The sequence below is a fragment of the Stenella coeruleoalba genome, assembly GCF_951394435.1.
Source record: "Stenella coeruleoalba genome assembly, chromosome: 13".
NCBI lineage: Eukaryota > Metazoa > Chordata > Mammalia > Artiodactyla > Delphinidae > Stenella > Stenella coeruleoalba.
In genome coordinates this window covers 75,218,117-75,362,295 of record NC_137159.1, presented here as the reverse complement: position 1 = coordinate 75,362,295, position 144,179 = coordinate 75,218,117, and the positions used below count along the sequence as shown (strand labels likewise).

Sequence of the window (144,179 nt, the reverse complement as noted above, 5' to 3'; positions counted from 1 at the left end):
GAAGTAGGTCAAGGGCCAGAGTTTCCTCACACCACTCACCTTCCTCTGAACTTTACCTTCTACAGGTATACCAAAGCCAGCAACCCCTCTCTCCCTGGATCTCTGAGAACATACTCTTCCTAAAAATGCCACTAACTGGCTGCTCTCCTGGACCATGGCATCCCAGGATGGTTTCGGGAGCCAATGGATGGGCCCACACTGGAGCAAGATCCACCTAGAAGAGTAGTTACATAATCGAGGTGGCTTTGTTTTGTTTTATTCTTTTCACTCAAAAATATATCATGAATATCTTTTTTTCCAATTGATTTGAAGATACTTTATCTTTTTGTAATGACTGCATCATTTTCCTTTGTAGTATGAGCCATACTTCCGTTAACTGGTCCCTTAATAACGGCTGTTAAGAGGCTTTTCCAGTTTTCCATTAATCAGAAATTAATGAATATTCCAGTTCATTCTAATACAACTTTCCTCACTGGAACCATCTCCTTCTTATGGTAAATTTTCCAAGCAGGGTTGCTGGGTCAAAGGATATGGGCATTTTATGTTCTGGTATTTGTCACACTGCCTTATAAACGGGTTCTACTAACTTATACTCTTCTGAACTAAGTATCTCTCAAAACCTCAACTAATACTGTTACTTTTTTCCATGCAATCTGTTCACCTTCACTAATAGGCAAAACATGATATCTCAATCATTAATTAGCTTTTTTTCATCATTATGAGGGTTGAACATCTTTTTATATGTTCTGGCCACTTTATTTCTTCTTTTTGTAAATTGCCTATTCAATCTATTTGTCCATTTGTCTATGTGGGTTTTATTTTTCTTTCTCTTTTTATTTTTTAAGGGTCTTGTAGATACTGAGCCTATTAACCCTACTGGAAATGCTGCAAATATCTTTCCCAGTTTGTCATCTGGCTTTAAATCTTTAATCTGATTTTCACAGGGCAGATGCTTTTGTTAAATGTTAGATGTTAAATAAAACTTACATATCAGGAGCCTATAGGGTTTTCTGATTACATGATTAAATATTTACATTAACTCAGATCCATGTCCTCCTAAATAGCCCACAGATAATGCAACCTTCCCTCCAGGAGCAATGATCTAAGCTCTGGGGCCAGTAAGATGTTGATTAAATGTCTTCTGATGACACTGTGCTTCTTGCCTCTATACTTTTCACTTCCCAGCCTCTTCCCCTTGACTTCCAAAGCTCTCACTGAGGCATAATAGAAGCCATCTGCATCATCATCCCCTTCCAAGGCTCCTGTTTTTTTTTTCTTTTTTTTGCGGTACGCGGGCCTCTCACTGTTGTGGCCTCTCCCGTTCCGGGGCACAGGCTCCGGACGCGCAGGCTCAGTGGCCATGGCTCACGGGCCCAGCTGCTCCGCGGCATGTGGGATCCTCCTGGCCCGGGGCACGAACCCATGTCCCCTGCATCGGCAGGCGGACTCTCAACCACTGCGCCACCAGGGAAGCCCGGATCCTGCTTTTTAAAGGTGATGTACCTTCAGAAGTTTAGTCTTAGCATTGGAATCTAGCCCTCTGCCTTTGTGCATTCGTTCAAATAATCCTTAGGAATCACAGCATATGTTTGGCCTGTGTTGGATGGCAAACCCCTTGAAGTGCCTCTCCGGTCGCTAGTGGACTTGCTCGGTTCCATCCCAAAAAGGAAGAAAAGACAGGAAGATCAGTAAGGGAAAGCCCATGGCAGGACTCTGCAGCTCAAGGTCTTACCCCAGCCTCCTTGTCATGGCTGTGGTTGAAATAGAGGTTGTCATCTGTGAACAGGCCCAGCCTTTTGTCGACAAAGCCCAGTCATTGCCAAACCTCAACCGCCTCCAAGTGCACCGTGGCAAGGGTTTGCTCAAAGAGATGACTTCACCAGCCCAGGGTAGAGCCAAGAGCCGAAATACTTCGTCTTCTGCTGTTTATTTTTAAATCATGATTATGTGTTCCCTCTTCTTTCAAGGACATCAAACATGTAGGAACATTGTGCAGGGACTTCTGGGGGGCCTGGCCACTGGCAAGAGCACAGAGGAGATGTCAGACAGGTGCAGGGAACACTGTATCCATGGAGGATGTTCAAAGGGCTGACCACACTTGGCTAGACTTGCTATTCCATAAGTGTGTCTGGTCCCAAGGCTGTGGTCATCTGGGAACAGTCACGGTGCACAGGGTTCTCCTCTAAGAATAATACTTCTCCCGCTGCATCTCCCAAAGGAAGCTGCTTATCTTCAAGATCAGGAGGTGAAGCTGACATCTTCCTTGGTCTCAGGCTCTTCCAAAGCGACATTTCTTCACTCTGTGCAAATCCCAGCTCTCTGGAAGCTCATATCTTCAAGTAATCTACCCGTTACCACTCCCTATCACTGTTCATTCATCAGAGACCCCAGTGTCAGCTGAACAATTACCTCCACCAACCAAAGTCCCTAGTTGACCTCAACATCTGCACCCAGCACCTGGGCTGCTTTTTTTTTTTTTTTAAGTTTATCTGTTTTATTTCCAGTCCAGTACCACACACACTCACACGCACACACATACTGCATCCACTTGAACTTGGCCTGGGCTGCTTCTAGCTCTCTTGACCTTCCAATCAACAGTGGCCTTTACCTCCACCCACCTTAACCATCATTCCTTTTGTGACTCCCTAGACCTTGTCTTCATATGTACTCCTTCACCTCTGAAATCTTGAATTCAGTCACCCTGATTTCCGACCACAGGCTTGAATTCTTTCAGCTCACTCATTTTTATGCACTATTGCTATACAAATACATTCCTCCTACTTTGCGCATTCTTCAGCCATATAGGGACCTTCTGCCCTCATTTCTTTGGCCTCTTCTCCCTCTCTCCCTTCCTTCCTTCTACTCTTCACTTCCTCCCCCACCCACCTGAAATTTCATGGTTTGACATCAAAATCCCTCTTTTGTCAATACCCTCAAATCAAACCCTTGTCCCTTTGATGTTTCACCACATCCACCCAACAGAACTGCAACCCTGGGTCATTTTGACCGATTCACTCCCTGTGCCTAAATGTAGGCAGCTAAACCCTACTGATGAAATTAGCTCAACCCTAGGCTTGGAGTCATTATAAATGTCTGGCCACCAACTAACCCAACACTGCTCTCATCTTCCCAGAGAGCTGGTTCAGATCTCCTACACTCTCAAACCTCTGCCTCTGCCTCCGTGCTCTTTCACCTCTCACTCCAGGGAGATGACTCCCTCGCCTCCTTCACGGAAGACACAGCTGCCAGTGGGCAGGAATTTTGCCAGATATTTACCATCAAACCTACCAATTGTCCTCTCTGCCTCCTACCCTCCTCCCTCTCACTACAATGTGAGATTTCCTTCTTTTGCTCAAATCTAAGCCTTCCACTATTCTTCTTCTGATCTGTTTCCACCTCAGATGTCTCCTATGGACTGTCCACTCTCGCTCTCATCTCCAAATCCTCTGTCTTGCTATTAATTCCTTGCCATCGATACTTAAACATGCTCAAGTCTGCCTAACGTTAAAAAAAGATAAAACAACCTTCCTCAACCCAAAGTACCACCTCAACCCTTCTCAGACTCTCTTCCCCGGTCATAGTCAGTCATGTTTAACCTTCTTTACTATAAAATAAAACACAGATACAGAAACACAATGTAAATGCATAATGTAATGAATTATTACAAAGTAAATAAGTTTGCCAAGATGTTCAAGAAATGGTATTTTTCTAGCCATCCCAGAAGCCATCCAGGCGCTCCATGTCAGTCATAATTTCCCCTTTCCCAAAACGTAATCACCATTTTGACTTTCACAGTCAAACACACTTTATGGCGTGTTTTTATAGTTGTATCACCATAGTTGTGTCCCTAGACACTGTAGTTTAGTTTTGCCCGTGGTTTCTTTGATACCTCTTTTGAATATCTATTATCTACATGTTCCCCCTTGATCCCTTTCTTTTCCTTTTCTTCACAATGTTTCAGTTAAAGAACCTTGGTCATTTGACCTGCAGAGTTTCTCCCAGTCTGGATTTTGCTGATTGCATACTCTTGGTGAAGTTCTACATGGTCCTCTGTCCTCTGTTTTCCTGTACATTGGCCCCTGGATCTGGAGGTTTGCTCAGGCTCAATTTTGATCCGTTCGACAAGACTATAGGTTGTGGTGTTTCTTTCATCAGGAAGTGTTTAAAGTCTGGTTGTCTTTCTTTTTAAATGTTAGCAATCATTGAGGCACAATGTCTAGACCCTAATTCTATCATTTCCTTTTGTAGCTGAAATTCTTCTGTAAAAGATGTGTCTCCTCTTTTCCAACTTGGTTACATGGTGGTATCGCTGATATGGGACAGACAGGATAAATGTTTGATTCTTTCCTTACCCAGTTGTTAAGATAATAAATTTGTTCCATAACATCCTCTCAAGAAGACAAGTAGTTTTGGGGGTTTTTTAAGTATTATTATGAACTCATGGATTCCTCTCTTTTGCCAGTGGAATCCTCTTCAAAATGGCTCCTTTGTCCCTTTGACATAGCTTTAGCAGTCTTTGATAGCTCCCTTGCTATCTGATATGACAAGATGTTCCAGGCTTATCTTTTATATTTTCTATCCCAGACGCAGAATTAGCCATTTATCCAAGAAGCCTTGATTTGTTTTAATGGGAAACGATTTTTCAAGGTCACAGTCTTGGTGATAAGGAGGCTCATGGATACGTAGGCAGACTTCTTAAGAGCATGATCTTCATTCCTCTGTCCCCGTTTACTCCTTAGCCCATCCAACTTAATTTCTGCCACCACCACTTCCTCAAAAATATTCTTACTAGTTGCTAAATGCAACTGGCACTTCTGAGACTTTATTCATAATTGACAGAATTGACCACTCCTTTCTTCTTGAAATACTCAGTAACATTGATATCCATGACACCACCTCCTTTTCCTCCTACCTTTTCAAGTGCTTCTTCCCATTCTCCATGGTGACCCTTGCCCAGCCCTTAAATTCTGTGGCCCTGAAAGGACTGAAAACATCTTAAAACTTTTCTCTTTTCACTGGACCTCTCTCTCTGACCTATACCACCCCTCCCATGGCTGAAATTAATTTCCATGTTGATAATTCTCAAATCTCCTATCATGATCTCTCTCCAGAATATAAGGCTACACTAGCCAACCCTTCACTTGGGTGTCCTACCCAGATACTTGTCATGTCTCCATTCCTCAACATGGTCCTGCTGTGATGATTCTTATCTCAGTGATTAGGGGCTGCGCGTACCTAGTTCCCTGAATCAGAATCCGAGCATCCACCTTTGACTCATCTCTAACCCAATCAAAACCTGAAACTGACTCAGTCCGTGCTCCCACCTAACTGTCCAGCATCTATACACTTCTCTCCACCAACACTACCCTTACTTCAGCTCATGCTGCCATCACCCAGCAGCATCTAAGCAAAAGCCTCCCTACCTGATCTCCTGCCTCTGGTGTGGCCCCTCCAGTCCATGTCCAATCCTTCTAAAACACAAACTGGATCACGTCATTCTACCATTTAAATGTCTTCACATCAGTCTTGAAATAAAGTCCAAAATTTTTCTTAAGATATTTTTTTTACAAGACCTCTGCTCTTTTCAGAGAAGTGAGCTGATAAGTTCCCTTTCTGCTTAAGGTAGTTTGGATTGGGATTTCTGTCCCTGGTAAACAAAAGCACCAAATGGATATAATCCTATTGTAACTCAACCCACCTCAGGTCTCACCAGTCCATGGCAGACGTCTGGTCACATTAACAACAGTACGATGGCTCTTAGTTTCCACCTACTGTACAGGGACTCAGCCCCACCTCCCAAGACTCCCTCAGTTATTTCATGGCAGCAGTTTCCCCAATGGGTGCCTCACATGTGTTCAGGAACAGTTCTGGTCATGTTCTATTATAACACACTCTTGTCAAATGACTGAGGCCAGAAGAGTGAGATACATCAACTGACTCCATGATAATCATGGGCAGAGGTGGGAGGAGAGTGAGTGTGGTTGGCAGCCTCCACTAAAACCACTCGATTAGCATGGAGGAGAAGCCACCCCCTAGAGAAGGGAGAGTTGTTATCAAAGAACAGGGGAAGGAGAGCTGAGCAGACAAGACAACAGGGACCACCAAGGGCAAGGAGGGCCATCATCAACCACTGATGACAAAATGAAGGCCTAGGGAAGGGAAGAGATGTGCCCATGGTCATGGTCACTGGGAGAGAGAGGTGCAGAGCTCAAACTTGAGCCCCGGGATCCAGGGTGCTTCCCCTGCACACCCACTTCCTTTACAGGAGAGCTGGACACAACTTAGGAAGAGCCAGGAATGTTCACGACTTCTCAGGCCAGTTCTTTCCAATCCACTGTCGAGTTTGAGCACATCCCTGAAGAGTGGGGCAAAGGCATGATCTGTTTAACAGCCCAATATCTCCCCAACATGAACACCAGGCTCCCAGGCTCCCCATGATGGAAACTGCCACGAAACAGAGGCCCAGACCACTGCAGCCTTCCTCAACTCAGGAAATGGCCATGTTATGGAGTTGAAGCTTGGCCCTTTTGCCCCAGGCTTGATCCAAATACCTCCTGACTCACACCCACTTCAGCCAACCCTGTGACTCTAAGATCCTGAAATTCTCTCACGTCTCATTAAGCAAATGAACCTGGTCCTTTAGACTTTTCTCTCTCTCCATCCTTCCAGAATTCCCTTTCCCAATTCTATAACCTAAGAGCTCTCCTTTCACTTCTTTCTCTAAGATTTTTCGCCTTTAAACCAAGCCCCAACCCAACCTCCAAATCCCAGACTCCTCAACAGAAAGAAGCCTGAATTGAGAGCAGGAACCCGGAGGGTGGAGCATGCTGGGACTGCTTCCCCGGATGAGGCCAAGCCAGTTCCTCCTCCTCTTGGACTTCAGTGTGCCCTTCCCGATGCCAAGCACACACATGCCAGGCTTTCCCCCATCTTCTGACCCACTATAAGCGTGAAAGATACCCTCTCTTCCCCCTCCCCCAACCACAATCCTCATGACACCAAATTCTCCAGCACTCACACTGGGGCTGCATTCTGCTCCCAGACTAGACCTGAATGGTGGGAAGAGATGGTCTTGGCCCTGGAGACACAGGGGTCCAGGGCTGTTTTTGTTTTAAAAATAAACCACATGACTCTTTCAGATTTGGGGAATGAAGAGCAAAGGGAAAGGGGATATAAGAGAAGCTTCAGGGCTGATTGCCAAAAATGTTTCCCAGCCCCCAATTTCTTTAACTGGGAGAATCTCACGGGGGAGCCAGCCACATGGTCTTGATTTATTACAACTTCACTCATCAGGCTGGTATCCTTTCAGGCGTATTGAACGGCCAACAGGCAAGAGCCTTTTCAAAGCCCCTTCCCCTCCGTCCTGGGGCTGGCCGGTGGCCAGGAGAGAGGCCCTGAAGCAGGAGCCTCGCGCAGCCTCCCAGGAAGCTGCTTCTGCTGGATAACATCCCCCCACGGAGCCAGAAGAAAGCTCTGCAGAGGATCACATGTGACAGAGATCACACAGGGACAAATGGCTCAAGGAGTCAAAGTCAGAATGGACGCCTTGGGACTGGACATAGGTGTGATGGACACATGTGACCATGGGTATGAACGACAGCGTGGACAGTACCACACACAACCAGCCTCCTGTGGGCGTCAGCCCCTCCCCCCGCACTGGTTCACACTCACATACAAGGGCCACCATTCCTGCCTGCTGGCGAGACACGCCCAGCGAGCTCTGTCCCTGCCTGTGGCTGGGACACCACTGACTCCCAAGCTCCCTGTGAACTGGTTGTTGAACCCATGCACACACTCTTGCTACAGACGTACACACACACACACAGACTCCCTAAGAGTCCGTCTTCAGGAAAAGCCATCTTAGCTATGCCAGGAGTTCACTCCCCGATCTGGGTGAAGAGTAGGAATAAGTGCGTCTGCTCTCCACAGCCGCCTGCAGGACACAGTCTCTTCATCGAGGCCCTGCGCTGCGATGGCTCCTTGCAGCTGGTACCTGTGCCCCAGGTGTGTGTCTGTGGCAACAAACATGTGCAAACACGTACAAACACCAAAGCCCTCAGACACACAGAGATGAAGAGCAAGTTCCTTCTGGAGCTGGCCGTTGGAGGTCAGGGGTGACCTCTGGGAAGTCAAAGAAGGGACACCACACAGCTCACCTGGTGGCTTTTTCTAAGCATCATCCTAAAGCCGGAAAAGGCATAAAACCAGCCACAGTCCAGCACCAAGACGCATTTTCCCACCAAAGGATCCTTACTAGACGGTCCTTTCCCGAGAGCCAATCAGGGGCCATGTTTCCTGACTTCTGAGCAGAGCCGGGCCTGAGTGTGTTTCCTTTCCCAGCCAGGGGTGCCTGTACCCCAGATGCCCAGCCTTCACACGCTTTTTTTTTTTTTTGGCGGTACGCGGGCCTCTCACTGCCGTGGCCTCTCGCGCCACGGAGCACAGGCTCCGGATGCGCAGGCTCACTGGCCATGGCTCATGGGCCCAGCCGCGGAGCGGCATGTGGGATCTTCCCGGACCGGGGCAAGAACCGGTGTCCCCCGCATCGGCAGGCGGACTCTCAACCACTGCGCTACCAGGGAAGCCCCCCTTCACACGCTTTTATTCACAGGCTGCAGATAAGCCCATCAGATCTGTCCTGGGGCCCAGCCTGGCTGGTGGAGGACTTCCGAGCTCTCTGGGTCTCAGTCTACAACCAACCAGGAGACCCACTGTGTGCGCAAAGGACGAGCCAGCCTGGGTATTCCCAAAGGACAAGGTCCCCTACCCCTAGCTTAGGGAGGGGATGCGTTTTATGATTGGGAAACACACTGATGGTGACAGAGGAAAGAGTCAAACTCAGCAACTGGCTGATCTATTCCCCAGACCAGGAAGTTCTAGAACATGATGCTGTCCAGTCAGGTGGCTTTGATGCTTCCCTAAACACCTCCCAGCTACGCTCAGTTTTGGGAAAACTCCAGGGTTGTTGGTCTTCACAGATGATCACAGATGTTGGTTCTGGAAGGGGATATAAACCAATACCTCATCTTCTGAATGGGAAACTGAGGCCAGAGGAGAAGACGGTCCTGTCCAAAGCAGTGCAGAGCTGGGCCGTGAAACCAGCCTGGTCCAGCAACTGAGAACACAGGCTTTGGAGATAGGAGGTCCTGAGTTCAACCCAAACCCCACTGTGGCCAAGGGCCAACACCGGCTTCTCCAGAACGAGCATCCTTGCTGGTGAAATAAGAACCCCACTAGCCCACGGAGTTAGGTGAGCACTAAACAGGACGCTACATGGAAGACTCCAGCATGGAGTAGATGCTTCATAAATGCAGGGTCTGCCCCTTCCTGCTTCCTCATTCCTCCACCACGCCGAGCACAGCCTTGGCTGCCTCCTGACCATTTGGTCAGATGATGCTTTGGAGACCTGGCCCAACCTGAGACGACTGACCCAGTGGATGCGAGCACATCAGCTCAGCCCCTCCCAGGGTCAAGGCCAACTGGAGCTCAAGATTCCAGGAAGACCCCCTCCTTCCAGTTAGAGCCCAAAGCCTGCATCACGCTTCCCCTTGTGCTCCAATCCATCACAATAGTAGTACCAAGAGGGGAGACCCCTCCTCGTTTGGTGGCCCTCCCTGAGAAGGAGAGGATCCTGATTCATAGCGTCGCACAGCCCCACGTGTGGCTGAGGACCTGGGCGGTGCCCTTGCCGTCCGTGGACCCTGCAGGGTTTCCCTGAGCTGGAGGAGCACACAAGCTTCGTGGCCCCAGAAGGCAGAGCCAGGACCCAGGGCAGCGACAGGCTGCTGGGAGGTCGGGGGAGTATCGCGCCTGCCACGCCTATACCACTTTCCAATATAAAAAGCATTACAACATGCTCCCTATCTATCTTCTCAACTCGGAGTATAATGGGCCCTCTCAAAACATGATGACTCTTGGGCTTCCTTGGTGGCACAGTGGTTGAGAGTCCACCTGCTGATGCAGGGGACGCGGGTTCGTGCCCCAGTCCGGGAAGATCCCACGTGCCACGGAGCAGCTGGGCCCGTGAGCCATGGCCGCTGAGCCTGCGCGTCCGGAGCCTGTGCTCCGCAACGGGAGAGGCCACAACAGTGAGAGGCCCGCGTACCGCAAAAAACAAACAAACAAAAAACCATGATGACCCCAAGATGAATCTTAGCAGAGGAGCACCATCTGCCAAAGACTATGCTAGGAATTTCTCCAATGGGTAAGAGAGGAAGGAGGTGGCTTTGAGGTCCTCCCCAGAGAGGCCTTCCAGGCATCAGAGGATTCGAGTCCAGCTCCATCAGAGTTTCAGGACACTGACGGACAACCCCAAACATCACACAGTGAGAAGCTGGTTGCTTTTATGGGGCTCAAAAGGATACCTCCCAGGCCAGGTATGTCCAACAACTTAGCTGCAACTCCCCAGCCTGGAAAGGCCAGGCTTCCCTCCCCAACCCAGAAATTGGAAACTCACCTGCCACGTGCGTCTAGCAGAGCAGAACCTACTGCATTGACCCAGTGAGAGAACTAGGCCACCCACTGGGGGGCTCCCTGTGATTGGTGCCTGCAGTGAAGCATTCCAGGCTGAGCCTCCCAAGACACACACTCTGTCTGTTCAGTCTCCACGCCATTAGCAAGCAGAGATTTCCCTAGGCTGGTCCTCAGCAGGCTAAATGGGGAGGAGAAAGGCAGATTTCCCAGGACAAAGAAAGTCACTTTGTCCAGGAACTTGTCATAGCCAGAGTGGGCCATCTCTCCTCTCTGGATTCTAAGACCTGCCACTAAGATATGCTAGGGGTGGTGAGAGAGAAGGGGCACTGGGGTCCAGTATAGTCCAAGCCCAGGGAGTGGAGGGAGCCCGGTGGTCCACAAAGAGTGCTTCAAACCGCAGAGGAGAAAGAGGAAGCTCTCATGAAGACAAAGGACCCCTCAGTTCTGCCTTAATTCTTGGGGCTTATGGACACTATATAGCCATTTGGTTTTATTTTGTTTTGTCAAGGAAGGGATGGGGTGAGAATCAGAATGTCGTCTATCACCATGTCCTTACAGGTGACCCAGCCTGGTGGTTTTCAAACTATGCTTGAAGGAGCCCCAGGGTGCACAGGTCCTGTAAGGGGCGCTGGGGAGCAGACTGAAGGGGCAAGGTAGGGCCCTGCTACCTCCCACCCCACCTTAGAAGAGTCATTCCGAGCTTATCTATTCTATGTGCGGGGCTTTTCGTTTGACAAAAGGCTCTCACGGATCCTTAAAAAAAATTTTTTTTTGGATACTTCTTGCTTTTTACAAGAGAAAATAAAACCAAGGCCCAAAGAGAGAATGGAATTGGCAAAGGCCACCGAATGGGATGTGATGATCTCCTGAGTGTCCAGCCAAAGTTCTTTTCATGCAATTCACCCAAACTTTAGCGCTACTTTAAGGGAAAAGGCACCACATAGGAATATTGAAAGTGAGAGGTGAGGGGCAATTACTCTCTAATTGTGGAGCATAAGAAGTGCACATGGATGGGTTTTTTTCCCTGGACAGAAACCACACACAATCCAGGCTTGGACAGAGCACCTGGGACCTGGGCAGGTACCCGTGCTAGATTGTTCCCAGGTCAGATTGATGGCGTCCACATCGTCAGGCCCAGTTTCAGGGCCATCACAAAGCCTGGTAAATGCTTCACTTTCCTGAGCCTGTCCGTGAACTTGAGCATGGAGACAATCCTAGGGGATTTACCTGGCTCAGGTACGGAATCTTTCAAAGCCCCAGACGAGAAGGCCCCAGGCAGGGCCCCAGCGGGGCTGAGTCAGTGTCAGGAGGAGACATGGTGTCAGCGTCTAGCTAATGCGCAAATAGATCATGAATAATTTGCTGGAAGCAGCTGAAGGCCATACGCATTCTACAGCCATCAAATGTAGACTGTACATTGTTTTTAAACTTATTTCATTTTCTCTTTTGCCAAAAAAGGGGGGAAAAAAAGACACAAGTTTTGGGCCATGAGATCAACCCACTTCATCTGCTCTATGTCCCTGTGTTTCTCCAGGCCTGGACTTTTATTGGTGTTTTGTCTGCAATGGGCTTTGGCCATGTAAATGCAAACAAAATGAGGTAACTCACACTTAAATCTTCTGGCTATATCGTGGCTGAAGGCTAGTGCCTCTGAGTGTCGGCAGAGATAGACAGGCAGGCAGGGACCCCAATCAAGTGGTGGCCGTCAGGCCGGGAGCCAGCATGTTGCACAGATTAGGGGTTCAGACCAGTGGTCTGGGATGGGGAGGCTCGGGAAGGCAGGACAGGATGAACCTAGCTACCGCCTGCGGGGTCTGCTTCACGACACCGGGCACTGAGAGTCGCTACGTCCTGAGCTACAGTGGGGCCCCCATTCTGAGTGTAGCACCAGGGGAATTCACTGCCCTGAATGGACCACACAACCCCTGGTAAGGAGAAATGGCCGGAGACCACAGCCCGTCCTCACTCAGCCTCGCAGAAGTGAAGGAAGAGAAAAGAGCAGGAGGGGGTCAGGCATGGGGGCAGGGGCAGTGGGACACAAATAAAGAGAGAGATGGGACGGCCAGCGGCCAGGAGGCTGGGGACTGAGCCAAACTTGATTTAGAAAAATAAATGCGACATTTCTTATGCCCAAATGACACAGATCTAATTCACACCGGTTATACTTGTTTTAAGTGTATCAAACTTAAAGTGTGCCAGCTGTCCACACCCACAGATACTCAGCACCCGTTTTTCTATCGGCTCTTCTGCTGTGACTCTGCTCAGCCCCAGCAGATGCCCGACACACCCAGGCTCACTGACACTCCAGGTCCTGCAACAGGGGATGCGCAGATTCTTTCTGCCACAAGGGAAATTTGGGGGTTGGCTGAGGCCTTTGCATTTAGAAAGCCATCGGTAAACACCTGAAGTGCTCCCAGGTAACGAGGAAACAGAACCCTCCCGTCGGGGGCAGTGGCTTTTTCCCTCCTTCCGTGTATTCACCTATTCAACCAAAGTTTCTGGGGTCGCTTCACTAGACACATCCAGTGCTCACCAGTGTCTGTTTCTTTTCTTCTTCCTGGAAGTAGAAGACCCTCTCACAGTTAGAGGGGGCCCCGCAATTAATTCTAGCCAACGGGCTGTAAACAGAGGTGATGAGTGTCACTTCCGGGCTGGAGCGGTTGGGGGACCCTCCTTCATCCCCTTCTACCACAGCATCAAGAGAGACCATGCCCCAGACGATCTAATGCAAGTGACGGAGCTTCCGGCAGCTCAGGACTTCGAATGACTGCATGGAACAGAGTCTCTGTCCCTGATCTGTGGTGGACAGGAAGCATGAGCAAGAAATAAAACACTGTATTAAACCCCTGAGATTTCCAGGTTAATTTGCAAGCTAACCTAACCTAGCCTGACTACTACAGTGGCCAACCCCATAAAACCTGTCCCCAAAACAGGAGTTTGGGGGGGAGGGTCAGAAATCAGCAGGATGGAGAGAGAATGGAGAACATAGGGAGAAAAGCCACAGAGAGCAGGGCCTGGGGGCTGCCAAGGGGAACTTTGCCAAGTTCATGGTCTCTGGAGGTCAATCCCGCCCTGTCCCATCTCAGCCAGCAGCTATCCCCCACCACCTGGAAATGCCCTCTGCTCTGCCCCCTCCCCAGCCCTCCCAGGTCATCCGTCAGAGCTGCGTGAGGGGTGGGAGAGACCACCTGAGGGTGGAGACGTGAGCAGCTGCATAATTCAGGGGGCCCAGTGGGAACTGAAACATGAGTCCTCTTGTTCAAAAGTTAGGAAGAGTTTCAGGATGGTGATGGCGTGAGGCCCTTCTAAGCACGGACACCCACGGAGCGGGGAGGTCCCGAGACAGAGGTACAGGCAGGGGCGAGAGCCTCACACGGGGTCTCCGAGCCCCTGCAGCTGAGTCACAGCACCCTGTTCCTAAAACACCCCCAGGAAAAGCAGCAGCTCCTGGAGAAGCCCAATGGGACACACAGCCAGGGCATAGCACACTGCACCCCCCGAGGCCAGGCCTCCCCCTGCACCCCGTGTCAGATGGGATGCTGGGGGAGGTGAAGCCGTGAGCTCAGCCCCGTGGAGGCCCCGGAGGTGCAGGCGTGAGGTTCAGACCCACCACCTCCCCGGGGCTGCCGCCATCAACAGAGTGAAGGAGAATGAGTCACTGTCACGTGGCCAGGCCAGAAAAGAGGCCGCCAGGGCTGAGCTCTCTGGCAATCCCTGGGCGGCACTGGGCAGCCTCAGGGGAGGCACTAGGACATCTCAGCAGCAGCGGGCTCCATGCCAGGGGTGGGGGGAGGAAGTTACAGGCTGGGACGGTACCCAAGGGCTCAGGAACCTTGCCCACCCAGGAGGACCACATCCCCACAAGCTCAGGGCACACTCCCACCCCTCGCTCCCCCTCTCTTTGGTCCAAAGCCGCAACCTGAGGTGGGGAAGGAGGTCTGGTCTCAGCCCCAAAGCCGACCTACTTCATGACCCTCGGCACGGCTCCCCTCTCTCTCCCAGCTTATTTCTTCCACAGTAAAATCCAAAATTGGGTTATATGATCTCAGAGGCACTGCTGTCTCCAAAATCATGATTGTTCCTGAGAGGACTCTTCCTCGAGTGGGACAAGTCACGCTAGCCTTGGGGACCGAGTTCCAAGTCCCCCTAAGAGCAGACGGGGAGACAGGGCTGCATGACTTTACCTCCCTCCCAGCTTTTCTGGAGCCAACCTCCTTGCGGGGTCCCGGGGCCCCTCTGCTCAGCCACAGGTCGTGTGGTGCGATTTCACACCATGGGCGCACCCCAGGCTGGGGCTTTGCCATGGAATCAGCCAGAAACTGTCGTCCAGCTGGCAATGTGTGGGATCTCGAACAAAGGCCATGTGTAAATCACCCATAAAATCTCTCTCTTGCTCCCCACCGAGCTCTAATGGACCCCACAGAATAATTTACGAAGCCCAAGTGGGGAAGACTTCATCCCTCACCCAGGGCCATAAAGCATAGGGTCTTCTGGTCCTTCCCCAACAGTTCCACGGGCCCCAGGCTGGAACAGGGGACCTCGCCTCATGCACGTGCTTCCAGTCCCAACCCAGGGGTCTATTTCGGTCCTGCGAAGGCCCGGGTGTCACGGCCTCAGAATAAGGACGTGGGCAGACGCACAGGGACCCCAGGGCAATTTATCACCATCACTGCCCCCAGGATCTACAGCAAACTCATGTGGAATTCCAGAAAGTTTTTCCAGATATCTATTTCATGATTAAAATCAAGGTGATGACTGTACAGAGTTAAAAAGTCAAATAGTGCAGAAACTTACACGATGAAAAGAAAAACCCCCACCTGACACTGAAATAATCCTCTCATGAGTAGAATCTATTCCCCTCTACAGATACAGAAACTGCAGGAAGAGAGATCAAGCGGCTAGTCCAGGGTCACTCCGCCGGTCTGTAATGGAGCCCAGGCCCTCCGACCACCTGAGGTGACCGGTCCCTCGGGATGGCATTTGCTACCCCTTCTGGAGCTGGGAGGTTCAAGGTGCCTCCTGTCTAATTCCTGAGCCCCACACAGACCCGGATGCACAGCCTACCCTAAAGAAAGATGGGACTGAAGCTGGTTTCTGGTCCCTCTTGTGCCCGTGTGGCGTCCCCAGCTCCTCGTGAAGCTGGTTCCATCACGTCCCCATGCACGGCTCACACTGAGAGGGTCTGAGCTAGGGCTGGAGAGACATGGGAAGCAAGAGGGAGGAATTGTCCCACCTGGCACCCGGGGGATGGGGGCCCTAACCTTCAGAGTAGACTCCAGGGGAGGGTGAAACACAGACCGGTGGCTTGAATGAAGAATAAATGAATGAGTATCTCATTTGGGGACAAATAAACTTGCAGTACCATTGGGCCCTGAGGTAAAAGTCCTGCAGGCCATGAGGAAGGCAGCCGGAGACCACCAGGGCCAGACCACCTGCTGGACGTGCAGGGTCCACCCCAGCTGTGACAGGATGACAGTGTCCGGGGGCGCTCACATTCTGAGCAAGAAACCTGCGCCAACTGGGCCTGGCCCAGCCAGAGCTGCGTGATCTGGGACAAGTCCCAGAATCATCCGAACCCCCAAAAGTACCCAGAAGTCTAGGGAACTGAATGTTAGGAGAGCCCAGGATAGAACGTTTTATGTCCTTAAACAGAATCGCAGAGAGGAGAAGAAAGTCATCTGTGATGGTAAACTTCTCCCCACCCCAGGACAGGGTCCTCTCAGCAGCCATCCTCACTCACCTTAACTACTTCCACCAAGGGCATTCACACCCCTAGAAGTCTGCTCATTCCTTGGTTCAAATTTGTATGTTTTGAAAGTTTTTTTTTTTAATTTGACTAGAAACTGCCTTTTTGTAATTTCTGCTAACCAGCTCACGTCTAATCTCTTATAGCATATTTTCGCCACATTTTCTTCCTCCATAACATGTAACTGCCGGCCTCCAAATGTGCCTCATGGGCATTCACGCATGCGTTCACGGAACACATTTTACTGAGCATCTACTAGGTGCCAGGCACTGGAGCAGAAGAGAGCGTGAAAAAGACAAAAACTCCTGCCTCACAGACCCTATATTTATTACAGTATTGCTTATAATAATAATAAATAAAATACACAGTACGTCAAATGGAGATAAGGAGAAAAATAAACAAAGCAGGGAAGGGGGGTTAGTACTCAGGGTAAGGTTTTAGATAGAATGGTCAAGAAAGCCGCATGGAGTCAGGACCTAAAAGGGGGGAGGGAGCAAGCAAGTCATTCACGGGGAGTGATAGGTGCAAAGGCCCTGAGGCAGCAAAGGCTGGGGCACAGATGGGCTTCAGGACAGGCATCTACGGAGTCTGGGGAAAACTCCACGCTTAGCGTTTCACTCAACAAGGAAACGGGAATGCAGGGGAATGAGAAGGACGTCTCGGAGATGAACCTTGAATTCGCTCTCATTTCTTTTATAACGTACGTTAGTACTTTATTATCTGCAACAGATTATGCTGGCAACATACCTCACAATGAAGACGACTCCCCAGGGCAGTGCCACACCGAGCTGAGAACGCTCTCCTAGCGACCAGCACAACCAGCACAGCCCTCTCCTTGGAGAAGAGAAGGGAGCTCACATCCCTCACTGTCTTGTCACCCTCCTGGACCCCCTCCAGCCTGTCTAGGTCAATCAATCAGTCTCCATCCTTCCTTAAATCACGATGTGCAGCTCACAACATGAAAGATGGAGAAAAATACACACTGCGTATCCGTTCACACGCAACTCAGGTTGCCTTAACCCAGACGCGTGACCTCCATGTTGGGGAGTCCGCACGCGGGCCCGCCCTCCCCCCCGCAACCACGTCACCTCCAATACCAGAAACATGAATCACTCGGATCCTTTCCCTTTTTTTAAGATGTTCCCAGGAAAATCTGTATTTAATTTATGGGCAATTTATAATGGAAATAGACCATATAAAATGTATACAAATGTGCAGGACTGTATATAGGGCTTGGAAGGAGGCAGTTGAGCTTAGCAATAATTAACGTGAAGGGTCTCTTCCCCGCTGCCAGGTAGACGTTTGGATTGCCTGTACTTTCATTAAACTTAAACCAGAAAGGGCTCAGGGGCCGAGGTCCAAACATTCCTCAACTCTGCAGAGGACGTCAGGACACAGAGCCGACGACAATACATTTCACCAGGATTGCCAAGGCCCTGTTTAAGTTTAGAAGATGCCTGTATTGCATTACTTGGACAGAGAGAGCCAGCCTGTGCACCACAATCAATTTTCCGGAGAAACAAAACCATCTCCAACCAAACCAACCCCAAACCAATGTGAGGCCGCAAGGGTTTGCAAGGCAGTCAGCAGACACACAGCACACCTGTCTTCTGTCCCCATTCTGGGCTCCTTGGCCTCCAAAGGCAAGACAGCTGCTGCTCCCCGCCTAGGGCCGCCCTGCTCAAGTCGAAGAAGAGTTACAGAGAACTTCAGAGTTGCCAAGAGTTATTTCCAGGGGACTTTGATCAACTGATGCTGTAATCTCTGAAAGGAAACATACTTCATTTAGAAGGTATTCTTTGGTGTCATTCCCAAGGAGAAGGCATACTTGTTTTTGGAAGAACAGAGCACTTTCTCTCTCTCTCTCTCTCTCTCCTTCTTCTTCTTCTTCTCTCTCTCCCTCTCCCTCTCTCTCGCAGCCGTGAGCACTCTAATTATGATGGTGCACAAACAACCTTGCTGAACACAGGGAAAGATCACAGAACATGCTGTCAGCCAGAAAAACATGCTTTCAACAATGCCCCATTAGGAGCCAAAATCCTAGATGGCGACAACACCACAGCCTAAGGGCCAAATCCCAGGCTCCAGCCTTTCCCGCCCACCCCCCTCACGGGTCTCCTGCAGTCCCCACCCCCTGAGGATTCCTCCTCTCTGACCCCACTCAGGGTGAGACCCGAGTGTGACAGAGGCAGGCCCCCCTAGAACACATATGGGTCCCTCGAATCCCTTGGATGCCATGGTGAAGGGTGGTACATTTAAATAAGTTTTTCCTGGCATATTCTGACATGGCTTAGATCAACTACCTCATTTTTCAACAATGAAAAGATTAAACAGTTGTTAAGAGTTATAATATGATTTAATATGCTATTAAGCAGAGATGTAAACTATCAACGTTTAAGTTTCCAGAGAGAGACTTAAATATCAATTATATTCGAATCCAGTTTGTATCCAGCTGCCCCCACGTCCCCATCCAGAAGCCCACATCAGGGGCAGCTCCCTACCACTGCCATGGGCACACACAGCCCCTCCAAAAACAGCTTTGGAAATCCAGTTCCCGTGCGCTGGTTTCAGGAGAATTTGTCGCGGCCAGGGAAACCAGGCTCAGGCTGTTCGCGACACTTCTTTTCCTTTAAATGGAGAACGATATCAAGTTTTGGAGACATTCTGGGGATATGTCTCTGTGCTGAATGATGGGAAAGGACCGTTAAGTACCTGATTTGAAACCAGAGTAGGACTCTAACTTCTGAACTCTCACTGGTTCAGTGCTGGCAACTTTTCAAAGTGTTTTTGTTTGTTTGTTTGTTTTTTCCAAATTACCTTGTAAGGCGAAATGCAAAAAAAAAAAAAAAAAATTCTTTTCTTTATCTGTTTCCTCTCCTTGCATTCACGTTTAAAAATATGGGTTCTTGTCTCACTTTACTCCCCAAACCATTCAGCCTGAAAACCCGCAGCCCCTGCTGTGGACACCTTCCCGATTCGCAGAGCCCCGTTTACATAACGCATCGACAGCCGTGCATCCTGCCTCAGTTCACCTCCAGGCCCCTGGACAGGTTCCGACACCGTGGGCCTCACCAGGAGGATGACTCCGTAACCCATTTTATCAATGGCAGCTGCAGGACGGAAGGGAAGGCAGACCCCACTGCGGGAGGAGCTCTGGTCAGCCTTCACAGAACACAGATGTGCCCTCACCTCCTGACCGTCTCTCTCCCTGTTCACTCCAACTAGAGCAGATCATAGCGGAACGGCACCAGCAAGGCAGGCTCTTGACACTGTCTTGTGGTCCAGCCAAGACCCCTGTCCCGGCCAGACCCACAGGCCCCCATCTCCCTCCATCGGACCCCGGGCAGCTTTAAAGATGATAAAGAAATCTGTGTGTGGGGAGCATCACCGTCCTGCTCTTGACAAGCGTCCGGGGGAAGCGGCTGAAAGAACATGTGAGAAAATGTTTTGCAGGGTGACTATCTCCTGACCCCAAACTACGGCTGCCCAATATCCAGGAAACCAGAAAGTCCTTATCAGGGCAAGATTGTGGTTGCAATTATTTAAAAATGCACATTCCATGTTTTTCAAGGGGAAGCCAGACTCCCCAAAGTAACAGTAAATCAAAACAGAAAACCACGCCCGGGCATGAGGCAAGCACGTAGCCGCTGATGCGTCTTAGAGGAGAGACCTTCCATGGCTGCTGTGTGTGCGCTTCTGCGTCAGTGCAGCGACTCTTCTCCAGTCGCCAGGTGTGAGGCCCTTGGGGCTGGTGAGATGCAGCCCGGTGACCTGGAAGTTTCCTGCCTCTCTGCCTGCTACTCTCTCCAGCCTGCTGCAGAAGAAGAGACTCGGGGCCCACTTCCTTTATGACTTGTTTGGCTTTCCAGTTGTGCTCCTGGACAGCTTGTGATGAGCAGGGAGGGGTCTCTGACCCTTTTCCTCACGTACCCCAGCTGGCTGCACCTGTCGGGCCTCTGGCTCCAAAGGATGGGCCTGTATCTGGGTGAGAGGGAACCTCGGTGTATCAGTCACCGCGTCCCGAGCACTGTTGCCAGAGGCCAAGATGGGGTCTCGCCCTGAGTAGGTCTCCCTACATGTGTGTGTGCACACCACACTCTCACACACGCACACAGCCACACACCTCCCAACAGGCACACTCACACACCTGCCGGCATGCGCGTGCAGGGCTCTCTGAGTGACAGACCCTGGCACGGCTGGCGGCAGGTCACCCGCAGCCTCGGCCTCCGGAAGAACCAGGGCTCCCTCCATGCTTCCTGGGCCGGGCGTGTGTGTGGGAGTGTAAGGGCTGGATTTAGGATCTGGATAATATAAATAACGGACCACCACACTCAGATCGTCTTGTTTCCATGCAACCACAATCCCATGACCCTCCATTACTCTCCAAGCCACTCTTGTCGTATAATATATGAACTATGCATAAACATTTCTGGGTTATGATGGGTTTCCTAAAACTAAGAGAATTTCAGCCATAACACTGACATTTTTTTTCTGGAAATTAAAGCCTGGGAACAGTGGAAATCAAGTCCATCGATTTATGAATCGTGTTTCCGCACACAGCTCAGTTCCCAGCGCCTGTGGGGAAACAGAAACACGATCTCGTTTCTGATGGCGTGGCCACTGAGGCCAGCAGGCCTGACCCTGCTCGGTTTTCCACTTCATACCAGGAAGCCAGACTCTCCAAATAAGGGCCCTGCTGAAACCCAAGTGAACTAATACTTCAGGAAAGGACAAGGACACATCCAAGTAAGAGGGGCCTGTTCATTGCTCCTGGGACACGGGCGTCCCCTACCACTGCCCGGCTGTGGCACGAGGGGGACAACACTTCAGAGATGCTGGGACAGGAGGCTGGGGCCGTTCATCTGGGCCATTCCTCAGACACCAGGTCTGCACCCCGCTGTGAACCAGGCCTGGTGACATGGTGCGGGGACTGGTTGGTGTGTCAGCCTGTCCCCTGACTGTGACCTTCTGCTGATGGCGGACACGGACCCCCGACACCCAGCAAGCTGGAGGCCCGACCAATGTTTGCAGAATGATCACTAAGGGAGGTTTGAAAATGGCTTCAGGGAGGCAAAGAGGGAGTGGTGCCAGGCATGGAGGGAGGGCTGAGAGAAACCGGGGAAGCTTAACACACAAGGTGGGATCTGGGTATGGACACGAGGGTAGGATCTCAGCAATGCCGGCGGGAGAACAGACTAGGTGGAGGGAACACAGGGCAAAGCTAAGGGGTGGGGCCGGGGGGTAAAGGAAGAGTGGGAACGTCGCTTCGATGAGTGCTTTGGAGATGAGAAAGGAATCAGGGATGCAGCAGTTGGGATAAAGACATCCCTGGCAATATCTAATAAACGTCCTTTATAAGATTAAGGAAGTTCTGTTATATTCCTTGTATGCTCAGGGATTTTTTATAATCATCATAAATGGTCATTTAATTGTATTATATTTTTATTAATTTATCAACATTGTACTGAAGGTACTAGCTAATGCATTTAAGAAGAATAAATAAAATATGTAAGCATTAGGGGCTTCCCTGGTGGCGCAGTGGTTGAGAGTCCACCTGCCGATGCAGGGGACACGGGTTCGTGCCCCGGTCCGGGAAGATCCCACATGCCGTGGAGCGGCTGGGCCCGTGAGCCATGGCCGCTGAGCCTGCACGTCCGGAGCCTGTGCTCCGCAACGGGAGATGCCACAGCAGTGAGAGGCCCGCGTAGTGCAAAAAAAAAAAAAAAAAAAATTTAAGCATTAAAAAACAGAGAGAGAGAGAGACCCATGGTGATGCTTCTGTGCTAGAAGGGCTCTGGGACGGCCTGGAGGGGCAGACTGCCACCTGCACGTCTCACTCCCGCTCCTTCCTGGATGCTTCTGTCTGCAGGGTTTCCTCAGCCAGGATGGCCTCTCCACCCCTTCCTCTAGGATAAACCTATCCATCCCTCAAGGCCCTGCTCAAACTCCACCTCTTCCAGGAAGCTTTCCCTGAACTCCTCAAAAGGCAATAATGCTCCTCTTCCTCCCCTGTTCCTATTTCTACTGAGCACAGTCTGCTCTGCCCAAGCCAGCCATCCGTTTAGGGCCGTGACAAGGCGGAGGAAGCATTTCAGGGACAGTGTTGCCGCAGAGGACAGTGCTCTACTGGAAGAAGGGCCACTTCCTACACCATCAGTTGCCCCCGTGGTGTGACTTAACCCAGGCTGAGCACACAGGACTGCAGAGAGGGACCTACCAATCCTGAGGGGGACTGGCTTGGGAGGGGGTGATCCAGCCAACCTAGCCCCTCCCCACTTCCCCACCCTGCAGGGACCCTGCCTGCCTTCCCAGCCCTTGACCCAGGAACCAGGACTTCAAGGCTCCTGTAGAAAGAGACTCCTGCACCCAGTTCAGGGGGCAGCCCTGCCTTCTGCGCCTCCCCACAGAACACCCAGCCGCCCGACCTCACCAGCACGCCACAGCTAGAGACCATAGTCAGCACTCATTAAAGCCAGGCAGCGTGGCCTGCCCAGTGCCAACACTTTCTGGCCACCATCATGTCCAGCCAGCCCAGCTCCCAGGAGGCCAACTAGGCCTGCCGGCTGGCACCATCCACCCCCAGGGCAACCTGTCTGGTCAGAGCATCTGAAAACTTCCCTAGCTCTGTGAGCAAACCCACTTTTACAAGGTGGGGGAGGGGACGGGGGAGGGGAGGGGGAGGGGAGGGGAGGGGGAGGGGAGGGGAGGGGGGAGAAGAGGCAGGAGGGTGGCAAGAGCTCTGGTCTTGGTCCTTCCCACTGAGGAGGAAGGTGGGAGACTGTCCCTTGCCTCTCCTGGTGCGGTGAGGCGTGGGCCTACAACAAGGCCCCCCACCTGTGAAGAAGCCAGAGCCCACCCCAGGCCTCTGGGTCCGCAGCACAGACACAGGCCCCAGGACTCTACCCTGGTCATAAGGAAGACACAGAACATGTTTCATGGATTATTTACGGGGCAAACACTCACATGACAAACTTTTTTTATTCATTTTTATGGTTGTTTGGTTGTTTCACAGTGCTGTGTTAGCCTCCACTGCACAACAAAATGAATCAGCCATTGAGGAGGATGATTATAATTTTTGTGACTTTCTGTTTGAATGAATAAAAAAAAAAACTTCAATTTTCTGCCTGGCAAACCTTCCCAAGTACCTAAATAATTCTAAAAAGTCTAGTAAATTACCGAAAATGTCCTGATGAGATCACACACACATATGTAAATATGCATATACATAAACATATACTATATATATAACACACAGAAACGTGAAAAAAAAGTGAATCAGCCATACACATACAGATATCCCCTCCCTTTTGGACCTCCCTCCCATTAGGTTGCCGCAGTGCACTAGGCAGAGTTCCCTGTGCTATACAGTACGTTCCCATCAGTTGTCTATTTTATACATAGTATCAATAATGTCTATGTGTCAATCCCCGTCTCCCAATTCCTCCCACCCCACCTCTTTCCCCCTTGGTATCCATACATTTGTTCTCTATGTCACATGACAAAATTATTCTTCATTCAACAAAGGGTCCTCTTAGGGAATTAACAAAATTTTCTCCAACACCTAAGTGCCCCTGGGAGAGCTAAGTAAGGCCTTACCCCAAATTCACACCACGGAGGTGTTAGTCACTCACCCCTTAGTATGAATCTTCTGCCTCTGGTAGAATTCAACTTCCTGAAAGAATGGATTCAGTGGAGGACTGATACAGGCTGGTCATTTTGGAGCAAGGGTCACAGTATGAGGCTGGGGAGAGCAGAGGAGAGAAAGGGGACTTGTTCAGCCAGAGCATCGAATAAGGAGATAAAAGAAGAGCCGGCATCAGTCAGAGGCCCAGCAGGAAGAAATGAGGGTCTGAAACAGCCTCTTAGATTTGGGCGCTGCATTAGTGTGCTGGAGCGGCTGTGACAAAGTACCACACACTGGGGGGCTTAAACAACAGAAGTTTATCATCTGCCTGTTCTGGAGGCCAGAGTCCAAGATCAAGGTGTCTGCAGGGTTGGTTCTTTCTGGGGACTGTCAGGGAGAAGCTGTTAGCCGCTGGTGGTTTGCTGGGCATTTTCAGTGTCACTGGCGTGTGGAAGCATCACCCTGACCTCCGCCTTCACCTTCACATGGCCTTCTTCCTGAGTGCTTGTCTGTGTCCACATTTCCCCCTTTTATAAAGGACACCATCGTATTGGATTAGGGCCCCTCTAGTCCAGTACGGCCTCATCTTAAGTAATGACATCTGTAACAGCGTATTTCTAAATAAGGTCGCATTCTGAAGTTTCTGGGGGTTAGGAATTCAACACGTGAATTTAGGGGCACACGATTCAACCCATAAGAGGCACCTCTACCATATGACCAAGCAATCCCACTATTGGACATATACCCAGAGAAAACCGTAGTTCAAAAAGACTCATGCAACCCAATATTCATTGCAACACTATTTACAATAGCCAGGTCATGGAAGCAACCTAAATGTCCATCAACAGACAAATGGATAAAGAAGATGTGGTACATATATACAGTGGAATATTACTCAGCCATAAAAAGGAATGAAATTGGGTCATTTTTAGAGACGTGGATGGACCTAGAGACTGTCATACAGAGTGAAGTAAGAAAGAGAAAAACAAATATCGTATATTAACGCATATATGTGGAATCTAGAAAAATGGTACAGATGGACTGGTTTGCAAGGCAGAAATAGAGACGCGGATGTAGAGAACAAACGTATGGACACCAAGGGGAGAAATGAAGGTGGTGGGATGAATTGGGAGATTGGGACTCACATATATACACTAATATGTATAAAATAGATAACTAATGAGAACTGCTGTATAGCACAGGCAACTCCACTTCCCTGTACAGTGGAAACTAACACAACATTGTAAAACAACTATACCCCAATTAAAAAAAAAAAGAGGCACCTCTTCGAGGATGGAGTTGTGGTAGAAGGGAACTCAGCCGCGACCAGCTAAGAGAACTTGAACAAGGCACTCCCCTGCCTGACCCTCAGTCTATGGTATGTGGATGGTGGGTCCCTCCCACCTGCCTCCCAGCATGTTGAGAGGGTCCATGAGGACGGGCCTGTGCTCTGCAGGCACCAGGGCAGTGTCAAGGTCTCAGCAGAGCCTCGCCTGCCTAGATCTTCGAGGCCCTTCCATCCCTCAAAGAAGGTCATGGGCCTAGCTTCCAAGATTCCCAAGCCCCTGGGATGAGGGAGCTGGGACACTGCAGGTGCAAAAGTACGGCCTGACACCAAGTGCCCTGGAGACTTCTTAAATGGGTAAGCCTCAAGGACCACAAGGCAGAGACTTCCACAGAAAAGCGTTCTATGAACAATCCCAGTAAATTCCTGATGTTGCCTGCAAACAGCTTGTGCGACCAGGAAGGAATAGCACTATCTCTGCCCAAGTCAGGCCCACCCACTGCCTTCAGAACAGAGCCAGATAAGGGAACGCACCGCCCCAGCCCCTATCACTGGCCAGCACCTGGTAAGCCCTTAAGGAGCCTTAGACTGCGGGAGGGAAGACCCACTTGCGGAGCGAGGGCGACACCCAGTGGTCATTTAGAAAATGGCATGCTCAGGCCCAGTGGCCGGACAGGAGAGAGGGAAGCCGCCCCACCATGTTTACCCAAGCGGCTCTGCCAGATTTGCGTCCCACATCCTCCGGACTCCACGTTGAGACGCCAAGTCCTAGGAGGGGCAGCAAGGTCTCCTTCACCTTCACAGGGCCATCTGACCGCCCACACAAAAATTTAAAAGAACAAAACCAGGCACGAGAGTGGGGCAGCTGAGCCCTCCTATTCAGACCACTCGTGCCAGCTGTGGACAGTCGAGCTGACCCTCTAACAGGGTTCTGTTCCCCAAGGGACACCCGCAGCAGGGCTCCCAGGCACCTCCCAGCAGGCCTGGAGTAAGGGAGCAGGGGGAACTCAGCGGCGACCGAGGCTCCAGGCCTGGCTCTGCACCAGGACCCGGGAAGCCCTCACCCCCACCGGGACTCGCACATCCCATCCCTGAAGTGTGGGCGCAATGGGGATACAGCAAAGCACCTCTGAGGGCATTTGCAGCTCATATGCCCTCTGGGTCGTTGTGAGCCACTTACTTTCAAGACCCTGAGCCTTGTTGGCGCCAGGCAGAGCTGGGTTCAAATCCTGCCTCTGCCCTTAACCAGCTCTGTGGTCTTGGGCAAGTCCCTTAGCTCCTAAAAGCCCTTTTCCTCTGATCTAAAATAGGCTTTTAAAAGAACTTGCCTCACAGGGTTACCAAGAAGATTCGATGATACAATATATGGAAAGCACCCCACACTGTACCTTTCCCATAACAGGTGCTCTTATTATTTAAAATAAGGGTTCTTTTAAAAATATATATAGCATGAAAATAAAATAAGGGTTCTTCTTTTAGCCTCAGCTCTACGGCACGTGTCGAAGACAGCTCAGTATGGAATTAAGTAATGGAAGATCAGAGAAGGCATCTACGTCCTCTGCCCTTCCGCAGAGCCTCTCAGCCACAGACCCCACCCAGCCCTGATCCGCGCATTCCCACGCAACACGAGGCCCCAGACCACTCCCTGACTGCCTCAGGGTCAAGTCCACATTGATCCCGCCCTGCATTCCATCCGGGAACCCCCTTCTGATGGGGGTGGGAGAGGGGTGTTCCTGTTGGGCTGGGGGTTCTACCCCTGTCCAAGTCCAGCCTCCCTGTGTGACTGGAGACCATCCCACACCCACACCAAATGTCAGCAACAGCCCTCCGACCTCAGAGCTGGCCGCAGTCTGGGGTGAGCACAGAGGGTCTTTCAACTCAGTGATTTTAGATAAAGGAAAACAGTAAGTGGCAGAAGCAGGTGTAATTAAATTTAAGTGTATTTAACTTGACCTAATCTATCCAAATATGTTATCTTTTCGACCCACAGTCAACATGAAATATAATTCATGAGATGTTTTACATTATTTTATTGGTACTAAGTTTTCAAAATCTGGTATATATTTAACACAGCACATTTCAATTTGGACACTAAATTTTCATCAAAAGTACTTGATCTGTGAATCTGTTGTTCTAAACATCTTTTACATTTTTCCAATAACTGAACTGAGTATTTAAAAAATTTAACTTAATTCAAAGAAAATTAAATAAACAGTTCCTCAGCAGCAGCAGTGATACTTCAGGTGTTCAGCCACACATGCTAGTCTACCAAGTTGGACAACACAGCTCTAGATCCTTTGAGTAATTCTTTTTTTTTTTCTTTTTCTTTTTGGCCACGCAGCTTGAGGGATCTTAGTTCCCCGACCAGAGATCGAACCTGTGCCCCCTGCACTGGAAGCGTGGAGTCCTAACCACTGGACCACCAGGGAATTCCCAAGTAATTCTTAAATGAATCCACACCCAGAGACACAGCTCTTCGAAGTCCACGTCTTTTCTTCTTGCTCTGCCCGGGAACTCAGTGTTTTTGACCTTCATACGTTATTGGGCTGGCTGTGTGTCCCAAATCCCTCCTGACTATCCGTGGGTATGTGTAACAGTCAAAGCATCAAGATCGGTATCCATAGAGTAGAAAGGAATACGGCGCAACTTCTGAGAAAGTAGCCGGTGCCCCAGAGAGTCCACGCTTGTAAAGAATCAGAGGGATAAGTCCAGTCTGCACATCTCACAGACTCGAGGGACCCGAGAGGAGATGCCATCCAGTGGCCACGCTGCTACTCAGACAGCTGTGCAGCAACGGAGGCCCACACGGAAGAGTGACTGGTCCAGACCACAGAGGCAGCACTGGAGCCCAGGTCCTCGAATGCTCAATTCTGAGCTAATAGGTGAGACAACTTCACCAACTCCACTTCCTGCAACCTTAAGTTTCCCTAGGAAGGCCGAGTCCTCCACCACGGGGGCACCTGGGGGCAAACGTCCCACGTGGTCTCTGGACTGGGAGACAAGATCCCGACCCTCGGCAAGCCCTGTCCCCACTCACACTCATCATCTGTGAAAGGAGGGGTGTGTTCATTTCCTGGGGCTGCTGGAACAAAGGACCACATACTTCGTGGCTTAAAACGACAGAAATTTATTCAGAAGTCAGAAATCAAGGTGTCAGTAGGGACCATACTTTCTCCAGTGGCTCTAGGAGAGGTTCCTCCCTTGCCTCTTCCAGCTTTTGGGGGTTCCAGAAGCTCCTCAGTTTGTAGCTTCATGACCCAAATCTCAGCCTCCATCCACATGGTCTCCTCTCCTCTTCCGTCTCAAATCTCTCTCTGCTCTTCTTTTAAAAGGACACTTATCATTGGATTTAGGGTCCACTCAAATAATCCAGGATGCTCTCTTCATTTCAAGAGCCTTAACTTAGTCACATCTGCCAAGATTCTTTTCCAAATAAGGTCATATTCACAGGTGCTGAGAGTTAGGTCTTAAGCATATTTGCAGCAGGGGGGCTCCGGACCAAATGAACTCCAGGTCTCACTCAGTTCTAAAACTCTGTCACAAAAATGTCAAAGAGCAACTATTTCAATATCTCTAATGCATCCAGGTAGGCTAAAAAAAAAAAAAATCAACATCCCAAGAGGTAAATGGACAATTTTTACATCCAATTTGGAAGATACTCCAATTAGTAAGCAGACATACATGGATGCCCTGCCTTCCTAATGTCAGAGAGATGCAAACCAAGACGAGTCTTAGATGTGTTTATTCTAAGAAAATGCAAACCCAGCACTGACAAGGACGTGATGAAACTGGGACTTACACATGGACCCGCCATTTCTTCCCAGGGAAAGAAAGGGAGGCACGAATTAAATTGAATTGAATTGTAGGTGGGTATGTAAATCAGCAAAACTCCTTGTGGGAAAAAGCGTGGCAACATGTTCCAAGAACCTTGAAAATAAAGATGTCCATTGGCTGAAAATTCCGCAGCTGAGAATTCACCCTGAGGAAATCATCCTTGGAAACAAATGTCTGTCTCACATTATTTACAAAATCTGAATATTGCAAACAACATACACTTTCAAGAGAATGGGAAGAGTTTTGCGTGGACACTCTGCAGCCACAAACGCAACTTTAAAACCAGGAAAGCAGCTAAGGTGAATAGATCTGGATCACCGAGGAGGAGGGAAGGAGTCTTCAGAGACGCGAGCCGTGTTTAGTTGTGGGTGAGCAAGAGCGTGATGTGTCTGCTTTATAATTATGTCATAAACTGCATCTGTTTTAAGCATTTTTATACTTCAATCGCATTTTAGGATGGATGGATGGATAGACAGATATATAGTTGTTTGGGGTTTTTTCATTTTGTTTTTCCTTTTTAAGAGGTAGATCCAAGAACCGTTAGGACACCAACTGCCCCGGAAGCGGAACTCCATCTGGGACAGAGCCTTGAAGGGCTCCCAGAACCGGAAGATGAATCAGCAGCGATTTCTTTGTACTTCCATGAAGTCCACAGCTGTTGACACACACGGTCCTGAGCGAGGATGAATGGAAGGAGGTCCCTAGGTTTTAGATCCCAAGAGGTGAAAATGTCATGACCGTGACTCCCGGGCCACGCCCTTGCCTCCTAGGACGCGCCCTTCACCCTCCCGTGGGAAGCCAGGCGCGGGGAGCGGGCGTCGCTCTGCAGCCGAGGAGCCTCCCCCGACGCATCACCCCGGGGGCAGCCGCCCGGAGCTGCAAGGCCGGTGGCACGCGACACACACCTGCCCCTCCGGGCCACCCCTCCTCTCCCCGGCGATCGCCCTGCGCAGCCCACCCGGCTCACCCCAGGTGAGCGCGCAGCCCCTGCCTGCGCGGCCCTCCCACCCAGGTCAGCGTGCTCCCGGGATAGGTGGCCCCAGTTCCCCTGCCCCTTGCTCCTCGCCGCCCTCCCCACCTGCCCGCTTCTCTGCCACAGGCTGTCCTTGCTGTTCCGGACCTTCTCCCCACGGCCGGGCCCGGGGGGCACCCAAACCGACCTCTCGCTGCCCCCGGGTCAGTGAAGGATCGAATGGAAGTGCTCGCGGGGAGTTCCCGTAGGGGCAGCCGCCGGGCCCGCCTTTTCCAGCTGACCCTGCACCGGGTCTTCCCAAGCTGCTTGCCCAGAATCTTCTGGATGAGGCTGGCCTGGGCTTTCTGAAAAACAAAGCCTACCGCTTAGAACTTATTGCTGGGGACTTCCCTGATGGCGCAGTGGTTAAGAATCCACCTGCCAATGCAGGAGCCACGGGTTCGAGCCCTGGTCCGGGAAGATTCCACCTGCCGCGGAATAACTAAGCCTGTGCGCCACAACTACTGAGCCTGTGCTCTAGAGCCCGCGAGCCACAACTGCTGAGCCCAGTGCGCCACAGCTACTGAGCTGCACGCCTAGAGCCCTGTGCTCTGCAACAAGAGAAGCCACGCAATGAGAAGCCCGCGCACCGCAACGAAGAGTAGCCTGTGCTCACCCCAACTAGAGAAAGCTGGCGCGAAGCAACGAAGACCCAACGCAGCCAAAAATAAATAAAATTAAATAAGTTAATTTTTTTAAAAAAGCACTTATTGGTGGGAGGGGAAGAGCTCTTGCGGCTTCTTATGGCCCCATGTCCCCAGAGCAACCTCCTGTCCCTCACTCCACACCCCTGACCAACAGGGTAAGACTGGCCTGGCCGGGGGCAGGGGAGGTAGTGAATTGAGGGGCCTCCGGCATCGCCTGTCCTTCCATCTGTGGGCCCTGCCCGCCCCCCCTGACATGGAGGTGAGCCACCAGGGCCTGGGAAGCGTGAGGAACGCCAGTCAGAATGCATGTCTCCAGGCCTGAAACGACTTCATTCATTCCTTCACCCTGTGAATGTAAGCCAAACTCGGTATTTACATGGAACACAGTCCCTTCGTATTTAAGCCTTATCAGCCATGAACTAGATCCTTTCCTGGAAGCAAGCTCTGATGAGGTCAGTCTTGGGTCCTCCCTCCAGGAGGGTGGCCAGTGCACCCACAGCCACTGCTCAGGGGCCTGGGCTTCAGAGACCGTGGGCGAGTTTCTCTTCATGGACACCTGTCAACAAGTAGGCTTCCTTATGGGGCAGGTACACTCAAAGGGGAGCAAGGCTCTGCATCTCATGGGCCCTCCTGGCCCACAGTCACGCATCACCTTCACTGCAGGGACTGTGCGGTCCACACACATTCCCAGGACCCAGCCCAGCCAATATCCACACCCAGTTACATCTTCCAGAGCAGGGCATCTGCCCAAGGCCACGGGTCCACCATAGGAATGGCCTTTCTTGTTGGGACCTAGATTCTCTTGAGACATCCTCAGGTCTAAGGGCCTGGTTGGGGCACCGGCTTTGACCCCACCTCTGTGCCCCAGGCAACAGCAGGGCACCACCTGGCGGTAGTGACTGCATACAGCCTACCAACCTGCAGGCCTGGGTTCCTGCCATCTAACCCCTAGACCTAGACAGAAGTGGCTTCCAGATCCCAGGCCCCCAGGCTAGCAGACAACTCTAGAGGTCCAGGGCCCAACATGCACGTGTTGCCAAATCTGCCTCTTCCGGTGAGGAAGCTGAACCCAGCCGTGGGGTGAGTCCCAGAACCTTTCCCTGCAGAGGATGCAAGCCCAGTTTGAGGTGGCTCTGAAGAAGGCTCCAGAAACCTCTCACAGAGTGTGTTCACCCCTCTTCAGGCTTCATTCGTGAGTAGCCAGGCCTCTGGGCTCTCCAGTCACGTGGCCCCCTGCTCGGTGCTTCAGTCACGTGTGGCCCCCTGGTGCTTCAGTCACGTGGCCCCCTGCTCGGTGCTTCAGTCACGTGGCCCCCTGCTCGGTGCTTCAGTCACGTGGCCCCCTGCTCGGTGCTTCAGTCACGTGGCCCCCTGCTCGGTGCTTCAGGAGGGCTCCTTGGCCTCCAGCAGCCTTGTGTCCTGTCTTCCCCGTGATCTCTGCCTGCCTCATTCCGCCTTCCAGCCCCGTCTTAGGCCTCCTGCTGGCTCGAATCTGAAGCCACAGCATCTGCTTCCGTCCTGAGTAAAGAAGACCTTGAGCGTCTGCCTTGGTGGAATCCCTTTCCAGACTCACTGATTTCTCACTTCCTCTGTGGAAGATGACTGAGACGGTCACAGCTCAAACTCACCTCCTGTCACTTCCACACCTTCGTGAAAATTATCCCATCTCTTCCTATGTGAATTCTCAGGCTTCAGAGCGCATTTCAAATGCTGCCTCTTCCACAAAGCCTTTCTGGTTCTCCCTTCCCTCTCCCCCAACCCTCCTTCTTTTAAATTCTTATGATCAGAGTCATAACTGTATTCTGCCGTGTATGGTCATTTGTCCCTTATTGTTTGTCCTTATTTTCCTTTCTAAGTGGATTTCCTTGAAGGCAAGACCCATGATCTTTGCCTCTGGTAGCATTCAGGCTTGACATTCAACTCCTAAAATGTATGTGAAAATGAGTAAATTCTAATATTTGTCCACTCATCCTAGGTCAATGCTATTCTGCTGCTACTTGGGTAAAGAAACACTAACCCAAGTGGGCAGGCATGGGGACAGGCCAAGGAGAAAGCTGTTCTGCCACCAGGAGATGGCTCAGTGGTGTTGCAGACCCAGATTAGAGGTCAGTGGGGGACCGAGGGAGAACTTTCCTTAAGTATTTCTACCTGGTTGCTCTAGGCTTGGCATTCTCACTCAGTAGGGCCTATGAGGGGGCAGACAGATGCTGGAGATGCAGACAAGGATGGCTAAAGGTGAGGCTATTCCAGGGTGTATTCTGGGGGAAGGAGGGCAGAGGAGAAAATTCTCCCTGAGTTCACCAAATGCTTCCCCTCTTAAGATGAATCCTTCACTGAGCTCTACATTGGGAAAATGACCACCGTGAGTCAGACGTCAGAGTCGGGGTCCTTTGAGATGGAACGGATGTGCTTGGTGGATATCACAGCAGAATTACTCCCGGGCAAGTGCTGGGTGTCAGTGTCAGCAGGATTTGACACTGGAACACAGTGAAACATCACTGTGAATGGTAAGTGCTCTCAGACGGCTTCTGCCCGTGAACAGCTTCATCTTCTAAAGACTCTGGCCCAAACCACCTGGCCCTCACCCATCAGGCTTTTCTAGTGTCTGGTTATGCTCATTTTCAGGCATTTTATGAGACATTTAACAAGTCTGGTTATCCTTCTAGAAGAAGGTAGTCCTGGAACAAAGTCCACATGAGCCAAGAAACCTTAGTTTTCCTTGCCTCGGTGATGTCCCCTCTCTGCACGCACCTTGAACTTGGGCCAGGAAAGTGTACTTAACCTTATGGCCTGGATTCTCAGTCAGGATCTTCCACTGACTTCCTAGCTGTTCCCTCCAGCCCCACGCAGGCTTCCTCATGTGTAACAAGGGGCCGGAAAGGGCTGTAGGCAGGTGTTGATGGACGCAAGTTTCTATGGGGCCAGAAAGTCACGATCTGAGAGGGAACCTCGGAACACATGTCACCTGCGACCCTACCTTCTTCCTCCTCAGAGGGTGGCACCCAAAGTTCCCAGCCGTGGTTCTGCCCGGCTGTCTGCTTCCTCGTCACAGAGGTAGCCACCGCGTCCACACTATCCAGGATGACCTGTAAGTCATTCCATAAATGTCAGCAGGTTTCAAATTCCAAACGCCCTTAACCAAGGGCGTGTCAGCCCCGCTGCCCTGACACTGGTGTTCCAGTTCGGGGATCTTGCACCCTTCCTTAAAACAGGGAGAATTCTCCGCGCGCCACGGCAGGGGCCCTCCAAGTTTGTTACCTTAGAACGTGTTTTATGACATGAGATGAATGACCTCATCCTGGTTGTCTGGCTTCCTGTCGGCAAAGAAAAAACATTAGAGACAAGGATAAGCACCACCTGCAGAGTCCTTTTGTGGAGGAGAAAAGCTGCTCAGTTACTAAGTTCTCCACAAGCATTTTCAACAGCTCCAGTCGGTCTGTCCCCACTTTCTCACATGTCCTAACCTGTCAGGAGCAGTTGTGGTCTCCATCGCAGCACGTGTGAGGCCCAGTTGCCCACTTCTCCAGGTAAGAGTGTTTTCCAGTGATGACCACGTGACTGTCTTCACCCCCAGGGACCAATATGAACCCCACTGTGGGAGTTCACGGAACGCAGTCTGACTTTGGAGGTCATCTTTGGCATGGCTCCTTCCTCCTCCATGTGTGATCTAATGGCCTCAGATGCAGGCCTACAGTTGTGGAGCCCTTCCTGGCCGGTCCTGCAGCAGTCTCTGAGGAGGGCGGCAAGAATGTTTCCCCTGGGCCCAGTTATGGAGCCTGTCTCCTTTCCAGAACATGCCGTAACAGACTGAGCCCTCAGCTCGGCCCATTCTCCCCTTCCTGGCCCCCGTAATGGTCTCAGGTGGGCAATGTTTCTCACTGTAGAAATGGGAGGTCCGTCCTGTTAACCTAGCTGAATGTTATGGCTTGGCTAGCTATAACGGCCAGGGTGGTGTGAGTGGAGTGTAGTTCTTGGCTTTGGTGATAAACGGCCCTGGCCGCAGAGCCCCTGCTGGTGGCCGGACCCCTGCTGGGCCACAGGCGCCGATTCAAGATGCTGGCTTCTCCCCACTGAGGAGCTCAGGCCCCCAATTCATCATGAGGATTTTAGAAACACCAAGAGCATCAAAGAAGAGGAAGGACACAGTTTAAGTGTAAGTATTGGCTCACATAAAGGAGACCCTTAAAGGGCCCCTAAGAAGACAGGATTTGCATGTAACCACTGACTAAAGCTTGAAGTGCTTTAGAAAGCAAAAGCCCCTAAGTAGTGTGTATAAACTGACGGGCGTAAGTATTCAGAGAAGGGACAACAGCTCCGAGGAGAGTGAGAAAGTCTTCAGGAAGGAAGTGGCAACCCAGAGCCTTCTTGGAAGGGGAAGGGGCTCTGAACTTGAAGAGCAGAGGGTGTAATGTGCCCGTAGGGTGGATGGTGGCTGTGAGCCAAGGCTGTTGCATTGCATCTGGACTATTGGGAGAGAGACGAAAGGCTTATTCCCCACTCCTGATGCCTCCTTCCGTGTGGGAAGAGCTCTAATAGCAGTGACACACAACATTTCTCCACCCCCTTACCCCCTCCTCCCCAACCTGGGGTTCTTAGTGGGATAAAGAACCAAACTGCACAGCTGGGACATGGCCTCCCTTCCCTTCCTTCCTCTCCTTGGAGTAGCCTGGGTTTCAGAGTCTGTGTTTCTCTGGTTTCCTCCTGGCCATAAAGTCTTCCCCGGGCCGCAGCAGCAACCTACATCTTCCCCAACGATGTGGCAGAGCAGCGGAGGGTTGAATAAATTGTCCTAATTCTAAGTCACTGGTTGGAGGACACAGCCTACACTCTCTGTAAGCCCTATATACTGGGCTTCCCAGAGAAGCCCAGCATCCCCCCTAAATGTGCCTGTCTGCACTACCAGTTGGTTCAAAGCCCAGTGCTATTTCCTTGGGCCCTCAAGACTGGGGGCAGCTGGCAAGGGGTGGCCACTCCCATCCTCCCTCCTCCCCAAGAGCGCATATGAAGCTCATTCTTGGATCCCATGAAACTTGTACTCTTAAAATAAAGTCCCTTTTGACATGAGTTGAATCTGAATAAGTGTTTGATCCTTGCACCTAAATTTGTCCCCAGGTGGAAATGGCAGGGATTGGCTTCCTCGGTGGCTGAGCCACTAGTCTCCCTGTTTGTCATCCTCTCAGTCTGGGCTGATGCAGAACCAGGTAGATAGCGCCTCCTGCTGGCCAGTGCTCCACAGTGAACTGCAGCCTGACAGGGGTTGGCGGAGAAGCAGCCAGCTTGGGGCCATGGACCCTCTCCCACCTCCACCCCAAAGCAGGGATCTTCTTGCCCAGCTGATGGGCGCCTGGCAGGACAGGACAGGCTCAGGCCCTGTGGTGCCAGGATGGCTCCTGCCAAGATGCCTGTTGCCTGGGGACAAAAAGAGGGAGAGGGCTTCCCTGGTGGTGCAGTGGTTGAGAGTCCGCCTGCCGATGCTGCCGATGCAGGGGACCCGGGTTCGTGCCCCGGTCCGGGAAGATCCCACATGCCGCGGAGCAGCTGGGCCCGTGAGCCATGGCCGCTGAGCCTGCGCGTCCGGAGCCTGTGCTCCGCGACGGGAAAGGCCACAAGAGTGAGAGGCCCGCATACCGCAAAAAAAAAAAAAAAAAAAAAAAAAAAAAGGCCCATTAGGCAATTCAAAAGGAATTATGTCTAGAAATTTGAAAGCCAGCAGCCAGCCTGAGGAGGAAGAGCACTTAAGGAAACATTCTGGGACATTCTGCTCCCACCCGGGACTGCTGGCTGTGGTGGTGATTGACGGTGATGGGACACAGCAGTGTTTTATGAGAGCCCAGGAGTAGGGAGCCCAAGAAGGCTATACATTAGTCATGTCTGAAAATCCTTCTCGCTGATACCGTGTGCCAGAAGAGCTAGCCACCGCCACTCGCCCAGATGAGGGACTTAATTGATCCAGGAAAAGGAGCCTTCAGCCAGCATTGTTCTACTTGCTCAATGGCAATGACTTTTTCCAGGGAGGAAAACCCACATAAAACTGTTGGAAGTAGAATTCTGGATCCAGTCAGGCCCTGATGTGTTATTAACCCATTATGCACAATTACATGGTATCCATTTGGTCTCCAATTTGAGAGAAGAAGCTTAATGCCCTCCCCCCGCAAACTAAAATCCTAGAGAAACTCAGGAGAACAAAGGGAAATCTCCCTGCATCTTCCCTTTCACCCTCTGGCCTCCTCTCCAGTCCCCACACGCTTGAATAGAGACACTGGTCGGTTACTCTGGACATCAGTCATCCCATGCTTAGACCTGGGCTAAGTGCCAGAGAGACGTACAAACACTGCTCCTGTCCTGAGTGTCCCCAGCTTGAGGGGAAGGACAAACACACAGGAAGGGAAAGAGCATAATTAGATGCTGGACTGAATGATACAGACGAGCAGTTCGCAAATTCGAGTGTGCATCAGAGCCCCCTGGAGAAGGCTGGGCCCTACTCCCAGGGAGTCAGGTTCAGCGGGTCTGGGCTGGGGACCAGATGTTACGTACTGACAAGTTCTTAGGTTATGCTGGCACTGCTGGTCCAGAAACCACACTCTGAGAACCAGCGAAACAGACCACTTTACACCTTGCTCCCTACACCTTAGTGTCCAGCTGAAGCACGTGGGGAGCTCTTGAAAATGTAAAGTCTGAGTCCGTAGGTCTAGCATAAGGCCCGGAATCTGCACTACTAACAAGCTTCTAGGTGACGCCAATGCTGCTGGCCTGTGGACCACATCCAGTGGCAAAGGTGCTCCGTCTAGACCATCACGGAAAATGGGAGAACAAGGAGATGAGTTTGGGTTGATCTTGGCAGGGAAGGGTTAATGGTATTTGCTGGCACTTGAAGGAGGGACAGGATTTAAATAAATGAGGGCAAGAGGGCATTCTGGGAGAGAATGCCAGAGTAGAAGCAGGGAGGTGGGAGTGAGAATAACCAGGGTAGATAAGTGGCCCCTGGCCACTGTCACGTGCTGGCATCAGTGACAGATGGAGGCTTCGGGCTCCGCAAGAAGGCGCCTCGCTCCATTCACCCTCCACCCCACCCTCCACATCCAAGAGGCTGTTCCTATTGCAACAAGTCTACCAGCAGCTGGTCTTCATAATGGAAGTGATTATTGTTCTGCAGGCCCCACTGACAGCTCCCAGTCCTGCCAGCTTGGCCAACTTGGATGCCTGTCACCTGGCTTGTAATGGCTTGTTGTTTGGCAGCCTGAAGGAACTCCCACTTTTCTTTTCCCTTCTCGAGCCAGAGGAGGCTCTGTCCTCCAAGAGCCGAGTGTCTCAAAGGCACAGCGGGTGGTTAGGAACTTCTCAGCAGGCAGCCGGAGCAAACCAGCCTGTTTTTGTAGGGAGCTTACTCCTGGGTCCCTCTCCTGATTCAGTCAAGGTCATGACCAAATAAGGAAATAAGAGCCCTCTCTTTCCTCCCCTCCCTTGTTCTAACAAAATGTTCACCCTGTTCCCACAGAGCTGCATTTTGTGGGTGCAGGAACACGAAGGCATACGTGTAGAAAGTTTGGAAATGGAGCTAATGTTTACTGGGTAGTCTTTTAATTTTCCCAGGGCTGCCACAACCAAGTACCACAAACCGGATGGCTTATAAGAAATGTTTTCTCTTACCGTTCTGGACACTAAAAGTCTGAAATCCAGATGTCGGCAGGGCCATGCTCCCTCCAAAGCCTCCTGGGGCGGATCCTTCCTTGCCTCTTCCGGTTCTGGTAGCTGCAGGACATCCTTGACTTGTGGCGGCATCACTCCCGTCTCCGTCTCCGTCTTCACACGGCCCTCTCCTCTGTGTCTGTCTGTATCCAAATTTCCTTCTTACAAGGACACCGGTCGTACTGGATTAAGGGCCCACCCCTCTCCAATACGACCTCATCTTAACTAATTACATTGCAAAACCCCAAATGGGGTCATATTCTGAGGTGCCAGTGCTTAAGACTTCAACATATCTTGGGGGCGGGGGGGACACAATTCAGCCCATAACAAGAAGCCCCTGTTACAAAGCCACATGAAAACATAAAGTCCTTGCAGAATTTGACCTTGTCTTTTAGAGAGCTTCCATCCTCTAAATTAAACTAGAACTATAAGCTGTTTTAAATGAAAACAACTATAAATCAGGCCCTTTCTCAAGAACAATGTTGAAACAAGAGGTCAAACCCCATACCTAATAGCCAGGGATGAATCTGCAAGATCTAAACAGCAAGTCCACTGGCAGACTAGGATCACGAATTCATCTATCCATTCAACATATTTGAGGCCCTTCTGTGTGCCAGGCACTGTTCTAGGTGCTGATGATACAGCAGTCAACGAAACAGACAAAAACCTCTGCCCTGGTACAGCTTACCTGCCGGGGGGCGAGAAGACAAGCAGACCAAATCAATAAAAATGCGGTATGGGTTGAGAGGGGAAAATAAGTGAAATGAGGATTGGGATTTGCATTTTAAGCGGGGTGGTCAGGGGAGGCGACAAGCAAGCAAAGGCCTGAAGGACACGAGGCTCTGGCCTTGGGGCGAGAGGTGCAGACAGGATACAGCAAGCACAAAGTTCCTCAACAGAAGATTTTGTGAGAACTCTGCTTCTTACTCTGTGATGAGCCACTGCATGCTTTCAAACACTCACATGACAAGTGTTTACTTAACTGAAGAACCAGAGACCCACCAGGATGAGAGCCTTTGAGGCACTGAGTAGTTATAGTCATTGAGGAAGGTCCCAATTTTACCTGGGCATAAAGTTACTGGGTTAAAATCAAAACGGGTTAATGTCCTCTGGGCCATAAAATTTGGGGTTATCATTTCCACCAGGCTAAAATCATTTGCATCTCCTCTGGACAAAAATCTTCAAGTTAGGGCTTCCCTGGTGGCGCAGTGGTTGAGAGTCCGCCTGCCAATGCAGGAGACACGGGTTCGTGCCCTGGTCCGGGAGGATCCCACATGCCGCGGAGCGGCTGGGCCCGTGAGCCATGGCCGCTGAGCCTGCGCGTCCGGAGCCTGTGCTCCGCAACGGGAGAGGCCACGACAGTGAGAGGCCCGCGTACCGCAAAAAAAAAAAAAAAAAAAAAAAAAAAAAAACTTCAAGTTATGTGTAATCTCACAGGGTCCAGGCCCTAATCAAGAGTAAATAGGAAATAAAAGAAAGACGCAACCCTGGAGAATTTAAACAGATCGTGGGTAGGTCTGTTAGGCTGTGCTCAGTATGATACTGAAAGGCTATGCAATCCTCCTTTTGCCTTCTTCATAAATGTTGGACCCTTTTTCTTAACATAAGACACAAATTTACATATTGGCAGCTGTGGCTTTCAATTTTCCAAATGCAGTGTGCTATTAATATTAATCTGCTTTTCACCATCTTCTGTGTCTGTTTTCAGTCAGGCAGGAAAATTAACAACAAGCAACTCTAGAATGACAATAATGCTCCATTATAAAAACTAAGTATATTTTAATACTCTTTTGATACTCACCTTTATGGATACTAAAACATTTTATGAGCGATTTAAATTTTGTATCAGGACCAAAGAAATACACACATATCTGCTTTGAGTTGAAGCCAGCAACAAAAAAACTGATTGACACTAACTGAACTGTGGTTTTGAATTTTATATGGATTTGGGGCATAACTCTGGGCAAGTTACTGAATTTCTTAGCCTCAGCTTCCTCCTCTGAAAAATAAAACCTTCGTCACTTCACTGTTGTACATGTGGTTGTGCTGACAGACACAGAGCTGGGATTACGCTGCTGTGCTCATTTTCACTCTGTTAAATGCATATTCACAGGTCATAATTTCTGCTTTTTGGGCTTTATTGTAGGTTTCTTCTTTTTATCATGTCTTTTGCTACATGGATGTGTCCTTTCATCTTGTGATTGTAAAAATTAAAATTCAGGTTTTTTAATCTTACCAATTGCTTTTTTTTTCCCAAGGGGAAAAAAAGTTTTACTCGTATTTCTCATCCTTCTTTCCTTTTGTAAAGACTGAAATGGTGTTTTCTGAAGTACCCTTAGCATTAGATATGAAATTCAACAAATCTCAATCTCTCTCAATCTCCTCTCTGTCTCTCTCTAAATGCCATTTTTAACTGGAATCCCTTTCCCATAATTTAGTGTCCCATTTTTGAGAAATATAGAAAACAACACAACGTGCATTTATCTAGAAGCTGTTAAAATTACACACTTAGCTCATGTACCAACTGTTCTGTTAGCTCTTCACTAGGTTCTTGGAAAGTTACACCATATGTTTGTCAATAATTAGTTTTTTAAAATAACAACCTGTTCACCCAAACACATTAAATAAATATGCCATAAGAAGTGAAAGTTCCACATCACGGCTTCAGGCAGAGATGCACCTCCCATTTACTCCACACAAGTTTCTTGTCAGAGAACATCACATGAGCCAAATTGGAATCATGCTACTTATTTGGATGGAAGCAGAAGAGGCAGCAGTTTTTAGGACTCTTGCATCTGTGTTGTGTGTGTGCTACTAGGTGTTTTGAAACACTCTCATGTTTAGCCTTTAATTTGCCCAAAAGTGCTTTTCTGTGTTATAACTTCATTAAGTGCATTTTGCATGCCAGAAGACCATGAGACCCGAAAAGCTTGAAAAAGTTGAGAATGGTACAGAAACTCTGAATATACTTAAAACCCACTGAATTGTACACTCTGTATCTCAATAAAACTGATGGTACAGAAAAAATAATGAGTAAAGGAAGCATTCATGCCATTACAGTTTATGTAACTGTTGTAATTATGTAATTCCAAATTATTACTTATATAAACTTGTCTTTATCAGTCAATTGATATATATATATTTTAATTTTTATTGGAGTATCGTTGATTTACAATGTTGTGTTAGTTTCAAGTGTACAGCAAAGTGAATCATTTATACATATACTTATATCCACTATTTTTTAGATTCCTTTCCCATATAGGCCATTACAGAGTAGAGTTCCTTGTGCTATACAGTAGGTCCTTATTAGTTATCTATTTTTATATGTAGTAGTGTGTATATGTCAATCCCAATCTCCTAATTTATCCCTCCCTCCCCTTACACCCTGGTAATCATAAGTTTGTTTTTACATCTGTAACTCTATTTCCGTTTTGTAAATAAGTTCATTTGTACCCTTTTTTAAGATTCCACATATAAGTGATTTCATATATTTGTCTTTCTCTGTCTGACTTACTTCATTCAGTGTGACAATCTCTAGGTCCAGCCATGTGGCTGCAAATGGCATTATTTCGTGATATATTTTTCTATCTGCAAAAAGTATTTGGGTATCTTGGGCTAAGATGGAATTTGTAATTTTTCCAATTAAAATGAATGTAAAATGTTTTCATGTTATGGCTTTTCACTTAGCAGAAGCATTTTCAAGGATAAATTAAAGCTGTTAAGCAAGATAGGGGTTTAATTATTTGAAGCTTAGAGTCAGATGTTTAAGGGGGATTAGACTTGGCAGAGATGGAGATATTGAGATGTGTTGCCGTATGCTGAATTGATCTGTGCTGAGTGGCAGGGCTGAAATATATTCTGCCCATTGAGAAAGACGAAGACCTGCAAAACAGCGGAAGGCTAAGACTATATAGTGTTGTGGGGGGAAGGGGTAGAGAGGCCAGTGAAAGGCAGAAAAACCAGAAAAAATCTAGAAAAGGGCAAACAGATAATAATCAAAAGCTGACTTGGAAATTTCATTTGCTCATCCAGCAGCTGGGCTTGGTTTGTTGTCATAAAGGAAGTCCACATGCTTCATTCAGTTCCAGATTTCAGACAAAAAAAAAAAAAAAAGCTCCGTGCTTAAGAGTTAAAAGTTATTTTCTAAGCTCAAAAGTAATTTATATCCATTTATTCTCTCTTACCTTACTTTGTAAAGGACAAACCTTAAAACAAACTACAATTTTCTGCCTTGTTTGTAGAGAGAAAAAACTGGAAAACAATATAGTTTGGGCACTTTTCTAGTAGAAAAAGAGCTCAACAAGTACTGAAACGTGGGAAATATAAACAACAGCAAACATAAAATAACGTCTTTTTTAAAAGGTACATAGCAGGACTTCCCTGGTGGTCCAGTGGTTAAGACTTCGCCTTCCAATGCAGGGGTTGCGGGTTTGATCCCTGGTCGGGGAGCTCAGATCCCACATGCCTCGCCGCCAAAAAACCAAAACATAAAACAGAAGCAATACTGTCACAAATTCAATAAAGACTTTAAAAATGGTCCACATCAAAAAAATATTTAAAATTTTTTTTAAAAAAGGCAGATAGCAAAGGTATTAGTCAATCAGAAATTTAGAATCTGAATGTGTAATGTCGGAAGTTTTGAAGAAAATACATGAGGAAAATATATTATTCTTTAGTTATTTCCGGTAACTTGAGAAAAGTAAGTAAGTGTCTGGGTTCCAAATCAGCAATTGCTGATTCTGAACTTGAGTGACTTTTTTCTGATAAAGGATGAAGAAACGTTGAATAATAAAACCCTACAAAACCAAATTAAATTTTTAATAAGCTTTTTTTCATATTACATCTGATCCCAGTCAAGAGTAAAAAAAAGAGAACATAAGCCAAGAGAAAATAAAGTTATCGAAGCATTTTTTAAGTATTTGATTTTCAGGACAGACTGGCTTCAAACCTTCCCAAGGTCTACGGACTTTGCTTTTTATTTTATTTTTTTAATAAGTTGTAAAATAAGTTTTTAAAAGAAGTTATCTTAAGAGGAATTTTTCTACATTTTAATGCAACTTTATAAATTCTTTCAAAGACATTTCCAACATAAGATAAGTCATATTGGAAAATGTGAATCATTCCAGAAATAGAGATTTTAGTTTCCTTTCAAACTTCATTTCCTTTTAATATTCATTCACCTGCAGCCCAAATTCTTCATGTATTTTGCCAGATATTATTTATGAACTACAAACGAGGCAATTATGTCCTCTGCTTTATGAAATCACTTAAACTCAAACAAAACAAAACGGAACAAAACACCCTTTTAAGGGTGATGATGGTGATTGCATCTGAGAAGGTCACAGTAGTTACACTGAGCCCTCCTCTGGAGACACTGGGCAAACATACTCTTTTCTCCGGATTAGGGCAATTTCCACCCCAGAACAGTTTTTTTCCACAGCAATAATAAACTAGTTTGGGAGATCCCCAGATACAGGCTCTGAATCTTTGAAAGCCAAACCTCAACAATAAAAACACACACACAAAAATGTAGGTGAGACATGGTGTCTCTGGCTCGTTTTCCCTTCAAATCCTTCCCGGCTCTCGAAAGCTTCATCATAGCCTAATCGAGCGTTGCAGCACCCAAATAAAATAGATTTTTTAAAAGCCTTCTATTTACTAAGTGCTTTTTGTCAGTTTCTCACCTCTCTAATCACCCCCATTCCACTCACAATTTATTATATAGAGTGTGAACAGTTCTTGGCTTATCGTGAGTATTCAGTAAATGTTGATGATGGGATTATTAGTGTCATTATCCAGAGACAAAAAACGATGCTCGATATTTAAATCTTAACTACCTTATCAATGATTACTAGAGAAAATCAAGTGTAAGTTGAATTCTTTCAAATTGCTCTCATGCAAGACATGTGTTTATTTTTAAGCCCAAACGTTATGTCTCTCTAGCCTAGCTATATAAAATAGCTTTGCTCTCAAAGTGAATACCATGGGGAGAAAATGGGCAGGGGACTATTGTAGATTAAAAGAACACAAAGAGGCTTAACAACAAAATGCAGTGTAACTTGATTGACTCCAGATCCAGAAATAAAAATCTACCCAAGACATTTTGGAAACAATTGGGGAATTCGAATATGGGCTGGGTATGGATGATATTATAGAATTATTAGTTTTATTAGGTATTATAACGGTATTGTGGCTATAAAGAAGGCTGTCTCTATTCTTAGAAAATGCAGGCTGAAATATTTAGGAGTAAAGTATTGTGATATCTGCGCAACTTATTTTCAAGTGGCTCAGTAAAAAGTTATATATTTAAGTATAGAGAAAAAGCAAATGTGACACAATGTTAACAACTGGTGAACCTCAGTGAAAAGTTTACAAGTGTTTATTGTACTATACTTCCAATTTTCTGTAGAGGTAAGATTTTTTTAATAAAAAGTTGGGAATAAAAATAGCAAAATAAATAGTTTTACTGAAGAAAACACCACACATTTCTTTAAATATTTTACTGTAATAATATACAATTATACATTCTTTTTACTTATTTACACTTCATAAAAGCATACCCACTCAACATAGTTACTCAATCTGAAATTAACTACCTTAAGTACATCATTTAACTTTCAGTGCTGATGCATGAATCTCTTTATCTTAAATATAAATCAAAATAGCTTAACACCAGCTTTAAATTAAAGACAATGAGATGCCAGGTGGATCATGAGTTAGTATTTCAACTAAGTTAAAATTTTCAATAATTTCTTTTTTGCTTTTCTTTTTTGTCTAGAATAGTCTGTTTTAAGCTCAAAACAGCATCTTGAAATCCAGGATTTAAGTCTAATACTTTCTTGAAATCTTCCAAAGCATCATCAAAGTATCCTGTACCAGAACCCAAAAAAATGGAAAAGAAAAAACACTGAGTATTTCTATATATTATTCATAGCAAAGTTTGGATACATATACTTTTGCTTTTATATTTACAAGCTTTCAACCACTCCTACTAAAGGAATATTTTCCTCTTGATAATGATGTAGGGATGTTTGAATCACAGTAACTTTGTGTACCCTTACAGATTAATACACTTAAAATTAGTTATGGGTTTACGTACTGGGATTTAACAGGTACATAGCCTAAATCATCACAAACTTTCAACAAAATCATATCACCTATTTTATATAATTACAGTAAAATTAAGAAACAGGAAATTAATATTCTTTTTAACACTTTAATGAGAAACGATCCTAACAGTCCCTTTAGTCCAAGAATCTAAAACCCCTTCACTTTATATTGTCTTGTATGCCTTCAAAGATTTTAACTGAGAAAAGCTTCCCAGGGGATCAGAAGCATTACCCTCATTTCGCAGCTGGGGATGCAGAGGCACGAAGTAATGGGATCCCTCTCACTCCGGTGCCCAGGTCCAATTCCCACCCCAGTGCCCCGCTGTGGTCTGTAACACCTACTGAAAGCCTAAAATAAATTCAGGTGGCTTCCTTTGCTCCAGGCTCTAAACCTAAATTTCACATCACTTTCACACTGGATGGTAGCTACGTTAGTTTTACAACATTTGAGAGCTCTGAATTCACAGAATACAGTCAAAGACAAAAGGGGGAAAAAGATCCTTACCCAGCCTATATAGTATCAACCCTCTGTTGTAATACGGAACTTCAAAATTGGGTTGGACTTCTATGGCAGATGTGTAGTCATCCATGGCTTCATAAAAATCCACCCTGAAGTACTTGATTTGCCCCCTGTTGTTATATGCAGTAGCCAAATCCTCAGGGCTGCATTTGCTTTAAACAAAAAGTTCACATTAAAAACACAGTGTTGCCAAATTCCTCTTGCTTCCCCTTTCATTCTCTTTCGGGTGTTGTCAAACTCATAGCCTATGACATGCAGTATCTACACTGAAAAACCAAGCGGAAGAAACAAAGTGCGAGGAAATAAAGCGGTGGAGTCAATTTTTGTTTAATCCTGGTTTCTACATTCGCAAGGTTATATAGCACTGCAACGTCAATCTGAAAAGCACATTCATTTTACTGTGTGTTCAAAGCCCCTGTTCATTGTCAACTTGTTTTGTTGAATATAATATGAAAATGTTTATTTTCTAAAGCACATGCCAGTGAGGCAAAGAAGACAGCTCAGAATTGAATGAAGCAAGGAGGGAAAGCCAGCCCAAAGTTCAAGTGTGCTACGGACATGTCATAAAGTGAATCAGTTTTATCCTCAAATTTTTAAATGATCTCAAAACACTGAGATTTTAACTCATTTTCCACCAGTAAAGAAACAGAGGTTAACTCTAAGTGAAAAATCAACACGCTGATCCCTAGGGAGTGCTCTCTGGGGACAGAATCGCCCTCCCTCCAGCCTCAGCAGGTATCCTTCCCAAGGCCAGACTGGCTTCCTGCTAGGGGGACATCATGGCTCTGGTCCACACTGGGGGTCCTGTGTGCAGAAACGGCACTGCATCTGAGGGCTCCAGAGGTGGTCCAAGGAGCTTTGAGTGAGCAGCCTCCTGTGAGTGGTTAGACATCCAGGCAGCTCTGACCAGCCACCAGCTCAACAGGACACACACACACACACACACACACACACACACACACACACACCAGCCTTTGCTGGACAAATCTTCTACACAGAGAATATCAGTGGGCTCTGCTCCATGTCAGAGATGATTCTGTTTTCCTTTCTTTTTTTCAAAGAGGATTCTCAAATTTGAACCAAACAGGGAAGATGCAGGTTAAACTCAGCTGTCATTCTTTGTTATACTCCACAGTTCAAAGTCTAGTTCTCAGAAAATATTTGTGACCGCAGTCAGTGTTATTAAAAGTTACTTCTCTTAACATCTTGATCCTTGAGATCTCAGACAGGGACTGTAATTACTGCTGTTAGGAGCGGTACTCACAGCCTAGGGGTCTCCTTCAAGTTTAAGTTTCCTAACAATGGAAAGGAATCACTGCAACTTTAGAAAATGTCTGTTTCTGTGAGCTAGGACTGAGAGAGACTGGGTACATGGACACTTCTAGATGCCGCCAGCACCACCGTTAAATCCTAGTGAACAAGAAGGGACACTCCGTTTATCTCTCTCTCTGTTATGATATAGCTGGACTGCTGCCCAGTAAAGAGTATTAAGAAAAATGCAGCCTCAGGACTCGGTAAGGCTTTAGTCATTAAATTTCTAAGCTTCAAAGCTTTGTTATAAGTGTCTTATTATCAGAGGATCATCAAATGTTTGATTTAGAATCAGATCTCATTAAAACAAATTCTAAAAGCCTACTCTCCCTATGGAAATCGTTTCATATTTTAAAGACATGGGCTAACAGTTAAAGCCGAATTTTTTTAATACTGAGAATTTTGTAATGATAGTGTTTACTTGGATGGAATATAACCAAGTCACCTAATCCAAAAGTAGATTTTTTTTTTCTTTGCACTTGCTAACTTTAGCAAAGAAAAAAAAATTTGGAAATGACGTTTATGGCTAAGGCTGAACTTTTGGATATTAAAAGAAAACGTTATAAACCATTCAGAGTGGCAGGCATACAAAGACTGTGAATACTGTTTCAAAATGATTCACTGACCCATTGTTTTAAAAATAAACGCACCCTAAAAGATATATTTAAGGAAGAAAGTTGAAATGACAGAATTCAGTTTAACCATGAGTTCCTAGAAGAATTTCAGAACTATAAGGAAATTAGAAGGCTCATGCAGGCATGCTGAGCAACCTTCTGCTAAACCTCCACAGATTTTCCTTCCTATGCTGGTAAGGGGCAGAAATTACATTTGCCACACAACAAATTTGTGCTCTCAGGCTGAGATGAAAAAAGGAGGAGGAGTAACAAGACTAGAGGCATCGATGCCTGTTGCTGATGAATCCTTTTTGAAACCTACTAGATAAGTCTAAAAAATATAACAAACTAGTGAATATAACAAACAAGAAGCAGACTCACAGATATAGAGAACAAACTAGTGGTTACCAGTGGGGAAGGGGGAAGGGACAATACAGGGGTGGGGGATTAAGAGGTACAAAATATTAGGTATAAAATAAGCTACAAGGGGGTTCCCTGGTGGCGCAGTGGTTGAGAGTCTGCCTGCCGATGACGCAGGGGACACGTGTTCGTGCCCCCGTCTGGTAGGATCCCACATGCCACGGAGCAGCTGGGCCCGTGAGCCATGGCCGCTGAGCCTGCGCGTCCGGAGCCTGTGCTCCGCAACGGGAGAGGCCACAACAGTGAGAGGCCCGCGTACCGAGGAAAAAAAAAAAAAAGCTACAAGGATATATTGTACAACACAGGGTATATAACCAATATTTTATAATAGCTATAAATGGAGTATAACCTTTAAAAATTGTGACTCACTATATTGTATACCTGTAACATATAATATTGTACAGCAACTATACTTCAATAAAAAATTAAAAAATAAAAAAAAATTAACCTACTAGATAAGTCTATGCTTAGAGCTTGAAACAAGAATAGAAAACTACATTTTCTATGATTACTAACTTTGGGGGGGGTGGGTACCATCTTATTGCTTGTCCCAAAACTTCTATTAACTATTAGTCTGGTGTATGACTGAAATAAGAAAGCCACTAAATGTTTCTGATTTAATTCCATGTGAGTTTAACGAACAGGAGAAGAATCATAAGCCTCATACAAATAAGACTAGCTGGCATCCTGTCAAGAAAAATCAAATCCTTGAGGGGAGAGGATAGTGCAGACAACTCAGAACTGTCAGAAAACCTGCTCATCCAGCTGCCCTTTCTTTTTTCATCCTGGACCTCTCAACACCATCAACAAGAACAACAAAGGCAAAACCTGGAGTACAACACATGCTACACACTCAAGAATAAATCCAAGATGCTTTGAGAGAGTAGGTATTAGCAGGTGAGGTTGAGACAAGCTGGGACCTGGGACCCTTTGCTGCAGTGCTTGCACCTGGACAAACATCTCCTTGAGCAACAAAATACAAAGAAACTATACGGGACTAAAAAGTTGGTGCAAATTATGGACAAGATACAAGACCAAAAACAAAAACAAACGCCAACTGCCATTTCTGAAGAGCCGGGAGCAAAAACAAGGTGTCGGGAGCAAAAGCAGGGTACCGCGCATGCCCCCTACACTCAACGCCCCCAAAGGGGTGGGCAGACCGCCTAAGCCACCCCTCCGGCCAGCCGGACCCCGGACACACCCCCTCCCCTCACCCCTTATAAGGAATCAGCTCGCCCCTCCTCGGGGAGCAAGGGAATCTGTTACTTGTGTTTGCTCCCTCCGGCTGCAGCAGGGGCCCCAAGAAAGCCTTGCCGGAATTTCTTGTCGTCTCATCAGTTTCTATTGATTGGGGAAGGCCAAGAACCCTAGTAGGTATCAAGGTTGCTAACATCACACAAAAAAAGACATTACATGTTCTCTGACAGAAGGACACAACACCACCTACAATAGTGTTCTCACCATAATTCTGGATCTGAATTGGATCAAACCTCAAGATTTAACTACCAACTCACAAGAAATGTAGGAGACAGAGGACCATATTAAATGACATCAGGGGGTTGAATTCAGCAAATCCAAAATATGGGAAACTCTCAGGACACATGACCCGGTTTCCTCACCAAATAAACTGCAAGGCAAAAAAATGAAGGGGAGCCTTAAAGGCTAAAAGACTTGACATGCAACCCGACTTTAACCAACTGCTAAAAACCAACCAAACAAGCAAACAAAACAAAACAACCTTTATTGATCAACCAGGAAAATTCCAAAACTTGACATTAGCAATTATGTGCTAATGATATTGTGGTTACACCTTTTTAAATCCTTAAGATCTAGGAATGCACTCTGAAACATCAATGGATGAATAATATGATGCCCTGGATGAACTGATAATGCTTAAGCCCTGTGATGGTTACCTGGAGGTTCATTACACCATTTGCATATATTTAAATTTTTCACAGTGAAAAACAAAACACCTGCTGTGATGTCGTAGAGTTACGGCACTGTGTGCTAGCGTGGCCCCCACGGCACCTCGCCCTCACCAGGTCTCGCTCTAAGACTCTGGATCAGAGTAACATAGAATGGGGACACTCGAGGTGAAAGGCAGCCGGCGCCCCGGTGTCCGGACACCTTCATGGGTGTCCCCGAGGAACGCGCCGAGGGCTGCGCTCTAGGATGCTCCCTCACTGCCTTTCTGGAAAGACAAACGTCTGCCCGCTGCGCCGGTGAGCTCGGGTAGCCGAAAACCAGACTAGACGGACCCTGCCGCCCACCTTGCAGAGGTCCCGCTGTGCCCACTTCTCGCGATACTTACCTCCCGGACGCCTCTCCCTCGGAGGCCGCACAGGCGTACTGGCGAACGTAAGCGGAGTACAGCGCTTCGGCCTCCGCGTACTCGCCCTTCTGGAAATGAGCTTGGGCAAGCGCTAGGGTCGCGAGGTTTTCTTGCCCTTGCTGCTCTTCCATAGCGGTCGGAGGCCTAGCTTTCCCTATAGAACTGGGGTTGATTTCTGAGCGGTTAGAGGCGGCACGACAAAGCTACTTCCGCACCCCGGAATTTAACTTGACGGCAAAAACCTGGGCTCTAGAAAAGGGAGAATTTTGTGCCTTCCGCGGACCCGTCGTCTCGCGGGATTAATGACGCTGCTGGTGGCGAGCGCAGGTGCTTCAGGAAAGCTTGGGCAGACAGACCCCTGTGAAGTGCAGTTCTCTTGTTACTGCTGGTCTCGCCTACCTGTCTCCAGAAAAGCAGTAGATCGATAGTCCCAAACTGGTTTCCAAGTCCGTGGTTACATGTTGCAAGGAGTTTGCCCTTTGTTACAGTGAATGGTGGGGCAGGGGGGCGGTGCCGGAAGCGGAAAAGATGTAGGTTTGTTTTATGAATGGCTAAAGGACCCACGGATTTGTTGTAGCACTTTTCCGGTTCCTGCGTCCACCTGCTAGAGGTTGTTCTAAGCAGGCTGTGGTTACACTGAGACATTTTATGTCGAAATCCCATGAGCTTAGTTGTCACATGGACCTGAGTCCAGTTTCAAACACTACCATTTATTAACTCCAAGGCTCTAGACTGCAAACTTCTCAACCTTTTTGAACTTCTAGAATAGTGTAAGGATTAATTGAATAGTGTTTTGTGTTAATAGTCTGGGGTCGAGGATGTCAGTTTGCATTGCCAGGCCCTTTATGCCAAAGGGAAACCCATGTAGTAATGTATTAAACACAATATGTTTAATCCAAGTAAAAATTACGTAAAATGAACAGTCCTGAGAGAACAATTCCATTTAACATAGCATTAAAAAGAATAAAATACTTAGGAATTAACCAAGGAGATGAAAGACTTGGTTAGATGAAAACTACAAAACATTGATGAAAGAAAGCCATAAATAGACAAACCATGTTCGTACTAAAGCAATCTACAGATTCAATGGAATCCCTATCAAAATCCCAATGATGTTTTTACAGAAATATAAAACTCCATCCTAGAAATCATAAGAAATTTCAAGGGATTCCAAATAGCCAAAACTATCTTGAAAAATAACAAAGCTGGAGGACTTACATATCCTGATTTCAAAACTTACTAAAGCACAGTAATCAAAAGAGTGTGGTATTGGCATAAAGACAGTCTTTTCCATAAATGGTGGTGGGAAAACTGGATATCCACATGCAAAAGAACGAAGTGGGACCTAAATAGCATATCAGAAAATTCACTCAAAATGGACTAAAGACCTAAACGTAAGAGCTAAAGATTAAAAATTCTTAGAAGAAAACATAAAGCAAAAGCTTCATGACATTGGATTTGGCAATGATTTCTTGGCTATGACACCAAAAAGACAGGCAACAAAAGAAAAAATAAACTGGACTTTATGAAAAGTAAAACCTTTTGTGCATTAAAAGACTATCAACAAAGTAAATAACCCAGAGAGTAAGAGAAAATATCTGCAAATCATGTATCTGATACGGGTGTGAAATGCAAAGATGGAGGTTCTGTGGAGCAGGTTTGGGCTGGTGTGTCCATCTACTCACAGGACGAAGGGATCTGACATGGCGTCTCCATCACACTTGGGAAGCTCTGGTCTACAGGACACTGGAGGGCCCTGCCCCGTGACTGAGCTGCTGGGCCCAGGCTCAGTTGCTGTCCCTCTCCGACTCTCTTGCCCGGCTTCCACACAGTCCACCTGCACTCGGTGCTTTGCCTGCAGGGTGGCATCATCAAGACTTCCCTCAGCCAGCTCAGCCAGCAATACAACTATAAGATGATCTGCTGAAAGCGTCATGCTTGCCTTTAACCCCACACCGTCATCTGCCTCAAGAAGTGTGGCTACAACAACAGCCTGTGCCCTGAGAAGAAAGTCAAATAAGACTCCTCCACGAGGTCCTCCTTCCTCTGCAGGGCAGCCCCCTGCCTGAGCCCCATGGCTAGGGGCCTCAGTAAGGTTTCCCTGTCACTGACTGGGATAGTAAAAATAAATAATAAATAAATAAAATTTAAAAATATGTGTATACACACACATACACTATACATATATATTTCCAGAATATATACAGAACTTCTAAAACTCAACTTTTCCAGAGTGGGTGTACTACTCTGCCTTTCCCCCAGCAATGTATGAGGGTTTCAATTACTCCATATCTTCACCAACATTTGTCAGTTTCAATTCTAGCTATTACAGTGGGTATGTAGAGGTTTCTCATTTTTCTCTAAATTCCTCTATATTTTACTAACTAGAAATTTAAACTGTGCCAAATAAGAAATGAGTAAATAAAATAGAAACTCTAATGTCTACTTTTTCTTTTAATTTTTGAGAAATCTCTTAAAAACAAAGAGCTCTTATTATGAAGAAAACTTACAGAACAGCAATTTCTTCAGTTTCACCTCTTTTTTTTTCTGGCCACACAGCGGGGCTTGCAGGATTTTAGTTCCCCTACCAGGGATCGAACCTGCACCCTTGACAGTGAAAGCGTGGAGTCCTAACCACTGGACCACAAGGGAATTCCCATTTCACCTCATTTTTTTCTTCTCCTAAATTCAACTGAAATATAAATTAATGCCTTTTATTTTTAAAAAGGTTATTAAGACTATTTTTACTTTCTCATCTATACTCTTTACGTACTTTTGAAATTTTCTCACATGAACATATGTTAGTTTTATACTCAAAAACCAGTAAGTGGGACTTCCCTGGTGGCACAGTGGTTAAGAATCCACCTGCCAATGCAGGGGACATGGGTTCCAGCCCTGGTCCACGAAGATCCCACATGCTGCAGAGCAACTAAGCCCGTGCGCCACAACTACTGAGCTGCGCTGTAGAGCCTGTGAGCCACAACTACTGAGCCCACGTACCACAACTACTGAAGCCCACACGCCTAGATCCCGTGCTCCACAACAAGAGAAGCCCCCGCAATGAGAAGCCCATGCACCGCAACGACGAGTAGCCCCCGCTCGCTGCAACTAGAGAAAGCCCGCGTGCAGCAACGAAGGCCCAATGCAGCCAATAAATAAATAAATAAATTTATTATTTTTTTTAAAAACAGTGTTAATTTCTTTTAAAAAACGAACTGAGAAAATGATAAGAGTAGGCAGTAGGGGGCAACGTAATATTGCGATTTTCATTTTAGAAACTCCGTAGCAATATTTTGGAGCTATAACATCATCAAATTAGGTATTCTTGATTTTCCATTAAAAATCTGGGAACAATGTTTCCCCATTTCTAAATGTGAACTCTGTATGATCTCTAAGGAGTAATTCACTGCAACCTCCAGTCATCAGACATTTGCCTAGTATCTTTAATAAATTGTTGTTGTTTTCCTGTAGGTAGCAAAAGTGATATTGTACAACTACTGTATCTCCTGTCCCTATCTCCCCTTATCCACTCTGGAGCCCAATACCCTTCGACCCAACCCCCATCAAAATATTTACATCAAAACAAGACAAATACCATGTTAGCATGAGTTATAGATAAAGAAAACAGGATAAATACAATTTTTACCTCAACATTTATTATTTTTATGTTTTTTCACTAATGCCACATAAAACCTAAGATCTCAGCTCTTAGAATACAAAAAGATAATTTCAAAGTGTACGTTAGCAAAAACATGTATGTAATATATATATAATACATATATAAAATAAAATTAGCATTTGTGCATGACAGCAGGTCAACAATGCTATGCTGCTTGTTAGCACACTGTTTATTTGTATGGCTTTATCAATCAGTTCGATCATCTCAATAGTTCGGCCTACCATGCTACTTTGAAACTTAACATAATTCAGGCCAAATTTTACGATAAAGAAAAGCATTACTTAAAGGGAGTCAGCTCATGTTTATTACAAGAAGAGAACAACCTTTATTATAATGTCTTCAATATACTGCCTCATTCTGTCTATCCGAATTCTCTCCAAGTATTTGTTGTATATAGACAATTTTGCTTCTCACTGCCCCTTTAATCAGGGGAGAATTTGTTGGTGTCGTTATCCTGAAATTTCCTTCATGTTGAATAAAACCAATTTTCAAGCAGGACAAAGGTCTGTCCCCAAGACATTACGGCAGATCCCTAAAACATTCACAGATATAAATCCCAAATAGTCATAAGCTTTTACAGTAGTTGGAAAGATATGTCTGTGTGTGTATATATATATATATACACACACACATATATATATATGTGTATATGCATGTGGATATATGTATGTGTATAAGTATATATACATACATACATACATATACATATGTGATAATCTAGGTCTACAAGGTATGAGAGGTTGTTTTTAGAGATTTTGGTTTCTTGATTAAACTGAACAAGAAGTAGTGACAACAACTCGGGATCTATCTGAAATAATTAGTTGGAGGAAAAATTCTAGTGCTCAGGTAGCAAGGAATTAGTGGCAAATGAGAAGGCTCCAGAAGAGAGTTCCCATAAGATATGTTAGGAAAAGTCTGAGGAGTCAACAGCTGATTTTGGAATTGAAGCAAATGGGAGTGTAATCAATAAGTAACAGTAAGGGCTAGAGAATGACAATCTAACTTTGAGTTCTCAGCTGATTTCTGGGATGAGAAAGGGAAAGAAGAGATATTCAGGCATTAGACCATGGACCAAGAATCACAACTCTCAACATGCAGTCCTGCTGGAATTCCTAAACCTACATCCCTGAAAACCTCTCTCTCATTGATGAAGCAGAGAATAGTTTCATTCCTGAAAAGAGAAAGTCTTGTGGGAAGATGTAATTAAGTTCAACAGGAGATATATTCCCTAGGGCTGAGATATTAGTTAGGATGTTGTTTTCTGATTTGGGGGAATACTGCATTCTGTTACAGACAAAAACAAATGAGATAGATGAAATCCACTGTCTTAAACTTAGATAAGTTAGAAACTTATGAGACATGTTAGACAAAGTAAATAGAGCATATATGTGTGACTATACCTAATATTGACAAGGCACTAAAAATACAAGAGGCAACCAAGGCACTAAATATTCACGGCACACTAGGTATGCATAAGACTTAGCAAGTGCTCAGTATGCGGGAGGTCTTAATTCAATTTCCCACTGATGACTCTTATTCTGGTCTGTCCTCTGCCCAGGAAATACAACTGAATCCACAACTGCTCAGCAGGCTCACTGGCACCTACAGCTATGACCAGGTAAAACTGCCTTTTCTATTGAGCAAATGTGCCTCACTGGCCTCGGGCACACTCCATTCGATCGGGTCCCCCGGCTCAAATCTCAGCTCTGGTCCTCTTCCTAGCCACACTATCAGGGGGAAGGCGATGAGGCAGAGTAAGAGTCAGGGCATAAGAACAGATTACAACTCAGGAATCAGGAACTGTGCTCTCTCTACCTGACTGGCATCCTATACTAATAGTGTTAATCTATCCCATCACTTTCTCCTTGTTCTTCACTGTATATTTCAAGTTGATTCAATAAACCATGTGATTTGAGCTTGTAACCCTTTCTGTTCCGTGACCTCTGGAATGGCTTGCTTGGTAGTGTATTTGGAGGCTACCATTATATCAAGGCAACTTCCCACAAGGCACGTGAACACAGTCAGAGACTTCGAAGATTTCTGGTCTTCTCATTTTATTTAGTGACAGGAGCCTGCTATCTATTATGAGCTCATTTAAGCTCTAAACTTCTTCTCATAGCTCACTATTCTCCATCTGCATCAGGCTTAACTTGGCTCTAAAGGACCAGAAACATATCACATTGAGAGAGTTAACTAACCTAAGTATTGAAGCTGCAATAACAACCTTGCATATTTCTCTTTGTTGCCTCTGCTAAATATCAACCAAACTTCAGCAAATAATCTTGACGGAATAGTGCTTAAGTCTGGCCTGAAACCATAAAATGAGAGGAAGTAAGATCGTGAGAAATGGAGAATATTATTAGCTATATAAAATAGGTAAGAAATTACCCATTACTGATTACAATTTTTTTTAAATTAATGACAGTAAGTCAAAACAGATGCATATTGAGAATCACTCCCCACAACCCAAGAGTTGTTTAAAGAAACGATCCAGCTTGGTGACAATGTTTCAAGTAAAACTACAGCTACAAACTAGATGTTTTTGTATAAATGTATATTATTATAAATTCAGCTAAGTGTTTGGCACAATAATATGAAGAGTAAAGTACCAAATGTCATCTCTTAGATGAAACTAAAAGGGTAGATTAAAAAGGACAAGCTATGTAAAAATTAAGCTATTAGAAACAATTCAAATTGTAAAAATCTATGTCTTAAAATGCCTTCTCTTCACTTCTGAAAATAAAATAGAGAAGACTTTCAATGCTTATTTAATTAAACACAGCTAGAGACAGTGCTCATTTTGGTATTACAACTGTTTAACCTCCGTCTAATACAGGTTATGTCAGTTCCCTAAATTCAACTTTGCCCCATTCCCATGTTTCCCGCATCCCTCCCTGCTAGTAACCGTGACACTGTGAGAAAATTTTCTTATTTGGAATATTTCCATAGTATCATATAACCAATCACAAGATAGATAAATAGATAGATAGATAGATAGATAAATAAGACAGGCAGATAATATGGTCCATTGCCATACATTTATATGACAATCAGCATCATTATTTCATGGTTGTATTTTTACACAAAATTTTATATATGTATATATTATGTATTTTATATATATATAGAATTTTTTATAAAAATACAACTGAAATAATGATGCTTATTTACATAAATTCAACATTGTTATATAAACACTCCTATTATATATGCAGTTTGTCATTCCTTCATCCCACTGCACTATGGCATAAGGGACAGAAGTTATAGTTACTTATTTCCTGAGCCAGGACACAGTGCTTGCACACATTGCATGTCCAGAATTGATATTCAGTGACCGGGTTTCCTGTGGCAACACATGTCGGCAGCTTCCCTTCCCCTCTGTAAAATAAGAGGGGACAATTATACTTTGAAACTTCTAATTCCTCAAAACTTCATTACACTACAAAAACTGAAGAATGAAAAGCATTTCAAGATAAGTTTCAAATAAAAAACTTTCCTTACAATGAGAAAATCAAGTATTAATACACTTACAAGACTAAATTAAATAGGGTATAATGTTAAGGTAGATTACTTCAAAATTTAGTGCTTTAATTATTATATTACACTATTTAGATATAAAAATCCAAGCTTCTAGTAAGGTGTTATAGAATGACATCTACTAGTTACATTTAGCCTACCCTTCAAGAAAGCTGTCCAATTCAGATTTTCTGTTATCTTTTGGAGTATGCTTGGTGAAGATTTCTAGAGCAAGATTTTCATATTGCTGTTTCTGTTCCGAACTGAGGGTCTCTAAAGATTCAAGTTTAATAAAAGCTTTTGAACAAGTGCCAAAAGCCCTACTGGCACATGCACAGAGTGCTAACAGAGAGTAGATCTCAACGGCAGGGATGATGTCTTCATAGTCTCTCAGGTGAAGAGCTAGGAAAGAGAAGACCATTTGGATTTTTTAAAGCAATCATGATATCTTGAACGTGCATGGGAAAAAATCTACGTTAAGCTGTTTCAGTTTAACCTACATGAACTTTAGCAAGCTTAAAGAAAACAATGGTAGGTGCCCAGAGAACAAGTAGGAGGAAGGAGGCTCCATGATCTCCACATTCTGTAACTCCAGCTAACAGCTCAGGGCCTATAAAAATAACCATCATCGAATGATGCACATGGCTGTGCCACTTAGAAATATATACACAGACCAAAAATAATTGGTGTCAAAACACCCATCTTTTGTTGCATATAAATATGTTAGAATTTCTGTGGATTCTCAAGATATCATGTTTCTTTTTGTTAAAAAAGCAAAGCATGAAATCATATGTTTTCTCTTTGTGTTTCTTTGAACAGATTATTGCTTTTGTTTGTCTTACTGAAACAACAGAACTTTGAGAAAAAAAGAAGTGAAAATGAGACTGTAAGTTGTCAGTTCAGACAATTTATTTTGCCAGCTACCATACCTTATTTTCAATTTTTCTATGCTGGAGCTATAATCTCTTTCTTAAAAATGCACTGCACAATTAATATCAGATTGGTAACCAAATTGTATCTTTTTATTTTCTAGACCTTGCAGTCTTAAAAATATCTTGTTATAGTATGATATTGGAAATTTCACAAAACAATTTAAAACAACATAATCATGTATTTTACAACTAGATTCCTATAAACTGATGCTGGGGTCAAGTGTTTACAACAAAGTTCAGTGGAAGAAATTTACAAAAAGGAAATTCATTGAGTTACAATAAAACATACCCTCTAATTTCACAGGCTCACAGGCAATAATTTACAGAGTACACATTGTTTCAGATCATTTTATCACTGAACGACAACCATATTAAAGCATATGGATATCTTCACCCAGTAGGTAAAGAATCTCAAGTTAAAAGTCCAACTGATCTTGTAATATAGTAAGTCTAGATACTGTGCATAAATTATAAAAAATACAACTATTTTAAACAGTGCATAACTTATATCACATATTAATCAGTTAAAATTCAATGAAGGTAAGTTATAAACATACAAAAATAAAAATGATTCCTATGTATAGCTGATAATCAATTAGAAAAAAAAGGTACATTCCCCAGTGCTAACAATGACAAAAACAGGAATCAGCTACAAAAGAAATGTACAGAAAATACAATAAAACTATAGAACTTTAGAGAGAAACACAGATATACAAAACGTTTTTAAAAATTGATGTTTCTGGATGAGAAAACTCAATATTATAAATATATCAATGATCCCAATATTAATACATTAAATTAATGCAATTCTAATTCAAAATCCACTAGGACTTCACTGAAACTCTTCCCACCTTCAAAAAGATTCTAAAGTTAATCTGAACGAACAAATGCAAGCAAATACCCAAAATGTTTTTCATAAAAGAAGAGGAATGAAGGATAACAGAAATTCCAGATATTAAAATGTAAAAGTAAGGTAAATAAGAGGAAGTACAGACACAGAGGTCCATGTCTAGAAAATAACAGCCTAGGAAGAGATTAACAAAATGTGAATTTAGTTTCATAAAGGTAGAATTTCAAATCCATGAGGGATGAATAAGTTTTTAATAAATGGTTTTGGAATAACTAAGAAGTTAAAATAAAATACAATATTTAATAACCTTGAAGTAAAGGACTTCCTGAGCATGACCCCTATCAAGACTGATTGATAGGACTATGTAAAAAGCCACTGTCAATATCATCATCATGACTACCACTTCTCGAGGGCTCACAATATCCAGGCACTATAATAAGTAAATTTTCTTTTCATAAATTTCTCACTTAATCCTCAAAACAACCCTATGAAGAAGATCCTATTATCCCTACTTTTCACAAAAAGAAACTGAAGCTTAGAGAGGTTAAGTAATTGTAACTTATAAATGCCAGGGAAAATCAACAGATATGACAGAGGGTTGCTATATATAATTTCTAAAGAGCTCTTACAAAAAAATGAATAAAGAAAAAGAAAAGTCATCACTATAGAATTCCAGAAACATTCAAATAAAAGAATTTCTCTAAGAAGGTTTCTTTTAAAGATGATGCCATTGTACTATAGATTGATGATGTATTGGGGTATGATGTGTGCTGGTGATGGCTATTTCACAGTGGCCCAACCAATGTGACCCAGGGTGGGTGGTGACAGTGCCGGCAATGCTGTCATGGCCCATCTGAAAGCGCTGTAACGATTTAGTCATTCATATGCTTTGGTTTATAACATAATTCTCATAACTATGCTCTTTTGGAGTTAACCTATCTAAACTTGAAGATATTGTTAATCCAGAAATGAAGATCCTGATACTACATGTAAATAACCTTCTATAAATTATAGTACATAAATACGATGGCACATTATATAGGTATTAAAAATGACAACATAGATCTACATTTATCAATGTAGAAAGATAACTGCAATATACTGTTGAGGGTAAAAATCAAACTCAGGAGCAACATACATTGTGTGATATTATTTTAAATAAAACTGTATACAATTTTATAGGCTTGGAAAAAATGTCTAAAAGGAGGTTCACCCAAATGTTAGCAATGATTATCTCTGAATTATAAGATTATTTTACCTTTTTTGATTTTTTTCTGTTTTGGTTGAAATTGTTATGTAAGTATCAATTTTATAAAAAACATTTAACATACAGTTAAATGCTATAGAAATCTATCTACTAATATCGAAATATTTTACAACATATCATTATGTTTTTTTAAAAGTACACAAAAGTATGGTTTGTTATACTCTCAATATTTTAAAAAAACAAATTATTTCTAAATATATATACTTATTTTTTTTAAATATATATTTTATATAATTATTATACATAATGTAATACATATTACAGATATTAAATATGTAACTATTTATAGTTTATATTTTATATATATATATATATATATATATATACACACACATACACACACACACACACAAGGATATGAACTGGGCTATTAAGTGTTTAAGTGATAGTGAATGCTATAAATGTTCTTTTTGCTTATCTCAAACTTCTGGTTTTTCTGTGAACCGTATATATTGCTTTCCATGTATTAAAAAATAAAAAGAACTTCAAAAGGGAATGTGAAAAACAGATCATAAACAGCAAATCTCAAATATATGAAAATAAATCCACAGAAAAAAAGTGTTATTGAAATCAATATAAGGGCACCTTGAAGGAGCTAGCCCTTCATCTACAATTTATGATTTTTGAGACATGTTATATACATTAGGTAATATGCCCACCTGTCTTCAATGCATTGTCAACATAGCCCTCGTAGAGCTGCCTCTGCGCCAGTATGAAGAAGTGGTAAGCCTCAGCCCCTCTCCAAGCATTATCTGTGAAACGACTAGTTGTAGACAGAACTTCTTCTTCCAGCAAACCAGCCAAAGCAGAAGTGGCCTACAAGTAAAGCAGACCCACTTTTTCTGTCAGCACAACCCTAACAATGGTCCTTCCAATAGAGATGATTTCTGAAACTGGTATATCAATACATTAAAATAGCTCAGTTAGCAGATTTTATCATTATAAAACTGTCACTACAGACTTAATGTCTCCATTATAACTCACATTTTGTTAAGTTGATATGATCAAAGTTTTTCTTCAGTTTTATTGGGGTATAATTGACAAATCAAATTGTAAGATATTTAAAGTGCACTTTGTGGTGATTTGTATACGGGTACATTGTGAAAGAACTCTCCTCCCCATAGTAACATCAAATTTTTAAATAGAATTGATTAAACTTTAAGTTAATGTAAGGCTTATCTGTACATTAAAATAATATATATATTCTAGGAAAGTTTTTAAAACTCACTGATTAGAAAGGATTTACCAAGTAAGGAATTTAAGCAAAGATTACAGATTAGTAAAAAAATATAATTTTCAATATTTCCAAGTTGAAATGTCTAAATGTGAGCAGTAATTCCAAATCAGTCATTCCTTTTCCTCATATCATTTAAGAAAATAAATGCAAACAAGTAAATTAAATGGCCTGTCCATAAAGAGAAGTTTGATAGTTCTTTTTTCCTTAAACACTTCAGATGACTTAATGTTACTTAATGTTCTACCTTACCTCTGAGCTCTTTCCTTTAACTTTTCCTCGCTGGGCATTTTTCATTTGCTCATGGTACTGCTCTATAAGTAAAGCTGATAGTACATAGAGCTTCTTAACACGTAAAGGTTTAGTTCTTTTCTTTGCCTCTTCATCTGCAATCTTTAAACATTTAAAGAATTGGGGGAAAATATTTCTCAATCTATACTTGTACAAATATTATCATTTCTGAAATACGATTCTCTAAAAACAGGAGGAAAGTCAGTAGGGTGGAATATAAATACCACCCATTTTCTTTTCCATAGTACTGATAAGTACTTAGTTCTTTCCTTAGTATTTAGCCATTAGAGTTATAACTCAAAACAATTTAAGAAAATAACAGATGCTGATAAATAATTAAATCAAAATGAAGAAAGCTTTCATAGAGTGGCTAGTATTTTATATAACAAAGAGATTTTTAAAATAATGTTCCAAGTACCCAGAGATAAGATGGCTTTAACATGGTATATCCTTCAGAAATGTAAATTTTTTTAAATGATTCGGAGGGAAATTTTTCCTTTGTCATTAAATCAAATGGGAAAAGTATAGACTAGAATGTAAAATTTGCATACATTAATACTGTTACTGGTCACGTTCCCTCCAAATGCATACTATGAAAAGTGTAACGTCGAGATTGGGATTGACATATATACACTAATATGTATAAAATAGATAACTAATAAGAACCTGCTGTATAAAAAAAAAGTGATATATAATAAAATCTTTCTTAAATAAAAAAAAAGTGTAATGTCTTTAAAACTTGCACATTTAAAAGGACTTAAAGTTTTGTTATCATCAGGATTTAAATTCCAGTTAAGGGAATTTGTACTTTATGGTCCCTGAAAATTCTATAATTCCCTGTTAACTTCGGTATTAAGTAAATATAAAACTGCTTAAGCATCAGTAAGGTGCTAAAAGTAATAAACAGCCTTTTTAGTAAAATGTAATAATACTAAGATAACACATAGTTATAGCAGTAATAAATGAGAGGGATTTTGCTATAACAAATATTTGTTTCCAAAAAACGGAAAATGTATCCTTGAGTTATAAGAAAACATTGGTAACTAGAACAAGCCAAATACTCACCAAGATTATTACATTACCTTAAACATCAGCTTAGCAGCATCATAAAAGTAACTGGCTTTCCGATAGAGTTCTATGGCATCAAGAATTTTATTCTTTTCCAATAAATGAGATGCATACCTCGCTAACAGGGAACCAATTTCTTTCATATTATGACTTTTAGCCAATTCAACAGCTTTGTTCCACTGGGGAAAAAATATATATAGCATACAATTACCCAAGCATTTATAGTCAGATATGTCTTAAAATACATACAATAAAGCTTTAAGGTTATAATAATAAATAACACTATATCAAAATAAAAAACTGGTATATGTTTTTAAAAATCACTTAAAATCAGAGCAATTATAAATTTTAGGAGTCAAACATGTCAAAATAATCAAATGATCTGAGACTGATTTGCTTAAGAAGTACATCTGAAAAAGAAAGCATCAAAGTTTATAATCACATTAATCTTATAATTCTAATTTTGCACAAACTATGAGCAAGAAAAAGATACATTTGTTTATAGAAAAAAATACACAATTTCAGTTAAGAAAATGTCCTATCAGATTTAACATTTAAAAGTTATTTTTATAAAGCAAATGGAGCTTTATAAAATACTTCAAGAAAATACTTAAAAGAATACATTGATAGTCAACAATTTCAACAATTCTGCATTTTAATTTTAGTTAAATTCCAGCTCTTAAAAGTATCAAATATGTGTTTTCTATAAGGGGAAAGGAAAATAGATTTGCCAAAATAAATACTGATAAAGTAACTCAATTCCTTCCTCTTGCAATGACCATTAACTGGTCCTTCTTTGGAAACAAAACCCAAGCCTAATAAAATGCAGAAAATTATGAAATTACTTCCAGACAAAAACTTGCCAGACTAAAAGCACAGGGTTTGTTCAGGTTCCCATACTGAGTTAGTTATGAGCGGGTCTCCCTTAATGGTAGCATTTCAAGAGGTAAATGCAAATTCCAACATTTTCTCAGTCCTCAACTAAGTAAGAGACTATCTGGCTCCCTTCACAAAATCCATCTCAAGCTCTCCAACCCTTACAGGCAACAGTCTTTAAAGCATCACTATGGGTGACTTTAATTTTCAGTTCCTTACTCGGTTGAGATGTACACAGGTATCCACTGCTGCCTTTGGTTGATTACATTTCAAAAACGCAGTCACTGCTTGTTCACACATTCCAGCTCTCACAAACATTTGTGCTACTTCCTGTGGATAAAATAATACTATCGATCTCATAGAACAAGGAAATCACTTATATTTTAACTTATAAAACTCCATAGGGACATAAGAATATTAAATTTTCTGGTGGCTACAGTAATTTTTCTTTTAAATGGACGTAGGGGCAGGGGCTACAAACCAGAAGAGATGCTAAAACATCACTTTTTATAAAATCTGGGCTTCACTGGCTCACAGCACAGATCTTATTTTCAACCAGGTTTTGAAGATACTGCACTCTTACCTTCTCTCAGTGCAGTAGCTAGCTTACAGAAATACCAAGCTCCAAAACAAACCCCACGCTAGCAAGTAAAAAAAACCCTTTAAGGCAACTGATGTTATACTCAATGTCGATCATTAATTAGAGGTTTAAGGGAAACCTGACACTCAGAGGGCTCTCAAATCCCTCTATAAAGCAATGCCCCAGACAAGTTGGCCATTCATCAGTTCGGGAAGCTGAACCAAAAACAGAGGAGGAGAACCACAACAACCACTGATCACACTCCTTGGGCTGTACTTCCCATCTTCAGAATATCACTTTTTTTTCTTTCTTAATATCTAATTGGTCAGCGTTTTCTCTCCCCATCCCTACTCCTAAAATATTTTGGGATATATCATAAAAGTACAATTTTGTACCCAACTATCTTTTTCAAAGTAATGCTTATATTTTCCTGATTATAAAGTAATACATTCTTATGGTAAAAAAAATTAGAAAATATGAAAAAATAAAGGTACACATAATCTTATTCCCACAAGAAACCTCTCTCTCTATTCTGGTGTAATTTCCTAATATCTGTATCCTGTGAATATATATGTATATGTGTGTTTGTGAATATATCGTAACCATATTACATATAGTTTTGTATCCTGTGTTCCTCACTTAAATATTTTGTACATTTTCCCATATTATTAAAAAATCCTCCAAAACTTGATTTAAAATTTGCAGTACTACTGAAATTTTTTAATTATTTTAAATATTTAATTATTATAGCTATAATTACTTAGTACTTAATCAGTAATATTACTGCTCTGGATACCGTACAGCAACATTTTTTTCTGCATCATCAGACACACCTAACAGATGACAGTATAATGTCAGATACACAGTCCCTAATCCCAGGGTTGTAAGTAATTTCAGTTTTCCTACTCAAATGAACATATAAGATTGAGAATAAGGGTGTGTAAAAATGCCATTATTACAGGGATAATTGCCCTAATTCACAATAGAGAAAAGAACTGAATTAACAGAATTCTATACTCATCTATTAAGTAACCGACAAAATTTTGTAGCAGAATCCACAACTGATATACGTCCAGACCCTGCAGTTGAGAGCTACTACCTCTCCAGGTCTCGTACAACTCAGTGATTTACCTTTCTGATAAAACAAATAAAATACAAGCTCACTTACATTATTCAAGAATTAATTTAAAGAGCCTTGAAAAGAAAACTTAGAACAAAGTTATAGACAGCTCTGCTTTTAGTTTCTTTTTTTCAACATTAAATCCTTTATTATTAATATAACCTAATAAAAGTCAAGCTATCTTGACTTTTATTGCTAATATAACCTAATAAAAGTTTATTGTGAACCTAATAAAAGTTTAAGCTATCTTAAACTTTTCTTATAGCAAATTTCAAACATACATACGCACACACTACTCCCCAGATCATTTTGAAGCGAATCTCTGACATGTCATTTCATCTGTAAATATTTCACGTGTTCAGCTAATTTTTTAAAGCAAGTTTACAAAACTGACAAGCCTACACAAGACTGTGATCACGTTAAAATAGTAGGAATATGACTGATTTCTTCCTCTCCAGTTTCAAGCATTCTGTAATACTGGTAAATTGTTTTAATAACTAAAGCATCATTCCATGCCTAAGAAACTGTAAAGTTTTAGTTAATTTTTAATTTTCTATATTGCAGTGGACATTTCCAGACTACAACATAAAAACCTTATAAAGTAACCTAACAACTCCAAAAACTGAAATTTATAATACCTACTGGAAGCAACTTGTGGTTTTCTGGAAGTGAATTGGCAAGATTCTCCAATCCCTCATAATCCTCTAACATATAATAACACTCAGCTAAGCGTTCCTGGTTCCGGCCTTGTACATAATATTGTACAGCATTCAACCTATGGAAAGAAAAAAAACCCTTTTAAAACTAATGTGAATCTCCTCATAAATAAGCACTTTTACTAAAAATGTTCTTTCATTAGAATGCCAGCACTAGTATTATTCCGATCATCTTTAGTTACAGCATGTCTTTGAAGCATATAAATTGAACAAAAAGCAAAACTAAACTAAAGACTGCATAGCATATTTTAGTTACAACATTCTTTGAATGTTCTTAAGAAATATGTTTTAATCTGATATACAGTTGTATTTCCAAACACTGACATAAATAAATAAGCATACTGATCAAAATAACTTAACAATAAAAGTCAATGATTTCTGAAAATAATCTATAATAACAAAAGAAAATATAAACTGTGGCCTCAAACAGTAGAAAGCTACCTGGAACTACAGTATAAGTCTTCTGGGTTTTGAAACTCCAAAGTCTTACAGTGCTTGAAGGATCTCTTGCTCCTCAATGTGAATCCAGAGCTATGTGAATTTTGGGATCTGGAAGGATGGTCTTCATTTCCCTAGCATTATTTCATAGGGAAGTACTCAGGCAGTTACAATTTTAAGTGCCAAATGAACGGATGAGGGGGTCCAGATAGGTTACCTACCACTTTTGCCGATCAGCAAAGTAGTCTCCGATGGCATTGTGGGCTTGTTCAAGGAGACTGTCATCCGCATCACCAGATCCAGTTTTCAGGAGTTGGAGTACTCGAAACCAATCTCCCAACTTCAGCCGGAGGCCAATAGCCAGATCTCTACAAAAATTGACATTCACTCATTCATTCACCAAGTATCTATCAAGCGCCTACTATGTGCTAGGTTCAGTTCTAGGGCACTGAGAATACACAACAGTGAAGAGACAGATAAGGTACCTCCAAACATTTTAGAAATTTAGCCTCACCAGGTAAGAGGCAATGGAGAGAACCTGCAAAAGGAAAGAGGAAACAATTTCCTGCCTCTTATTATCCTAGACTTTCAATTTACTTGGCAAAATAATGACTTAAATAATAATCACTTCTTTTCATCAATTTCTTAAGACATAATCAGACTTATTTCATGTTTACATGTTTGGTTTTATATTTCTTTTCAGGGCTTGAGTTGTATTAGCAACCTCCTGAAAGTACAAATAATAAAAATTAGATATAATGTTCACAGTTGAAATGAAGTTCATACAGTATTTTATATAAATAAAAATGAAATATAAAGAGTAAAACTCAATCCCTACTTTGATTTTTATTTCATGCTCCTTGACAAGTGAAAATTAAATAATGGCCTAAACCAAAAAAGAGAACCCAAATAATGAGTGGTATAATAAATGATAAAGCCTCCAGTCTCTGCAGTCATATGAATGTTTTTCCTACCAAGTGAAAAAAGTCTCCCATGGCCAGTCATTAATATTACATAAAAACAGAGAAGAAAGTTGCCCCAAATTACAAAGCATAAATTAATGAAGGTCATGTAGACTATCTAGGTTGTAATCCAAACAAATTATTTTCTGAAAGAGATGGTATGATACATTTAGTCTATTTTACAATCCTCATTTGTGAAAAAAAAAAAAATCACAAATTCTGGAATTAGTCCGGATGCCTGCACCTTTATCACTTACCTTCTGTCCATATCAAGATACATCCTTTCAGCCTCTTCGAACCTGCCGAAGTAGGCAGCCACTTCCGCCTGCTTCATGGACTCACTCTGCAGGTTACCCAGGCGCTTCACAAACTTAATGCCTTGGTAATCTTTGCAACGCACAAACGCTTGCTCTGCAGTGTGCAAATCCAGTTTCTGAAGAGCTGCTTCAGCCAGTAGGCGCCTTTATTAAAAAGAGAAACAGAAAAGCCAATGGCAAATTAAGGATAAACAAGTCTTGAATCAGAATTCAATTATTACACCTACTGTTTCTAGTGAAACATGGTGGAAAGTGATTATTTTAACACATTTATACGTTTCATATAATATTATGCTTATGTTGAATACTTCCGAATCTAAAATAAATTTCTATATTTTAAATCTAAAAAGAATAAGAACAGAAGCCTATTCCCATCAGGAGCCTCGTATGAGAGCAGGGGACGACAGAGCTGAGACTTTACACCTGAAAACTTGAGAGGTTTTATTTATTTATTTTTAAATACCAAAGTCGGGGGTGTGGATTATCCTCTATGAACTGAGATGCATCCTCAATTCCAACCTTCTCAATCAGTGCTCGGCTATCTCTCAGGGACCGAATCTCAAAGTTAATGATATAATCCTTGTCTGGATATTCTGGATTCTAAAAGTAAAGATGAAAAGAAAGAAATTCAAATAGTTGCCTTTAGAGTATGTTTTTTTTTTTTTTTTGCGATACGCGGGCTTTTCACTGTTGTGGCCTCTCCCGTTGCAGAGCACAGGCTCCGGACGCGCAGGCTCAGCGGCCATGCCTCACGGGCCCAGCCGCTCCGCGGCATGTGGGATCTTCCCGGACCGGGGCACGAACCCGCATCCCCTGCATCAGCAGGCGGACTCTCAACCACTGCGCCACCAGGGAAGCCCTGTATTTTTTTTTTTTTTTACAGTAAAAACAGCAAACAAATAAACAACTGTATCATATTATCAGCAAAACTTGGCAAAAGAGAAGTTGCCATGTGTGGGTCTTCTGAATTATCTGGAAAACATCCACAGTCCACAAGTGAAGTCCCTCCTGAGGCAATCAGGGGAAAAGGGGACAGTCGTCAAAGGGGTCCCTTACAATCATGCAGCCTTGTCTCCCTTGGCTCAAAATGTCTTTCCCCAGGAGCTACTCTCTTCCCGTCCCAAGTGCTGCCAGCCTCCACTGGAGCAGAAAACACCATGTGCAGGGCCTCTACCCCTCACTCCTTAGTCTACTCTTTTTTTCTATTATTGAAAAAAAAAATTATAAATAGCAGTTGCTCTGAGGGTGGGTATGGACAGATTTACTGGGAAGAGGCATGAGGGAACTTTCTAGCATGATAGTAATGTTCTGTATCTTGACAGGGGTTTGAATTGCACAACCGTATGCATTTGTCATAACTCACTGACTGGTACACTTAAGATCTGTGCATTTCATTGTATGCAAATTTTATTTCAAGTGAAAGAAAACTATAAGCAAATACTGAACTTGAATTAGTGAACTTTAATTAATGATATGCATGCTAAAGTATATATGTACTAACTCTGAAATATATTAAAAAACAGGACTGATTAATGGGCAGTAGACAGATGGACAGAAATATGACACAGCAAGTATAGTAAAATGCTAAATAGAATTTAAGTGCTGCCCACATGCTGTTGGGCAGCAGACAAATTTTTTTTTAAAAAAAAGAAAAAGGGCTGGTTTTCATCACTACTTTCCTTTTATAATTTAGCAGCCTGACAAAGAAAAAAAAATTTAAAGGCCAGTCTTGCAGCAAAGAACTAGCTAACAGCCAGAGAAAGAAAACAGTTATAACGAACTCACCGATATTCTACATATTCTAAGTAACGAAAAAGTGAAGCATACAAGAAAATTAGAGCCCCCGTGTGTAAAAGAGTAACGGCTCCCATGGACCAGAGTTCTCTGAAAAGGTTAACTGAGCCACACATACCCCTTCCCCACCCTGCAACTGAACCCCTGTATCTAGAAACTGAAAAGTTCTTAGGGAACTACCGTGCAAAGTAGGATGGAAAGAGCATGAGGTTTGGACTCAAACAGTCCTTAGCTCAAATCCTAATTCCATCCCTTGCTGGTTATGTGGCAGCTCTTTCTAGAACCTGCCCTACCCCGCTCCCTACCCACCTAGGAAGCCAGGGCCATCTTCCCCAAATATAAACCTAATCATATCATTCTCCTGCATTACTCCGCCACCGACTCCAGGATCAAGTCTAAACTCCACAGCAAGGCATACGAGGTCACTTATGACCTGGGTCCCCTACCCCATTACCTCTCCCCAGCCTCATTTCTGCCAGCACTACAGTTACACACACCAGCTTTGAAGCCAGAAAGCTTGGAGTCAAACCATGCTTTTGCCTACTGCTAACCGGGTATCACTGGCAAATCAGCTTATTTCTCCAAGCCTCTGATTCTTCCTCTGAAAAAATGGAATAGTAATCAAACTTACTTCCTAGCATTGGGAGGATTAAGTGAGATAACACGTATCAAACACTGAGCACAATGCCTAGCCGTGTTATCCACATTATTCACAGTCTCAGAACTGACCCAATGCTCTCTTGCTTCAGACCTTTGAAGAGATACACCTACTGACTGAACCACAGCACCCCTGCCCCTCTTCCAGTTGCTGAAGTTCTTGTCTATCTCCCCAACTCCTCTACTTGAAGCCAGGAACTGTCTTACTGGCTCTCAATAAATATTTGCTGAGTCAGTGAACAGATGAACTTTGGATAAATCATTTTCAGCCACTAAGAGCCTTCCTCACCTAAAAATGAGGTCTGTGTAATATCTACCAGGTACAGGGGTAATCACAAACAAACATCTCATACAAAGGAAATTTAGAGAACTGTTAATTCCCGTCCTTTTCCTTCTGCACTCCTCCTTCTCTAGTCCTCCAAGAAATTTCTCATGTTATTTCTTTTTCCTATTTTATTGAAATATAATTGGCATGTAACATTGTATTAGTTTTAGGTGTACAACACTCATGTTGTTTCTTAAAACTGTATGCTTGAAGGAATCCACAGTTCAGCTAAATATTTCCTGGGTCAACAAGACCTCAGAGGGAACTAAGGTATGACAATATTCTTTTCTTTACGGCTTTTTATGTAGTAAGTCAGACAGATAACAAAATTGTCACACGGAACCTGGTTTGCCCTCACAGTTTAACAATGCGTGCCACTAAACCGGGCAACAGTACTGTAGTTATTCTTTTTTTTTTTAACATCTTTATTGGAGTATAATTGCTTTACAATGGTGTGTTAGTTTCTGCTTTATAACAAAGTGAATCAGTTATACATATACATATGTTCCCATATCTCTTCCCTCTTGCGTCTCCCTCCCTCCCACCCTCCCTATTCCCCCACCCAAGGTGGTCACAAAGCACCGAGCTGATCTCCCTGTGCTATGCGGCCGCTTCCCACTAGCTATCTATTTTACGTTTGGTAGTGTATATATGTCCATGCCACTCTCTCACTTTGTCACAGCTTACCCTTCCCCCTCCCCATATCCTCAATCTAGTAGGTCTGTGTCTTTATTCCCGTCTTACCCCTAGGTTCTTCATGACATTTTCTTTTTTCTTAGATTCCATATATATGTGTTAGCATACAGTATTTGTCTTTCTCTTTCTGACTTTCTTTATCCTAGTATTAGATATGCATAAAATGTGTATCAAGAATTTTAAAGTACATCTAACCAGTTTAAACATGTGTTTTAAAAAATTCTTCATAAAAGTCAATATAATCATCAGAGCAACACATCACAGGCATTTTTAAGCATTCCAGAATTTAAGGCAATCAGCAACAATGAGCCTTTCTTGAAAAAAATTATAATGATGATATCCAGCCAACTAAAAGATTAATCAAAATTAAGAACTCATGTACAGAGAAAATGTAGAAAAAGACTGGTAATAGCTTCCATTTAAATATAAGACTACATATGTGGAAAATTAGGGTTACAAAACAAAATGTTAATGTTCTAAATCTTGACAACATAAAAATAACAATGTGCCTAACAAAAAGAAGAGAGAAAGAGGGAGAAAATGTAAAAACACCGTCTTTTAGAGTGACAATCAATACTATTAAAAATTAAGATGTAGTTTAAAAGCAATAACCTCTTAGTTCTTCAGTTTTTTTCTTAACCCAGAAAAGCTGTATCATTTGTGGTGGAAAAAAAATTAATGTTCTACAATTCCTTCAGATTCACTGTCACATTACTGAATTAAAATTAAACACTAAACAAGTAGATTGTACAGTGATGTCATTTTTATAAAATTACTTCTGTTTATTTATCTAATCTATCAAATCTATCTTTCCACATACTGGTTACAGCTATACGGAATAATGTTCTGATGTTTACCTAATGTTAATCATTAAGAGACCTAGATTGTAACAGAACTTCAGACCTTCCTTTTTGACTGACTGCTGATAGCTTTTAAGCCTCACCCTTCCCCCTTTCCCTTCTGCCTCACATCTGGACAAGATGATAAGAAAGCATAAGTGTTCCATCCTTTGGTGACGCAGGAGTTTCAAACCACACATATCTCTACCTACCCATGGGAACCCTCACCCTAGGCCCACCCTCTAACTGCCCAAAAAACCCAAGCCAGTCTCCTTTCCCTGCTCTCAAACCAATTTTGGAGCAGCTTGGGAAGCCTATCCTTTCTCCCCTAAAAACTCATTAAGTTTGTAAGACCGTTTTACACCCTTTTGGTGTATCTGTGGTGTCATCACTCTTTACACGCAAACCAAATTTTGGGTGAGGGCCATTCCTGCTGCGGCAGGGTGGTCATGACACAGAAAACAACTGGTTCCCAATAAAAGAGCTGCAATTTACATGTCAAACCAAAATATGAAAACATGTTACAAAATGCAACTAACTTCTGGAAATTTAAAATCCACTATTCCAATTCCAAAACACATATGTAGTACATAGAAAAATAAATATTTTGGATAAAAGGAAGGTAAACTTTCAATACATTCTTAGAGTAAAATATTTTCAAAGAACATTCAATGAAGGCCAAAGTAGGTATTCAAAAATTATCTGGAATTCTTTATCTGGAATTAGAACTTTTTTATAAAACCTGAAAAATAAAATAGGAGAACAGTGGACCTCCAAATAAAAAAGTTACTCAAATATCCTAGAACAAGCGAAAGACTAAAGAAAATTATCAAATATTTCTTCAGTATCTCTGTTATTAATATAAAAATAATGGAAACAACTAACTACCATTTATGAGCTCTTGATCATAGCACTGTGCTGTTTTTCACTCATTATCTTATAAAATAACAATCCGGTAAGACAGGTACTATTACTATCCACATTTTATAGAGGTAAAAACAGGCTCATAAACAGGAAGGGAAAAATGAAACTTTAAAAGATGAAGGAACCTGTCTAAAGGTTGTATAAGTGAGAGGGTAGGGCTGGAACTCCTCACTGCATACTCCTAACCAGGACACTACACTGCCTGGTATAAAATGAGTCCCAGTCAAGCCAGCAACAGAAATATAATTGTTTTTTAATAAGAATTACCTTTAATATCTCATCCAAAAGAACAGATTTAATTTCTAAATCCTCAAAATTACAAATATATCCAGAAGTCTGAATGGGTTCCTTTAAAGACAAAAACAAATGTTATGTTTAACTGTACAAAAGTTTCCTTCTTTACCATATCATGATTTTAACTTTTATTATCAAAATTTTCAAAACAACAAAAAAGGAGAGAGAATGTCATTAACACCCATATACACATCATCTAAATAATTATTCACATTTTAGAAATATGCTTCAGTCAATTTTTTGGCTAAGGTATTTTAAAGTAAAGTAAATTTAGACATGACATTTCACCCCGAACTATTTCATATCTCTAAAACATAAGGATGTTCTCTTACGTGGCCACATTACTATTATCACACCTTAACATAATCAGTATTAATTCCCTAATAGGATCCAGTATCAGTTCAAATTTTCTGAATTAATCCAAAAATGGTTTATACAGTTTGATAATTCTTATTCATGCCATGCAACATTAAATTTAATTCTTAATGAACTGACAAACACTATATTTGTATCTAAGCATCAAAGTCCCATACCATACTGAAAAGTATGTTCTCTATAACATTAGCCGGAGGGCATCCTTGATAGATTCATTTCCTATATAAGAAGATTTAATTTGCCAACATGGAAACACATGAGCCTGCTATATGTCTGTTTCTTGTCCTAGCGTTATACAGGCTTGTAGAAATAAAGTATGGTAAATGCATATTATAATGTAAAGTAGTTGTCCTAAATCCCTAGTAAAAGAAATACACTCCCAATATACTTAATACCTTCAAGAACACTGTAAAAAGAATAGGATAACGTTGTCTGATAATGAACATAACTCCAGAATGCAATTTTTTAAAATATGTGTGTGATGTCATAGTGAAATAGAAAGTAACCTAAATCCAAATGAAATAACATATCAAATCTATAACTCTGAAAGTTAGTGCTTCATATATAATAGAAACTACAAAAATTATCACGGTAAGACACTAAAAAGATGAAACTAAGAAGTAAATATTGAATCATATTTAGTTTGCATTTAATATGTCTAAGTTTAATAATGAGGCTCTTGTAGGCACATTATATGTGTTTATTGGGTTTTTAAATGTATATTTTCTTTAAAAAGTAGAAACTGACTAAAATTATATGAGAAAATTTTATAAAATCCCTAAATTTCCTCAAAAAAATTATATTACATATAGGCAAACAGTATGCTTTTATGAACCGAAAAAATCAGAATAAAATTTAATTCACAAAAAAAGCACATGTAACAAAATATTTCTTATAAATTATAGGGGCCTTTCATATACTTTATTTTGGTACTACATGTAAACTAAGTGTGCCCTTATAAAAAGGTTAATCACTAGAAAATTTTTTATTTTTAGCTAGATAATTTAACAAAGCAAGAGGGTCAAAAGATAAAGTCATAAAAGATGATCTGTGGATAAAAAATAATACCAAAAACAAAGAGAAAAGGAGAAATAGAAGGATAAGGAGAGAAATCGGGCAGCACCAAGATGGCACAGGGAGACCCTGAGCTCAATTCCTCCCACAAACACACCAAAACTACACCTACATAGAGAACAGCTCTCTGTGAGGATGACTTGAAGACTAGCAGAATGGCTCTTCTACAACCAAGGCTGCAGAAAGATAAAACACACCGAGTCTGGTAGGAGGGGAGGGGAAGTGATCTAGCCGAGACCCACACCCCTAGCAGGCAACCTAGAGATGGAAGGGCTTATCACAAGCATGGGTATCTTCCCTAAGGAGCAAGGGGTTCACACCCCACACTGAGCACCCCAGCCCTGGGGTCCAGCACTGGGAAGACAAGCTCCCTTGGCTGATTTTTAAAACCAGTGGGGCTTACCAGAGGGCTGTAAGAAACTGAGACTCTGATCTTAAAGGGTGCAAGCACAGGCTTGCTTGCAGAGGCAGCAGATTGAAAAGTGCCTGGAACCCTGACCTGCCTGCCCAGACTGCACCAGCACAGTCTCCCAGCCTGCACTGGGCTGCAGCTCTAGCACCCCCCACAGAGGTGGCAACCACCACTGCACCATGGGAGAAGACGCAGCATGCGCTGGGCCCTGGCTGTAGCCCTTCCGGCTCCAGCCCCACCTTCTGCCAAGGCAGCAGCCCCAGAAAGCCCCGGGAGAAGCCCCCACCTGTGCTGGGTTCTATAACAAAAGACAAGGAAGGGCATTATATAATGATAAAAGGGTCAATCCAAGAAGAGGATATAACATTCATAAACATACATGCACCTAACATAGGATCACCTAAATATATAAAGCAAGTATTAACAGACATAAAGGGAGAAACTGACAGTAACACAATAATATTAGAGAACTTTATTCCCTACTTACATCAATGGAAAGATCATCCAGACAGAAAATCAATTAGAAAACAGTGGCCTTAAATGACATATTAGACCAAATGGACTTAAAAGCTATCTACAGGACACAAACACAGCAGAATATACATTCTTTTCAAGTGCTCATGGAACATTCTCCAGGATAGATCACATGCCAGGCCATAAGACAAATCTCAATAAATTTTAAAAGACTGAAAAGATATCAAGCATCTTTTCTGACCACAACAGTATAAAACTAGAAATCAATTATAGTAAGAAAACTGGAAATAAAACAAACACATGGAAACTAAACAACATCTAAACTAAACTAAAAAAATCAATGGGTCAACAAAGAAATCAAAGAATCAGTACCTTCAGAGGGTCACTGGAGATGAAAATGATCAAGCAGGGAATATCAACATTAAATACTCACTTCCCAATTCTCAAGGAAAATAGGCTTTATCAATGAATTAGAATTTTGCACACAAATGGCACCCTTTTCTCACACATAATCTGAAGAAGGGTCTACAATTTAAGGAAAGGTATGAAACTAGAATTCATAATAACACTCAAACATATAAAAATGTATTCGGTATTAACCATCAAACAACAGTTTATCTCCCTAATAATAACACAGAATACTATGTCCTAAAGGAGTTCTAGTAAGTTCAGTTTTGAAGAGTATGACCTCACATGCTAGAGGAGTGACTAGCAGAGTAACTAACCAAACAGGGACCACAGGCAGGGTCCTCATGAATGAAAAGAACAGCACACCATGGTTTGTAAAGAAATCCAGTCAATAGTAATGTTATACAAAATTCACCTGCCTCTAAATCTAATAGAAATTGAAGTACTTGCCAAGCCAGACAACAAACTCCAAAAATAAATAAATAAAAGGTTGTTCTTTTAAAACTACTTAAGAAACACTTTCCACCAGGCAAAGATTTCCCTTGGTGCTAGACTGACCATGTGTGACCATTATGCTAGGCATAATCCTCTCACTTCTCCAGGCATATGATTTTGGAATTAATACAAGTAGGGCCAAGGATGGAAAAAGGACCCTAACACTCAAAACGTATTTTACTTCCATCCTCAAGTTTATCCCATGGTTACCTGTCAAATTTCCACACTTGTTTTGTACCAAGGGTCAAATTTTCTTTGAACCCTTGAAAGAAGTCCATGCTTATATAGGTCAAATGCAGCAGCCCTGAATGCCCTTCCTTTGAGCCATTACTCAGGGCCTGAAAATTACAAAGATCCTTAAGACTCCTAAAAGCTTTAACAAAGACTTTGAGAACAATTTACATCAGGTCATTGACCAACCCAAAGATCCTGAGTAGGGCTCAAACGGGGAAATGTAAAAATAATTTAGGGTATTAAAGATGTTTAGTTTACCACTAAATAATTACAGAAGATCTTCAGTAGCTCAGGGGACCCAGCATGTAATTTCTTCCCGAGAAGGAAACTACAGGTCCAAACAAACATCAATTAATGACATAAAGCACTTATCAAGTCATCTCTTATTATTTCCACTAGTGGAGTATAACAGGAGTATTGAAAATTCCAAATTGAAAATCCACTGATAATTCGAAAATTGTTTAAAAGATTTATCTTCTTAATGATGTTTTGATTAGGCTACCACTCAAATTATTTTGAATTCCCAAACACAACAGCTAACAGTTGATACACAGCAGACTGACAGGAAAATTCTGAGCCTAAAAATTAGCTGATGTGAGCCACAAGTAGAAAATAAAAATATAACTTTAAAATCAGTGAGAAAGCAGCTTTCTGACAGCCCAGAGAGAGCAGATTATTAATCACAGTCCACATTTGCCTGTTCGTAAGATTATCAGGATGATAAAGAACATGGATTACTAGGTGACAAAGTTCATGTAAATATACATAAGACAAAGGTAAGCACAGAATAAGCACAGAACAGGCAAAAGAGAATGAAAGGGCGAGGCAATTCCAAAACCACATTTTTTTGGCTGGTGGTTTTAAGCAATTTTGGTAATAAGACTACTTTATTTGTTTTAAACTTTGACAAGGAAAGAAATAAAGACTATATAGTTAGTGAGCATGGTTCCATCTTTTAAAAAGAATAGATAAATGCTTAGAAAGTGCCTTTCAGTGAAAGTGGAGAATATTTAAAGGATAAATATTAATCCCACTTAAGACCAAATATTTTTAAATTCCACAGAAATGTTTCTATTTATTTTCAGAATTCATGCAGCCAACACCAACAAACTTCTTGAAAAAACAAAGGGGAAATGTCCAGGTTTTGGTATTTGGCTCATTATTTATGTACTGTTAATGCTTATTTCTTGTTTTTACCTCAGGATCCAAGTTTCTGAAAACATACATTCTTGTCTTCTCCATCATTGCAAACAAATCAGGATTATCTTTGGCCCACTTCATATCCCAGACATCTTTTCGCTCCAATTTTAACAACTCGCCAATAACTTGCTGTCCTGTGCTGTCTGTTACCCGAGCATCCAAGTCAAAGAAGGTCAGAACTCCTGAGATGTCTATGATAGCAAGACGACTACAAATAATGAAATTGGAGAAGGGGAAAAAAAACTGTAAAAGTACTATCTGCGTTCATGAACATAATTACTTATCACCATTCTTCAAAATAAGTTCATCAGAACCCGGGAATGAGGTAGAAATGGCTTTAAATAAATAACTGGCTTTAAACTAACATTTACAAATTTGATGGAAGACATGGGCTGCTTTCCATTTTGCTTCCTTGTGAAAAAAGTATCCGAAGGATGAAAGCAACTGGTATGCAAATAATTTTTTTTACACTAGAGTTTCTATATTTTGCCCAATGAGAGAAAACATCTAGACACAGTATAGTAAATATAATATTTAAATACAAATATACTATAGTAAAACCACACTGAACTGTAAGACAAGTTTAAAACAAACACAAGTCTTTGCATTTATTACATAAATACAACAATCCCAATGGATGACTTCTAAGTCTAACATGTACGCGAGGAAAGTTTTCAGACTTACCTGGAGTTGCAATTCAAGGATAACTGGTAGGCTCGACAATCAAGGGAGTATTTTTGAATCAAACCAACATTAGGAAGACTGTATCTCTGAATGGTGCCAGATTCACGACTCTACAGAAAGTATTTTTGATTACTAAAGCATATTTACCATAACAATATTAAATCACAACTACAGGTCTCTCTATATGTTCATACATTTGTTTCAAAACCAAGGTGATGGTGTCATAGTGAATTCTCAGTCCTGATCCTGATCGTGTTCTGAGTACAAATTTACCTCATAATTTAATTAAAACCTTTTTAAAGTGGCTGAAGGTGATCGAATTTTTTTTCATGTAATATTCAAGAGAGAAGTCAGAAACCTAGCTCTTTAATAATACATAAAGTCTTACATCACAAGGAAGATGTATCTAGGGTTATTTACAGTTGTCTAGGTTAACATTCGGGGTACATTAAAGGCTAAAATATAAAGCACTTATTGAACTAAATTTCGTATACGTGAAAAATCAATATAAGATCACCATAGGAAACAGTTGTTACTGAAAGTCTATGTTTTTATCCTATAGCCATCTATGTGATACCAGTTTGTGGCAAAGGGAGATGATCAGAAAGCAGTGATACAATGAGTATTAGTTTAAATGTGCTTAAAAATAAAACAGAATATAAGTTTCTATGCAACTCTGTGCAAGCCTTAAGGCTGACAGATCAACAGTTAGAGCAACAGACAGGAGAGAGCTGTGATTTTCAAACCCTGCTGTGCCTCCGGCCACAGCCACGGGGAAAAAAGCAGAAGGCTGCACTCAGCCCATCACTCCCTGTCCCGTTTCTAATGGCAGCAGCTCTGCCCTCCCAGCATGCTTCTCCACAGAGGCCTATCAGAAAGGCTGGGGAGGGCAAGAGAGTGGTGAGGAGGGCAGATATTTTTTAATGTACAAAAAGGAGGTATAGACTTTAAAAGATTATACTGAAGTACACAATAAGATTTTGTTTTTGAAAAAGTGGGTCCTGTGGCTTTAAAAGTTTGAAAAAGGCAAGGTTCTAAAAGCTGTTTATATTTCAACAGTGGAAAGTTTTAAACGCAGAAGATACCTTTTCCATTAAAATTTTTGGCTGATATTAAAACTATTTGAGTGTAGAGGTAGACTCTCATTTAGGAATTAAGTCAATTTTTGTGACTGATCTGACTTGCATGTTTTTTTTATTTTTCCTGCAAATGTCAGAAACACAACTAACACAACCAAAAACCTGCTGTATAGCAAAGAATCTAAAAAGAAAACCTGACCTGACTGTAAGACAAACTGCCTTAAAACATATACCAAATTTATTTGGTGAGGAAAAATGAATACTATGTTCTTAAGATTTTTTCCCCCATAAACTTAGCTAATGTCTAAAGAATGTAACTAGAACTGGAAATATACACACGCAAGGATCTATTTACATAATTCGAACTTAATGACTCTACCAGCATTATTATATTAAACTTATTTCTAAAATTAATATTTTCAAATGTCAGAGCTCAAGAAAAGGCACAACAACATTGATACATTGATTTTATTTGAAAAATTCAGCAAAATTTTGCCACAGGCTTCTTTATTTTACTGGCTACCAAGCACACTACCTCTTCATTCTAATTCTTATGGAAGTAGCTGAGCCGAAGCACTTTCTCCAATATGAAAAAGCAGTCCACACAGAGGAGGAAACTTTCCAAGACCTGCTACCACCGTCCATCTGCTCCACATCTGCCAACCTTTATTGGGCTCGTTCAACCCAGCCTCAAACTCTCCCCAGCTGGCCATGATTCTACCGCTTTCACAAAGTTATTTTTGGCAAATGATTAACAATTTGTGAGGCAATCTTCAAAACTTTCTTATTTCTTTTGTTGGACCTAGTAAAACTTGAGGTGCCCGCAAGATGATATTCAAATCCAAAACATGTTGCTTTATTCTATTTTTAACAAGTTAAACGATTATTATTCATAGAATAAGTTTTTCTTTTAACAACTTACCACAATCAATGTCTTATCAGATGCAGTTATGGCACAAATTGGATCCCTTGTGCCCTAAAATAAACCAGCATTACTCTTTAACAAATATTCATTGACTGGCTAATCTGGTACAAGGTAGTATACAATTCACTAAGAAGAATACCGTAACTCTATATTTATTAACTTAACCAGCATTTACTTACTGAGCACCTACTATATGCCAGACATTGAACTAAGCACTGGAGATACTCGGATAAAATCTTTGCCCTCGGGGATTACTCAGAAGTCTACTGGGAAAGGCAGTGGAACCAACACCTAATGACAGCACAGTATGATCACAGTAGAGGTAAACCACAGGAGTTATAAGTGCACAGAGGGAAGAGCATAAACTTATACCAAAATGGGAAGAGAGACAAAAACTTGAGCTTAGCTGTAGAAGATGAACATTCAGCAAAAGGACCAGCGTGTGCCAAAATAGAGAAGGGGGCAAATGGCACGGCACTGCTACAGCCTGGATGGATTATTTTTTGAAGCCAGTCTCAAAAGCTGACATGCTATTACATGCTGTATGAGTCCATTCGTAAAACATTCTCAGAGTGACAAAACTATAGAGATGGAAACAGATGAGTGATTGCCAGAGGACAAGGATGGGGGTGGAGAGTGGGTGTGAAAATGAAGAAGTAGCACGAGGCAATTCCTTTATGGTGATGAAGTTACATAAAACTACATGTAAAAACTAGTGAAAACTGAATAGGAATTGGGTCGTAGTCTAGTTCACAGCATCATTACCAATGTCAATTCCCTGATTTTGATATTACACTATAGTTATGTAAGATGTCACCATTGAGGGAAGCTGGGTAAAGAGGCTCTATGTGCTATTTTTGCAACTTCCTGTGGGCCTATGATCATGTCAAAATAAACTTTTTTTCAAAATCAAAAGAAGAAAAAACAAATCTAGAAAAATTTGAATTAGAATAGAAATTTTTAAAAGAATTACTAGAATAAAATGCTATTCGTTGGAAACAAATTATTTTCAGTTCTCAAAATAAAATTGCAGTATTTCCAAATCTATGGATATTAACATTTGCTGGCACTTACTTGAATGGCTTTGCTATAATCAAGCACACCATCCGCTGATCCAGAAGGAGTATCATCAACATGATAAATTCTGAAAAAAAAAATTTAATTTCAATGATAGTATAAGTAAGGTTTATACTATTTCATGATCTCTAGAACAATTAAAGGATTGGATGACACCAATGAATACTGTTATTTAATATTACTGTCCTGATTATTTTAAAGAGTTCTTGACACAGCTCAATCTTACAAAGGCAGAAACTACCTACCATGTGTTTACTAGTTATGCAAGTGCCGTGCTCCTGAGAGCTATGCCAAAAATACATTTGGACACTGAATCATATATTTCCAGTGAATTTCGGTAAAAGCCCCAAGAGATATCTTCCCTTACTCCCCCAATGAACATCTGTCAGGAACAACTTCTAAAGCATCAAGTTTCTCTGTTGTTTCTCCCTAATTTCCCTTCTAACGATATGCTTAATAAAGGTAAAACGTAAGTGCATTTGGGAAGCTCTAATTAATGGAATTCTTGTTCTGAAGTAAAGAACCCTCCCCTATGCCTATTGTGTTATGAAGATGCACCACTTCTGGTGTACCATCTCTCGGATACCTTTACTGTAACACTTATTCACACCACAGTATTGCTGCTAGTTTCCCTGTCTCTCTCACTAGACGGTGATTTTCCTAGAGGCAAAGACTACATCTCCAGTGCCTGCCACACGTTGTCAGGTGCTCTATAATGTCTGCTGAAGAAAACATTGAAATGAACGGAGGTGAACAGAGAAGACACATCATTGAGTAGCTATGAGGCCCTGGGCAAGTTATTTAACTTCTCTGAGCCTCAATTTCTTCATCTGTAAAAGAAGGCTAACAATTCCCCCTTTGCAGGATTTTTGAGAGGCATAAATAAAACGATGCTGGTAAAGCACACGTGCACAGAGCCTGATACATAAAAGGAGTTCAAGACACTGCAGCTGCAATATAATCACAGGAAAATTAAGCCATTTTCCATCTTTAAAATATCATGAAAGTTTATCATTGTTAAATTAAAGTCGTATTTGTACTTTCACCAATATAATAAGGAGATCAAATGTTAAATAAATTTTAAAGAAATGTATTAAAAACAGAAAGGTATACTAATTTAGAGGTACCATGTTTCTGCTTTCTAATACATTTTTATTAAGTACATACAGTCAATATTTCTACTTAGTTATCACAAAATATAAGTCAAAGGTTAGAATAGGAGGTCTCTCAAGAGATCATCTGACCCAAATCCCTTTCTTAAAACAAGTAGGGTACTACAAGAAAGGCCAATCTGAGGAAAGTGGCTCAGAGCCAGATAAACCTGGCATTGTGTGCCATCTCCTCTTATCAGCTGGGAACCTCTGGCAAATAATTTACGCTGTGTGTCTCAGTTTCCTCTCTGTGAAACAGGAATAATACGAGTACTGACTAGACTTCCCAGTGTCTGGCACACAAGAAGTAGTACTCCATCGATGCTGGTTCCTATCAGCATCACCAACGGTATTTTACAGATGACGAGACTGAAGTTCAGAGAGAACTGGCCCAAAGTCATTAAAACTAGGAAGTATACCCCAGACAGAAATATAAGGAAATGATGCCTTCTTTATTTCAACAGAAGCCAGAATCTCTTTAGCTGGTTCACAAAGCACAGTCACTCCATGGAGAGGCTAGACTATTCTGCTCCAACCTTGTCCTAAGAGCCACCTTCTCCCCACAGACTGCAGGTCTCTTGTTACTAGTGCTAGTAACAAAGAGGCCAAAGATTCTTCCCACTGGGTCTTTCAGAACTACAGAGAATACAAGATATAGTATTTTTCCACTTCTTTTTTTTCCTGCTTCCACATGAATTCAGGTATCCACAATACTTTTACTGGGGTTATATCACCTACCTTAGTACACGAGTGAGTCTTAAAGGGAAGGGAAGATTGCATTAAGATCTCAAGTATGTGTGAAGGAAAATGGTTTGAAAAAAGCAACCTGAGATTTCTGGCATGACTTCCCCGCTGCCCACCACCACCAACACAGGCCTGTGCCCTCATTAACAATCATTAGGTTAAAATTACTCAACCAAATGCTTTGCTTAAAGCCTTAGGATAACAACAAAAGGGCAGCAAACGTGGAATATCACTAACAGAGACAATATAACTTACAAAACACAGTAAATGCACTGCTATACTTATTGGAAAGAATCCCTCCATCCTGGCTCCTAATTTCTCCACATGGTAGAGTCATCTTTACCCCCAGTTATCAGAAATAGTTCCAACCCCAAAACCCCTGGAATCCAGGGCAAGAGAAAGAAGGCAAGTGACCAGTTCTCCCCACCTAGAGACCTCCTCCATATCTGTGTCTACGGACCTGCCTCTCCTGTGATGATTATGATACTAGAATCACCCCACCGTCCTGGAAAGACCTCTACCTCTAACCCATAGGAATGAAGTTTTGGTTAGACAATCATATGTCAGTGTAGCATTATAACTCTAATACGGAGAGAGTAGATAAGTGAGAATAGCCATCCCTTATAAAAACACAGGTTTCCAGTCTTTAACGCTAAAGGCTTTTCTTTTGTTACACCATGCTACTTCTCTTTTATTTTGATAAATTTAAACACATAAATCTGAAAGATATTCAAATTAATGGAAAATTATTTCTAGTAATCAAAACAATTTACAGTTCTCAAGCATGACAATTTGTAAATAGCTATGTCCGATTTAAATGTGATATGGTTGAGCTACTAAAAAATGTTCATCAAAAGTTATACCTTTCTCTCCCTTCTTTTCGAGACCGGGTGATCTGATTAATTTCCAATGCTGTGAGCTTCTTTGCCACACGATACTGCCAGGTATAAAATGCTTCTTTTGAAGCTGCTATCACATGGGTTTTGGTCATTGTAACAAACAATGGTACTATTAAAAAGAACATTAAGGCAATTAGGTTACAATTAGAATCGCAAAATGTGCTGCAAAAGACTTCAGTGATCACTGAGTCCAACCTCGCATCTTATAGACAGTATACCCTAAAAACAGTCTGAGAACTCAGAAGAGTCAAAAGTTTGTAGGACCATACAGAAATATCAACTCAAAATGAGTCAGACGTAAGTATAGAACTCTTAGAAGAAAACTTATGTGTAAATCTATGGGACATTGGGTTAGGCAATGATTTCTTAAATATGACACCAAAACCACAAGCAAGAAAAGAAAAAGTAGGGCTTCCCTGGTGGCGCAGTGGTTGAGAGTCCGCCTGCCGATGCAGGGGACACGGGTTCGTGCCCCGGTCCGAGAAGATCCCACATGCCACGGAGCGGCTGGGCCCGTGGGCCATGGCCGCTGAGCCTGTGCGTCCAGAGCCTGTGCTCCGCAATGGAAGAGGCCACAACAGTGAGAGGCCATGTACCGCAAAAAAAAAAAAAAAAAGAAAAGAAAAGAAAAAGTAGATAAACTGGACTTCATCAAAATTAAAAATGTTTGTGCTTCAAAGGACACCAGCAAAAAAGTGAAAAAACAATCCACAAATGGAAGAAAATATTTGAAAATCATATACATGATAGGGAATTACATCTAGAATGTATAAAGAACTCTTGTAACTCAATAATAAAAAGACAAATAGCACAATTTAAAATTGGGCAAAGCATCTGAGCAGACATTTTTCCAATGAAGATACACAAATGGCTACTAAGCAAATGAAAAGATGCTCAACATTATTAGCCACCAGGCAAAGCAAAATCACAATGAGATAACATTTCACACCTACTAGCATGGCTAGAATCAAGAAGTCAGACAATAATGAGTATTTGCAAAAAATGTGGAGAAATGGTAGGAATGTAAGTGGTGCATCCACTTTGAAAAATAGCTCGGTAGTTCTTCAACATGTTAAATGTATCAGTAGAATTACCACATGCCCTAGCAATTCCACGCCTAGGTATATATCCAAGAGAAATGAGAACATATGTCTACACAAAAACTCATACACAGGGGTCTCCCTGGTGGCGCAGTGGTTGGGAGTCCGCCTGCTGATGCAGGGGACACGGGTTCGTGCCCTGGACCAGGAGGATCCCACGTGCCGCGGAGCGGCGGGGCCCGTGAGCCATGGCCGCTGAGCCTGCGCGTCCGGAGCCTGTGCTCCGCAACCGGAGAGGCAGCGGCAGTGAGAGGCCCGCGTACAGCAAAAACAAACAAACAAACAAAAAAACTCATACACAAATATTAATAACAGCATTCATAACAGTCAAAAAAATAGAAACAGCCCAAATGTCCAAATGGATAAATAAAATCCCACTCCTTCCTCCCATCCCCACTACCATTACTGCTTGGTTCAGGCCTTTATCCTTCCCTCTGATCTCATATGTGTTATATTTCCTCATTAATTTAGTAAATGAAATTCTCCAAATTTAGGAATATAGTCTCTTAAACATTTTTTTCATCTGTTCCATCTCTTAGAGAATATTTAATTAAATTCCTACTGTGTACCCTTTGATGAAGTAGTCTCATCAAATCCATCTTACAGATACAGAGGATTAAAGATGTAAAATAACTTGCCCAAGGTCACAAACAAACAATACAAAATTAAACACACACATTCACAAAAATATAGAAAAACAAAAAACTCTTTCATAAAAGATCATTTTAGTAGCTAATTTCTAAATTCACAATTAAAATGGTACAAAACATATTGCTCTATTCAAAACTACTGTACAAAGTAATCATTAATACAGTCAGAATAAAGGAACAGTGTTAACAACAGCTACCGTTTATGGAGTTCTTGCCACAGCCCAAATAAAGGACATTTAGGGCAGTAAGAGACTTAGGAACTAAACAAAGAATTAGAAACTAGATTGATGGTATAGTGTTAACTGAACAGATTAACAAGTCGAGATTCAAACGCAAGAATTTTTATATGCTAAATAAATAGCTCAGTATAGTTGAATCATATTAAAAAGTTGTTTTTAATTACAGTTGTCAAGATTTCTCTATTCAAAATGTGTCCCACTACCAAACTCTAGAGGGAGTGAGAAGCCTTCCTGTAGGGAACAGCTGGTTGGAAGGCAGTCCTGAGAATGGTGGCAGAGCCCGATTCAGGGGCAGCCCTGAGTGGGACAAATGAGCAGGCCAGGCCTAGGCTTTGCTGAGCTTTTGCTGATCCCATCTGCACTAAATCGTAAGACATTTGCTAAATGTTCAGTAAATTCTACCACAGGTAGTCTGATGCCGGTAACTATTATGCCTTTAGTGTGATGTGAAGTAAGTTCACAAACCTTAACTGCTTTCTAATAAAATAGTTTTTCCTAAGCATATAAAAGCATTTTTCTAACCAATGTTTAGCTACAATTTTAAATTATACTCATGTTTCCTTTTTTTTGATACATCCTAAATAATCACAAGTTTATTATCAGCCTAATTAATTCAAAATTAAAAAGTGGTTCATAGCAAGTCAGACTTCTTGGATTTATATCACAGGCACTTGCTAACTCCGTGGCCTTAGATAAATTAAGTATTCTCTCTGAACCTCTATTTGCTTACTGTAAACTGAAGATAATAATAATATTACCAACCTTATAGAGCTACTTTAAGGATTAAGAGAGATAACAAATATAAACCATAGTACAGTGCCTGGCATAGAATAAATGCTTAATAATAATAATTTTAAATGCCAATATTTATTGAATTTTAAAAATTATATGTCAGGCATTTTTATATAATTATATAGTTATGATATATAATATTAATACATAATTAATGTATTACATACATAACTCACACCTACCTTTTAAGGCAGGCACTATTATTACCCCCATTTAGCAGATGAAGAAACTGAAGGATGGAATGGTTAAATAACTCACTGAAGTTGCACAGCTAGAAAGCGGTAGAAGCTGGGACACAAACACAGTCAATCTGGTTCCAGAATCTGTGCTCTTAACCACTATGGCAGACTGCTTCTCATTAAGGGTTAATAACTGTTAGGTGAGGTTGCTATTATTTTTTGCTTTTTATAATAAAACGATATATAAATTCACTAGTCAATACAAAAAACAAATACAATATATATGAAACATGTTCTTTTGAATCAGCATGGCAGTAATTTTGGCAAATTCACTTGGGCAGATAATCCTATCCAAATAAATTATGCTAGATCATCATTTATTATCTATCCCATCCAGGTGGTTTAGTTCTTAGTTTGCTAGAACTAAGCCTCTAGGAAAAAGTTAGAAGACCAAATTTTAACAGACTGAATATTTTAGGGAAAAAATATAACCAGGAAAAAAGCAGTCCATGTCCTTCTCAACTATTCAGTATCCAGAAAGAAAAAAACTGAAATATCTAGAAAGATCATTGGGAAAAAATTGTAAAGAAAGTAATTATGCTTCCATTAATTGAAATTTGTAACACTAATAGGTAACAGTTACTAGCTAAGCAAGGATGTAAAATAATTTAGGACAGTCTAGGAATTCACATATAAGTAAAACCTGAACCTGCTTGTAATAGTTTAATGCTGAGGCCTGAAATAAATGTCTACATCTGTAATGTTCCCCCACTTTTCTACCTATTTCTCAGCCCTTTAAAGAGCTGCTAAACTGAAATTGCACTGAACTGTTTTCATCAAATCACCTCTCTCTGGCCTATATAGAAGACTTAGTGCAAATGCTACCGGCCACCATTAGAAAGCTCCTACGTGCTCCCCACAAGATGGCTGCAGCACAGGCACCTGGTACTTTTCAGGCACTTTTCATGCCTTCATTCCTCTGCAAATGCTGTTTCCTCTCCTTATAAGTGTTACCTGAAGAAATACTTATCCTTCAGAACTCAGCTCAAATGAAACCTTCTCTAAGTAGAAAAAATGTCCCTGACATCCTTATGCACCGATATCTACTTATCTAGCACCTAGCACCAAAACCTAGCACACAGCAGGGGAGCAAATGTCATTGTTCAATAGACTAACTATATTTTAATTATCTGTTTAGACATTCTACAGGAAATGTCAGAGTTAATTTCTTATCACTCCCAGTACCCAGTACAGTACCTGAAACAGTATATACTCATTGATGGTTTGCTAAATAAATAGATTTTATTTTAAATATTTTCATACATTCAATAAACATTTGTTATGGGGCAAGCACAGCGTTAGGCAGTGGGGATACAGAAATGAATAAACATGGTTAGATCTTTAAGAAGCTCAAAATCTTGGAGGGAAGGTAGATAAGAAAATCAATAATCACAGTGCAGAGTAAGTACTTTGGATAGAAGCACACCAAAGGTATACTGAGGGCTCAAAGGAAGAGGCCCCAAAAATGGTACCTAACTCTTACACGTACAGTACAACAGAGCCTCACGAACTAAACTTCTGTAATAATACATAATGTTCTTTTTAAAAGTTTCTCTAGAGATTTTCAGGAAGAGCAGATGACAAATCACATTTCCTAGAACAACATCAGTTATACACTTTTTTTGCTTTAGCCTCCAGTCCTCATGAAAATTTGGCATAGAAACTTAAAAAAGGAATTTCACAGGATATGTGTGAAGCAAAAATGTTGAATTTTCGGCTGAGTTTACTGCAGACCAGTGAAAGAACTGTTTGTTAAAATTTCAGCCAGTGAGACCACAAAAAAAAAAGTTTCAAGACTCAAAAATACAAATAATCATGCCCTCAAGCATTTGCCATTTTATGAAGGTAAAGGATTTACATCTGGCTTTATGAAAACATAGACTGCATGTGATTAAAATACTTTGAGGCTAACCCTATCATCATTATGATATTACGTTAAAACTTTTGATATTAAAAGAAAAAGCATATAATCTGAAGACTGACAGAATTCATCCCTTAGATTTAAGACTATTCTATTTCCAATAAAAAGAAGATATTCATGTGATAAGTATAATAATTTTAAGCTAAGGAATATTAACATTAACAAAGAACACTAACATTTATGTACATATATAAATATATTGCGAGAAACATATAAACATACCTAACACTGAACATAAGACAAGAAGTTGAAAAGTTTCAATGTTTAAAAGTGAGTTACCAAGACCCTAAACATACAGTTTAAAATCTTTGAGGCCAGTAAGTATTCTTCACATTTGCTCGTATCACCCAAATACCTTAGCAAAATACTTAGAAGGCACACTTTAACATTTAGTTGTTAAGGCCGAATGTGAAATCTAAAAACAAAAAAGACTAGTCCTCAGATTCAGAAGATAATTCAATGGGTTTTCAATTTTTGAAACCTACTATTTTTTCTAACGCCATATCCAATAAACTAATATATATTTTAAAAGAAAATCATTATTTTGGAAGTTATAGTGAAATTGGCAACAAAATATTTGGTAACAATTTTTGACAAAATACTAAGAATAAGATTTGGAATTTTTTATGGTTACTTTCATAGCTATTGGATAGAGGGAAGGGTAAATCTAAAGAAACAAATGTCTTCTGAAAACAAAAAAGTCAGGAATTTTTTTAAGTTGTCCCTATTAATAAACTAATTTCATCAGAAAAATCTGGACAGGGCAAACTCACTTTAACAAGCAGCTAAAGTGTTTTTTATGGAAGAGAGGTACTTGGCAGTTTATTAATAATAAAAGTGGTTTCATGGCAGAATTCTTTCTATAATCCTCAGTGTATTACATACTAATCATTACACTGGATACCAATTCTCATACAATTGTATTTCCCATTTAAAGCAAATGATGGCAGTACAGCAGTCGTGAGATTCTTGTGAATTTTAGACAGAGTGAACTTAAAAGTTATTGTATGAAGCAGGATCCTTCTGAGAGTGAAATGGGGCATTACTAGTAATTTTACCATGACAACAGGCATAGACTGGTACTGAACCTGAACCTGGCAAACCAGGAAGTACGTTCATCCTTGTTTTAGAGAATACCGTTCTAATTAATAATAATACCATTGTTACATTTTAAAATTAGTTTACAAATAAGACTTGATTAAAGAGGGAGTAAATATTAACATTTCCTTACCAAGATCAATGTATTTGGGATCCAGAGGTGTGCCAATAGAATTACAAAGAACTAGCACAAACTGTGAACAAATAAAACAGAAAGTATCAAAACTCCTGCTTATGTATTGTAAAAGAAATAATGCTTAACATACCATGCTTATCTCTTTTTCAAGTATCACTAACATGGAAAGAATTGATAAAATTAAATACAAAGAACAGCAAAGATAATCTACAGCACAAAAGTAAAGAAATATGCACTAAAATTAAACTAAGGCTGATTTCTCAATATAGTGGAACACTGGTTTTTAAGAGACCATTTAAGAAACACAAGTACACTGGCTACTTCTCATTTTTATACTTCTAAAATTCCTGGTCAGCTATAACTTCAAAACTCATTTTTATCCTATAACCAGCTATGTAAGAGCTAACAATTTGTTACCGTTGCACCAAATGTTTCCATCTCGTTCTCCTCCTTTGAAGCAATATATAAATGACATGAGAAATTCAGAAAAATTCAGTTAATTCAGAAAAAAACATAACCCAACCCAATGAAAATAACTTAAAATGCCCAGTGGTTAACACATACACAATTATCAATGATTAATATTAGGAAAAATAATCGAACATAATGCACACTTTACATCAGATTATTCTAATGGTAATTTTTTTGCTGTTAGTCACCTTCTCTATATCTAGTACTAAGAATAATATTTTACATAGATGTTTTCTTGATTAGAATAATAATTTCAAATAACCAATTCTCAACGTACTATTTACACAGACTTCTTTTCTCAGTATCTCAAGTAAAACTTGTTTAATTTCATAAACGTAAACTAAATGATAAAAAAATACAGTAAAATATCATAATTTACTCTTCCACTACTTAAAACAAGCTTATTTACTGCCACAAAATATAAATGTTTTACATACTTATTATTCACAAGCTCATAGCTTAAAGAATCAAATGAGACATCTTACTAAAAATAGAAGTCCCCCAACTTCCCATTTCTTGCTCCCTAGAGTAATTACTTTCAGCTCCTGTAATTCATTCTTTTGCTATTTACCTCCACAAATGTAAGTAACATGTTTACAATGCTACTTCTTGTTCTATTTTGTTTCAATTCAGGACATCATGTAACCATTACTTTCACCCCTCCTTCCCAGCCTCCCATTACACAGGAGCACACTCCCATCACTTCATCTTTCCACTACAGTCTTGTTAAATCAGAATTTAAGTTTTAAAATGTTATTATAGTTCAATTTTTAAACAATTTTTTTAAAAATCTAGTGAATACATCATTTTGACTCTAAATGCTATTCAGTGAAGCTGAGGCAAGTATAACATGATTTGTTTTCCTTCCAAGCATGTTTTAAAGCTTTCCCTGGCGTGGATAATTGCCTTTATTTTTTTCTCTTTGCTTAGTTTTCTCTGTGTTTATTACTAACTCAAGTCCCCAGTTGTCTCCCAGTTATCTATGTGTCCCCTCAGGAGGTCAACCACATTAACTATTCTACTAATTTCATCTTGAATTTCTTTTGGAGCCACTGGGCTGCTCTCATTCGATGACTCACTCCCTAGGCGTGTGCACAACTGCCAGCTGGTACCACTCCACGCCACTGTTGTCAGGTTACCTGGTTTCTTCCTCTTTCTTAGTTTATTCTTCGTTTTGGTAAACCATATCCCATAACCTCCTAAGTTAAGAAAGCTCGGAAGGTAAATTTTTGGTGATCTCGTACATCTAAAAATGTCTTATTCTACCCTCATATTTAATGAGTAGTTTGCTTAAGGTATGGAATTCAAGGTGGGAAATCATTTTCCCTCAGAATTTTGAAAGCAATTCTCCAAAGTATTGAGGTTGACAAGTCAAATGCCATTATCATACCTGATCCCATGAAATCTGTTCTGGAACCAAGTGGGAAATGAACACTGCGGTAACATTAATCTAACTGCCCTGTTTTCAGCAAGAGTTCCACCACCCTTCCCTGTGCTTGGTGCCCTTCAGTGCAGGGACTCCGTATCCTCTCTGGAGGGTAAACCAGTCTCCCTCGTGGTTAGAAGGGCAGCTGCCCACAGGCTCAGTAGTGGGAGGGGATCTAGAAATCTGCTCCTTTATATGACCCTTTTTCTTTTTCCCAAAGTATTCTCCTGCCTGCATAATCTCTGGTACTTCCAAATCCCTTTTCTGTTCAATTCTTTCTCCTACCAGGTACCACCACCAAGTCCTGTGTTTCTGGGATTCTGTGATGTAAACTCGTTGCTTCTTTCTTTCTCCACTGATGGCTGAGGGTTCCATTTTCTTGGGTCTGCTAAGGTAATTACCACTAACCTCCTTACTCTCTAAACTCCAAAATTATGTTGCTTTTTCCTCTCCCTTTCTGATCCCTATGGGCTTATAGCTTTTTAAAAAATACCTTTCCTGTTGTTTCAGTCAGTTTCAGGAGAGAACAGAGCCAAATGTGGCTGTTCAATGGCCACCTTAAACTAAAAATTCTATACTTTTTAACGGGATGAAATAATTTATAACACAGCCAAAGACATTGGTAGTCCTTTCTTGAAAAATTTGCATACTTCTGCAAATATTTAAATTGTTAGCAGACTTTTTTAAAGGGCATTATTTATTTATTGTATGTTATGAGACACTGTCTTTTAAAGTAATATAAGTCCACATAAAAGTACATTTCTGAATGTCAAAGCTACCCAAATTGTTATAAATGGCCATTGTTACATAATTTCTTGAGCATTTGTACTAGACATCTGGTTATTCATTTCTACTTATGGAATTTTAAATTGGAAAAGAATTGTGGTATTTTAAATATATTTCAGAGACAAAAAGCTTCAGTACAGGTCAATATAAACTGCTAATGGATTAACTAATTGGAGAAAAAAATCAGGGGACACAGAACCAATGGAGTCATATAACTTTCCAAACAGAGGTCTAGACAGACATGGCCAATAGACCCAATACTTTGCTGTACCTGCCAGTACAGAGGCCATGCTTGAGAAGACAGAGAACTATAGCCCAATTCTGCCAAGTAGTTAACCCTTCTAAGTTTTAAGATATCAAGGAACACCTACCTGAGGATGATTTTCATCAGCTTTTGTAGCCAAAATGCAGAAATCTCCACAAGTAGTAATAGAAATGAGACTCTTCACATACTTAACATATTTCTCGTTGTTTTTTGTATCCCAAAATATAACACAGTATTCTGGACGATCAGGTCTGGTATAAGCATAAACTACAGTGTTTGAGCAATAACCCCACTAGGAAGAAAGGAAGAAGGAAAGGGAGGGAACAGAAGGAGGGAGGGAAGAGAGAGACAGGAAGGAAGGGAGGGAGGGAGGAAGTAAGTTAGGAAGGAAGGAAGGGAGAAAGGAAGAAAGGAAGGGAGAACGAAAGAAAGAAAGAAAGAAAGAAAGAAAGAAAGAAAGAAAGAAAGAAAGAAAGAAAGAAAAAGAAAGAAAGAAAGAAAGAAAGGAAGGAAGGAAGGAAGGAAGGAAGGAAGAGAGAGAGAAAGAAAGAGAGAAAGAAAAAGCAAGCAATTAATGTTGGGAAAGTCATATTATTATATTTTTATATTTTTCCTCTAGAAATACTGCAGATACGTGGTTTATCGGTGCTGACAAAATAAATTCTTTAGAAATGGAAGAGAGAAGGACTGAATATTCAGCTTAATCTCTTTCCTCACTAAAATAACAAATCTAAAAGTAATAAAGACAGTTAAAAAAACTGTACCACAAAAATAAATTTAGTTTAACTTCCCTTATTTTAGTTTGTAGGATTTAAGCTTCAGTGGTGAAAATTTCAGATTTTTCAATAGGCAATAACAGTTGCTTGGGGGACAACAGCAAGAGAGATCCCTGCCAAAGTTCAATTCTGAGTCCTGAAGCCAAAATTCAGAAATAGCGGCTTTGCCTTTCTTCTCCCATCCACGTTTTTTTATATTTGTTTTTATCAGAGTAACATATGCACATAGTTTATAGTCAAATAATTCTACATGGCTTATTTAACACAAAAACAAAATGCAGGAGCCCCCTGCCTAATTTCCTCCTTGGGGTAGCCATTTACAACTATTTTAGCTGTAACTGTTTTGGTATTGATTTCCATATCACATGTGGATTGATTACAGAACTTAGAGCTTTCCCTCTCCCAACAAATTTATACATAATTTTGAATAAATCAATATTCAGTGTCTACATTATTAACACCGTGTTTACTCTTCTTTTTTGCGGGGGGGAGGGGCCGTGCTGTGGGGCATGTGAGATCCCAGTTCCCCGACCAGGGGTCGAACCCACGCCCTGCCACAGTGGAAGCAGAGTCCCAACCACTGGACCACCAGGGAAGTCTCCAGTATTTACTATTCAAAGTAATATGGTGATTACTTTCTAAAATAAACTTTTTAACTCTAAAATAATTTTAGATTTATACAAAAGTTGCAAAACTAATACAGTGTACCCTAACCCTTTACTCATTTTCCCCTGTTGTTAACATCTTACTAATATTACCACAGTACATTTGTCACAACTAAGAAACCAACACTGATACATTACTATTAACAGAACTCCAAACTCAATTTGGACTTCATTCGCTTTTCCCTAATGTCCTTTTTCTAATCCAGAATCCCCTTTGGAACACATTATTATATTTAGTCGTCATGTCTCCTTAGGCTCCTCTGGGCTATGATGGTTTCTCAGTCTCTCCAGGTTTTTGATGATATTGACAGTGTTGAGGAGTCCTGGTCAGGTAGTATGTAGAATGTGCCTCAATTCATGTTAGTCTGATGTTTTTCTCAGGCTTAGACTGGGGTTACCAGTTTTTAGGAAGATCACCCCACAGGTGAAGACCTCTTCTCATCACATCACATCAGGGGGTAGTGATAGCCATGTGACGTCACTGTTGATGCTAACCTCGATTGCCTGGACAAGGTGGTGTTCTCCAGGTTTCTCCACTGTAAAGTCACTTTCTTTTTTCCCCCTTTTTTTCCATACTCCACTCTTTGGAAGTAAGTCACTAAATGCAGCCCACACTCAAGTTGGGGGAACGAGGTAGGGGACTTTGCTCTACCTGCTGGCAGGGTGGTGTCTAGTAAATTAGAATACTTCTGTAAGGAAGATTTGTTTCTTCTCCCCCATTTGTTTATTTAAACAATTTATTGATATCAGTTTGTACTCATGGACATTTGTTGTATAATTTGGGTTACAATCCAATGTTACATCATTTATTTTGTTGCTCCAATTGTTCCAGCCTTGGCCACCGTGAGCTCTTTCAGGCTGGCTCCCTTGTCCCTTTGGCGTACCCCATCCTTTTGTTTTTTGAGCACTTCCTTACTTTCTGGCACTATAAGATGCCCCAGGCTTATCTTGCATTTTCCCTGCCCTAGTCCTACAATCAGTCATTTCTCCAAGGTGCTTGACCTTTAAAAATTAGATATATAAGTCTTCTCACAACTACTATCCTTAGTAGTTTACCAGCTCAGTCTCATACTTCACAGCTTGTTATGGGTCAAATGTTAAATTTAAGGTAAAATATTGATTAGTCATTATGCTGCTTAGTCTCATTTTCCCCTTCTGATCCATTCTCCGCCATTCTCTGGCCTGCTCCGTGCCCTGGAGGCTGACTTCTATGAAATCCATTACCAGGACTACCTTGCCTTCTGCTTTCCAGTTGGGCTTGGCCAACAGAAGGCACCAGCAGGTGGTGAGATGGGCTGAATTATTTACTCCCCAAGGCTGTCTCTGCCCAGCCAGCTAGCAGTGGCTGTGCCCCTATGGAGTAGACCCTCTTGCATAGCCACAGAGCTGGTGGGTTCCAGGAATAATACTTCCTTCTCTTGCTCACTGTTGCTAGTCTCTGGGTGCTTGCTTTGTCATCCCTTTCTGGTCCCCTTAACTCTGCTCATCCCTCTGTAATAAACCCTTCATCAATCTCTCTTCAATTACTCCTTTGTGCCATCTGTTTCCTGCTGAGACCCTGACACTGTTGGAGTAATTTTACTAATTAAATATAGTATTCCAGGAACATTTACCAGTTCTAAGGCCTTCACACTGAAAAAAGCCTCCTTTCAACTGGTTTATAAAACAATGTGTCTATGAATATATGCAAAAAACACACATTATACTTTCAGCTATAACAAAATTATATCATAAAAAACATTTTTTTTTTTACATTTGCTCTTAATACTCACCTTATAATCGGGTCGAATATTTGCAAAATATATAAAAGAATCAACAGCTAGTGCAATTTTCAGTCCACCTCCTTCCCAAGATAGTGCAGACATCTGCTTTCCAGGAATCTTCAAAGTACCCAGATGCTGAAAAAAGTAATTATATTTAACCTAAAGTATCACAATTAAATAAAATACCACCAATCACTTCACAGAGATCAAAAGTGGTACAAAAATTATTTTATGAAAGGTTGCTACAAACTTCAAATCATTTCCCTTCAATTTTTATAATGTAAAGCAAACATATGAGAGGAGAAATTTACAAACTATAGCCAAAGAATTCAATATCAAATTTCATCAAATCTAAGATGCCAGAGATTTAAATACGCATCTTTATTTTTATGTACAACTTAGGAAAGAAAAACACACTGCTAGCTAAAAATAGGACAACTTTGATTTTAAGATGCATCCCAATTTAGAGTTGTAAAGAATTGTGCTTCTTATAATCAATGAAATATTGGAGTAATAAACTCAATCCTTAAAGTCTTTCCTCTCGTTCAGGCCCCTTCCCACCCCCAACAGCCAACCAGATGCCAAGCGTTTTGCTTTCACTCCTTTCTATCCTCCACTACAACTGCCTTCTTTCTTGACTGAACTATGGTGACAGCCTCCTAACTGCAATTTTTCCCTTTTGTCTCTTTTCTCATTCCTGCCCTTCCAATTCAATCTCCACTCTACTGCCATGATTATCATTCTAGAAGACATATCTAATCATGTCCTACTCTGCTTTTAAAAAATGCTTAATAATTTTTAAAAATCAATAGCTCCCCACCAGTACATTCTCTAGGATAGTATACAGTGACTTTCCCCACTTGCCCAAAACTCTGTGGATCAACACCTTACGAGTTAGCTGGAATTACTGTGCTCTCCTCATGAGGGAATTACTGTGCCTCCATTCCTTGGGCCCATATAATATCTCTTCTGCCTGAAATCCTCCTTTCCTTTTCCCCAAGACTCCCTCATCCTACTACTCCTTGTCCTGCAGGAGTATTCCTATTCATCCGTCAAGAAACAACTTAAATATTACTTCCTGCCTTCTTCCCTGCCTCTACGGTTCCGGAGAATTTAGACAATGAGCTACTTGAGAGCACTAACTTTATCATATTCACATTTATTACCCTATCCCTTAATAGATTCCTTGGTAAACAAGTACTCAAAAAAATATCAAGTAAATAAATGTATCATGCCTTCAAGTGAATTTCTTCATATACTAACAGTATATTTAATGGCTAAATTAGCAAATGAATAAATGAATACAAAGACTTTTTTAATGTGGACAAAGAAAGAAAACATTTTTAATCTATGTTTTATTTGACAAAACAGTATAATCCCAAGAATTTTAATAAATTATACTGGTATCCCTCGTTCTTAAGCAGTTATGCTCTAAAATCAAATTTAATATATTAAACTCCACTTTGCCAGGGAAACCAATGGGGAAAAAAAAAGTTGTAACCTAGGAGGGTCCACTCTATCTGTCCTGCTGCCTGTACAAAACCAGAAGGAAAAAGCAGGGTCTCACAACATCACTCTTGGTACTGACAACCCATACTAGGAGGAGAATAAGGCCATCTTCTAACTCTGAGAAACACGCCAGGCGGTGGCAGCAGTGGGGAAAGAACACTGTAGACATGTCCCCAGAGTTATCTCCTTTGATTTTTACAACAGTGCCATGAGATGTTACCTTTATTTCAGGAAATACGTTAACCGAGTCTCAGAGGTTAAATAACTTCTCTAAGTGAAACCACACTGTAGAAACGGAATTCAAAGCCAAAGTCAGGTCAGCCAGACTACAAACCCCATGCTCTGTCATCCCCTCCCATGGCTAAGACCACACTGAGAAAACTAGAAGATCCCAGCCCTCAGAACCAAAAGTAAGTTCTTCCCTGAGGTTTTCCTTAAGTTTCAATCTTTAGTTAATTTCTTCCCAAGTTCTTTCTAATAACATAGATCCAAAAATAAATACCCCACATATTCACTCATTCAAAAAATACTATGACTAAATACCCTGAGGACCTATGCTAGATACCTTTGATTACAACTATACCAAAAACCACTTACAGTTTTCAATTTAACACATAACAGTTGATTTGCAAGATAAAGCAAATAGGCCTTTGAATGCATGTTTTTATACTTGGAGAAGACTGAACTAACAAAAATAAGCTGATAAGATAATATAATGATAAATAAGCCAATGGCAACAAACAAAAATAACGAATAAAGAACATGAATTTAAAAGAAAGCTATAAACATTGAGATAACTAGAATTCAAATTTTTAATTATTTAGGAATCTTGAGAACTATACTTTTTGTTTTTTCTTAGCTTTTACATCTACCAGAAATATTATTAGTTGACAAAGTACAGAGACTACATACTCTCCAGAGCACATTCTGCTGGGTAACTTTCAGCATCAGCTGACACCATTACTTACCCTAACAGAATTTATTAAAATATATTAAAAAGTATTAACATAGTGAAACTGGTATAGGTTTTTGTGTAGCCAAAAATAAATATTATTGAAGTCTAAGGTGAATTTATAAAAACCAACAGGATACTCAAAAGAGACTGAATATAGTCTAAAGTAAGAAAATAAAATAGGTAAAAATTATTAAGCTTAGTTACTAATAAGTTCTCATTTTCTAAATTTTTAAAATGCACAACATGTTAATTCTCCTATTTTATATTTTCCACTGCTGTTTCAAGAAAATTCTCTTCAAAAATTAAATTTATTAATAATACTATTGAGAAGGATACCATATGTTATTTATGAAAAATGTTTATATTTTAATGTAGCATCACCTAAGATTAATTATAAAGAGATTTTCTTAAAATAATCTATTATTCCACAACAAATTGAAACAATTAGAAGTTTGGGAAAAGGATAGACAGCACATTTAATTTATCATATTAAACCCCCCCCAGATTAATCTGAAACAGCTAAATTACACTAAAAACAACTCAAAAATCAGCTGTAAAGAGATGCATATTCAGATCACAGAGAAAATACTCTCAATAACTACTCCCTAATGATTTCTTATATGAAACATCTGGTTTTCTAAATGTAAAGATTATAAAATAAATTCCACGATAAAATGAAGGCTTATAACATAAGGATATTATTCAAAGACATACACCTGATAGTTCATCATTTTTACTTAAAATGTCCGTTTTAAAAAATGTGACAGGTTTATACCCGCTTCCTCCATTCTTCTTTCCCCTACCTTATTCACTGCATATTTAAATGGAAAGAAAGAAAGACAAAACCTTGAATACATTTACCTCACCAAATGGAGTGTAAAACTGCACAGTGTTTACATCTTTGTCCTGGGTGATGGCCTTCTGGGAGCCTGCCACAGCTAACACGCTGCCAGTGTGGTTCCACTGGATACTTACTACATACATGCCACTATCAATTAAAACAGGATCTAGTCAACAAAAAGAAAGCAACTGTGGTAAAATATTTAGCCTAGAGAAATTTATAATCTTAAGAATAATTAAAAATTTTTTTTTTAATTCTCCACATTAAAGAAAGAAAAATTACATACTTTGGTCATTCTCATGTCTCATTATTTGGCATCTGCCATTGTCAAAACAAATCGCAAGGCAGGGGCAGTGTGGCTCCACATAGCCTTCTGTGCCATGGTACCAGTGAATTCCAGCGATACTGACTGCTCCAGTGACATTCACCAAACAATTCAGTTTCATTTTCATCTAAATAAAATCAGTTAGTTAGTATTGTATATTTTAAAACAGGGATTAGTATGAACAGAGTATTATGGAAAGACACTGAAAATAGGATTTAAAAATCTGGTTTTGAATACAAGCTCCATCACTTACTGCTTTACCAACCATGGACAAATCACCTGAGTTTCAGTTTTCCCCGTTTGTAAAATGAGGATTTCAAAAAAGCTCATAGAGTTTTTATGAGACTCAAATGATCAAAGGTATACAAAATTACTCTGAAAATAGCAAAGTGTCATGTAAAAGTTGGTTACTATCACTTCCACCAACGAATGGGTTCATGTAACGTCTTAACCCTCACTAAAAATAAAACAGGCCCATAAGTAAGATCAGAGATCTATCATAGCTAGATCTCACAAAGCTAGAGTTTTTCTTGAGATTCTGCTACCTAAGCCTATTCTATTTTGCCTTCTTTCCAGGACCTGATTTTTGTCCCTTACTGTTTAAATCTTCCATCCTTTTTATAATCTAGTACCTTGCTACAAAAATACCTTTGGTATCTCATGTCACCTTTGGCTTCAGGTATTTGAAGACACAAAGATCAAACTGCACATCATCCTACCCATCATCCCTCAGCTTCAATACACTGAAGCCTTGTATTGAAAAGCCTTGTCCTTCCCAGCTACCAGGATATCAGAACTAAGAGCATTAATTTACCTTGAAGCAACCCAGAAGGTTTTTTTTAATAAAATGAATTTTTAGACAACTGGGAAAAAAACCCTGAATTGAAGACTTTCTTGATTACGCAAACTATCATAATAAATGAATGTGTATACATATATGAATGATATATAAAATAATCATACAAAGTTGTGTAAATAAAAGTAAGGAATATATGTACTTACTATAAAATTCCCTTGATTATCATAAATGTGTATTTCTCCATTTGCCATTCCAAAAAGTAAGATTTTACTATCTGCGGACCATGCTACGTGACATAACTGTATACCCTTCAGGTCTTTTCCCCAAATGCGATTCCCTAAAACAAACATAAAACATAATTATTTCCTTAAAAGTTCAAGGTCATGATTCTCTAACAACTGTTCTAGAAATCTCTGTTTCCCTAAAGAGCTCTCACATTCTTCACAGTATTCATGCATTTGTTCAATTTATTCAGTCATTAAATATTTACTGAGCACCTACTATGTGCCAAACACACACTAAGCATTTGAAATAGCAGCTGTTTCCAACTTTCTCCCTTCTCTTCTAAATTCTCACTCAGGACCTCACTCCCAAATAGCAGATGAATTCATCTTTTACTTTGGAAAGAAAATAAAAGCTTTCAAAAAAGAAATCCCCCATTCCCACTTTCAAACATTCAGAACATAACTGAACCCACACTTATCCTTTCTGCTTTGCCCCCTAATACAAAGGAAGAGGTATGTCCCCAACCAGACACCAATCTAAAGCTAATCCCTCTACCTATTCTCTGATCTAATCCCTTCTGAGCTTTGCAAAGATCTCCCTCTACTGATTATTCACATTTTCTCTCTCTCTCTGTATTTTTTTGGTTTTGGTTTTGGTTTTTTTTTGGCCTCGCAGCGCGGCTTGTGGGATCTTAGTTCCCCGACCAGGGATTGAATCCAGGCCTGGCAGTGAAAGCACCCGGTCCTAACCACTGGACCGCCAGGGAATTCCCCTTCTCTCTCTCTTTAAACTCTTCTCTCCAGGCCCTTTCTTATAAGCATTTAAACATACTCAGGTCTATTCCTCTTCAAAACTACCACCTCAGATAAAAACAAACAAACAAAAAACTCTTCCTTCAACCTTAAGTTCCCTTCTAACTACCGCCCTATTTCTACCATTCCTTTCCCAGCCAAACTTCTTGAAAGAGTTTTCCACACTGTAATCTTTGCTCCCTCACCTCGCACTCAACCCTCAACCCAACACAGTCTGGCTTCTGCCCCATAACTCCACTGTGGGGAAGGTGAAACTGCCTTTGTGGAGATCACTGATGGCCTCTTGATAAATCCAATGGATGCATTTTTCTTTTTCTTTCCTTTTTTTTTAAGTACTTAAATTATTTTATTCCATGTTTTTACTTTTTTTATTGGAGTCTAATTGCTGTACAATGTTGTGTTAGTTTCTGCTGTAGAACAAAGTAAATCAGCCATATGTGTACATATATCCCCTCTCTCTTGAGCCTCCTTCCCACCCCCTCCCTGTCTTTTTTATTGTTTTGACCACCTCTTCCTTCCTTCTTGGTTTCTATGACATCTCCAAGACTTCTACTTTTCAGTATCCTTTATGGAATTCTCTTCTCCTATCCATCCATTAAATGTGCTGGTTCTCACTCTACAGATGGCCCCTGGGTTTTTCATCTATTCCAATGGTTTAAATTACCATCCCTATGCTGGTGATTCCCAAAATTATGCTTTCAATCCAGATATTTCTAAGCTGCAGGCGTATATATCTAATTGTGGTCTAGACATATGTACTTGGATGTCCTATGGGATGACAAAATCAACATGTTGAAAACTGAAATCTCCCCTCAAAACCAGTCTTTTCCCACATCCCTTATTTCAATGAAAGGTACCAACCACCATCCATCCAGTGGCAAAGCTAAGAACCTGGATATCACTCTAGACACTTCCATCCTCTCATCCCCAACCCAATCAATAACAAGGTCCTATCTGTTCTACTACCTAAGTATCTCTAGAATATGTCTACTTACTTCCATCTTCTTTGTCATTACCCTGGTTCAGGCTACCATCCACCACGATCTATCACCTGAATTACCATAGTAATTTCCTAACTGGTACACCTGCCCCCATCTTTCTTACCTTTCTCCTGTCTTCATATTGCAAACATAGAGATGTTCCTAAAGAACAAATCTGACCACATTGCTCCCATTCTTAAAACCTTTCATTGGACAAAAAACAAAACAGAAAAAAACCTTTCATTGGCTTCCCAATGCTCTTAGAGTTAAGTCCAAACTCCTTGTATAACTTATAATCTGCATGATCTGCCTTCTGCTAATCTTTCTAATTTCATCACATACAGCTCTTCTTCCTTTAGCATTATACTATACTGATTCTCAAAATTGTTTCAATATCCCAAAACATGGCTAAGTTCAACTCCTCTGGACCTCCTTAAATGCTATCTCTTAGGCCTAGGACATTCTACACACCAACCTTCTTTGTGGCTAATGCCTCAGCACAGATATCATTTCCTTTACAATGCCTTCCCTGGTCCCTCTAAGTCTAGGTTACATAATTCTTCTACATGTTGCTGTCTTTTCCCTGTCTTAGTACCTATCACAACGCATTGTAATTGCTTGGTTATTTATCCATCTCTCCCGCTCTAGATCTGGAATATTTTTTTGTTGTATCTAGTGCCTAGAACTACAGCTGTCACTTTGCAGACTCTCAGAAACAGATTTTTTTCATACCAAAAAAAATTTTTTAATAAATTATTTCTTTAATAGAGAGAACTTCACACTAAAACAAAGGTACAGACTCTCAGAAGGCCCAGTGTTATCTACGAACTAGAATTTTAAAGACATAGGTTTGAAGGCTACAAAACACAACAAACAATGACATGCTCAGTTCTGTTAAAAAAAGACTAGATCATTTCACAATATGAAATGAAATAATATTTCATTTCACAATAAAAATACTGAATCATTATGTTGTACACCTGAAACTAATGTTATATGTCAATTTTATCTCAATTTTTAAAAAGTGATAGATCTCTATATACTTTTTTTTTTTTTTGCTGTACACGGGCCTCTCACTGTTGTGGCCTCTCCCGTTGTGGAGCACAGGCTCCGGACATGCAGGCTCAGCGGCCATGGCTCACGGGCCCAGCCGGTCCACGCCACATGGGATCTTCCCGGACCGGGACACGAACTCGTGTCTCGAACCCGTGTCCCCTGCATCGGCAGGCGGACTCTCAACCACTGCACCACCAGGGACGCCCTCTATATACTTTTTGAAACTAAAATCTACATATTTACAATACAGTCTAACAAGTGTAAAGATAAATCATATAATTAGGTAGACATATTTAAAATAACTCTGAGAAATTAATTCATTTTTTTCCAGTCCTACTGTAGAAAAAAAATTTTTAACAGATTTTTTACTTGAATATACTTAAAAATAAGTAATTCTTAAATGTCATCAAATTGTACAGTAACTATTTTCTCTTTTGATGTTTATTTTTCTGTCAGAATGCTAACATATGATAATTAATTTAAACCTCTAAAGATTAAAAATGTCAGCTAAATCTTGATCTTAGCTCTGGGTGCAAAAATGCATTACCATCCACTGAACCAACTATCACAGCCCCATCCTCGTATACAATGCATATCTTCTGTCCATCAGCATTCCAGCTCATGCTTCGAACCACTGATTTATTTCTATTGTTGATCATCTCCTCATACCAAGAGCCTGTTTTCACAAAGAAAAACAAATGACAAGTCAAAACTTTCACATCTAATAAATGGTACTTCAGAGTTGAAACATTCCATAAAATACACTGTGGGATAAATAACTGCAAAGCTTTCTACAACCTGAGACATTTAACTATGAAATCTTCAAATCCAACAGAACAAGATGAAAAAAAAACTTGGGCCTTGACTAATAATTGCTTCAAAGATTATCACAGAAAACACAATAAATGCCCATCTTTTTTTTTTCTCTCTCTCTCTTTCTTGCTTTCTTTCTTTCTTCCTTCTTTTCTGTCAATTAAAAAACAAAACTTCATTTGCTTCTGAAGGCCGAAACAATTGATTTTTCTCAAAGTCTGACTTTTCCCACTTGAGTACACCTCAGATAATAACCAAGGAAAGAACAAAATAACCACAATTACTTCATAAGTATGCACAAACTCTCCAATGATTAATTATAGGCATATTAAATATAAGCATATTATGTAAAAGCTCTAAAACTGCTTGCAAAAAATTTAAACAGTTCATATCACATTAGTGATATCACATCACTAATGCTGAGTGACAAAAACGTTCTTGTACATGGGGTTGGAGTGAGATGTGACTTGTCTCAAGGTGTAACCAAATGTGAGGCAAATCACAGAGCTATTCTGTTTTCTTTTTGTTTTTTAAAAGGCTTTACTACATTCTGGTACAGGGAATTCTAGTCTGAAGCCAAGCAAGTAATCATGTAACATGGAATAACTAGTCAGAGCAGGGTATTATCCATCAAGACTGAGGCTCAGAGAAGACCTACTTTGGAAAAAGACAAAATTTAATCTCCTATATTTTCACATTCTACTCACTACACACATATACACAGACATAAACTTTAAAAATAAATGAGTTTGTGTACTACAGCATGTTTTAATTAAGAATTTTTAAAAGGTATACACCGTAAATGTTTTTAAAACAAAACACATAAACTAAGGTACACTGTTCTTTTAAAGATGATGGCTACAGGCCCCAAGAGAACATGTTTTATGAGTTATTTTTCTGGTAATAGTGATGCACCTAAATTAATCCCTCTCTTGTTCTCTCTTGTGGGCAAAAGACACAAATTGTGAGCCAGTAGTCAGAGCTGAGATAAAATCTATATCCAAGAAGGAAAAGGAAGTTAACTGACTCATTAAAGGAAATTAATTATTGCCTTTGACACCTTCATAAATGTGTTTTTATCTGCTGAACTAACTCCAGCCACTGACCACAGAGAAACTAATCTTACTGGAAACCTGAAAAAAAGAGCTATCTCAAGCAGAAACGATTCTGCCAAGAGCCTAAGTTCAGTTTGAAGATAACCAACAGTCACATAATTCACTTTCTTAACGCAAGGTCACCGTTCAAAAGAAGTAAGGTTAAAGGGAGAAGTAGGAAGCCATAAACCCAGAAATATCACCCCTGTGAACTCCTACTGCCAGTTAAAAAGGGTCTATTTCAAAGATGTTATTTCCCCATTCAAATACTGTAATCCAGACTCCAATTTGGGAAAGATTAAATAAGCTCTCCTAAGATACCTTTATATAACATCCAAACAATGATAAGACCATTTTGATCACTGGTAGTCAACTTCTGATATTGTTCATTCCATGTTACAACTTGAACAGAACCTAAAAAATTATAAGACAATTTAGAAACTAAAAAAGAGCTACAATTAATTTCAAATTTATATTTTTATAATAAACACCAAGAGCATGTTAAAATCAATACTGTTCCTGGGCAACAAACAGCAATTAAGAGTCTTTAATATTACTCAAAAATGTTCATAGGATGCAGTTACTATTATCACTCATTTCTACAATAATGCATAATACTAATTTTCATGTTTATTCCTATTTCATGCCAGCTAAGGTACCAATTATGATCAGCTGCAAAAGCTGCCATATATCTGATGACCGAAACAAATGTAAGTAAGATTTACCCAATTTGCCTGACTCCCCAAGATTATTATGCCCAAAGGACATCATACTAAGTACTTGTTTTTGGGGGGAGGTGGTATTTGTTTGTCATTAATATGTCCCCTAATCTCTCCGCCTGCACCACACCTTGTTTTCCATTCTAGTAGTAACACACTCTTGAGCAGCTCTTAAACCTCTGGGTTATAGGAACAAATGTGTTTTTTTTAGTTTTTTTAATCCTTAAATATTTTATTGTATATTTCCTAAGAACAAGGACATTCTCTTTCAAAACTATTTTACAAATTAGAAATTTTAACACTGATACAATATTATCTCCAACCCACAGTCCACATTTAAGTTTTATCAATTGTCCAAATAATGTCCTTTATAGATACTTGTTTTTCTCATTTCAAGATCCAGTCTAGGATCATCTAGTACATTCAGTTGTCAGGTCTCTTTAGTCTACTTTTATCTGGGACTATAAAACAGACTCTAAAAAAGGATTATATCCTATCCATAGACAGATAACAGTATTTTTAATATTTAAAATTACAGCTACTTTTTTTCATAACTATTGAAGATGTTACTTAATCATGTGAAAGTTGTTGAATGATTCTAGGCTGTGTTAATTATGGCTAAATAGAAATGATTACTTTAAATATTACCATCATTTAAAATGATGACATTTTTGCATTAAGTAGATGGTTTCTAAATACCTAAAGATAATACTATTCAAATATGATTTAAAAATTTACATGACTCACCACTATGACCTTCAAGAGTCTGATTCATAGAAAGGTTACTAGGGGCTGCAAGACCCCTCAATTTTGCATCATCTAGAACAAAAACAAAAACAAAAAATACTATGGAAAATATATAAAAGTGACAGATTATAAGATTTTGATATTTCTTGCTTTTTTTGAAAGGAGTTCCTATTCCTGGACAATATTAGAAAGTTTTTTTTTTTTTTTCTGTACACAGGCCTCTCACTGCTGTGGCCTCTCCCGTTGTGGAGCACAGGCTCCGGACGCGCAGGCTCAGCCAGGGCTCACGGGCCCAACCGCTTCGCGGCATGTGGGATCTTCTTGGACCGGGGCATGAACCCGTGTCCCCTGCATTGGCAGGCGGACTCTCTCAACCACTGCACCACCAGAGAAGCCCCTAGAAAGATTTTTTTTAAAGCATGCTTTATCCTGATCTGTTTTTCTCAACATGGACAATAACACCTACCCCCTTGCAAAGATGTTATTCTGGCAAAATAAAGCAAAATGTATAAAAGAACACTGTTTATTCAGTATACTGAATATATTGGTAATTATTATTGCTACTTATTCCTTGCCAAAAGATAACAAATAGAAGTATTTATGACATATAGATTGAGAATTTTAAAGCATAAGAGGGATCAAAAAGCAAAGACTTTGGGGCTTCCCTGGTGGCGCAGTGGTTGAGAGTCCACCTGCCGATGCAGGGGATACGGGTTCGTGCCCCGGTCCGGGAAGATCCGCGGCTGGGCCCGTGAGCCATGGCCGCTGAGCCTGTGCGTCCGAAGCCTGGAAACTAGTTTTTACTAGATTTTGCAGAATCTTATATTCATTCATTCATTCATTCAACAAATATTTATTGAATGTCTACACTCTTCTATGCACTGTGGAAGACTCTGAAAATAAATGATGAACAAAAGCCCTCTGCCCTCAGAGAGCTTGTAGTCTACTAAGGGGACAGATACTAAATACACACACACCCACAAAAATATATATGCATATATATAAAATTATAAACTGGGGAAGTAAAGGCATAATAGGAGACAGTAACAGAAGGGGATTAATTTAGACTGAAGGGAGAACCAGGGAAGGATTTCTGAAGAAACGATATCTAAACTGAGACTGAAGGAGAAACTGGGAAAAGCCAAGCCAGGTAGGGGGGAAAGTATTCCAGGCTAGGAAACAGCAAGTACAAAGGCCCCTGGGTAGAAGTATAGAGCCTTTGGCAAACTGAAAGAAGGCCTATGTGGTTGAATTAGTGGAGAATGGCACAAGATAAGGCAGAAGTGATAGGCACAGAAAAAATGATAAAGTCTTTGCAGGAAGTGATAAAAATTTTAGATTTTATCCAAAGTGCAATGTAAGCCTTTAAAGACTGTTTTTTATTTGAAGTGACTTATTCTCCTTGATTACTAATCATACTATAGAGAAGAATACAATAATATAAAATGTCATCTCAGTAAATGAATCTTCACTTAGAAAATCTGATTGTTACATGTAAAATATAACATTTAAAACATTCATTTAAAAATACAAATTTATGAAAATCTTAAGAATTTGTGAGAGTGGGAATTATAAAAGTTGATGCTGAAGAAAATTCTCCTTTCAGATAACATGTATCTTAAAAAATTATGAAAAATATTCTTTATTCTGAAAACAATCTCAGGGAAAAAAAAATACCTGAGTTCTTCTAAAACCATTAGTTCTAATTATCCAGTTACTGTCTTGGTAACATTAACAATAATACACATATATAACATCACAATCATCTGTCAAACAATTAGGATAAAATAAATGTTGTTGACATACATGTTAGGTTGAACATTATTCTTTTAACAGAGGGTTCTTTCACTCATTGACTCTTTTAAAGATTGTACTACACACTTAAGCCTTATTCTACTCTTCTAAAAAAAATTTGATACATTCTTCTTAACTTATAGCACTGAAAATCCATTCTAATGCCTATAGTCATAGTCACTGTAACCAAGTAAAATTAGTGATATGTGATTCCAAGGGTTTGCAGGACCTAACATATTTGAAAGTGTGAGGAAGTAGGTCCATCTTTCCATTTGTTTATATGGTCTGAATTCACAATTCTGCATAGCGGGTATGTTTTCTCTTTGTGAAACCACAAAGTACAGGACTCCTGACAAAATATATTCTGACAGATGACAATAAGTTTTTGAAATTCTACTTGACATGGTGAACAAACGGCATCCACATCTGAACACTGTCTTTTGCTGGCAGCAACTCCAGAACTTGATCGTGCAGAAAATACCTGCAAAACCTACCTGAAAGTTCTGATGTCCAAAAAAAAAAAGTCAAAAGCTTTCAATGAGGTGGAGTAAAGCCACCAAGATCCCAAGACTCTACTGAGTTACATTAAACTCCCCATGGCCGATAAACAAACCAAACTGGCATGGTAGTGCTTCTAAAAGCACATACCAACAACCCTTGGAATTAAAAGGCATGACGAAAGGAGGCACCAAAGAAAGAAGGCATTTGAAACCCATGAAGAGGGATTTCAGAATGAAATCAGTAATTCCAACCATCTAAAGTATCCCCCAGAAGCTCAAAAAGTCCAAAGGATTTAAAAAGATTAAACTGGGGGCTTCCCTGGTGGCGCAGTGGTTGAGAGTCCGCCTGCCGATGCAGGGGACACGGGTTCGTGCCCCGGTCCGGGAAGATCCCACATGCCGCGGAGCGGCTGGGCCCGTGAGCCATGGCCGCTGAGCCTGCGCGTCCGGAGCTGGTGCTCCGCAACGGGAGAGGCCACAGCAGTGAGAGGCCCGCGTATCGGAAAAAAAAAAAAAAAAAAGATTAAACTGTCATAAAGTGACTGAGAATGAGAGATACAACAAAGGAGAACAGAAGACCCTGCTCAGAACACCAGTAACCAAGCACACTAAATCTCTGAGCACCTTTATCTTAGGAAAACCCGGCTGACGTTCATAAATATCTGTTTTTACACTTTGCATTCATAAAACTTGTTAGCTTTTATTTGCATCCATAAAAGTTGTTAGCAGCCCAACTCCAAGAGAAATTCCTGTTATGTGCTGCATAGTAAGTTTGACAAGCAGGATCAAAATATATGGAAGACATTTTGGTAACACTTGAAGAGAGGGTGGGGTTCTGAGAAGGAGCTGCTATGGGTTCTCCAGACTCCCTGGCAGGATCACCTGACTGCCTTGCTTCTCTGCGTGATGGGCTACAAGTGACTATGTGCACATCCATGGGTACAGCTATGGACACCTGACCTGGTATTTCTGGAGCTTTCTTTAGGTACGGAGTTGGTGTGGATTATGGACATCTCTAGAACAAAGGCAAGAAGCTTCGCGCGTCCGTCTCGTTACATGGGCACGTCGGAAGGTCGAGGCACTCCCACTGCCTGCAGTTCCTGAAGGACTATGCAGGTGGCTACAGTTGGCTTGTATGGTCTTGGAACACTTTTTCTCTGACCCGAATGTTTGCTTTAGGGTGATACCTCCTCTAATGAAGATGAGTAGACTGCACCCTCTGCAGCAGTGGCAGGAAGAGCAAGAGATGCCATCTCTAGTCAGGGTCATTGCCCTCAAACCCCACCACAAGCAACTCTGGCCCAAGCTGGCAGCCCTTTAGAGACTTTTAGCAGGGAAATAACATGATCTGGTTCCTTTTTTTTTTTTAAGATCACAATAGCTGGAGTGTGAAGAATAGACTAGAAAGAGGCAAGAAACGATGAAGGGAGGGAGGCTGATTCTCACAGCAGTCTAGGTGAGAGCTGATAGTGGCTGGGACTAGAGAGGTAGTACGGGACAAAGGAAAAGGATGGATTCAGATACTCTTTGGAGATAGAAGCATAGGGTTGTTGATGAAGGTGATGTTAAGTGAGAAGAAGGGGGCTTCTAGCTTGAGCAAATGGGTGACATTTAAGATATTTACTGAAATGGAGAGAAATGAAAGAAGATATATGGGAGAAGGTCAAGAGTTCAGTTTTAAACAAAGTAAGTATGAGATGCCTGTGAAAGATTCTTGCGGAGATGTCCAAGTCTGAAAAATCAGAACTGGGCTACAGAGATATATTTAGGAATCGTCACCCCATAGATGGCAGTTAAAGCTAAGGGAACGAAAGAACAAGTCTAAAGAGAAAGTAAAACGAAGACAGCCCAGAACCAAGTTCTCAGGAATTCGTACAGTTAGAGGAGAATCTAGTAAAGAGACTGAGAACTTACCAGAAAGGAAAGGAGGGGAAAGCCATATGTATAAATATAACAATAATTTAAAACATTTCTATTCTCCTTTTGTCTTGAAAAATAATGGTTCAAGACAGAAGGAAAGGTCAAATGCTGATAAGAACCCAAAAAAGCTGTCCATGAGATTTGGAAAATGAAAGTCACTGGTGAGGGAGAAAAAAGAGGGAGAAAGCAAACTGATACTCCAAGAATAGAGAGAGGATAAAAAAGTGATGAGGTCCCTGAGAAGGTGAGAGGAGGTGGGCTCCAGCAAAACCTGTGGAAGTTGGCCTGTGAGAGAAGAAGGATACTGCCTCCCCATCTTAACCTGATGTAAGAAGCTGGGGCAAATGCTGATTCTAGTTCCTTTCCTTCTAAGGCAAGGGAGTGAAAACTGGGAATGCCACCATTGGCATTCAAATGTACTTGGTATATGCAGTATCTGGTGATTGTTACTGGAGGGATCTGTTGCATCACAACTATTATTATTAAATACAATAGACTGACCTTTTAAGAATCATCCAACAATATTTCTCATATTTATCTCTTTCAACATGACTTACACTCATTAAATACCAAAACAAATAATTTACTCCATATTCCAAGGCTCTCAAGAAACTATTTTCCATCTTGCTCACTAATTGCAAAGAATATTCTAACCACACTTCATCAAAAATGCAGAACAGGGACTTCCCTGGTGGCGCGGTGGATAAGACTATGTGTTCCCAGTGCACGGGGCCAGGGTTCGATCCCTGGTCAGGGAACTAGATCCCACATGCATGCCGCAACAAAGAGTTTGCATGCCACAACTAAGGAGCCCACATGCTGCAACTAAGGGTCCGGCGAGCCACAACTAAGGAGCCTGCGAGCCACAACTAAGAAGCCCGCCTGCTGCGACTAAGACCTGGTGCAACCAAATAAATAAATAAATAAAATACCAATTTAAAAAGCACATATATATATATTTTTAAGTGCAGAACAGGAAATGAAGTAATTTTTTTTCTTGAAAAGCCTTCAATATTAAACATAATGCATTTCTTAACGTAACTAAAACTTCCCACATATTTTAAGGCAAAAAAAATGTATATGTACATATACTTACATATATTTGAGAAATATAACAGAGACAAAAATTTTCTTTCAACACAGTTAAGAAAACTAAAGTGTTGAGAGATTAAATTACTAAACATCAGAAGCCAAACTCTGATTGGTACATAAGTATCTATCTTCCAAATTTGCCTTTTATTTCATATAGTTAATCTAGCACATCAAAACAATTATTCTCTCTTTGCTTAGGCTGCCATGAGCCCTCCACATAGTGGGTAAAAACGAGGCTTTGAAAGTGAAACAAACTAAGTTTTGATGGAAGAAATGTTCACATATTGAGGTATGGGGAAGTCATTCTGGCTTACATATTATTTAGCTTAAACTTTATGCTAATTAGAACAGTCTGTTTTTTAGCCTATCACACATATCTTGTATATGTGCTTTAACCATTAAAGAAAAGTGTGCATTGTCCAGAAGTAAAGAATGTCCATTCTGGAGACAGAGATCAATGCCTCCCTTCCTGGGACCTCGATGCTTGTACTCCTTCGATGATAAGGCTCCCTTCCCAGGTGCCAAAGCCATACTGACTTGCTGTGTAGGAAGCAAATATAGTCCTTGAAGGAGTGTACCCCTGTCGTGTTTGATGTTCTTTGCTCTGACAAGAGATAAAACCATGCTGAAAACCATCTTCTTCGGAATAGTTCCTCAGAGCTGTCTGAGAGGCTGCCTCCCCAGCTATAGTCCTCAGTTTGGCTCAAATAAAATTCTTTTCTATTCCTGTTACTTCAAATCTTAGCTGTGTCACTTATTTCCTGTGTGACCTTGGGCAAGTTATTAACTGATCAGCACCCAGTTTTCTCATCTGGAATACCTACCTCTCAAGATTATTGTGAAGTCAAATTAGATAGTGAAGGTTAAACACCCCAGACATAGAAAGTGCTCAATAAATATTTATAACTACCACTTCAAAGCTGTAGAGCAGTGCGGTCTGAGATTCAGCAACACCAGCATCACTAGAAATGCAAATTCTCAGACCGAATTCCAGATCTACTCTGGGGCTTGGGTCCAGAAATCTGTTTCAACAAACTCTTCAGATGATTCTTATGCCTGATAAAGCTTGAGAAGCAATGCTGTAAGGAATCCAAAATGTAATTTAGTTCAACCTTCATTTTACAAAAGACTGAACTAAAACCCAGATATACTCAGCAACTTGCTGAAAGACATTCAGAAGTCTTATGGCAGAGCTGAGGTTCCAACTCCAATCTCCTTATCTAAATCTCCAATTTAGACTGGAAATTGTCTAGCTCTCCAACCTAGAGCAATACTAGATAATAAAGAAATGTGAAACTGTTTGCTATGATTCCAGAGAACTAGAAAAAGAGAAATCAAGCTGTAAAACACAAGAGACTTATTACTAAAAATGGTTTTTTTAATCCCATTTTCTGTTCTTGGGAACTAGGTGCATAATTATTAACACATCTGAAAAGTGGAAAGGACAACACAGGCCTGTAAATAATCTACCAAAACGTGAGATTTTTGTGACCTTACTGAAATGCTGATTCACATCATTTTTATTTTACTTTATTTATTTTAGACTCCTATTTATATAGCACAACCAATACACACAGCATAAAACAACATAATGACTTAGTTTTCATTCTTCATTCATTTTCATTTGCCATCAATAATTTCAGCAAAAGCCATCTGATGTTTACATTCAATATTTTCTGAACTTTGTTACAAAAATACTCTAGAAGAACACCCCAAAATGTTTGGGGTTTTGTTCTTTTTCCTTTTGAAAGAATTAGAATTGCATACTGACAAATACCATGGGCAAATCTCTCTGACCAAATGATTTTCCATCAAGTTCAAACATTTGGGCTTGCATTCATTTACCTGTCTGTGTCTCTAATTTCAAAACCTTCAGTAATCCATCTTCACCACCACATGCTATGAATCCTTGGTCCTTGTTCCAAGATATACATTTCAGCTTCACATTATTGGGAATGGCAATCTGAAAAGCAACCACACCCACTCTCACAGCTTTTCACCAAGGGGTTGGGAATGAGTCTACAGGACACGAAGCCTGAAGAAGAAAAACGGCCAGCCTTGCAGAAATGTGAGCCGTTATGAAAATGAGCATAGTCCGCTGAACTGCCCTGGGCCCATTTGGGAAAGAAAGAAAGGACTGCCCACAAAGAGAAGGGCAGTGACTGCAAAGGAACCCAATGGAGAGTGACCTGATGGATTTTTAAAAGGGGGGAGGGGGACTTCCCTGGTGATCCAGTGGTTAAGACTCCCCACTCCCAATTCAGGGGACCTGCGTTCAATCCCTGGACAAGGAACTAGATCCCACATGCCACACTAAAGATCCTGCATGCCGCAACCAAAAGATCCCGCAGGCATCAATGAAGATCCCGCGTGCTGCAACCGAGACCCTGTGCAGCCAAATAAATACTTTTTAAAAAAATAAACAAAAGGGGGTAGGGATAACGGAAGTATAAATCTATTATCATCAATTCATATTCCCTTTCTGCATACACTTTGGCTACCTTTTTATTACTTTTCTCCTGCCCAGAGGCCTGTGATGATCCAAAGAGTTTAAATCACCTGGATAAGCAACAGGTGAAGGAGGAAAGACAGGGCAGCACGAAGTGATCAGCCCTGCAGGCCCCCCAAAAGGACCTAACCAGGGGCAAGAATGGGAAAGAATCATGCGAGAGGGCTGCTGTCTCCGCCAAGGATTATTTGGGTCTTGGAGACCATCAGGCGTAGGTTCGAGGCTGGACCATGCAGGAAGGTGGGCGGAGGGACGTCGAAGCCGGGATCACCACTCATGGCCCTTCCGGCAGGATGCGGGAATCGCCCGCAGGTCGAGAGACCAGAGGAGGAGCGACGGCTCCGGGAAACCCGGGAAACTCACTTTCTTGCTCAAGTAAAAGAACATTCTGGGAACCCCGAGAGGACGACGCCAGCAGATAAAGCCCGACACAGGAAACTTCTTCTAAGCCGCCAATCGCTAGTACCCGCGGCTCTTGGAAGCTCCGGTCGCCCTGGCAACCGCCGCCGCTGGGTCGCATCCGGGGCGCCGAGGGACACTTCCGGCGTCGTCCTCGTCTCGCCGGGCGTCGTACGCCTGCGCGGACGTCGCGGGGCTGGTAGACCCGGTGTCGCGGGTAGGACCTGGTCGCTCTGCTCCTGGGCTTTTCTGCCCAGCGCCCTGGCTCGTAGCCTCAGCTGCCCTACGACTGGGCGGGCTTCGAGGACCGGCCACACCTCGGGTGGTCGCGGCGGAGCTCGACTGAGGTGTCAGTACCAAGTCAGTAAGGGCGCCCATTAAAATGAGGTCGTAAAGATGAGGTGTTCTGTAAGCCCCGAAGTCCCAATATTGTGAAAGGAAAAAGTTATTTACTGTATTTGGTAGACTGGCGCCGTTGGCCAAATGAAGGTACAAACGTGCATTTTCAGAGCGTGCAAACCTTCCTTTGTGCCTTTGGGGATGGGAGAGCCCCCTGGAGCAATTTGGGGGTAGGAGATTTTGTTAATTGTTTGTTTTAGTACTTTTTAACAACTTGTTTAAGCTGTTACTGCAGCCTAAGGGTCCTTATAAAAAGAATAAGTGTGTACACTTGAAACTAACACAACATTGTAAATTACCTACACTTCAATTTTTTTTTTAATTTTTAAAAAGGAAAAAATATGTGTGAGCTGTGGGCTGTTACAGCAATAATTGCCATTGGGGCATAGCCTCCCATTTTTAAGTACTTGAGGTGTTTAGTATTTTCTTGCCTGTGGTCCACTGTATTCTTTTTCTACCTTATTTCTTTCTTCAGTTCTCCTTGTCCTTTCTGAATGCTTGGAGAGTTACACACCACCACAATTTTAGACATAGCGCAGAAACTCCTATGAAATTATTCAGTCTCATCTGTTTTTTTAATTAGTCTCTGGTTTTACCTTTTACCATATTTGCGGCTACGCCTGTTGATTTGTATAATCTAGTGTGTACTTTATGCAACGGTAGCTAATTTCCCCACCTAGAGTCTTTCCCCATCTCAGGCAAATAACATTCAAATCCTTTTGACCCAAGTCTCTTGCCTCACCCAGCATACTCGAAAATTGACAATGGTACTAGCCTTTCCTATTAAATCTAAACCCAAGCTAAAATCAGATCTTCCTTCGGTCTTAAAATGTTTTTACTTTGGTGCCCCCACTTTAAGCAAGCCAGTATGCTTTTTTTAATCCCACTATTCCTGTGTGCTTCCAAGGTCATTTTATATATCCTATGATGTTCCTGCTTCCTTGGCCAATTGCGCCTAGCCAAACGCACACATCAGGTCTCCCTGAGAAATCCTTCCCAAACTTAAGCCCGATCCCATTCAGATAATTTGTTTGTTTTCAAATGAATGTGTATCTTTTTCAGCACCAACTACATCCCTAAGATATGTTTGTTGGCAACGGATCACGGGCTCCCTATACTGGACTCAAGAAAAAAATCAATTATCTAAGCCAGGGGATTCCAGTCAACTGGTTAAGCTTAAGACATGATTAGTTCAAGCTATTGATGGTCACACTCTTGAAAATCTGTCTCTCTTTAAATACCTTTCCCTAGTTCTTGCACATGAGCTCTCATTTATTCCTCCTATAACACCATGTCTTTGTGATATATTAATATAACTAATTTGTGCTCAAATAAGTTTGGAAAATAATACTTGCTGTATGTCAGGTGCTTTCAAAAATGTTGAGCAATAACAATAAATGTTTCATATAATATTTACTGCCTTTGATGTGTTCATTTTTCATGTCTTCCCTTTACAGTTTATATTTTAGATTTTTTACTGTTTCTGGGTTTGCATCTGTAGGTTATATTTTCTTTTCAAGTGCATATATTAATGTACCCTCATCATTATTTTATCTGAATTTATGTAATTTTGTTTTATTCCCTCTCCCACAACAATCTTGATTAAAGCCTTTCTGTTTAACCTGAGCTTAAATTTTTAATTTTAAGAGCACGAGATTAAATTATAGGAGGAGTCACAGTATTGTGTCCTTTGACAAGAAACTGTTTCGTTCAAAATAATTGTAATTCAGCTTAATTTAAGAAAATATGTTAATAGGCAAAGTTGATACAAGAGTTACCAAAAAAAAGCATGACAATAATATATAAAGATATTGACATTTTTATTCTACTAAACACAACATAAACCAAGAAAAGAATGAGTAGTATACAATTTAAAGAACTATTTTTTCTAAGTTATAAGCATAAAAGCTGAAAAAAATTTATCAAATATGTAAGTGAAAAAAAAGAGTTAGTCTTATCATTAACATTTTAAAAGACATTAGGTTTTGTTACTTATTATACCAGTATTTATAAATATATAATTTTATTGACTGGATCCTAGAGTAAAACAGCAAAGTAAATTTAGGGTTTTTTGTCCTTGGTAAAAAATTTAACACTTCATTCACAACTAATTGTGTGTTTCTTTCTAACATCAGAATGAATGAAAAATGACATATAACAGTTCACTTAATCTGTATTAACTATATTTAGGTATGTGTATTACAATTTCCTGATCACAGCTTCAACAATACTCTGGCAAAAATGAGAAAAAAACAAAAAGTGATAAAGATATAGTTCTAAATTGTAGTCATCTCAATTTAATTATATGAACTTTTTATGTGTAAATACCCTGTACAATTTACACTCTAAAGTAACAGGACTGGTTTACACTATAAATACTATCAAGAAAACATCAAAAGTTCGCATTTTAAGCCTGGTTATCTTACTAATATAAACATTTAAAAATTAAATGGCTCAATTAGTAAAGAAAGAAAGAAATTATGAAACTTTTCACTCTGTTTCCTACCATTTCACAGTAATAGCTTAGAGACACTAAAATTTGCTCTTAATAAGGGACATTTATGTCCTTAGAAAAATGATACAGATTCTCCAGAAGATCCTCATACTACTTATCCAGTAACATTAAAGCATTGGTAATGGCAGATTACTAGCAGGAACACTGGAGTATGCCAAAGTAGTAAATACACCAAATGCTTCATATTTCCAGGTAAAAAAATTGAGGAATTTAACGATGTATTTGTCCATATTCATTTGCTTGCAACTTCTCCAAAATGTCATCAAGTGGCTAAGTTGTTAAGGCTAACACCGTATATTTTTAGACATTAGAAAATGCAAACACACTTTCAAACACTTCAATACAAGATTATATATATATATATTTAAGTTCTATTTTGAACAAAAAGAGTGAAATTGTTTTCTCACCAAAAATCTAATCTATCTAAAACTCAGATATTCTGTTCTTTAGCGAGCATGATATAAAGCAGTGGTCTTCAAACATTTTTCGTTCATATGTCCCCTAAAATAATTTTGACAAATAAGTGAATCTTGTGCATATTTAGAATACATGAAAATTTTCATCATAAGTTTTAGTTGCAAATATGCAATTTCTGCTATATTATAAATATTGATGCTTTAAAACAAAATTTAAATCAGTCTTTTAAATGTATCCCAGGTAATATTAATACTGTACTGAATTGTTACTACTGTTGTTCTTCTAAAATGAAATACTTCCTTGAATTTGTATTTCCTTTCTACTTCCTCCACAATTTTATTCTACTTTGAATCTTGGAAATCTGTTCTTTATCACTCTATTATACTTCTCTGATGTAAACTTCATACAAACAACAAGCACATACACATTTATATTGAAATTACCTTTGGATTAATTTTCTTTGACCATAAGGTGCTAAATTTTTTTAATCGTCTCAGTTGAGCTACCATTACAACTATTATGGGGACACAATTGATCCAAACAACGAGTAAGTCACAATTTTGACATAAAATCATTAAAAATAAAAGGTGAATTGTAATTAGAAAGGTATCTCCTAATGGGATGAATTGGGGGAGATGTGTTTATGAAGCTTAATTTAAAAGCTCTCTGGAGACTTTACCTTTCCAAGATATTCACCTTAGTAAAGTTCAGGGTAAGTAAGAGGTATGCCTTTCTTGTATAAATTTAGGAGAATGGTGACACTGAAGTGAGAGATGGGAAAAGAGAATGCCAACTGACCCCAAGTTGCATTGTAGGCAGATGGATTTAAGGAAGTGAAGGATTTGGAAATTGATTCCTTTAAAATTTTCTGTGTCCCCACATACCCCTGGAAAGTCTCTGCATACCCCTAGGGTATCCCTATCACAGTCTGAATACCATGCCTCTAAGATCCCTAGGAAAGGTGGTGTTAACTTGAACTAGGCTAAGAAAAAGTACTTTTCCTGAATTACTCCTTTGGCTAAAAAACTGATTTTGAAAGTTTCTGAGGTAGTACCGTGTTACATTTTGAAATCTGCTTTTTGACCACTTGGCTAGACAAAGCACACAGCTATGTGTCGTCTGAACTATCACACTCCATTAATCAGCTGACTCGTTTTGTACATGTACAGATTCTGAATAAGAAAATCATATTAAGGAATCAGGATAATAGCACTGTCAAATAGAGCACAATTAGGAGCTTATATTGCTATGGAAAAGCACTAGAAAAATAAATAATTACACAGCTCTTACATGTAAATAAGAATGGGTGTAACGGTCTTAAAACATTTTAAAAGAACTCAAGTAAAAAAATTAAAGCTGTGTATTACTGTGGCTCATCTTAAAACTTAATAAGGCACTTATCTTGTGCAATGTCCTAAAATGTCAGCTCAATTGTAGTACCTAAGCTGGCTTCAAGCAGAAGCAGAAAACCTTCCAGAAAGGATATGCTTGGTGTTCAGTCTCTGCAGATATGAGCTGACCTTATCCTGGAATGCCAGTGTGGCTTCACATGCACAAGCATCTTCTGTGGAGATGAGTCTTCGTGCTTCTGCAATGGCTGAAGACAATGACAATACACAAAATGTTATAGCTAATTAGAAATCATAGCAAATCAGGAAATCTGTGATTCAATACTTCCTTATATATATATATTTTTTTTTTTTTTTTGCGGTATGCGGGCCTCTCACTGTTGTGGCCTCTCCGCTCCGGAGGCGCAGGCTCAGCGGCCATGGCTCAAGGGCCCAGCCGCTCCGCGGCATGTGGGATCCTCCCAGACCGGGGCACGAACCCGTGTCCCCTGCATCGGCAGGCGGACTCTCAACCACTGCGCCACCAGGGAAGCCCAATACTTCCATTTTTAATTCTTACCTAAATGCATTTTCTAGGAGATAAAAGAATATAAGAGCACATGGAAAGAGGAGAAAGTACTGTGGACTTTGTCACCAAAGGAACTGAGTTAGAGATGTTGAGGAAAAGTTTACAATTGTCAAAGCTGGGTGATGGTTATATGAGAGTTCACTCTATTGTTCTCTATACTTTTGTAATTGTCTGAAATTTTCCATGATATAAAGTAAATATTTAAGTTAATGCAGGGAGAAGCCAAGAATGCAGAGATAAGACAATCCCTTGTGATACTGTGTACTCATTACGAAATGAAAATGTTCACTATGGAGAACAGTGTGAGGTTCCTTTAAAAACCAAAAATAGACCTACCATATGATCCTGCAATCCCACTTCTGGGCAAATATCTGGAGAAAACCCTAATTTGAAAAGACACATGCACCCCAATGTTCATAGCAGCACTATTCACAATAGCCAAGACATAGAAACAACCTAAATGTCCATCGACAGATGAATGGATAAAGAAGATGTGGTACATATATACAATGGAATACTATCCAGCCATAAAAAGAATGAAATAATGCCATTTGCAGCAACATGGATGGACCTAGAGATTGTCATACTAAGTAAAGTAAGTCAGACAGAGAAAGACAAATATCATATATCACTTACATGTAGAATCTAAAAAAGTGATACCAATGAACTTATTTACAAAACAGAAATAGACTCACAGACATAGAAAACAGACTTATGGTTACCAAAGGGGATTGGGGGAAGGCGGAAGATAAATTAGGAGTTTGGGATTAAGATATATCCCTGCTATATATAAAATAGTTAAACAACAAGGACCTACTGTATAGTACAGGGAACTATGCTCAGTATCTTGTAATAACCTATAATGTAAGAGAATCTGAAAAGTTATATATATATATATATATATATATATATATATGTATGTATATATTACTGAATCACTTTGCTGTATACGTGACACTAACACAACATTGTAAATTAACTATACTTCAATTTTAAAAAATGAAAATGAGGAAAACAGTCCTCTATTTGTGTGGCCAAAACATTTCAAGGTTTAAAACTAGATAATTCCTGAATTCCTATACAGACTATTATTCTACTGAATGGTTTGAACTGAGAATTCTTGTTCTTACCCATAAATACTTTGGAACTAAAAATTCAGGTTTGTATTGACATTTAAGCAAAGAACGTGGGAGAATGATAATTCTAGCTCCAATTGCTTCTGTAATTCAGTGAGGCGGCTATTCCTACTCAATATCATAGCCCCTAAAGTTGCCTAACAGAAATAAGAGTAACTTCCAGATCTGAAGACTGATGAATAATCTTCCAACTGAGTAGTAGTACTGCTTGGGGAAAAGAGTAGTCCTTTGCTCTTGCATTTTCTCCCACATTCTATCCGTAAAATGTTACACAAAAATCCGAACGAACTTTTTGGTCAACCCAATACAAAGATAAGATACAGGGCTGGAGGACCATAAATTCACTTGATTAATCAATCTAGCTGTCTAAATCCTATTGAAACTTTTAGGGACAGCCAGCTCAAATCCCCATCTCGATCAGTAAATTAATAGTAAGCCAAAAAGTATCTACTGAATATCAAGTACATGCCCATCATCCCTGTACAGAGTATAAAATTGGTACCTGTGATACTTTTCCAGCATATCTTGCCTGATAGCCTATAAGCTCTGTGAGGGTAGGGGCGCAGTGTAATATTCTCATTAAAACACCCCATAGAAAACTGGAAAACTGTGATGTTGCACAATTGAAAGTTGAGAGATGGATCCATTCACACTAGCAGCAAAAAGAATAAAATATTTAGGAATAAATTTAACAAAAGTAGTGCAAGCCTTGTACAGTGCAAACCACAAAACATTAATCTGTCTCCAGTTCCTTCCTCGGGACCTAACAGAGTACTAGATATAGAACAGAAGTTCCATGAATACTTGCTGAACAAATAAGTGAATGGCTAAAGAAATGAGGTCAGAGCCTAAGCCATTATAAACCATTCTGGAATCCTCACCTTCCAGGAGAAGAAAAAATTCCCAAGACTGATTTTTCTGAAGATTAAACACTTAAGATAGGAAGACAGCACCCAGAAATACTCAAATGGTAAAAGCAAGCTGCTCCTTATTAACCCTCCCCCTCCCCAAGAAACTGATCCACACTTTACTTCAAATGAAGAAGTATCTGCTGAGTAACTGTCACGTGTTACGGTAGATGCTAAGAGTACAGACAAAATCTACTACCCGTGGTGGTTGGGGTCTATAGGAGCATAAAACCACAAGTCCAAAACTTGCATTTTCTTCCCCAAATCTGCTTCACTCTCAGTCCCCTTAGTAAAGATACCCCATCCTTCCAGCTGCTCAAGTGGAATAGGAAAGCCGTCCTACTCCGCCCCCATCCTATCCCCACATCCAGTTTATCACCAAGTCCTGTTCATCCTACCTTCAAAACATGTCTGGAATCAGTCTATTTCTATCACCTTGTCACCATCCTAGCCCAACTGCAATAGCCCCCGAACTGGTTGGTCTTCTTCTGCTCTTCATCCTCTTCAATCCGCTGTTCACACAGCAGCTAGAGTGAGGTTTTTTTGTTTTTTTGTTTTTTTTTTTTTTGCGGTACGCGGGCCTCTCACTGTTGTGGCCCCTCCCGCTGCGGAGCACAGGCTCCGGACGCGCAGGCTCAGCGGCCATGGCTCACGGGCCCAGCCGCTCCGCGGCACGTGGGATCTTCCCAGACCAGGATACGAACCCATGTCCCCTGCATCGGCAGGCGGACTCTCAACCACTGCGCCACCAGGGAAGCCCTAGAGTGACTTTTAAAAATATAAACAGCATGGTGCTGCTCCACTGCTAAAAACCCTCCATGACTTCCCATTTCTCATAGAATTTCCCATGCCCCAGAGCAGCAGCATAGTTTGACCCCGCCTAACTCTCCAAACTGCCTTACCCCACACTTATCCCTGGCCGGTCATGCTTCCGTCAGACGGGTGGCCTTTCACCTCCTCTCCCCACTAAAGCCACCACTCAGGACCTGGCGTTGCTCTCCCTCCTTCCGCCAGCACTCCAGTCTCAACCTACCTCAGAGAGACCCTCCCAACCTGAAATAGGGTCCCCAACCCCCATTCTGTTCTCTTCCATCGCTGCTCTTAATTTATAAATGTGTTATGCACTCGTCTTTTCCCCCTAGACTGTTACCCAAGACCATACTTGTTTTGTTCATGATTGTATACCTAGTGCCTAGAACATAGCAGATGCTCTATTTATTGATTGGATGAAGGAATGACTGAAGGAACACACAAGTAACCACAACACAAGGCATCCAGTGCTGAAAAAGAGGACACAGTTCAATGGAAGAATAAGGGGAATTCTGGTAGAGGGGGTAAAAACTGAACTAGTTCTGGAAATTAAACAAACAGACATTTTGTAACATTTGATTCACAAAAAGTAATTTATAGGACACTGATGTAAGTTATGATGCATAATAAAGACAAATGCCTCATAATGCATAAAAACGAATGCATGATAAACCCACTGCACAACTTAAGAATTAAAACATAACGAATGCTGTTGCAGAGACGTCATTTAAGAAGTGGAAATATAAATACAATCTAGGAGAAGATATTTGCAACACATAAAAACAACAACGAATTTATATCCAGACAGGTGAAGAGTTGTTATGATAAGTAAGAAAAATATAAATAACCCAATAGAAAAATAAAGGCATAAATAGATAAGATCTTATTTTCCAGATAAGAGACTGAAGTGACAAATAAATATAAGAAGAGAAGCTTAGCCTCTTTAGTAACCAGGAAGTGGGGAAAAGAAAGACTACAGGGAGATACTTCTTTACATCTACCAGACTGACAAAAGTTTAATCCAACAAAACCAAACGTTGGCGAGGATGTGGTTCTTGGATTTTGACAAGCAGAAGAGGCAAGGGAAGCAGATTACAGTAAAGGATGGAGACAGGTGAGTACAGGGCATGCTCCAGGAATATCAAACAGTCCATGTGGCTGGATCACAGGTCTTGGAGAGAAGGAGTGAATCTGGGGCCAAATGTAGTGACAAAATGAAAAAGAGTGGTTACCTGGGGTAGGGAGAGTGGAATGGGGAGTTTTTGTTTAATGGGTACAGAGCTTTAGTTTGGGATGATAAAAAAAGTTCTGGAGATGGACAGTGGGATAGTTGCACAACAATGTGAATGTACTTAACACCACTGGACTACACTTAAAATGGTTAACGTGCTAGATTTTATGTCATGTATATTTTACTGTAATTAAAGAAAAACCTGGACTTAGGGAGAGACTTTAATTAGGAAAAAAAAAATGGAATCAGACCATGGAGGGAAGGATGCCTGGTGGAAAGGTAGAATTATTTCATTCTGAAGACATTTGGGAACCACTGGAGAATTCTGACCCAGGAGCAAGACTCAGAAGCGTGCTTCAGACTTGGAGACGGGAAAGCTCACTCCTAAGACTGTCCTAGCACACGAATTAGGCTTAAAGGGACAGTCTTTACCTGAACATGTCTTCTTGTCTTCATTCAAGGTGTAGCCAGTATAACAATCGCAGTGGTAAGACGCGGCCCCGTCATTCACACAGATGTGCTGGCACCCATGAGAGCCCAGTGCACACTGGTCACGAACTGAGCAGGAATGGGTCAGGAAAGAGAATATTCACAAATTACAACTGGAAACTAAACACAGACTTCCGGGAGAAAGAAGCTTTGGTTCGGTGCCAACAAGTGCAGCAAATGAATCCTACAGTCGTCAGCAACGCGTCTCCCACGTTTCAGAAGGAGAGAGCCTCTTTTCCCGTTCCCTATCCCACACCCCTTTCCTTGTTATCTCTTGCAGCTATCTCAGTGCCTTCTCTTTTTTGCTATCTGCAGTCCTGGGGCTGCACTGAGTCTTGATTCTATTCCAGAACTTATCTCCAGCCTTTCCTGATGACCATGAATACCTCCAACCTGTCCAGCTATACACAGATCATCTTCACCATCACCAAAAATAAATTATTAGGGACCTACCTGCACATGCAGTTACATTTGATGCTGCACAAAAACTATGTTGACCAAGGGCCTGCCCTTGATGCTTAAAGTGGGACAGAAAACACTGGCCTGCACACACACACGCACACACACACACAGAGAGAAGAAATAATAACAATGATGATGATGACGATGGTGATGATGTGTATGACTGGATAGGGAAGTATTGTGTCTGTCACAAGTAAATACATTACAAGGAACAAGGGCTTCCTGGGATACATAGGTTCTTCCTCGGCCATTGCAGAAGCCAAACTACTTTATTTGTTCTCCTCTAACTCTCCTCTTAAGTGTCATTTTATGCTCACAAACCTTCCATGGCTCACTATTGCCTGTAAAACAGCTGTTCATGAAGCGTAAGGCCCTAGGTAATCTATCCATAGTGTCTTTCCAACTTTCACACTGATATTCCCCTTCACTACTACAATTCAGATGTTTCCAGCAAAATGCCTACTAGCAGAACATTTTGTTTTCCCCTCAGCCCAGCTTAGCAGCGACTCTGGCAATAACAAGTGGATATGCCTGCAGTCCCTGGCCCGTGATCTGGGGCTCCACATTTAATTTACAGGCCTTGCCACTGCCCAGCAAGGGGAAGGCAGGCCATTAGAGGGGATCTGACCCAGTTTTAGAATGGCATCCATTATTGCTGTAAAATATATAAATACCAACTTCTCACCATCTCGTCTTTTCCTTCTATCTCCTTTTGCTGTCCTGTGCTTTGTACCATGAGACGTGTAGCTTAGTGTTTGAGAGCATATGTAACCACCAGAGCAAGTGCCTGGGTTCAGATCCTGGCTCTGCTACTCACTAGGCAAGTGACCATAGGCAAGTTACTTTGTCTGTGCCTCAGTTTCCTTGTAAAGTTGCTGTGAGCAGTAAATGTGTGACTGTGCCTAAAATGCCTAGAACGTGCATGGTACCCAGCAGGCACTGAAGAATGTTGGCAAACCGTTATCTGGAAGTGTTGCCTGGAGTAGTCTGCCTTAACTGAAAATCGCCTTTGATTTCTTTCTTTAATAAAATGGTCCATTTTATGCCATAATATCTGTTAGTTTACATGTAAATGTGTTTTTGTTTCCTTTTCCCAGGTCTTCAGATTAAAGGTCCTGCTTAAAGTACCAAGAGGGATACTTGTAACGGTTTGAGAAGTGCAGCCTTGAGTCCTTTCCATCCAACTGACTTAGTCCCACCCCCTGAACAAACCAGTGCAAGCCACTCCCCTTGCCCTTGCCCTCTCCACTCCTCCATCTAAGCCTTATCCGCCCTCCTGCCGAGGCCCACCTCCAGTCCCAGCCCTCTGTGTCCATCCCAGACCTCCTGCCTCCCAGCCCCTCCCGCCCTTAGTCACTGTCGGTCCCTCTCCCTGGCTAAGAGTCCCTGCTTTCTTAAGGTGCTGTTTCTCCTTGCACCCAGCCTGTACGTAGCTCAGAGGCAGAAGCTGACGCTTCCTTACAACCCCACAGTGCTTAGCAGAGTCCTGGGAACAAAATAGGTGCTCAGAACTCTTTTATTGATCTCATTTTAAAAAAAAAAGGGGGGGGGAATTAGTGATATGCCACTTCCTTTAATCTCTCTTGAAAAGGTCACACATTACATCTCAAGGAAGAGGAAAGCATACATAAAATCTAAAAAAATATTGAATATGCCAAAACTAAACACCACCCTGAGAGCTAGGAATTTCTCTTAGGAGTGGTTTTACATTACAAATGCCACTCTGTTCTGCCAGTGAGTTTAAATCAAATTAATGAGGATTAGCAGTTCTGGCATGGGCTTCCTCGCCAAGTTATAAATCTCACATTCACCCAAGACTGATCATCTAGAAACTGTCAGGGAACGACTTGCTTCAAACTTACTGGAAGATCTGTGTAGGTCTAATTCAGACATTTACAAAGCCTCCTTTACTAAAACGATCTGGCTTTAAGATTAACACTACAGAAAAGTTCCAGGCCAAGTTTTAATTGGAAAAAGATCAGTTCAGCCTATCACACCAAATACTTACTGTCCAGCTGACTTCCTCTAAAGTTTCCTATTTGCTTTACAGAGCTATAAAATTTTCCTGGATTAGGACCGTACATTCAATTAGCTTTTCTTATATCCCCCACTCCCTACCCATTACCCAGTAATTTTCTGAAGTGAGCTATGTTTGGAAAACCTAGTGAGCTCACTGCCTCCTGAGCAATGTTTACCTTGGTCTGAAAAGCATGGTAGAATGTCTGAAGCCCGATTCCTTACATTACCTTTACGAATCTCTCTCTTGGTGAAATGCAAGTTGGTTTCACTGCAGTAGAAAGAGCCCCGGATGAAAGAATTTACTGAGTGGACCTTACCTGAACACGTTTTTTTATCTTCATTCAGAGTGTAGCCCTCGTAGCATTCACAGTGATGAGACCCAGCTCTGTCATTCACACAAATGTGCTGACAGTCGTGTGTGCCCAAAGCACACTGATCTTGAGCTGCCCAACAAAAGTCCAGAAGAAAAGATGTTAAACGTGGAAAAGTCTTTTATCAGCCATATATAGAAATCTTCTTATTTGCAGCTAGCGATGCAGAGAGGAAAACTTATTAGAAACCACTCAAAGCCATCAGTAATATCTGTTCTCACTAGGAATTAGCTGAGTAAAACAAACTCCTACACACACAATACTTATGCTTCTATTTTTCCCCACCCCTTTTCAGAATCATCTATACTGAGCTTTTTTTTTTTTGCGGTACGCGGGCCTCGCACTGTTGTGGCCTCTCCCGTTGCGGAGCACAGGCTCCGGACGCGCAGGCTCAGCGGCCATGGCTCATGGGCCTAGCCGCTCCGCGGCATGTGGGATCTTCCCGGACCGGGACACGGACCCGTGTCGCCTGCATCGGGAGGTGGACTCTCAACCACTGCGCCACCAGGGAAGCCCTATACTGAGCTCTTATAATCGAAGTATCTCATGAATACTTTCTAAAGCATTCCTTTTAGATTTGTTGTATTTATGCTGAATCAGAGGGATTCTAACAGCTGGGGGACGAATTATACTAGAATCAGAAAGACATAGAATTAGAGTTTGAAGAAACTGTAGCTCGACCCTCTCCTGTAATAAATGAGGAAACTGCGTCCAAAGGAGACCAAATGACTCAGAACAGCATCAGAACTCAAGACCCAAATTGCTACTCAATGTATTTTTCTCTGTACTGACATGATATTTTTTAACTTTTTTTTTTTATCTTTGAGCTTTTTGTTTTGAAATCACTTCAGGCTTATGAAAAAGTTTCAAAAATAGTGAAAAAAATCCAGTACTTCACCCCGTTTCCCCAAATGTTAACATCCTATATAAGCACAGTGTAATTACCAAAACCAGGAAACTAATACTGATACAATACCATTAACTAACCTACAGACCTTATTCAAATTTTGCCAATGGTTCCACCACTAATGTCCTTCTTCTGGTCCAGGATCCAATCCAGGATCACACATTGCATTAAGTTGTCACATCTCCTTAGTTTCCGCCAATCTGGGACATTTCTTTAGTCTGTCTTTGCCTTTCATGACTGTGACACTTTTGAAAATTACTGAAAAATTAGTTTGTAGAATGTCTCTCAATTTGGGTTTGTCTGAGGTTTCCTCATGATTCTGAATTTTTAGCAAGAATACCACAGAAGTGCTATTGTGCCCTCAGAACATCATGTCAGGAGATGCATGACGTCACTGTGTGTTATTGCTGGTGATGTTAACTCTGATGTCTTGGTTGAAGTGGTGTCTGCCAGGTTTCTCCACTATGGAATGACTGCTTTTCTTTCTGTAAGTAGTAAGTTCCTTGTGGGCTGTTATTTGATTTTCACATACTAAATTGTCTTTAGATTCTGGAAAGGACTCTTAGGGCTGGGTACAGAGAAGGAAATAACACACTCACACATGTGGGTCATGAGAGACACATGCTGCCATTTGTAACTTTTCTAATAAGAAAGGGGAAAAGCCCAAGATGGCAAGAGAGGAAAAGAGACCGAGCTCCCCGTCGATGTGACCCCCGCCAAACACTGACTAGGGAGACAGGTAAACAGGGAGGCAACAGTAAAGCCTCTGCCCCCACTTACCCGAACACGTTTTCCTGTCTTCATTTAAGGTATAACCTTCATAGCACTCACAATGATAAGAGCCATTTCTGTCGTTCACACAGATGTGTTCACAGCCGTGAGTGTTAAGAGCACACTTATTAATAACTATCAAAAGATGATCAGGACAAATGTCAACACATGGAAAACATGGCAAATAAATAACTACGGGCCACACCACACACACACACACACACACACACACACACACACACACACACAGTGTTAATGAAATGGGACAGCTTGGCACGAGAGGAAGCCTGCTGGACTGGGTGGGAACCCACTTCGTCTTGACTCTTTCACTAACAGACCCCATGACATGGGTAGGTAAGTCTTCTCCCTTCTTGTGGAGGTCTCAATTTCATTTTCTATAAAATGAGCAGGTTGAATTAAATGATCTCTAAGTTTTCTTCCTCTCAAAAGCTTTTTTCCAGGATTTAACAAATTGGACCTAATTCCCACTCTTCATCGATTGTACGTGAGTATTCATAGAGCAGATGAGTGAGAGCCTCCCTAGATTTTCTTCCACTTCTAGATTCCATGAATCTTCTACGGTCACAGACAGGTAAGAGGAGCTTGTATTTAATGAAATAAAACCCAGGAAAAAAAAAATCCAAAACCTCAAAAGGACGAAGAGTTTTGGCCCCCTTCCTCACTAGCCCTTTTCCCTACTAGCCCTTCTCTCTAAACCTAGTAATAAGTACTGTAATAGGTACTTAAACTATTACATTACTTATAGTATTACATACTGTTTTAGGTATTACCTCACTTTTCTCCTCATGTTCCTTTTCAAGAAAAGTCATTGATAACAGTAAATCCCCCACAGGGCAGTTAGGAGAAAAGCATAATGCCAGTCCAAAGCCTGGGGTGAGTCCCCAGATAAGTTTCCATCAGCCACCACCCCTTAAGCAGCCTCACCTGAACACGTCTTCTTATCGGCATTCAAGGAATATCCTTGGCTGCACTCACAGTGGTGCTTGCCTTCCCCGTCACTGACACACACATGCTGGCACTGGTGTGTGCCCAGCGCGCATGGGTCCAGAGCTGTGCAAAGGAAATTTACAACAGTCAGCGTCGACAGGTAAGAAGCATTTCAGATACTTCCTCCTGTGTCAAAACAACATCACTCTCCAGGTTCGTCTCTGATTCTATCTTTAGTTCACTCTAAAAATTGGCTACTTGTTTCCTGCCCCTGGTTTATTATAAATACCAGTCTCAGTAATGTTTAAATTGTAACTAATTTAAAATCATAGATCTTGTGGTTGACTTTCTCAAAAAAGAAAGGGAATTTTGAATTTGGAGCTGAAGCCAAACACTTTACATGAATCAGGCAATTCGATATTTTATTCAATGTATCCACCTAGCCAGAAAAAAAGACTTTTGCTTCCCAACAGAAAGAAGGGAACAGTAATGTACTTCCTGAAGTTCTATGAGCTAGTGGTCCCACTGCCACCAGAACCCAGTTTCCAACGGTTCTATAGTTTGTGTCTAAACAGAATTCACACCCAGGCTTTCCTCTAGGCCTGGAACCCACTCACTCTTGGGCAGCAATACATGTTTGAAATTGCAAATGGTGGAGGGCAACGTAGGTAACTGCCTTCCGAATATGCGGCATGGGTTCCTAAGCCCAAATGTATACGCATGCGACTCTCATATCTGCCAGGAGAATAAACTTACGTGCTATATACAAACCAGTAAAAAGAAAAGGAAGAAAACAACAAATTAGATTACATTAGCTAAACTGTATCCTCATTTTTTGCTCCTGGAGCCATTTTTAACCTCAGATTTTTTCCCCCAGTGACATGTTTTGATAAAAGAATCAATGAATTTAGTCATTTCTGAGAAACCAAGGAGGCCTGTTGCAGGAGGCTGGCACCCCTGTGGCAGGTCACCCAGCCTCCACTATTTTGGCAACAGGACAGGTTAATATTTTCCCAAGAAGGGCCTTCTCATGGAATAATCTTTCCAGCTCGTTAACTACAACAGCTACCTCTCAGTCTTTTTTCCATAGAGAGGATATTTTCCCCCCAGAACAAGCAGATCTTTCGTACCAGAATGAAAAGATGACCACTCACCACTTGTTACTTTATGTCCTTCAAGCCCAACCCCAGGTGCTATCTTTGAGACCCAGCCTTGCCATAGACCAGCATCTTTATGGAAAAGTTCTCACCCACAAACACAGGGGGGTTTTCTGGGAGAAAGAAAGCTATTTTCTTTTGGGAAACCAATGAATGCTGAGTCAATGCCACCGAAGCCAAGGACAGCTTGTGAAGACCCAGTGTCCTAGGGCAGGAAAGATAAAGGGTCCCTGGCCAGGTCTGGTTGAGATGAGGCCAGACTTTGCTCCAGACCGAGACTTCGTCTCTCATTTCCTGACAAATTGTTGATTGCTGAGTTTCACATTCATTTATATATAAAGTCTCCTTGAAATTTACAATTGTAATGATTGGTTCACTTGTTTGTCTCACCCCCAGCCGCAGACTGCTGCTTGATGGTAGGAGGGACTACCTTACCTTTGTATCATCAGTGATCAATAAACACATGTTGAAAAAACAAATGTGAAATAGATTATATAGCAAAAGGTATCTACATTTTAAAATTCACCTGAACTAGAAATTTGTCCACACCTGCTTAGATAATTCCACAGAGGGCTTTGAAAGATTATCTCCAAATGATAAAAAATAAAGCATGACTACAGAAAGAAAGAAACAAAGAAACAAAGGAAGACAGAAATTTTTAAAAGAAAAACAAAAATAAATTTAAAAGTAAAAATTAAAAAGTTTGAGTCCCACAAATTCATAATCCTGGTCAGTGACCACAGATAAACCCGAGCCTTGAATGGATTCATATTCATGGGTTTGGCTGATTCATGCTAAAGATTCTAATTAAATCAGCATGTTTGGATTTAAGCTCCATCCTAAAGGAAGAAAGGAGAAGAACAGTAACAGAATAATTAAAAAATTTAAAAAAAACAAAAAATACCCTGCTTCTTGCTATCTCACAAGTGAGCTGAAATCCTAACCTTCCTGGTCCCTAAGCCTCTCCCTCCACAGGGAATAATCAGACACCGAGCTGAATCTGAAAACTGGAGTATTCACTAAGTGTACACACTGACTGACAGTTACACTGGGATATAAGCCGGCTGATCTTTCCACAGACAGACACAGTCCCCGACTTCTGCCCCAAAAACAAGCAGAGTTCTGTTAAATCTAGAGATGGAAAAACTAAAGAAAATATCTGGAAAAAATGTGGTGGGCAGAGGGGAGAAGAGAGGTGTCTGGAGATTTTTTTATTTGTATTTTTTTCTGACCCCATCAGGGAATAGCAGGATCATGTACCTTGGATATTTCCAGAATTTCACATTTCTAATGCAAACACAAAGATTTTTATGAGCAAACCAAGTTATATATAAGGCAGCTCTATATTTCTAAACCAACAAAGTATGTTTAAGTTGCTAAAAAAAAAAAAAAAAGAGGGCTTCCCTGGTGGCGCAGTGGTTGGGAGTCCGCCTGCCGATGCAGGGGACGTGGGTTCGTGCCCTGGTCCGGGAGGATCCCTCATGCCGCGGAGCGGCTGGGCCCGTGGGCCATGGCCGCTGGGCCTGCGCATCCGAGGCCTGTGCTCCGCGACGGGAGAGGCCACAACAGTGAGAGGCCCGCGCACCGCAAAAAAAACAAAAAAAAGAAATACACACATATGAAAAAGTATTGCTTATATTTAAGTTTTCCATAAATTTCCACCAAAAAAGAATAAATCTCTTTTTTTTGGGATACACAATGTCTGACTATATAACATCTTTTCTAGTTGGAAGCAAAGACTTACCACAAAAGGTTTCCTGGAATCTAGAGGAAAGTTTCTCAATGACCCCATAGGTCTCCACATAGAAAACGTGCTCGTCCAGGGGCTCACTGGCCATCATCCTGAGGGACTCCATGTCTGCCCGGTCCACGCCCACGGCGTACAGCTCAATACCGGATGCCTGGGCCCGAGCCGCCACTTCATTCACCTGATCCTGGGGCCGCCCATCTGTCACAATGATGGCCACCTTAGGGATGTTGGAAGCGGGTCCCCGAGCTCCTGCCTCCACTGTGAAAGCTTCGTCCATCGCTGTCTGGATGGCCAGGCCCGACATGGTCCCTGTGGACAAGGGTGTGATCCGCGCCACGGCCTGTTTCAGGGACTGCTTATCCGAGTGGGTCTGGAGATGGAACTCGATCTTCACGGTGCTGGCGTAGTTCACCACTGCCACCCGCGTGTCTGCCGGCCCGATGTCCAGAGTGTCAATTACCCGTGAGATAAAGGTTTTTACTTTGGTGAACTCCAGAGGCCGTACACTACGAGAACTATCAATGATAAACACCAAGTCCAAGGGCATGCTCTTGCAAACACCTGCAAAGAAGGGTGTGAGAAACAGACATGACTAAGCGATGAGCAGACCACAGTCAAAAATGGGGCAGTTCTGGGACTTCCTTGACAGTCCAGTGGTTAGGACTCCACGCTTTCACTGCACGGGCCGAGGGTTGATCCCTGGTCCGGGAACTAAGATCCCACATGCCCGTGCTGCCAGGCCAACACAAACAAACAAAAAAAAAAACAAGAAAGAAATGGGGTCAGTTCTCCCACCCAGAGAGTTCTGGCCAGCATCCCTTGATCCCAAATACCCCACTGTCTGCTGTCTTCCCCAAGACCACCCTCCCTTTGGATGTTGAAAGCACTGAGGCCTTCAGGATTCCCTAGTGAGAATTCACATAGAGGTGTGACATTTCCCCAAATATCTCCCCTACAGGCTGGCTGAGTCTTGAAATTTCACTGGGAACCTTATCCTTCTGCTTAAAGTTTTGTTCAAGGGTTCCTCTAGACTCCCAGGAATGAATGGATTCCAGACCTCTCTTGGGCTTCTTGGCCATCAGAGGCAATGGGACAGTGACCCTGAATCGTGTGAAAGGTGAACTCAGGGCACCCTCACTGCACCCTCCCCTGCCTGCCCAGGCCTCAGAGCCCCTCGGGCAATGGCAGAGTGTGAGGTAAGGCACACTGGTGCTCTCGTGCTGGCCTCCTTCTTTTACTCCACTTCCAAGGCGGTGAAAACTGCTCCAGAGTAGCCCTAAATTCTCCCTCCATCTGGTCATTCACTCACGTTTAGTGAACTTTGAGGTCCAACTAGCCCTGAGTTACAGTTTGAAAGTGGAAAGAAGGATAACAACTTAATCTGGTCCCTGTTGACTTCCATCTTTGTCAGTATGTCTTGTTTTAAGAAGCAGAGATTTTGACCTAGTATCTGTCCTACTGTCCCCACCAAAGTGTCTTAGTCACCTCTCTTTCATTTTTTCATTCACCAAATATATTTTTTTGAGAGCCTACCATGTATTAAGCCATGGGGCTACAAAAGCAAATAAGCCAGATTCCCTGCCCTCAAGAAACTTGCATCGTTCCCACACAAAAGTACCTGGCACATTGCAGCAACACAATACATTTTTGTTTTCAGCACATCCTTCTTATCCTTTTTTCCTCTAATCTCGTTCTATACTCCTCCCTCTCCTAGCCACCCAAATCAAATCCAAAAGTCAGGACTAGCTAAGAAAGAAGCCATTCCTCTTCTTTCAACACACACACACACGCATGCACACGCACACGCACATGCACACACACACCGAGCCCTGAATGGAAATGAGATCCTTGGGCATGAAGTGTCATTCAGGGTTCTTTTCTTTCCTAATAGGGGGCTGGAAATTGATGCAACTCTAAGAAGGCAATTTACTCAGTGTGTAGGGGGAAAAGGTATAGGTATTTATTCATTCAAAATAAATTCCTAGGCTAAGCAGTTGATGACAGAAAAAGCCCAGTCTGGAGCAGGAATTATGCCTGTTTTCTTTTAAAAACTGAAAAGTATCCTCTTGGTTTTAGCCTGATTCCTAGAGGTATTAACTAAAACAATAAATAATATCCTACTTTCAATAACACTGAGGGATCACAGGATTCCAACACAACAACCCTGTGAAGTTAGAGATGCAGAGGTTGTTTTTATACCCATTTTACAGGCGAGAAAACTGAGTCTCAGGAAGCTGTAAGACCTAGAAAGTGGTAGAAAATAGCGGTAGATTGCACTCCAGGTTTCCTGACTCCCAGCCCAAAGGGACCTTTCATTTCATGGTTGCCTCTCTCTGAAGGAACATTTTCTACTACCAAAATTAACATTACCTCATGTACCTAGTAAACATCCTGCTTGGTGACTTTGAGCCACCAGCCTGAAATATGCTGTGCGTCATGTATTTAGCTAGGTCAAAAGGAATTAATTCTTTAAAAAAAAAAAAACCCTCCAGAATTTCATTTCATCCCTAATTATCATGCATCGAAAGCAAAGAAGAAGAAAATCCTTCCAGGAGTTGGATCTGGATGTTTTTGCATAATTTGAGTAAAGGGAAAACTACATGTGATACAAACCCATATCTGACAATGCTGTCACTAACACCCAAGTGGTGTCTTTACTAATATCGAGGCTATGTTCTTGTAAGTAAACATGCAGGATTCCTTGCTTCTTCACTTGATTTTTCACATGGAATCATCTATGGGAGGTCACAGGGGTGTGGTGGGCAGGAATAATGCCCCCCAAAGATGTCCATGTCCTAATCCCCAGAACCTGTAATTATGTTAATTTACATGGTAAAGGAGACTTTGCATGTGTGATTATGTTAAAGGCTTGAGATTGAGGATGTTGTCCTGGATTATTCTGGTGGGTCCAATGTAATTACAACAGCTCCCAGAGTGGAAGAGAGAGGCAGAAGAGGAGATCTGAGAGATGACATGTGAGGACTCATCCTGCCTTTGGCGGCTTTGAAAATGGAGGGAAAAGGCCATGAGCCAAGGAATGAGGGCGGCCTCTACAAGCTGAAAAAGGCAAAGAAACGGATTCTCCTCTAAGGTCTTTCCAAAAGGAACATGTCCCTGCTGACACCTTAATTTTAGTCCAGTGAGACTAGTGTCAGACTTCTGAGCCACAGAACTCTTAGATAATAAATGTGTGTTGTTTTAAGCCACTAAGTTCATGGTAATTTATTACAGCAGGAATAGAAAATACAGGGGGCTTGACTCAGATGGCAGGACATTCTGTGAGCATCTGCTTACTTCCTGATTCAGACCCCCTCATCATTAATTGTTTTTGAATCTCACTCCCCTTTACTAGATAACAGCACTTTGATTCTCAGAAACCAAGAAAATGAGAATCTGAATTTCCTAAAATGTTTCCTTACTCACAATAACTGTCCATTTCTGATAGCTCTGCTAGAAATAAAAGCCCATAGCAAAGCTTAGCAGTTTCTGGGTGCAAAAAGAAGTGAATTTGAAAAAGGGTGGAATGTTGTGTTTATTAAAGAATTATCATTCAATATTGGTTTGGGTTTCAGGTAATAAAGGACCAGTACTGCATAGGAGGAACATTGACCACCCCACGCAGAATTCCTCCTCTCCCTCCCAGATGCTTCCCCAAGGGAGGTGGATCAGGACAAGAGGTAAAATTAACTTCTAGGAGAAAGGCTTCTCCCCTACCCCCATTCCTGGCCTGGAGCAACCAACTGATTACTAACTGAATTGAACGGTGGTGAACCCTGGCACTCCCTGTCTCAATGACAATGCTCTCGCCATATCAAATCCAGCCCACTGGAGCTGATGCAGGAAAGAATCCTTTGTGCTCTTCCTCAACATTATCCAGAAAGGTGCAGGAGGGGTAGACAACACAAATCAACCTGGGCCATGAAGCATCACTGGCCAGATGAGACTGGACATCCAGAAAATGGTTTGATGTAGCCTCTCTTTAAAGCAGGACTTTAACAAGTCTGATGCTGGACTTTTTGGTAATGAAGATAAAATCTTATGTAAACCATATTGAGAGCTTGGTAGCTTGAAGCAGTGGAAAGTTCCATGCTTGGGTTATCTGAGCCCTGAGTTTTATTCTGGGCTCTGACACTGATTTGCTGGGTCCCCTCCCCTTGACGAGCCTCAGTTTCCCTATATGTGCTGTCAGGGGCTGTGTCAGATGATCTTCCCTCTCTGCTGCTCTAGGATTTTTGCTCAACCAGAGAACTAAAAGCAGAATCTCAGGAAAGGTTTACTGAGCTGAACCAGAGGTGGGTCTAGGACAGAGAGCTGAGAGGCGCCTGGTGTTCCCACGGCTGCCCCATCCTCCCTGCCCAAATCTCAGGGGGCAGTTGCTGGAGTTTGACCTTCAGGAGACCCAAAGTCTAGCCCTGACTACGAGTGACCTTGGGCATCTCTCTCTTCCCTTCTCTGGACCTCAGTATCCCCACAAGATTCATCGGGGAGGGGATCTTTCTCCTGCACCACAGTCTGGCTCCGGCTGGGATGGAGGGAATACCTGGTGGATGACGGAGGCTCTTCCTCCTCATTCAACGCCTGATGCCCCTGCCCACCCAACATCCCGCCCGGCCCCGGCCGGGGATCTCCCTCCTTCCTGGAGGGTGTCCCTCCCTGAGGCCCTCTCAGGTCCCTCTCAGCCTGGGGTCCCTCTCCCGTCCCCGCCCAGGCCGTGTACCTGCGCCGCGGGCCCCGCCGTGCTGGCCGGCCCCAGAATAGGGCGTGCCGGTGGGGGCGGCCGGAGCGGGACGGCGTCCGGGGCTGCCCCCTGGGCCGCGGGTCCCCAACCTCAGGAAGCCGGGGCGGTCCAGGGGGCCGGGGACGGCGCGGGGTGGCAGCAGCAGCAGCTGCCAGAGCAGCAGGAGCAGTCCCGGCAGATGTCGCAGCATCGTGGGCTTGGCGCTGCTGCCCGTGTGCGTCGGGGGTCGTCGCTCCCTCGCTGGCTGGGTCAGTCGTGGGCCCGTGCGCCGCTCCCGGGCGGCCAATTTAAAGGTCCCGCGGCCGTGGGCCCCGCCCCGCAGCCTTCGGTCCCGCCCCTCGGCCGTAGGCCCCGCCCAGCGAACCCGTCCGGGGCCGCGCGCCGCCTGCTCAGTGCATTCCCGCGGCTGGCGTGGAATGTCTGGGGCCTCTCGGCCGGCGGCGCGGTGCCCGACTCCGGCCCGCCGCCGCCGCCGCCCCTCCCGCCCCTGCCCTGCGCCGGCCCGGTCTCGTCTGGGTGGTCTCGGCCCGGTGCCTCCCGGCCGGGCTCTGCTTCCCTCCAAACTTCTGCCTCGCTGTACACCCGGGGCCTGGTCGACCCCACTCGTCTGGCCAGGGCCCCAGGCTCCCGGTTCAGGAGGCCCGAGCTCTGCCGTCCAGCTCCGTTCAGGTTTGCCTGCCTCAAGGTTTCACCTCCATCCTCACACCACATTCCTTTCCCCTACCAAGTAACCCAGGTTTTTCTGTGGGCTCTCTGTAAAAAAAATTAAAACTAAAAAAGGCTCATAGATTCTACCAGCATGAATAGACATGCTTTCATCGCAGCTTCAAAAATCCATAAACATTTGAACTTACATTACCAGGACTAGAAAGTCAAACATACATTCCCCAGAGAGCCCCCTGTGAGCTGGAAGGACAGCCTGTACCACAGGCTTCGAAGGCTCTCCCTTTATCCCACTTCCTCCCCAGAAGAGTGATGGTGGCAGCACAGGACTGGAGGCTGCCCAGGGGACCCTCCAGGAACTCACAGTCTACTGGCAGAGAAAGATGCATAAATGATGTACCTGTCTAAGGGAACAAAACACACTGAATTCAAGGAGAGACTGGCTCTGCCTGAGGAAACCAGTAAGGCTTCTAAACTAGCTTTTAAAAGCTACACTCCACACAGTAACCTTAAAACCACTTCTCTTCTTAAACCTTGCAACTTCACTTCCAGTAAAATCCGAGCTCCTTTTCATGGGCACCTCGTCTACTGAACTGACCACATCTGGAACCGTACTCTGCTCTCCATGCGTCAACCACACTACCCTTCCCTCTGTCCTGGAGGACACCAAGCTTGTTCCCACCTTGTGGCCTTGGCACCTGGTTGTCCCACTTCCCATCTGCCATCTTCTCCCCCCACCCTAACACACCCGTCTCCCTCTCATCACCTCAGAGCAGTGGTCCACCCTAACACACCCGTCTCCCTCTCATCACCTCAGAGCAGTAGTTCTCAAACAATTTCTCATCTCATCAAACCTCACAGAATCTACACACTCCGTCAGTATCCATGGGAGCAGCTTATTAGGACATTGAGAGTCATAAGGAAGGAAAACATCTCTCAGCTCCCAGTGAGAATTCACCAATTTCAAAGAATCTTAGAAGAAGCTAGAATGTTATCATAATGGGAAAGGGACACTAAGAAGATTGAAAGAAGTTATGCCAAGGTGAGAAGGGCTTGCCAAACACAATGTCTGCCAGCTCTATGGACATATGTCATTTGTCAGTCATCATACTCTTTGGATGATTCTCAAAGCCTTTGAACACTCTTACTAAACTTGAGGATTCCAACTTTATGAGTCAGCACCTCCCCAAGTAGAATCCAGCAACTTGCTTCCCAGCATCTCTTGCAGCTATATATGCAAGGGATCCAGACTTCACTGACCAGATGAGCTCAGCCATTCTGTTTCAGCAGCTAGTGGTGAAAAGAAGCAAGCACTCTGTAGACTTCACTCTGACAAGGGTGGGGAGACAGCTAGCTTTCAAAGCAGCCATGGAGAGGGTAGAGCTGGATTCAGTGCCTGGGGAAAGCAGGGTGAGCTCTGTTGTCTGTGCCCAGCAGCAGTAGCTGTAGATGTCCCCTAGAACTGACCTGCAATATCATCTGGGAGTGTTTCATGACTGTGTGATCATGATTCTATTAAGTCTTTGAGAATAAGCAGAAAATGTGGGAATTAAGTTTAAACTTTATGTTCTAATGTCTGTGCAGTTTTTAATGCCAGCTTCCTTGCTACATGAGAGTTGGTTGAAGGCCATGTTGGCTGCTCTGGAAAAGAAGAGGACTACTTTTGAAACTTAGGTAGCACATTTGTGTCATTGCCAATAAGTTCTGAAGAGGTCTTTTAATGACCTACTGCTATTAATTAACATTTAGAACTCAAGACGTATTTCTATTCAAAACAATTGAATTAATATTTGAAAAGAGCAACTCACAGCAATTTTGATTCCTTTAATAAAAGATTGGCATTGATTTTTGTTGTTTCTTTTTTTGTTGTTGTTTTGTTTTGTTGCGGTACGCGGGCCTCTCACTGTTGTGGCCTCTCCCGTTGCAGAGCACAGGCTCCAGACGCGCAGGCTCAGTGGCCATGGCTCACGGGCTCAGCCGCTCTGCGGCATGTGGGATCTTCCCGGATCGGGGCATGAACCCGCGTGCCCTGCATCGGCAGGCGGACTCTCAACCACTGCGCCACCAGGGAAGCCCTACTGTTTCATTTTATAGATATAAGCATGAGTATTAAGTTTCATTACTTAATAAAAAAAATGTCAACCAATTTATTAGTCATCAATGTAATGTCTTCCTCTTCAGAGCAGTCTTTCCTGAGGCCATATCTTAATTAGTTTTTTCAAGCTTATTTTTACCACTATCTACTATAACAACTACATTTTATATCATGAATCAGGTGCTACATAAATATACGATAGGGATATATACAACAGAAGTAGTAATTTCCTGAAACAAGTTACCCTTACCACATATGACATACTCTAATGTCTTCTGTTTTATTCATGTCCATTCGGTTCTATTTCATTTTTTTAAAAAAATCTGGTCATCAACATCTAAACAGAGTTCATGATTCACTAATGTTTCTCAGTCAGCAGTTTGAAAACTGTTTTAAATATTCTTTCCTAGTGTCTCTTCCTTTCCAATCTATTACAGTATCCTGTTTCTTTTATATATTTTTAAAAAAGATTAAATGTATTTATTTCTATACCCCACTAGACTGAAGGCTCTGGGAGCGCAGAGCTGACGCCTGTGTTGTCCGCTGCTGAATTCCTGTAAGTTCTCCCTCACTGCGTGCAGGTTCATGGTCTATGGTGGGACCAGGACTTCAGGAAATGAAAGCTCATAGAACAGGGCTGATATTTAGCTGTGCCTTGGCAGGACAGTAAACAGGCATGTCAGATTGTTTGTAGAAGAAATTAATTGGCATTACTTTTCCAAGAGTCAAATGATGCTGAGGAAATGGCTTTTCTCAGTTTCACTCCACTGCCTGACAAGAGCCGGCTCTGTGCTGGGCATGGGCCCCGCAGACAGGCCCTTCCTCTGGCCTCCTCTAGCGGGGGGAGTTGGTGCTCCTCTACCACAGGCTCTTTCTCTGAAGAAATGCAGGGGGAGACGCAACATGAAGCATAATGGTCTGTTTCAGCACATTCGCATGTAGGCACATGTAGAAATCAAGACCATTTCGGTTTTGATAAAGAGGTCTAAACTGTTTCGGCTAGTGAATAAATTATGGGTAACTCTCTTTAAAAATTCGTCAATACTGCTATGTTGTTTGTACAATTCTAAAAGACTGTTTCTTTATCATTCAGCTCTAGCTAGGTTATGCTCTGATAACTAATGACTCCAAAATCTCGGGGTCTTATAGCAACAAAGATTTACTTCTTGCTCTGTTATGTGTCTTTCCTATGGCTACATCTTCATCCTGGCACACAGACTTAAGGGGCAGCCTCAATCTGGAATATGCTGGTCTTGTGACAAAGGGAAGAAATGAGAGATGGCAGAACCAGATGACAGATCTTGACGTTTTTGCAAGGAAGTGGCTTCTGTTAATTCCACTCACATGTTACCCCAAGTTAATGAACCCCAAACCAAAACCCCATCACGTGGGCAAGCCTGATGTCAGTGGGTGGGGAATATAAGCCTTTTACAAGAGGTATACCAAATTGCTAAAAGCCATAATGCGATCTAGCACTATGTCTTCATACATCTTTTATAATGCGATGGATGGGTACCCCCTGGGGTTTCCTCTCTTGGTTCAGTAAGAACTTTTGGGTTTTTTATCCAGATCAGTCTCTCACCAAGAGGCCCCTGGCTTGGTCTGATCGAACCACTTTCTAATAGCTTTTCGGCTCCAGAGTGAGAGAGCCTCCATGGGTTGGTCTCCATGTTCTTGCTGCTTGGTGACTGGTCAGTAAGGGAGCTGCACCAGCTCCCCCACCCAGGCCAGCTGGCAAATCAACTGAAAGCCTTGTCATCCCTCCCAGGAGCCAAGCCCTCTCCTTCTGGTCACGTGCTGCTGCCCAGCTTCAAAGGCTCCCAGGACACATGCAAGGCTGT

General features: G+C 41.8%; 3 protein-coding genes and 1 pseudogene across 7 annotated transcripts; all 4 read right to left on the bottom strand.

The window, feature by feature from the left end:
- Positions 1–28,145: 28,145 nt before the first annotated feature.
- TTC32 (tetratricopeptide repeat domain 32) lies at positions 28,146–51,087 on the bottom strand. 2 transcript variants are annotated; one of them, XM_079941214.1, is made up of 5 exons: positions 50,593–51,087; positions 38,269–38,450; positions 33,880–33,935; positions 33,599–33,707; positions 28,146–28,662 (listed from the first exon to the last, which is right to left on the bottom strand). In XM_079941214.1, exons 1-5 carry the CDS (start codon positions 50,742–50,744, stop codon positions 28,655–28,657), a joined length of 507 nt encoding a protein of 168 aa, XP_079797340.1. In that variant the 5' UTR covers positions 50,745–51,087; the 3' UTR covers positions 28,146–28,654. The 2 variants fall into 2 exon arrangements, with proteins under 2 accessions (XP_079797340.1, XP_079797341.1); XM_079941215.1 differs by lacking the exons at positions 28,146–28,662; positions 33,599–33,707; positions 33,880–33,935; positions 38,269–38,450 and adding exons at positions 44,790–45,177; positions 45,922–46,088.
- Positions 51,088–54,265: 3,178 nt separating this feature from the next.
- On the bottom strand, positions 54,266–116,854 carry WDR35 (WD repeat domain 35). 2 transcript variants are annotated; one of them, XM_079941165.1, is made up of 27 exons: positions 116,600–116,854; positions 115,573–115,690; positions 108,422–108,493; positions 107,277–107,369; positions 105,596–105,724; positions 102,179–102,312; positions 101,138–101,303; positions 100,872–101,017; positions 97,556–97,681; positions 94,449–94,634; positions 91,392–91,452; positions 85,184–85,328; positions 82,423–82,492; positions 81,346–81,399; positions 79,345–79,454; positions 78,658–78,868; positions 73,962–74,042; positions 68,923–69,059; positions 68,400–68,603; positions 67,402–67,548; positions 66,669–66,801; positions 64,546–64,656; positions 63,465–63,629; positions 62,344–62,484; positions 61,517–61,673; positions 57,970–58,210; positions 54,266–57,670 (listed from the first exon to the last, which is right to left on the bottom strand). In XM_079941165.1, the coding sequence occupies exons 1-27, from the start codon at positions 116,621–116,623 to the stop codon at positions 57,520–57,522; spliced, it is 3,513 nt and encodes a 1,170-aa protein (XP_079797291.1). In that variant the 5' UTR covers positions 116,624–116,854; the 3' UTR covers positions 54,266–57,519. The 2 variants fall into 2 exon arrangements, with proteins under 2 accessions (XP_079797291.1, XP_079797292.1); XM_079941166.1 differs by lacking the exon at positions 94,449–94,634.
- Positions 110,345–110,970, bottom strand: LOC307196097 (E3 ubiquitin-protein ligase RNFT1-like; annotated as a pseudogene). Its single transcript has one exon. The product of its transcript is annotated as an E3 ubiquitin-protein ligase RNFT1-like (transcript).
- A 2,093-nt stretch (positions 116,855–118,947) lies between the features above and the next one.
- On the bottom strand, positions 118,948–139,846 carry MATN3 (matrilin 3). 2 transcript variants are annotated; one of them, XM_079941330.1, is made up of 8 exons: positions 139,560–139,846; positions 134,837–135,403; positions 131,933–132,058; positions 130,997–131,122; positions 129,256–129,381; positions 126,401–126,526; positions 121,454–121,563; positions 118,948–119,816 (listed from the first exon to the last, which is right to left on the bottom strand). In XM_079941330.1, exons 1-8 carry the CDS (start codon positions 139,768–139,770, stop codon positions 119,760–119,762), a joined length of 1,449 nt encoding a protein of 482 aa, XP_079797456.1. In that variant the 5' UTR covers positions 139,771–139,846; the 3' UTR covers positions 118,948–119,759. The 2 variants fall into 2 exon arrangements, with proteins under 2 accessions (XP_079797456.1, XP_079797457.1); XM_079941331.1 differs by lacking the exon at positions 126,401–126,526.
- Positions 139,847–144,179: the final 4,333 nt, after the last annotated feature.

Bases quoted from the DNA above. Each gene is read 5' to 3' on its own strand.
- TTC32 (XM_079941214.1), bottom strand. From the start codon at position 50,744: ATGGAAGAGCAGCAAGGGCAAGAAAACCTCGCGACCCTAGCGCTTGCC. The intron at 38,451-50,592 runs GTAAGTATCGCG...ATTTGGATACAG, and splicing joins GAGGGAGAGGCGTCCGGGAG to ACAGACACAGAGGAGAGGGC. The intron at 33,708-33,879 runs GTAACAAACTTG...AATGACTTACAG, and splicing joins GTCATAAAACACGTTCTAAG to GTCATCCTGGATAGTGTGGA.
- WDR35 (XM_079941165.1), bottom strand. From the start codon at position 116,623: ATGTTCTTTTACTTGAGCAAGAAA. The intron at 82,493-85,183 runs GTATAACTTTTG...TTTTTTTTTCAG, and splicing joins CGAAAAGAAGGGAGAGAAAG to AATTTATCATGTTGATGATA. The intron at 64,657-66,668 runs GTAGGTATTATA...TTTTATCCACAG, and splicing joins AAAACCACAAGTTGCTTCCA to GAAGTAGCACAAATGTTTGT.
- MATN3 (XM_079941330.1), bottom strand. From the start codon at position 139,770: ATGCTGCGACATCTGCCGGGACTGCTCCTGCTGCTCTGGCAGCTGCTG. The intron at 126,527-129,255 runs GTAAGGTCCACT...ATTCCTGCTCAG, and splicing joins AGATAAAAAAACGTGTTCAG to TTCGTGACCAGTGTGCACTG. The intron at 121,564-126,400 runs GTAAAGACTGTC...CATTGTCTTCAG, and splicing joins AGACAAGAAGACATGTTCAG to CCATTGCAGAAGCACGAAGA.